At 46.2% G+C, this 142,875-nt stretch overlaps 4 protein-coding genes and 1 long non-coding RNA gene across 8 annotated transcripts; 2 read left to right on the top strand and 3 right to left on the bottom strand.

Annotated features, from left to right (window-relative positions):
• The first annotated feature begins 12,569 nt into the window (after positions 1-12,569).
• Positions 12,570-13,205, top strand: LOC128786031 (uncharacterized). Its single transcript, XR_008430151.1, has 2 exons — positions 12,570-12,750; positions 12,879-13,205. It is a non-coding gene; the product is annotated as an uncharacterized LOC128786031 (long non-coding RNA).
• Positions 13,206-18,841: 5,636 nt separating this feature from the next.
• RRM2 (ribonucleotide reductase regulatory subunit M2) lies at positions 18,842-24,209 on the bottom strand. The gene is made up of 10 exons (XM_053938167.1): positions 24,036-24,209; positions 23,881-23,958; positions 23,376-23,510; positions 23,141-23,257; positions 22,494-22,627; positions 21,752-21,846; positions 20,861-20,994; positions 20,369-20,473; positions 20,126-20,239; positions 18,842-19,745 (listed from the first exon to the last, which is right to left on the bottom strand). Exons 1-10 carry the CDS (start codon positions 24,162-24,164, stop codon positions 19,593-19,595), a joined length of 1,194 nt encoding a protein of 397 aa, XP_053794142.1. The 5' UTR covers positions 24,165-24,209; the 3' UTR covers positions 18,842-19,592.
• A 22,479-nt stretch (positions 24,210-46,688) lies between these two features.
• CYS1 (cystin 1) lies at positions 46,689-63,202 on the top strand. Its single transcript, XM_053938471.1, has 3 exons — positions 46,689-46,940; positions 56,706-56,758; positions 61,873-63,202. Exons 1-3 carry the CDS (start codon positions 46,725-46,727, stop codon positions 61,973-61,975), a joined length of 372 nt encoding a protein of 123 aa, XP_053794446.1. The 5' UTR covers positions 46,689-46,724; the 3' UTR covers positions 61,976-63,202.
• A 4,901-nt stretch (positions 63,203-68,103) lies between these two features.
• KLF11 (KLF transcription factor 11) lies at positions 68,104-83,032 on the bottom strand. Of its 2 annotated transcripts, none has more exons than XM_053939256.1 (4): positions 82,912-83,032; positions 80,149-80,403; positions 73,071-74,064; positions 68,104-71,044 (listed from the first exon to the last, which is right to left on the bottom strand). In XM_053939256.1, exons 1-4 carry the CDS (start codon positions 82,951-82,953, stop codon positions 70,740-70,742), a joined length of 1,596 nt encoding a protein of 531 aa, XP_053795231.1. In that variant the 5' UTR covers positions 82,954-83,032; the 3' UTR covers positions 68,104-70,739. The 2 variants fall into 2 exon arrangements, with proteins under 2 accessions (XP_053795231.1, XP_053795232.1); XM_053939257.1 differs by lacking the exon at positions 82,912-83,032 and adding an exon at positions 81,243-81,313.
• A 12,397-nt stretch (positions 83,033-95,429) lies between these two features.
• Positions 95,430-135,711, bottom strand: GRHL1 (grainyhead like transcription factor 1). 3 transcript variants are annotated; one of them, XM_053939431.1, is made up of 16 exons: positions 135,628-135,711; positions 131,941-132,127; positions 128,896-128,966; positions 127,004-127,394; positions 126,151-126,227; positions 125,165-125,321; positions 124,591-124,702; positions 123,551-123,645; positions 111,066-111,224; positions 106,598-106,685; positions 104,248-104,387; positions 103,335-103,372; positions 103,147-103,235; positions 101,304-101,389; positions 99,674-99,738; positions 95,430-98,530 (listed from the first exon to the last, which is right to left on the bottom strand). In XM_053939431.1, exons 1-16 carry the CDS (start codon positions 135,645-135,647, stop codon positions 98,416-98,418), a joined length of 1,890 nt encoding a protein of 629 aa, XP_053795406.1. In that variant the 5' UTR covers positions 135,648-135,711; the 3' UTR covers positions 95,430-98,415. The 3 variants fall into 3 exon arrangements, with proteins under 3 accessions (XP_053795406.1, XP_053795404.1, XP_053795405.1); XM_053939429.1 differs by lacking the exon at positions 135,628-135,711 and adding an exon at positions 135,126-135,198; XM_053939430.1 differs by lacking the exon at positions 135,628-135,711 and adding an exon at positions 135,126-135,198 and having other exon boundaries at positions 127,004-127,388.
• Between the last annotated feature and the right edge of the window lie 7,164 nt (positions 135,712-142,875).

The raw sequence follows: 142,875 nt of genomic DNA, 5'->3' as shown, positions 1-142,875 counted from the left end.
TCATGGAATGGTCTGGATTGGAAGGGACCTTAAAGATCTTCTAGTCCCAGTCCCCCTGCTGTGGGCAGGGATGCCTTCCCCTAGACCAGGTTGCTCAGAACTCCAGCCAGCCTGGCCTAGAACACTTTCAGGAATGGGGCCTCCACTTCTTTGGGCAACCTGTTCCAGTGCTTCACCATCTGCACAAAAAAGAATTTCTTCCTTCCTAATATCTAATCTAACTCTGAAATGATGGAAGTGGGAGCAGAGAAGTTCCCACCTCTCCACTGGCTTTTTCCTTCCCCCTTCACAAGACTGAGCTAAACACAATGGCCTCAAAAGCAAACGTGGCCAGCCTGGACTGATGTTCCATAGGCTCTGCTTGACTTGTTCCAGTGATGGCATGGGAGACACCAGTGATTTGATCTTCTCCACTAAATGCCTGCAGACACTGAAGAAGGAGCCACCAAGGACACCCAGCTCCTTTCACTGATCAGTGCCCATCTCTTCATGTGCTTCTACCACTGCCCACCCCTGCAGGAGACATCCATACCTGCCTTAGTGCCTACGCCAGGACAGAGAGGCCCCAGCCAGCACAATTTCATCTCTGAACCCCTCCCAGCATCTTGCCACCTTGCTGGCACTGGAACCACAGCCCCTGGCCTCTGCAGCCTGTACCCTTCCCTGCCTCCTCAGGGTTATGAGGCAAACAGCTCCTTGTGGGCTGCAGCAACCCAAATCATGGCACAGCGCACGTCAATGATTCCATAAAACCTAGACAGCATCTGCCAAGGGAGAAGAGCAGGGAAGTATGGTATGTGCTTTAAAGGACTGCATCACTGGGAAAACACCTCTGATGCTGAGCTCAGCTCCATAGTGGCACAGGCATTTCTTACTGCAGAAAATCACACACAGACACAGGAGTCCACAAAGCCAGTACTTCTCCCAGCACAAGGTTAACCCATCCACCCAGAGCAGTCCCACAGGACAGCACTGGTTCCAGCATCACTACCTCACAGTAGCACCTCACATGGGATCTTGCTGGGCCAGGACTCAGATATAAGCTTTCCTTGTGAATTTCCAGTTTAGAGCAAGGTTATGGTATCCTTAGTTAAAAGGGCAATAGAAGTACAACTTAATTACCCAGCATTACAACACAGCTCTTCTGAGAGGCTGCAGAGTGAAATTGGCACTGTTCTGATGGAATATTCCATGTGGCTAACAACAATTTCATGCAGCCTCAGAGAAGACAGTCAGTTAGCTAAATCTGTTGAAAGGTAAGAGTGACATGCAAAGTGTTATTCTTTCCTTACATGTAGTACAACCATATATTTTCAGGCTATATAGCTTATGTTTTTAGATGAGAAGAAAGCAAAACAAGAAAAAAACATCAAGCTGAAAATAAATTGGATGCAATTCAAAAGGACAGTGGAAAAATACAGGATGACAAAGAGACAGTAAAGCAGCAACTTAATAAAAAAGGATCAGGGCATCACCACTAATCACAAGCAAGCAGTGCCCCACAAGCACTGTGTGCATCCACACCGGGCAGAATGAACAAACATCCTGCAACACCTGGGAGGGCTGGAGGCAAGTATCACCCAGGAATCAACAGCTCTAAGATCTCAACAGGAAACCTAAATGTAGCCTTGGATATGTGTTTCAGAAGAGACACTCAGGGGACCAACAGGCATCATCAGTGACCAGAAATGTATGGCCTTAAAGAAAGGTTGGACTAACTGATGGTGAGGCAGGCAAGGAGGGAAAAGGCTGAGGACAGACTTGTTACTTCTTTTTGAAGACATGAAAAGTTAGCTGCCAAGCAGAGAAGATTAATTGTCCTCTCTGTCAGGACAACCAAAAGGTTTAAATCATCAGGAGACTTAGAGTAGGCAAGAGAAAGGATTTTTAACAGTGAGAATAGTGAAGATCCAGAGCAGGTCACCTGGGGGTAAGGGGTAAAGCCTTTGTTTGGTGCATATAAGTAAGGTAATTCAGGCAGAAGTCACCCTGTCTTGGGTCAAAGGATGGCCTCTGACTTCTGCAGCTAAACAAACCCATGTCTTTTGAATTTGAAATGTCTCCTTTAGGACATCTAAAGACACCAGCTCTCATTGCACTCCAAGATGTACTCAGGATCACTTGAGGGTGGGATTTGCCCTGCTGACAGGAACTGAGAGGCAGACAGTCCGGAGGCACATCAAGGGACCTGGAAGAGATGGTCCTTTTGTCTGTTGGGCTGCAAGTTGGTAGGAAGAGCCACTGGCTGGCTTCTCACCACCAGCAGTGACCAAACCAACCTGACCTCACAAGTGCACTCACTCACTTATTAATTGGGAAAATAAATCATGTGAAAAAGGAACATGAGCAGAAAGAAGCCTGCTGCACCAGAGGGGAAGCTCAGCTTGGCTAAGTGCCTTCCCAGCAGCACATGAGGCTTTGAGCTGTGCAGGTCACAGAGGATGAGCAGCAGGCAGTCTCCATGGGAGGCCACAGATACTTGTGCTATGCTTGCTCCACAAACTCTTTTTCCTCACTGGATACACAACAAAAAAAATTAAATATCTAACAGCTCCTGTCAATATTAATTCACCCCCAAGTGGCTTGCTATTCACAGCAGGATAACTAAAGCAACACTCATTACTTTAATTAGTGAAGGAGACAAGAAAATACAACCAGAGCTTGCAAAACAGCCGCTTTTACTTTATTTGAAATGCCTACACGAGCCCATACTTCTGCCTATAAGATTTGTTGGTACTCTTCTGCTTATGCTGTGTACAGAGCACAATTTCTTTTCTGCTGAGGAGAGTTGCACCACAGCAGAAAATGCACTTCTAAAATTTTTCAGGACAGATATATCCAGAAAGATGTTTTATAACTGGTACTATGAATCCCAGTGCTACACCAAAGCAAGTGATACAGATGCAGCGTCTCCAAAGAGACCAAGAACCAGAAAGCCAACACATTTCTTCAGCACCCTGCTGTAGTGGTAGTTTATGCCTTTATGCCTGAACTACAATTCCAATCCATGGCTCAGCACACAGGAAATAGGCTTTCATAGACTTTTTCTTTTCAATCAGTCATTCAAAATCCCCTTGCCAGCAATAAAAAATGGTCACCTGCTTTACCCTTTTCTGTGATCAGTCTAGCTCCACACAGGAAAGCAGGAAGCAGGTGTGGTGGATTACACAGTGAGACCTTGAGAGAGAGCACGTCTGTCTGAGCAAGGTTCTGCCACAGCAGTGAAAGACACAATTATGCTCATCATTTTTTAATTAGAAAATGACGTGTGATTTACAAGCCTTCGTGCAATGTGGTATTTGAACAGCAAGGAGTGACATTTCCAAACAGCATCACAGGAACTTTTTCTTCCCCTGCCCCACCCCCTCAGTCATTTAAGCAAGTCATTCAGACAAAGAGCAAAAGTCCTTTGTCTGGGTTTAAATCCAAACTAGTGGAGTCCTGTATGTGTTCTTTTCATTCTTTTTTTCCATCTTTTTCCAGGGTCTTTTTCTTTAATAAGACACAGTTTCTTCCCTGCAGTCAGCAGTGACAATTGTGACTGTACCTGCCTGAATTTCAGCATATGTAACCAGAATGTGAGTTTCACTTGCAAGAAAGTTCACCAAGTCTGGAAGAGGAGAATTATGCACCCAACAATCCAGCCATGTCAGAGACCTTGTCTGCTGAAGGGCTGTGCCTGGCATGGACCCACCATCACCATTGGCAGCCTGATCCTGCAGCCTGCTCCTCAGCCATGCCCAGCACTCACTGCAAGTCAGAGCCACGTCCATTATGTGAGGTCAAGATATACAGCATGTGAGTGAAAAAGCTCAGAGTAGTTGTGTGGAAGGAGCTCGCTCTCAGCACACAAAGCTTGGTGGGTCTGAGAAGGAGAATGCTTTGCTCACGTCTCCTCCTGCTCCAGAAGCCGCACAGTGCAGTTACACACCTTACAGGCAAGTACCTGACCACCTGCTATGTCCTCCAACCACAGCTGCAACAAGGACATACACCTGCTCTCTCCACATCTGGTAAAACATTTTGAGTCTTCATCAACCATGGAAAGCCAGGAAGATGGTCATGGCATCTTTAGAAACCCCTGGTGCCAATACCCAACCAGGCTCGGGGGGATCACAGTCCTGTGGTGCACTCATCCCAGCTCAGAGGTCTGTGCAGTGCATGTTCAGCACTGCTGGTGGGTACTGGGCTGAGAGCAGCCCAAAGCACACAAAACGAAAGCTGTGGAATGATAACTGTAAGGGACATAGCTGTGACCTGCCACTTCATAGAGATACAAAAGGAAATTCGCCACATGCAGGCAAGGCCTAAGCATAATGCAGCATCTCCAGAGGAAACATCTGTCACTGGTACATATGGGCAGAAGACTTTTAAGAAATACAGTGAGAAAGAGTAATTGAAGACACCAAAATCAGAGGTGAAAATCTCACTAGCAAGAACAGCATGGTCTCAAAAATAAGAGGGCTGAAATATTAATATTGCCCTTGCCTGCAGGGAGAATACAGCAGGAGAAAGGTGGCAGACAGTACTTTAGACTCAGAGGTATGAGTCAAAGCATGACTTCAGATTGATAGAAGAGATGGTTTACCATCAGCAGTCACAAGTGGATAGAGCTAGCCTAGGCATCAACAGAGACATTCCAAATGCAACACACCTTTACACATAAAACCTCATGGGTCTGAACAGACTAGCAAGATCAGTTTCAGGGTGGAAGGCAATCACTCCCTATGGCACATTCCCTCCACATGAAGAGGTAAGAGTGATGTGTGAACACAAACCTTGCTGTCTTTGATTGCAACCTGAGCAATGCCCCAGGTCACACAAAGCGTCAATGAATTTAACAAGTCCTGGAGCATTACAGGGGGAATCAAGTCTCTGTAATTTAAATCTCGCCTCTCTCAAAACTGAATAAAACATGACCTGTGTTTATATTCTCCATATCTCATTCACTGTAATTCTCTTCCATGCAAGTCTCAAAGACAAGCTCTATAATATAGAGGACGATTATGAGATATTTGTGTTCCACTGTGACTTATCTTACACCACTTTTAATTCACTTCACTGTTAATTTCATTATTAAAGAACTCCAGAACAACTCAGTATTTTCAGTAATTCTTCAGTTTTGTTTGGGTTTATGCATTATTCTACCTAATTCCAGATGCTTCTGTTCATTTCAATAATCACAACAGATTTGGCACAGTCCTATAATTCACCTTTTCACAGAATCATTAATAGGTTGGAGATCTTCAAGATCATCCAGTCCAACCATCAATGCAGCACCACCATATTGGTGCCTAAGCCATATTCCCAAGTGCCACATGCAGATGCCTCTTGGAACACTGCCAGAGATGGTCAAACCACCAACCCCCTGAGCAACTTATTCCAATGACTAAAGACTTTCAGTGAAAAAAATTCTAACATCTAAACTGAACCTTCTCTGGTGCAATTTGAGGCAATTTCTTCTTGTCCAGTTACTTGAGACATGGCAGAAGAGACCAATCCCCACCTCACTTCAGCCTCCTTTCAGAGTTGGAGGGAGCAATGAGGTCCTCCCTAAGCTTACTCTTCTCCAACCTAAACTGCTAAACAGTTCCCTCAGCTGCTCCTTGTAAGAGAAGTTTTACAGACCCTTCATCAACTTCATTTCCCTTCTCTGGACCAGCTCCAGACCTCTAAGTCTTTTTGAAGTGAGGGGCCCAGATCTGGACACAGCACTCAATGTGTGGCCTCACCAATGCTAAGGAATCTCTTCCCTAGTCCTGCTGGCCATGATTTTCTCAATACAGGCTTTTGTTCTCTCTCCCACTGTGGTATCAGATGAGTTTTGCAAGGGAGTCATCTGCTGGGGTGATGAAGAAGCAGAATGAGCAGCAAGCCTCAGCAGCAAGAGAGCCAGGAAGAGTTCATGTCATGTAAATGTTTCCTGTCCTGTTTGAGCATGACTTTGCAAAGATAACACCACTAGTGGCGTAATGAAGCACTAAGTGAACACAGGTAGAAGGCTCCAAATAAGACAAGCACTTAGAGAACACATCCCTTAAATAGTGCCCACATTTCCCAGCCAGGGGTGAGGGAAGAAGTCTCTTGCACAGCATTAGTGGAAGCTTTATTAGGAACTTAAGTGAGTAAATTAATTCAGCTGCTTCAGGGACTCGGGCTGGCACCTGATTTTGGTTGTTTAAATTAACCCCAGGCTCCAGAGTTCCTCAGGGCTGGGCTCATTCTGTGATTTCCCAGGTAAGAATGGATGAGCCTTATCTGGCTCATAACTCACAAGGAGAACAGGCTTCCCTCACCATAAAAGACCTCTGCTTCCAGGTAGCCAAGCCACAAAATACATGTTGCATGACTTAGGAAGCCAAAGAGCAGGGAAGAGTGGGGTACCTGCTCCTGAAGGCCACAGCACTCAGGTGCTGGAAGCAGCTGAGCAAACCCAGGCTGCCTTCAAGGATTCTGCAGCTTCAGCACCAGAAGCCCCCACTCTCCCCACCCATTCAGATCACTCACAAGCTGGCCACTCTCCCCCTTAGGTACGAATGCACATCAGAGGCTCTCCCTGGCCCAGCAAACACCTGGCTGTGGAACATAAGAAGGAAAAAGCTTCACAGGCAAAGGACAGTTCCTGTGGAGCACATCACTTTAACCCACCATGAGAGCTGGCAGGGGGACCAAGAGGGGGACACCTCATGCAGGGATGAGCTGCTCACTGCTGTTGCAACCAGCACTGCAAGCCTAGAGGAAATCTGACTGGTAAGAGGACTGGATATTCTGGGATTTTAGTCCCAGGTTCTGGGACAGCTCCAGCTGAGGTTCGCCACTGGCTGCTTTATAGCAGGTGGATAACACATGGGTGGTGGGGAGTCAGTTCTAGCCCCTTTTGCTGATTGCAAACAGCTTTTTCAGCAGGCTGAACCAAACACAAGGGGTTTTCCCCTATAAAAGGGCACTCAAGAGCTGCCAAGCAGCCATAGCAGAGCACATCCAGGTGCAGACTGTTCCTTCAGTCTATGAGGGAAGGATGTTTGTTTTGCAAGACAGGAGAGATGTGCTCGATTGGTTTTCACTCTCACCCTAGGGAAGGCTGTTCATCACCATTCTGTTTCTTCACAGATCTAATCATCTGCTTCATCTCTTCACCTTGCAAAAAGCTTGCTGCAAGGAGCAGCTTGGTAATAAATTTGCTGGATCTTACATTTTAGATCCTCAATACAGTCAGCAAACTTCTCTCCCTACACACATTAGGCTGCCCAGAGCAGTGTTTCCCAAACAGGCCAGGCTTGGCCTGCAATACTCTTTGGAAGATGCTATCCCATAGCCCCAGGCAAGCCTGAGCATCTCTGCAAACACAGAGCTTGCTAAGAAATGATCCCCAGTTGCCCCAGATCTAACTCTGGAGTGAGCTGCCACAGAAAATAAGTCCAGTTTTGGAAGAGGGTGCATCTCTGAGCAGCAGATGGGATCCAACAGGCAGTCTTTGTCTTCATCACTGGCCTTTTCAGCATAAGGAAAAAAATATTACAAGCTTCAGAGTTTTCCCTACAAGAACCTGTGAAATTCATTAGCAGCCAACAAATGGAGGGAATTCTCCATTTGAGATGTTTTCAGATAATGAGATAGTACAACATTGTTAGTGCAGGAAAGCATAGAAGACACATTTTCTGGTGCTGCAGGCCACTGTTAGACTGCAGGAATGTTTATATGAAGGTTCTATTTAAAGTCTTCACATAAAGGGTCAATAACAATCAGAATACATAATTTTTTATGCACATTAGTAAACACATAAGCTAACATAAAAATTGCTTATGCCCATCCATAATACCTACTTTAATCTCATTTGTATTACATACTCCTCACATCCACGACACTTAGGAGGATCCATGCAACAAGTTAATCTGTGATACAGATTAAGCATGACCTAAATTTTAGTCTGCATCTCTCATGTGTTCTCTCAGGACAAGGATTTTATTCAGAGAGCTCTGGTTCCTATCGGTGGCCTCTGTGCCCATAGGGGCTGCTGCACAGCTTGGGGACCTGCCTGCATGGATGCAGACACAGCTGGAGCATCCACTCCATGTGAGCTCAGGGCTGCCTGCACCCACCTGGGCAGAGATGCTCCAACATCCCTTTCTTCTCCTTTCAGCCATATTCCACAGACACGAGCATCAAACAAAGCAAAAAGGAAAAACCAAACAAACAAATGAAAAAAGACTCAATATGAACATTACTGCTTGCATTCTTCATCTTGGCTGCCTTGATGCTGCAGCGAGCACAGCATCAGGGCTAAGTGGGAGGGAGCATGTGCAAAGAGAGACAGAGGGAAAACAGATGACACAAAGAGGAAATAAAAACACAAACCAAAACGTGTAACAGACAAGATCAGCAGCAAAAGAGGCAAACTCAGGAGACAGGCATTCATGAGTCTGGCAGGTGAAGTGATGCGAGGAGCTGGCCCATGACTGCGGGTTCCAGCAGATACTGTGATGCTCTCGCTCCCATCCAAACAAACGCCCCATGAATGCCTTCTCTGTGCATCTCTATCTGCTTTTGCTGAAGCCAGGATGCAGCAGCTCCCAACCCAAGAGACAGCCTTTAAAAACTCAGTGATAACCTGTGAGCCCATGGAGGGCAGCTCTGACAGATGGGCAGGGCTGGATTTGGCTGCAGGGGCTGCGGGCTCCTGCCTGCCGCTCGTGGCCGAGCGCATTAGTGTAAGCTGCGCTCCTCGGGCTCACCACTTCAGCAATCACATAATCCCTGGGATTTAAGCAGCAAACAGAGTGCCTGCTCAACAAAGGTCTGAAAAAGGTTGTGTGAGGTACAAAAGAGGGAACCAGAGGAGGACTGGCTTGACCCCAGTATGATACAGGGTACCAGCAGCTGGGCAGCACTGAGAATCCCAGTTACAAAACCCACAGGCTTCAGATGCATCAGGGAGATTATGTGATTCCAGCTGTGTAAAGCTGAAATTCGTAGCACCAGATGTAAATGCCAAAACAAGAGTTAATCCCTAAGACTGCCTATGCCATTCATGAAAAGAAATTAGGTACCTTCCATCCCTCTGGAAGCTGTTGTCTGACACTGGCCAGATAAACTGCCCATTCCCCTTCAGCAGCTCTAAGGTACTGGGTTTACCAGCCCAGATACAAATTTCTTTGAAAAAGCATAGAGACTTAAATGAAACTAATCCCAGGACATCTCACATGTGGCACTTGCTTTTCATGCTACCACAGGCCTGCTCCATCCCAGCAGCTCATTGCCCAACATGAATAAACTCTGACAGTGATATTTAAAAATATGCATCTTCTGCATCATTTCAATGAACTCTGAGGGCAGTGGCTTTATGTAATAATTAACAACTGTTTGGGAAAATTATTCATTAAGTTTTAAGGGCAACATTATTTGTCATACTTGTCCTATTTAAGATCAACACCAAGGAAATGTGGCTGCCTTGAGGGAAATCACTCTTCTTGCAGACAGTAAAGGAAGCCTCTTGAAAAGTGAAGACTTTGCAAAAAGTGCCTGATTGTGAGAAAAGGTCTTTCAGATACTAGAGGGACTTGGGAGAGCTCTATTATGGACTTCCAAGAAAGACCAATCCACCTGTTCAGGAATCTGTACCCAAAGTATCATGCAGAGAGGCTGGATGCACACTGAAATCCCTAACAACACACACCATTGTACTTATTGTACAATGTACTTATTGTACTTATTGTACTCTGTTGTACACTCATTGTACAATCCTATTCCAAGGCAGCAGCACCACAAGCAGAGCTAACAAAACCAAGCTTTAGCAACCTTCAGCTCTGAATGGAGCTGAATGGAGCCATAGCCCTGTAACACAAGACAAGGCTAATGATATTTTTTGGACGCACGGATCTGGGTAACACAAATGACACAGTGATTCAGCTTAATTACAAACTTCCTGTTAGAAATATCAAGGTTCCTCTGATGGCACTGTCAATTGTTCTTCTGACTCATCCAGTTGTTCCTGTACCCTTGCAAAACAAAACCTTCTTTGACCCTTAAGGTACAAATAATTAAAGAAACCATTATTTTGAAAGAGTACCTGGCGCACCAAAGTAACACACAGAGGGAATTACAACATTCTGCTTAGGGACAGTGGCTTTTATTACAACCTCCACTCCCTGAAAAAGAGCCATAAACACCCATTCATCCCTCACTTGGAAGAGGCACATTAACTCCCCACACCTTCATGCTTCCAGGAAGGTCAGATAGATCATCACTAGTCAAGGGTGAATCAGAAGTCCACCCATTCCAGGCCAACCTTGAAAGGTCAGTAGTTAAGAAAGTCTTGCTCATTTGACACACAGGCTTGAACCTTCCTGCAAATAGTTCTACCTTAAAACACAGAGCTAGGGACCCAGCAGGAAAAATTCAAGGGCACTCCATCTGTTTTGTCTCAAAACCTTCCACATGAAAACAGGACCCTCATCCCCAGGTTCAGGGGGAAAATATATTAATGATAAACAGAGACAATTCAGCCTGCAGCAAAACAATTCTGAGCCTCTCTACCTCAGCAGAACCTCCAGCACAAAGCAAGAAGCAGCCTCCTTACCAGAAAGCCCTACAGGCTCCCAAAGTAAGAATGGGGTTTTTTTAAATAAAGCCATGTTTTTAACTTACCTCTCAGGAGGTCTTGAACATGATTTACAAAGCCTCAGGACCAAATGGGCTCCCACAGCACACAACAGAGCATCACCCCAGGCTCCTGGGAGGCATTAAGGCAGCAGTCAGTTAATTAGGGTAGGGTTTGCAAGAGCCTCCCAGCCTTCTCTCACAGACAATGCAGAGTGGCAGCATTCACTTCATCAAGGGCAGGATCAAGTTATTTGTGGTTCACAGTAGCCCACTTCTTCCTCCTCAGGTTTTTGTCTCTATTTGGCATAAACAACTTGAAAAGCCTGTGTAGCTAATTCCCAAATCCTACACAACTGTGAGACTTCCTTTCCAATCTCCCTTTGGTGAACTCTAAAATGACACATGGGGCATTAACAACCCCCATAATAAACCCTCACAAGCATGACTTCAAGATCTATTTTTTCCATTACTCTGTCTTCTATTTTATCTAAGAACTTGATTTTGGGAGGCCTGATTTGCAAAGATGTTGTGATTGAACAGGGAGGGGGGAACAGAGATGTACAACTCTTTTGAAAATCACATCTCACACCATGAAACCAAACACTGAAAAAGTACCAGCGAGAACTCTATTTTTAGCTATCCTGTGTCATAGTATTTACCATTCCCAAGAAAACTTTCTGGCAAATATTTAGAGTAAGTCTCACAACCCCAATGCTTTGTCAACAGAGCTCAGTGAATACCTAGAGCAGCTGCAGGCACAGCAGCTGCAGCACTGCAGACAGCATTGCTTCAGCCTGTTACCATGGCACTTCTAGGTGGATTCTGCCTGTTTGCATGTAGAGGAGACAAGATAAACCTACTATGTTTTTAATATGTGATAAGCAGGGCACAACTAATCCCCAAATAAAATGGCTTTCAGGGCTCATCTAAGCCAGGGGAAAATGAATTTTCACACCAAGCATTTGTGGCAGCTCTGAAGGGCACTTGCTCTTGGAGAGCTTTTTCCTGGATGGGTGTTGGTACCAGTCACAGTCAAAAGCAGATGCTGCTGTGCCCAGGGGTGGTGAGGCTGCAGCAGGAAGAGCTGAGGTTGGGCACCACACTGCAGCCAGCCCCATCCCCTGCCAACAGCCACATCCCAACACCTTTGGGCTGGCAGCAGTATAAACACAGGTTCAGTCCTAGAAATCACCCAAGTAAACACCCCACAGGGAACCCCTGCACTTGTGCAGTCCAGGAGATGTAACATCTCCGTTTACAGCACAGCCCATTTAAAATTAATTTCAGATGAACTACCAGCACAGCAATACATGGGTTTTTTGCCACAAGTCAGATGCATCCCCCCTTCTACCTGGTTTAAATATCACCTGGTGCTTTTGTTCAGCAGCAGAAATTCAGGCCTAATAAACCCACCTTTAACCCCTCAGCCTCAATTCACCATGTGATCACCCAAATAATTATTCCTGGACTGACACTACGCGGAGCTGAGAACCAACTCCAGTTAGAGGATCTGTAGGACAGAAGAAAAAGCCCCTCTCTGTTCTCTTCTCACCCCATTAAATCCACCTTTCTGCTTGGACTGCTTTTGTCTGCTGAAGGCTTCAAGGAGAGCCATGACCTTGATTCCTGAGGGAAGAAGTTAAGATTAACAGACATTAGGATCTCTTCCTACTGAGGGTTCTTGGGGTGGCATCCTAAGAAGTCCTTCTCTACAGGAGCTATACTGCTTGTTTGCTATGGACTTAGCACCCCACAGAGAGCACAGCACAGTCCAGAAAGGGCTCTCCAAGAGGTGAATGAAAGAGAGCACAAACAGAGGCCTGGCATTCACTAAAATACATGACACATCTACAAGAAAGCCACTCCCAGTCTCAGCTGTCGTGTTGCAGGGTGAATTAGCACATACGATGCACTTCCATTTAGTCCCACGTCTGTGAGGTCATAAGAAAAGCACCCATGCTGCAGAACAGGCAGCTCCCCTAAAAAACACAGCAGCCTCTACCCCACTGAAGGAACCAGTCTGCTACGAAATCCTGAGCAGAGCAGGACCTGCACATGTAACCTCCTGCCCTGCACTCAGTAAACCAGCCGGTGTGGATCGTACCGCATTCACGCAGGGAGGGAGAGCTCCTGCAGCCAGCTGTCCCCCAGGTGTGACAGCCACCTGGCACTTCACACACAGCCAGTGCTTGGCAGTGTCACCTGAGCTGCTGGAGCAGCTGGTGCTTTCTTTACCAAGGAGCCCCCCTGGTGACAGCCTCGTGTACTGCTTGCCGCAGGGAACGTGTTACGGCACAAATTACTCCGGAGTAAGACAGATGAAAGAGAACATTTGAGGTAGCAGAGCGACGGTGTGTGAGCAGGCACGACGAGGGGTGGCAGGTCAGGGGAAAACACACTCCCTGGAGATCTCCAGAACCACACGTGCCACCCCAAATGGCTTCTTCAAACAAAACTACTCCATCGTGGCGAACAACTTTCCCTAAACCACACAAAATTCCCTCCCCTGGGGAATACGCAAAGCTACACTTGAGTGTATAGGCATATTTAAATGTTTCACAATCTGCTTTTGCATGTGTTATTTGGGGATATAAATGGTGAAATCACATCTGCTTCTTGAATATCTACACAGCAATATTTAACATTTTATTTGAAATATTTTGCTTTAATTAATTTAAATGCAACCCAGCCATCCAACTCTTTCACATATAATCCCAGCAAATGCAGCATCACAGCTAAATAATGGAAAGGTGACAAAATTAAAAACTTACCATTAAATTAGTCTATTTAGCATAGTAAATAGCTCTTCAATTTGACAAAGGATAACCATTTTATGAAAATGTATATTAAAAATAATCCTGTTAGGTTGCTCAACATTTGCCAGTCTTAATCCACACACTGCAATAAACCCCAATCAGAATAATTTTTCCAAAATCTGTATATCTGTACATATTTATAGTATTATCAAGAGTAACTGCAGTAGTTATATCAATAGAATGAGATGCAATTTTCACAAGCAGTAATTGAAACAGCAAAGTCATTGCTAACCCTCCAATAAACTAGTGTGTTCTGCCTAAAGTTATTACCAAATCCAATATACATTTATTATTTCAATTTCTTTTATGAGTGAATTACATTTAGTCCTCCTTATAGCTGACATTGCATTTAAGTGACATTGAAGAAATTTACAGCCAGAACAGACACTAAACACTTGCCCCAGCCAATGTTTTCCTATCTTGAAATGTCCCTTTCTAAAACACTCCCTACCTCCAACCCTATTTCTTACTTTCCCCCAACACCTGCTCATTGCTCCATAGTTTCCCTGCCAAGCCACTGCTGCTTGATGTTAACTTTTAAAGCAAGGAAGTGCAGGGGTTTTGTTATTACTTTTTTGAGATTCACCTTGCAAATAAGTTCAAGAAGAGATAAATCAAATAAATAGCAAGAAGAGACAGAGATATGGAAATTCAACTGTCACCATAATCTTTGCTACTTATAGAATCAGGATTAAACTAAAGCAGGTAGCAACTCATGATTGCTGTTTGTGTCCTGAATCAGAAGAATACATATCAATGTCTCCCAGAGCAGAGATCCAGGACTAGGAAGATGGAGATCCATTCTGAAACACTTAAACATATTACTGCAAACTCCTGAATCACATCAAACCAAAATCATTACAGGAAGTACTACAGCCACCACAAAAAACACTGCTGAAGCCAAATGCTTCATCTTGATTTTGAATCATATCACGGCTTTCCTGGTTGAGTGTTTGGGAGATAAATGCTGACAAAATATTTTCATTTTAATGAGGCAACATCTTACAGAGAGAAGCAGGAAAGCTCTGGCCAGCACCAGTCAGAAAGCAGACTCACTGCAGTCCCTGGCAGCAGAGCAGCCCACAAGGCTGCAGAAGGATGCTGGAAAACATAGGTTTTGGGCAACACAAGGCTGGTGTTTGCTGTTGCCCTGGATCTACACAAGCTCACAAATTAGTTAGAGCACTGGGGTACACCTTTGAGAGCTCCTAGGAGCTGGATTCTGACTGAAAGGACAAACCAGGTATGCAGCTCCCTAAGAGAAAGATAGGAAAAACACCTGGCAATGTGGCTAAAGATATCAGAAACCACTGTCAAAATATGAAATAAAGTGCTGTGTAAATGCTCATCTGCCAAAGATGCAGATGAGCATGAAGCAGGAATGTGGAATGAACAGAAATGCACTGTCCTTCCCTGGTGCTGCACCTTTGGAGCCAGAGATCCAGAGGTACCCTTTCTCCAGGAACACACACATGATATACTTAGATTGCAAGAACTGATTTGCCTGAAAATTAGTCCATCTGCAAATAAATACCTGCAGGCATCTTTCTCTGGGGCCAAATACCTCAGTCTTCATATGACTGGCTTCATTACCCCACAGTTTGTTTGGATGGCATTAAGTCTTGGCTGCCTGACAGTCCATTTACTAGATCCTTGTTAAAATGAAAATCTAGCAAAAAATTGAACTCAGCTCTCTGCTATGCTCAATCTAGGGGGTGCAAGAATGACCCAAGCCATCCCTGATTATATCAGCACCACTTTGTAACAGAAATAGCAGCACCTCCTTACCAGTGACAGCTAGCAGAAACTGGCCTGGAATATTTTTTTCCCCAGTCTGCATCTCAGAAGCATTTGAGTTTATCCAGCACTGGAGTCTTCACCCTTAGGCCAGGACAGAAACCTCAACACATGATCAGCATCAGGGAAATGCTCCAAAGTGCTGTATGGACAAAGTGGTATCACTTGTGGCACAAACTACATACTGTAAAATAAACAGGAGAAAACCAGGAGTAATTTGGTTATTTGGGAGAATTGCAAGAACATTCCACTAAGGTATTTTTCTCTAGATATTTGAAGTTAAAAAAAAAAAAAAAAAAAAAAAAAAAAAAAAAAAAAAAAACACCCAAAAAACAGATGCTAACAGCTGGTATTCCTTCTTCACCCAATCCAGGCTCTCACAGCTATCTCTAAGAGCAGATACTAAGTTACAAACACTACCATTTATCTGCTGATTAATGATATCAGTAAGATCTCATCACTGATATGTGATATTCTGAGATATTCTCTAAAGGGATTTTCTCCTCATTTCTCTGCAGGCACAGGAAGCAGCAATATTATCATTTCAAAAATCCATTGGGCATAACTTGAAATGCAAAACCAGTGTCTGACACGTATTAGACATTCTTCCTATTAGCTTAATCTTTCACCATTCTTTATGTAAGGATTGTTTTACCACAGAAACTAAGACAGTCTATGTGGATCATAGGCTATCAGAAGCAGTCCCAAGGGATGAATTCCTAATAGAAATCTAGCTGTCCATCAGCAAACAGGACATGAGACTCAAGTCTGTAGCTCTCAAACCTTTCCCGATGAAAGCATTTACTTCTCATAGTACATTATACACAAAAAGAGGGGCCAAAGCTCCAGGAGGTAATCAACAGCTTAAAATAAAGCAGGCTGTGAAAAATAGGCTTGGAATAAGGCAATTGCATTCACTTCCTGCTTCTGCCAGGCAAAGTTACTGATTGACTGGTGTGGAGGAAGTGGTTACCCCTTCAAGGATCACACCAGACTGTTAATGTGCCTTCAGATTCACAGGCTGACTGTGCCCTGTTGCAGGCACGAGCAGCTGCAATTGCTCTCTGACCTCTTCTGGGCACAAATTCCTGTAATCACCCCAGGAAATTTGAGAAATCAGGAGATTTTCTACTTGTTACACTCTGATGTTGCAGTTACTTCCTGAGGACAAGGCTGACATTAGGTTGCTTCTTATCATTGTCAATCATTGACAAGATTTCAAGGTCTGACATGTAACGTGAGAATGTATCAATTCAGGAGTTATGGAAGCTTTCTTACCTGAACCCCTGTGTTTGGCTTTTTTAACAAAGTACAATAAAATTGTAACAGGAAAAACTATGCTTGAGGTTACCCTTCTCCCATTTTATCTGCTGCTATTAAAAGCCATTAATTTTAACAGCAATAAAGAAACACAGGGGATAGCTAGGAATCAGTTATGCATAAATTTATCACAGACATTAGAGCATTGCTGCTGCATCATCAAACACATCCTGTTTTACTTATCCTTTTTTTCCTCTACTAGCCTAATTACTTTCTACTTTTCTGTGGCAATTGCAGACAGCCTGACAGCCATTCTAATTCACTCACAAATAAAAACATCTGCATTTTCATCACTTCAAATCTCTCCTGGTTCTTCCAACTCCACTTCAAAATATATTCCAAAGGGCCATTTCAATTTTCGTTGAAAATTTTTGGGGGAGTATTAGTTTATTTTTTTTAAAAGAAATAAAAGACATCTCCTCAATTCTTAAGAGGATCAAGTATCCAAACAACTGGTATCGCAGTCAAATTGGAAAGTAATCCATTTTCAGTAAACAAGTGTTTCATCAAGACTTGGACATAATCTGTTCAAACTAAGCAACAGCAAGACATTTCAATCCTTCTGATAAAATAGGTGGGATCAGAGGCACAGCTTTTCTCCAGACTGTACAGGAAAAACTGACTTGCATTACAGCAGGTACATATACCAAACCTTAGGCATTTAGAAATCAGCAGCACGAATAAGATCACCAGCAGCCACAACAAGCCTTGCTCTCCTGTTGAATGACTTCCAATTCTTATCTAATCTATCTCTAATGGGTGCACAACTACAGTATCTATTACCCCATAAGAGCAATGCTTGGCTAAAAGGGACATTCTTCCTTACTTCCCATCATAACGAATTACTTGGTCATCATATCCATTCCTAGCAGTCCTCCTATATTATGTTGAAAATAGTTGCAGTTCCTATTTCCCAGTATTGCAGATGGCAGATGAAATCTTTCTGCCCTAATTGTTTGCATATTGATCCTTGGCACATACCAAGAATCAAATGGGAAGAGGTGGCTGTAATACAGGTAGACCCCTACTCATATATCAGAGGTTTTACCCTTTTTCTACATCATCTAAGTACATAAATTAACAGATTTGAATATAAATTGAATGCTGCTAAATCATACTCAGGTCCAAACTAATCTTAGTATTTTATTACTGCCTCCTTTGTGCTCTAAACAATATAGCCTTAACATTCTTACTTCTGATACTTTTATCACTTCATGTGATCAAAGCTTTGCTGAGAAAAGCCAAAAAAAAAAAAAATAAAAGCACTAAGCCCAATTTGCTGAGAAGGAAATGCTGGTATTTAGGCACAAACAAGCATTAAATTTCAAGGCTTCAAAATAATGTGTCTGGCTGTCCAATTTAGCACATCCCTATTCCAGTTCCTAAGACATTATTCTCAGGCCACTGCAATCACTGACCTGTTAGCAACATCAGTGCTGCAAGGCCATTATCAGAGTTGTCAGTTAACAGTGCTCCATCTTGAATTCCAGACATTGGAGGTTCGGATTTTTTAATTATTTATTGGGGCTTTCTCCCTAGGATAGCCTTGTGCATCCTGCTAGCTTCAGACTCAGGGGAAGAGCAGTCACACAACATTGCCTTCAGTGCAATCAAGAGCAAAGGAACAAAGCCCAGCAAGCCACTTAATTTTACACCAAGGCAGCACTCTCAAAGCACCACGAATACTGTGCTTTAAAAGAGGGAGCACTTGAGCAGCAAGAAGCAAACTCGTTTCTTTCCTGTGAAGAAAAAGGTTTTGCATTTTATAAAGCTTACTCACTGTAACTATGCTCGAGGAAAGGCTTGCAGAACATTCCTTGCTGAATATTAACTAAATAATGGATAAACTCCTTTTGTACAGCAAGGCAGCAGCCATTTTCAGTCTATCCCACTGTCATTTCATCTCACTGCAGATCATTTCCAGAACTCTGAGACCAGAGGGATTACTTCACAGACCACACACCCATCAGTTATATAGAGCATACTCATTTTTACTCCTCTATTTGTGTGGAATAACCGTGGTGTATACGTTGTTTTTGTTACTTTTAAGTATTGAAACTCAGGACTTAACTGGCATGATGAAAAGCTCAGAATACTGCACCAGCCTGAATTAGCTGAATTTGCCCTGCATATCATCTGTTTAGTGCAGTCTGTAAGTCAGAGCTAAGCACAAGAATTTCACTTGATATCTATCAACCACACGACTAAGCAGCTATTTCTTGAAGACCTTGCATTTCCTCAGAAAAGCTGTAATTCAAAAGGAAATCAGCACACAACTTTGTCCATTGAACACTGACGCCAATACAACACTGAGTCCAACCAGCTCTTTATTACATGAAATACTGTTCCCAGGTAGTAAAGAAAAAGCAATCAAGTCCACAAGTCAGCTGCATCTTGTTTTTCCGTACCCAGAATATCCAATTTAGTTCTTCATCTTTCATACCAAGTTTCTTCCTGTTCCTTGATATATTTTAAGATGAATAGTTTAATTCATAGCACCATTTTAAATTACATATCCAAAAAGAAGCACAAGTCATAAAAGGTTAGACTGCAAAAGATTTTGACATGCATTTTACTGTTGTTGAATATTACAAGACAGTTGTTTATTTTAAACATTAAAGTGCCAGGTTTATGTACAAACTATTAAAATAGTAAAAATGGTAAACTTAAAACCTGCTAAAAAAGCAGTGAGGTCATAATGTAGTTGCCTCCAGAGTTTTCTACGGACTATTCAACAAATTTACAACTGGAATTTTCTAACTGTTCCTCTGCTTATGGTGAGAACAGCAGAAGCCAGGGGTCAGTGCCCACAACCTCCCACCTTGCAGCATGTGCTGTAAGATACACCTGAGCATCCTATGCATTAACACCATTGGTAAAATCTAATTAAAAGGGGTTTTACTGCTGGAGCTACAGCAGCCTTCTAAAGTATACCAGTATCACCACACTTTACAAGAGTGGGATTTCAGTACAGGATTCAAGTCACACTGTGACTCAGCACACTGAGTGTTCCCTGTAAGCAGGGCAGGATGCACATTAATGCACATGGTTCCAGGTCACTTAAAATTCCGCATCCAGGGTGAAAGAGTTGTCTGTGGGCTTCGACATGACTCCCATCCTCTGATATTCACCTACTCGCTTCTCAAAGAAATTCGTCTTTCCTTCCAGAGAGATGTTTTCCATGAAGTCAAAAGGATTCTCTGCTTTGTAGATCTGAAACACAGAGGCAATTCTGTAGTCACCACAGGTGCTCCCATTGAGTATGCAAGAGCTTTAGATATCAGTTGGAAGGAGCCTAATGGCAGCATCAGCAGGCTTACTATTTAGTGAACAAGAATCTCTGCCCCAAGCCTTCTCTATTCCTGTCTTCTTTCAGCTGCAGTAAAGCAGCTGAAGAAGCACAACTACTAATACAACTTTTTTCATAGCATCCTTTTGCTCTTTGTTCTGTGAGTCTGCAAACAGTATAGCAGAACTGCTAAATCATTTTACAAGTTAAAACAATATTGCTGCAGCCAATTTAGGATTTGGATTTCTGAAGGAAATTAACATTATCTTTTCCCCATGAAACATTCAGTGTATCAGAGCCTCACCTTGTTAAATCCCAGCTCCAACATAAGCCGGTCTGCCACAAACTCGATGTACTGTTTCATTAAAGTGCAGTTCATGCCAATCAGCTTTACAGGCAGTGCCTCCGTCAAGAATTCCTGCAGATAACAAGCATTTTATGTACAGAAACTGGCATTCACTCTATCATCTAGGTTAGTTTTATGCCCAACAGCTCCCCAGCTTTGTTTGATTGCAATGAAGCTCATAAACAAGAGGCAGACAGTTACCTGTTCTATGAGAACAGCATTCATGATGATTTCCTTTACTCTTTCCTCTGATGGTTTATGTATCAAGTGCTTGAACATGAGGCAGGCAAAATCACAGTGCAAACCCTGGAAAGAAGTTTCAGAACATTATTTCAGGAACACTGATTTAAGAGAGCACAGAGTAAGTGGCATCACCTTTCCCATGTTACTCTTTCCTACAGACAACTTTCTGCCTCAACAGAAGGCATCACGATCAAGCTCTGCCAGCGTGAGGCACAGCAGCTGTGAGCATTGGTGAGAACCCTCCAACTACTTTAGAGGAAGTAAAATGCTAAGTTCATTCATATGCTTCTGCAAGATCCACAGTGACACATGTTTACACACTTAAGTGAGCTTTATAGTCTGCCTGTTTCTAAATATACTCCTATTTTAAAATATAGGCTCCAATTGAGTGTCATTACCTTGAACTACTGTGGCACATTACCATCTTAACTGCTAGAATTTGATTCATACCTCATCTCTACTGATGAGTTCATTAGAAAAAGTGAGTCCAGGCATTAATCCTCTTTTCTTCAGCCAAAAAATTGATGCAAAAGAGCCAGAAAAGAAGATCCCTTCCACAGCTGCAAAGGCAACTACACGTTCTCCTGTTGAGAGAATATTGATAGTAATACCACACAGAAAACTTAACAGGATTGATACACAAAAGTTGCAAACTGCATCCTGTGAAGCAAATGAAGGTGTTTCTGCCCAAGTGTACTATGAGCTGTGCTTAGAAATTATTAAAGATTTCTGATAATTAAACAAAACAAACATGAGAGGAAATAGGAACTAATCAGAGTAGCTCCTAAGTAGCTGAAGCCAAGGCTCCTTCCCATGGGTCAACCCTCAATATTATCCTTTTTCAGATGGCTCACTAAAAGGAGCAGTCATTTTGGCAGCTGATTTAACTCAGTGTCTGCTCATCTTTGGCCATGAAAAATGTTTCAATACTAGTGAAATAATGATTTGTACTATCTCACCTTTGAAGCAAGACACAAGGAACCACCAAGGCAGAGGAGCTATAGTCTCCAACCAGACATGTCTAGTGGCTATAGATAGCCATGACACGTCCTGACATGTGGCAGCAATTTACAGTTTGATCATCTACTCAGGCATATGATGATTGCCACATGACCTTATTATTCATGATGTTAGCAATTTTACAAAGATTTCCTGTCAGTAGCTCATTTGAAGATGACAATTATTTTCTTCACATTCAGAATTATACCTGTGTCTTATACTGGACAGCATGTACTCTCTCTCCAACAGCAATAATCCCTGTTAACTGTGAAGTCTGGAGAAATGGTGGTTCCTCTATCTTTAGAAGAGGAATTTCACTTTGTTTCCAATAGATGTACTTACCATATGTTGCTTTCTTGTCCCCAATCCAGCACATGGCCCAATCTGCCTTCTTTTTAACACATGGCAATGTTTCAATAGCATTGAAAAGAAATTCCCTGAGAAAGATAAAACTCATTAGGATAAAACAGCCTATCCTAAATCAGCAAAATAAGAATTCACTGCCATAAACAGTATTTATCACTTAAACATGCTCTGCACCTTCATCCTGGTAATTGTCCTTCTCCCTCTTACTGGCACCAATGCAGCTCTATTTGTTCCAATCAACTACTTTTTCCTTCACATACCCATCACATCGACACCAGTTCACATGAATTCCCATTACAATATCAAGGGGAGAACTGTTTCACCAAGTGCTCCTGAACAAGGCTGTCAAAGCCAGAGATTAACCAGGAATCCACGTCACAGTATGAAGGCATCAGACCTCTCATGTGAGCAGCTCTTGCTAGAATTTAGCATCTCAGAGTAGAAATGACACAGCAAGCTTTTTCAGTAACAGTAAAACTCACTTAAAATTTATTATACTCCCTTTGACTGCTCCACCTTCTACATTGTGTAATTCCTTCATTCCAGTACTGAGATGAAAAAAGACATTGTGAAATAAAACTGCTCTTAAACAGCAGTGGCTTTTTATGTATGTCTAATTTACGTCCTACAATTAGTCTGAAAGTCAGAACTGACATGCATTACCTAAATTCTGAGTATTTACTGAGTTCTGAACTTTTCATCATCAAGCAATACAAACCTCTCCTTTGAATCCTTAATGTAGGTGTCAATAAGGAGACTGTACATTTCTGAATGTATATTTTCCATGGCAATCTGGAAGCCATAGAAACAACGAGCTTCTGTGATTTGTACTTCTTGACTGAACCGCTCCACCTAGAGGAAATAAATAAGCATTTGCAGAAGTCGTTGTGATTTGCAGGTTAGCTATATTAATGCTGTATGGACCAGTTATTGGTCAGCCCACAAAAATCTTTGGATTAATTCCAGATATGTGGATTACTAACAGCAATATAAAAAGCAGCAACCCCTCAGAATTTCATGTCAGAAGGTATTCTTTGGACCCATGGGAAATGGGAAAATGTTTCAGTTTTACTTATCCCCCATTAGGAAGAACACAGAGGGTAGAAGCAGAACATGGGCTGTGAAACAGCCAAGTGTTACTGTAGGGCAGCACTCCGTGCCCAAAGGGGAGTGGGCAAACTTGGAGATTACCAAACTGACCCCAATTCCCTAATTAACACAGGACGGCCCTATGCATTCTTAATGCTGTAACATTCCACAACCCGGCAAGCCAGCTGGATCAGCCACAGCAAGCACACCGAACATGTGAGTTATCTTGTTATCTACCCAAAGTGATATTTCTGTCGGGACTTCATACACACTCACCAAGTTCTCGTTGACAATGCCATCACTGGCAGCAAAGAAGGCGAGGACATGAGAAATGAAGTACTTCTCCTCAGGCTTCAGGGACTCCCAGTGCTGGAGGTCTTTGGAAAGGTCCACCTAAAACATTACAGGAGAACTAAGAAACGGGTGCTCCGGCGGAAGGCCCGTCCCGGGCCCCGCCCAGGGCCGCGGGCAGGGGCGGCGGCAGGAGGGGCCGTGGCCGCCCACCCCTCACCTCCTCCGCCGTCCAGAAGGAGGCCTCGGCCTTCTTGTACATCTGCCAGATGTCGTGGTACTGGATGGGGAAGATGACGAACCGGCGGGGGTTCTCCCGCAGCAGAGGCTCCTCCTCCTCCACGCCCCGCGGCACCTGGAATGGCGGGAGAACGGCTCGGGCAGGGCTCGGACGGGGGCGGCCTTTGGAGGGAGACTGAGGGCGGTAGTTCGGGGGAGACCCCCGAGGGAGAAGGGCTGGGAGTTGGGAAAGACCCCTCCGAGGGAGCGGGGCTGGACGAGGCGGGAGATCCCCTGAAGGAGAAGGGCCCGGGAGGGTGGAGAGACCCCCCTGAGGTAGGGGGGCTGGGGCGGGGGTGCAGTGCCCGGCGGGAGCCAGCGGGCTCGGACGAAAGGGGGCAGAAAGGAGAGACCATCGATGGGGAGAGAAGAGCGGGGCGGGGGTTGCAGGAGCCTCAGGGAAACAGGACAAGGGCGGGCGCGGTGCCCGGGCGTTCTAAACTCACCCGATTGCCGTCGCCCTCCTGGAAGATCTTGCGGGCCGTCTTGCTGGCCAGCACACGGGCGCTGCTGAGCGTGGGGGGCTGAGGGGAGAAAGGGGCAGGGTGAGCGCGATGCGGCGCTGCCAGGCAGGGGGGTGGGAGGGCGGGCGGGCGCTCACCGTGTTCTCCTTGTTGCTCAGCGCCAAGCCTTTCATGGGCGACAGACTCTTCATAGGAGACTGGCTCTTCTTGGGTGACACCTGGGGCTGGTCGTGGCGGGCGGCGAGCGGGGCGCGGGCGGAGAGCATGGCTGAAAGCGCGGCGGCGGCAGAACAGCAGCGGCAGCAGCGGCGGGGCGGGCGGCAGGAAATGAGGCGGCCCCGCGCCGGCCCTTTATATCCCCTTCGAAGTTGGCGCCAGAACGGCCGGCTGGCCACTCACAGCCCTCGCCGTGCCCACCGGCGCCGGCCCCGCGCTCCCATTGGTCGCTGCCGCGGGCGGGGCCCCGCCTCCCATTGTGGTGGCGGCGGCGGGAGGCGGAGCCCCGCCCCTCGCTTGGCGGCAGCGCGCGCGGAGAAGGCGGGAGAGCGCGGGCGGGCCCGGCCGCTCCTGCGGAGCGCTCCGAGCGCCGCAGCCGCACCTCGGCCCGCCGGAGAGTCGGCTGCGGTGCAAGAGTCCACCACTCGTTCCTGGGTACGAGCACGTAACCTGGGTTTGGGGTACAGATCTGGAAGTGCCACTTTGCTTTGCTTTTCCCCTTTTGTTTTCCGGTCCCTCCTACCGACCCATTCCTTTTCACTTTCAACACTGATGCCTGAATTTGGATAGAAATTCCACATTCCTGCATTTGGAGGCAGAAATTGGCTTCCTGGAGAAACTGACTCCGAGTGCCACCCGGTTTCACGCGTTTTAAATAAATAGCACAAGAAAAGGAGGCCAATTTTAGAAATTATGAATATTTAGAAATATTCATAATTTCTAAAAGTCTGCATTTATTTTTTATTCATTAAATTGCAACATTATTTTCCTCATCCAGTTCCACAAAGGATCTGCTTCTGTCAGCTAAAATGTTTTCCCTGAAGCAGTTTTAATGAAACCGGGAGCTCCGTAAGACTTGGAGGCCCTTCAGTCACACAGGATGCAGAATGGCATGGACTGGTGCCTGTCACCTGGCTGTGTTCCCAGGGACAAAGAGTTACATGGCCCAGCATTGTGCTGTGCTTGGCTGGAGAAGAGGCAGGTAGAGCAGGAGCACAGCAGAACTATATAATGGTACTATGTAAATTTAATGCTGTGGATTGGGAAGAAAAACCAAAAGTTCTCCCCTCCAGCACCACCTTTGATGATGTAAATTCAAATCAATTACTCATTTTAGCAGGTCAGTGTCAAAGTCACAAATACATCTCTATCGCAGGACAGTGAGCACCGCAAAACCTCTAGTAGGGGGCCAAAATCCTAGTAGGCAGCCTGGACAAGCACAAACACACTCCTGCTCCGTTCCAGGAAGTTGGTGCTAGACGCAGGAGTACCGGGCATCTCTGAAAAGGCTTACAAGTGTCCCTATTATCTCCTGCCACCTCTGCAGCTGCTGGGAGAGTTGGCAGAGAGCTAGAGCAGCACCCTCCCCATCCCACCCAAACTCATTTACCCTCCCACCCCAATAAAGAACCTCAAAGCCACCACAAGCCCTGGGCCAAGAGCTGTCACAATGCAACAGCTGTGCTATCTCTGCAGTCCAGCTCCTGTTCTCAGAAGCCCATGGCAGGGCATCAAAGCCTTGTCCTGAGGACGATGGCTCTGCAAGGAGAAAAAACTCCAGGGAGAGCACAGAGAAGGTCTGTGAGGAAGTGTGTTGCAACTCTGTGCTGCTGGAGCTGCCACAAAATGTTATTTAGAAATGAGTGCCCATGCTGCATTTTCTATTACAGCAGTTTAACCCAACTGCATTTGTTCTTTCCTTCACGTACATCCTTCTCCGTGATGCAACTGCATTTTGGGACTGGCATTTTCACGGCAGCTTCTTTGGCAGAGCTGAGTTAAAGGCAGTAGGCTGCTGCCCTGCTCTGAAGTGCTCAGCATCAGGGATGACAGAGATGGTGACCAAAAAGTCAGCTAGCTCCTGCCCTCTCTTTGGGTGTCTGAAAGAATGCTCTGCCTTTATGGCTTCTGGCCACTAGTTCTGAGTACTGTGTGCTTAAAAAACAGCCCCAGACTTGTATTAGTTTCTCGCCTTCTTTGTCTGCAGGAATTCAGACACTCAGGTGGAAGTAAGAGCAGCCTGGGGTATCTGGGTGAGGCAGGTGTGGGGTGTTGTGTAACCGCCCTGTTTGCATTAGGTGCCCCCAGGCCCCCACGCTGGCTTCCAGCACCCAGCTCCACACAGACTCTGACATTCTCATCAGCTGCATGTGGAGCTCAGCCTCTGTCCCAGCCACTTCTGTTGTGGTACCCGCAGTGCCAACGTGGCAAAGCCCTGTCCCACCAGGCACAGCTGACAGCCCCCAGGTCCCATGTCCCCCGCACACGTCTGCTTCCTCAGGCTGGCTGTTGCCGTGGCTCTCAGCTCACCGACGCGCTGGTAACGCTCAGGGCAGGGCTCCCCTTGCTCACGGGATTGCTTCTCTTCCATTTTAACACAATTGCCTACAGAACAGATAGACAGTGACTCCAGGTTGCTGACTGCCTCCCACCCCTGCAGCAACTGGTCTGATGAAAGTCAGTGAGGAGAACTGACTCATCCCTAGCTGAGGACTCAGTGTTTGCTGATGGTTTTCTCCTGATTTGTTTGCGTGGTCTCATCCAGCCACATTTATCCATGCCAAATCCTGAAATCCTCACCCACTGCTCAGTCTGGTAGGGTTGGTATTTGTACAGAGCACCATGCTCGAGGGCCCCTGCTTTGGTCTGAGTACAACATGCAACACAAAGAAATCTAAGTATAAATAAAAGCTGAGACAGGGTAGGTGAGCAGGAGAGGCCACCAGCCAACATCTCTGAGATGGTCAGCAGTGGTCTCAATGGCCTCCACTTTCTCCAGCAGGTTTGGAGGTAGGCCGCAGCATTTCCTCACCCAGCTGTGCTGAAGAGAATGCTCCACACCCCTCCAGAACTGATCTGAACCTAAGGACTCAGACCAAAACTTCAAAAATCAGAATGAAAAAATTCCCCCAATAGCTGTCTACTTGTTGAAAGCTGGTCGCCCTCCATTTACTGCAGTTGGAAAAATAACTGGAAATAACTGAACTGGATGGGCCTAGGCACTTCAACAGGCTTCATTAGCATGATTCTGGCTGGATCTCACATTTGCCAGTGCAGCCCATTCATTTGCAGCACCATCATTAGCCACCTGCTTACCTGACAGTCAGCCTCTTTGGAGATAATGAGCTGTTGGAAAGCAAAGCCCTCAGAGGGTTAACATCCCCAATGCCTTGTATTTTTTTTTTTAACTGTAGTTCTTGCCTATTCAAGGTGCTTACTCAACATTTACAGCTCTCAGGTAGTATATGACTACCTGAAAGTCTACAGGTAGTATATGACCACATACGGCATTTTAATGGCATAATTGGACGTGTTTCTTTGCTGTTCATGAAACTCAGCATAGTGCTGCAGATACAGTCCCACAAGTGCCAGGTAGATGATGCAGCACTGAAAGACTTTCAAGAGCTGGAAACATGAAGCTTTCCAAGCAGCAGCACTTGTTGGCCATCAGCAGTCAGCAATATGCAAGAGCAGCACTGATGCCAGTGCCTTCCTAGCAGCCCACACTGCAGTCATACCTGTGCTCAAGAAGATTGTCACTTTTCCTGGCTGGGAGCATCACCTCCTTGTTTCCTGCAACAGCAGAAGGCAATGGCTCCAGCCTGTGGCCCACCATGGACTTGACTCAAGCAGTCAGTGTTTTGGTCTCAGCTCCTGCACTCTGGTCACGGAGATTGAGGCTGACTTCTTGCCACACATGGACAACTACAAGTCTTCCTCTAGCAGCCAGTCAGTCACCACAGAGCAGCGAACTTTCCTGAGGGTTACATTCCTCAGCACTTACTCATGCAAAACTGCCTGTTGGAGGGTGCAGCCCCAGGTCCTTAATTTCTGGGCAGGCCCGTGTTGGCTATGTTGAGCAGGGCTGTTGCACAGCAGCACTTCTGGGACATCTCTTCATTGCTACCGTACACACACAGTGGTCTGAGCCACCCTTCCCCTCTTGGTCCAGAAGACAACCTTGCCATCTTAGTAAGGCAGCCAGGACCCCCCTTGTACTTCCAAATGGTTCCAAAGAAAACCAGCCTCAAACCATGAAAGTCAATTGACCAAGGAGACAAAGGTGGGACTCAAAGCATTTTTCTTAACTGGGTCAGCAGGGGGCAGTTTGGTTACCACCCAAACCTTACTTATCTGCAGGGAACTCATATGTGTTCCACATCCCTGATCTATCTTCTTCCAATAACCTTTTCTTCTCCAGCAGAGACTTTTTCCCCCCTGGAAAATGCAGAGTATCTTCAACAAAGCGGATACCTACCACTACCAGACTTCCTGATGTACATTGGCATTCCTATCCTAAGAAACCACCTAGTCAAGATTGTAATGAAAAGACTGAGAAAGGGTGCTGCCTCTCACCTTTGGGACAGTACAATATTTTAGCCCTTTTCTGCTCCAGATGGCCATGATATTTGTACTCATCCAGCAGGGCAGAGAAAACAGGGAGACCTATCATTGAACATTTTTCTTGTGGCATCTGCGAGACACTTCCCTGCAGAGCATGAAAATGTTCAGTATTTGTCAGGATTCAATTACAATTTTGCCAAAGAAGGGACTGGGAAAAGCCAGCTCCTTCCATGCCCTATCCTGTTCTGCCATGGCAATTTCATTGTGGGGTCTAGCAGTGACCCCATGGTGATAGGAGAAGATGCAAGGGACTGTTTACCTGGTCAGTCTGTGTGCACAAACAGGCAGCAGTAGAAAATATCCCAAATACATCCAAGAAAGTGAAAGATGATCTAGGAATACTCCCATATATGAAGGCAGTAATTGACCCTGGGAATTGTAACCAGGAGAAAAAAAAAAGATAAAATGGAAATTAGAAAACTAGAGAGAGGCAGTTGCCCACAGGACTTAGGGGACCATGAAAACACAGAAAAGTGGGTTTATGTTGCATTTGCCTTGAAAGGGATAACCAGAGGTAGATAAATTGATGCAAGTCTGATATTAAATGAGACAGAGGCCTGTATGGGAATATAATGGAGTGTAATGGGTGACAAAAAAAAAAGATTGTCATCCACTGCTTTTGGCAGTACAGTCAGGCTGATAAAAAATCCCTTGCTTTAAAAAGGCACATTTGATTCACTGCTTTGTGACACTGAGAGGATTAAAACTGGCTAACTGATATATTTTAGAAAGTCACTGTTGGGGCACATCATTACCAGCTCAATGTCCTGATGTGCCTGCAAAGTTTTATGTGGTAGATGTGTTGGGTAGTGAATGTGTGTAAAAGTAACCTGTCCTTGGTATTAATGAGGCTAAATGCAGGATCATGCACTAGGGAAGAAAACTGAAGCTCACATTTATGAACTGCTAGACTGGCCCTGCAGAGAGGTGCTCCTGGGTGATGATGCATAGCAGCTCCATCAGCAGCTTCCCAGGCTAACCCACGGTCAAGGGAGCAGAGCAGATCCTCTGCTCCATTGGCAGGAGGATTGCAGCTGGAGCCATGACTGCTTCCCTCCTGCACTGTGTGGGACAGGATCCATGGGACAGGATCCATGGGGCAGTGCCAGCAGGGCTCAGCTCCAGATTCAGCCACCCAAAGGCAGGTGTCTACTCATGGGTGGAATGTGCAGGCACCAAGGGCACCTGAGACATTCTAAAGCCTGACCTCACTGTGCCACTCCTTCCAGCCACACATGTAGGCCCTCCAGAGCCTCTCAAATGGCACAAATATCCATATTTAGGCAACCAAGTCAAGACACCCTATATGAGTTGTCTGGATGTCTAAATGCATTGCCATTATCTCAAACCAAACCCACTCCCTGTGCCCAATTGCAACAGCAAAGGGTGAAAAGGGTGTTGGTGTGGGAGCTGTTCAGAAGACAGCTCCAGGGCACACCAGAGGAATACAAACCTGCCCTGGAGCAAGATGCTGGAGCAGGCTATCCTGTTCACTGCCTGAGAGCAAGCTGGGGAGCAGCCAGGTAACCACCCCAACCAAGCATGGCTGTAATCAGCCAGTGGGGAAAAAAGGCACAAGATCTTACAGCTTTGAACAGTCACCAGAACATGGAGTTCAGAGAGAAGGTATTTCTCACCACGAGTAATTATGCATTGAACAGCTTTCTTGAGCACATGGCAGATTCCTCAATTCCCAGTCATGATCTCAGGATTTCACACAACAGTTTTATTCAGGCACATTATGTTTTGCTCAGCAGTTACCATCAAGTATTACTGAGCATAAAAGGATTAGGATATAGTATTTTATTAGTCCTTTTGTCTGGCATCCATCAAGATGCTCTTCCATTGCACAGCAAGCTCAAGGGCATGCCAGGAGCTTCTCCCCAGCTATGCCTGTTGGCACACCCAGCTGAAGAAATGGGTAAAAAAGAATCTTCAAGATAAAGTTTTAACACTGAATACATCAATAAATAAATAAATCACTGATATTTTGTTGCAGCAAAACACTCTGGTCTCATGTAACTCCAGCAGAAAAAAAAACCCTCTATAAAACAGGAGACAATGGGTGTCTTACCAACAGAGCCCCACTGTACCTGCTTCACCACATATTGCCACATCTCCCTCCTGGGGCTTTAGTGACCTCTAACATTTTCAGTGAAGCTGAGACACAAATAATTCCCTTAAAGGATGCAGCATTTTCCATATTCCCTTCCTTTAAAAACCATTAAGCAGATCCACTCCCTCCTCCTTTCCCACACCAGCCCTTGGGGAAAAAGGAATTATGCAGCTGAAGTACTACTGGTGTTTCCTTCCTGTTAGAAAACTAGAGAGAGGAACTGGGAAAGCCTCTATTTTGTAAAGATCCTACACCAATCACAGATGGAGACAGCAAGGCATTATATGACCATTCTTTGCCTGTACTTCATTGGCAGAACTGCATATCCATATAAAATCTTCTACAAGAGTTGCCTGCCCTGTGACTGTCCCCATCTCTTTTTTATTTTTTCGTGTTAGCTTTAAGTTCCCATCTATCCCCTTTTCTCCAGTGCTGCCACATGAATTGCTCAGGACAAGGAAATTTGCATCCTCTTTCCACTGGGATCCTGCTCCCTCTCCACCTTGACCCTGAAGCTCATTTCTGAGCTGTCAGTACCAGCTTTCCTCAGCCACTTCCGTTCTCATTTTCCACAGCTGCCCCAGATCCAGTGCCCAGTTGTCCCAGCTCAGCACAGATCCCAGCTCAAAAGCAGCTTTGGAAAGCAACTTGTACCCCATGTAGGACACATCCCTTCTCTGGCTGCAGTCCTGACACCCCAGCTACACATCCCTGATGGTGAGCCCTGATGTCCCCAGCTCCATGCAGTGAAAACACAGGCATGTGATAACCTGGGCATGAAGTGTTTCCTCAGGTCACTGTCCAGAAAAGGGATGAGACTGCTACACAGCTGCTGTCCTATCATCTCCTCTCTGCAGAGCTCATGGATGCTTGGCTGCAAAGTTAATGAGCACAGGCACAGTGCCTGGAACAGCAAGGCTGCACAGGGGAGATGAGAGAGGGTGCAGAGGATCTGCGCTGTTTGGACTTTGTAAGCCAGTCCAACAAAGCCATGATCCTTTTTGCATTCTCTGGGCACTGCCTGAAGGGGAATGAGACTTCACACAGATTAGCAGACCAGGCACACACAAAGTGGGGAACAGGAGCAGAGGAGACCAGAGCTCCTTTCCTTCTTCCTTCTGGCCGTCCTGAAATTCATGCACTCTGATGCCTTTTTTTTTTTTTAAGAAATAACATTAAAATGGCCCAAGCTCCTGCCAGCAGGTGCCCTGCCCTGAGCAGAACACACTCCCCCTATCTTGTGCAGGCAGTTATCAAAACACTTTGCAAAGGAAATACCAGAGGTGGAGATAAGCACTGGGTTAAATTCAGCCCCTACTACATTCACGTTTCCATTCTCCCTATCACCTCCTCCTCTTTCGCCAGCTGATGGGCCATTAATCTTAAAACCCAGAGAAAGTCAGACACTGGAGGAAAGCAGCTTGCTAGCCATGCTGAGCAGGCTTCAGCCACACCACCTGGAAACAGGCACTACAGGGCTGCTTCCATCACACTGCTTCTACAAAACAAACACCTCTCAATACCCTGTAAATAATCTGTAGCAATAACCTTAGAACTCAGAGAAAGTTGTGCCATGTTATGAAAGCAGAAGGAATTAAGGTCAGCACTGTTTTCCTAGGTGCCTGTCATCACCAGGAATTAGTTAACCACCAAAAAATTATTCACATGGACATTTAAATGCTGAGAGGAATGATCATCAGATGAGAGCCAAGAGCAGGCCCTTGTCTCCCACAGTAGTGCTAATGGTTAGAGAAAATACACTTTAACTTCTGGCCAAGTATTTCCAGCTCTCACCGTTGCCAGAAGGAAAACGTGCCTTTTCCCAATGCCTTTTCCTAATGTGCTCAGACAGGTTTCATATAGGAGCACTAATAAAAGGGGAAGGTGTCGGGGATTGTGAGAAACATAGACACCCACAACTGCTTCATTTTTCAAATCAGTCCAACTGAGTGCGGCCACAAATCATGCAAAGTTTTGTTAAATTGAGAAGAAAGCTGTATTCGGCTCGCCTGGCAAGCACAGGAGGAGCAACCACGGCTCAGAATTTATTACCTCTCAGTGGGGCTAAGCTGGCTCTGCTCCCAGTGATTGTGGAGACAGGTGAGCAGCTATAATCTACTCTGATAAGGCTGAACAGAAATAGAGCAAAACCAAACATATTTAACAACAGGGCATTTGTACAAGTACCTGATGATGTAAAGAGTAACCACCACCCTGCTGTCAAACCAAAAAAAGCATTTGGCTGCCTGCCTTGAGCATGGTCCAGGCCTCAAGGGACACTGTGCAGACATCACCACCTCCCTCCACAGCTCTTACTCAGCCTCCAGAGTCAGCTGGGGCTTTTAATCCTAATTTAATTATGTGAGTTTAGACTTTAGTGGGTGAAGTGCAGTCCCCCTGCAATCTACAGCTCCGCAAGTGGAGGTGAGAGGTGGGAACAAAGCATTGCTAACTTTCAGATGTGGAGAGGTGAGAAGTGAGAAAGCATTGCAAAGCACCCCCCGTTTAGCTATTAACTACTCTGAGCCAGCTAAATTCAGGGCAGGGGCTAAAAGCAGCCCTGCCTGTTGCTGCTGAGGCAGGAGAGGCGCATGCCCTGCACCAGGCACACAGTGATGCTCTGCTTGCACGCAGCCTGTGTGTGCAACACAGCAGCACCCACGCTGGGAGCAGCAGGCAGCCTGCAAACCCCTGAGCTCCTTCTGAAGTGCCAGGCATGTCCCGTGGGCTGGGAATTCTGTGCCCAGCCCAGAGGCAGCAGCTGGCCCCTCAGGGGCTCTGGCACAGCTCTCCAGTGGGCAAGGCTGAGGAGCGACCTCCCAAACTGAGTCTCATCCTCGATCTCCTGGCACTCCCCAGGCTGCAACCACAGCATCATCAGGGATTGCAAGTAGCACAGGGGGGAACAGCCTTCAAAACTGGGTGGCCACGGCCAAATCACCCCACAAAAGCAGTCAGCAGTGGTGTTAACTCCCAGCAGACCAGGACCTGGCAGGGAGGACAGAGTCATGCAAAAGGAAATGCTGCTGAACTGTTTAACCCTCTCCATCCCCTCTTTTGAGCTCCTGGATGTAATCCAGGCTGTGTATCAGGGATAGTGCTGGGCAAGGGACATCCTGGGTACCATCAGTGACATGTCCTGGTGGTAAACAGTGGGTTTCCCAGACATGCAGTACTGTTCACTGTCAGGTTTTCATCCTCCCTCAATGCCTGATATTGACTGAAGCAGTAGGACATTTCCACGTACATCTGTGTTTTGAACTGTGTAGTGTGAGAGATAAAAGCACTGCTGGCTGCACCCCTGGGGTCTGCTCGGAACTCCAAAAGGTGACACATCAGATGCTCATGTTTGAGAGGTGCTCATAAAAATCACCATCTGCTGAGGTAACAGAAAACTGACTTCTGTCACCAAATTGTAAATTTGTCACCAAACTGCAAATTCAGTGCCATTTTATGAGCATATTTTCAGACATCTTCTCACTGTTAGCTTGAGCCAGTTTGGTTTCTTATAACATTGTACAACAAGTTTGGGTTGTTTTACATTTAGTCTGGGTTTAGCAAAAGAAAAAACATGGTGAAGTTGGGGGGGTTTGTTGGGTTTCCTGGACCTAAAGCCACATTAGCCTCTAGGCAGTGAGCTAGAAAAAAACCCCATGTTTCTAATCCAGAAAAGCTCCCTGGTCTCTATTAAGTATGAAATGGCTGATTTATTCACTAGGAGGATGGTAGAGGGTTTTTCACTCACAATCCTTTCAAGATGATTATTATTCTACTTAAAATGCTTTCCAATGTCTGCTTTTGAGTCTAATCTCTGTTAAACAAGAGCTGGGATCAAGCTTTCTCTGGTGAGCTAACAGAAGCTTTGTTTCAAACTCCTTTATGGGAAGCTCTTCTGGAAACAGTATAAAACAAACATTGGTGTGAAAAAAAAAGGAAAGAGAAGAAGAAATCATATCTTCCCTCTTCTCAAATCAGACCTCTGCTACTACAGTTACCCTCTGTGTTGTGAAGAGTCCTTCTTTGTGATCCCGCTTAGCTCAGACCATGAGCAAATCCCAGTCCTACGTGCATTTATTAACAGGCTCAGGTATATAAGGGTTAAAAGACTCCCTTATGATAAGATGAAAATTAAGTACATTGAGATTGCAAAAGAGCAACAACTTGCTTAGAAATGCCTGTACACAGCAGTCAAAACTAACAGCCATCATACAGCTATTTTAGAAGACCAGACATTTCCTTTTTCACATTTTTTAAAATGAAACTAGATGAAAAGCAATCAGAATATTCAGTAAAATGCCTGTCAATGCCAGCTGGTGTTTGTAATATAATGTAGATTACTAAGATGTTTGTTCAACATGATTAATAGTATTTAAAATAAAGTCTATGAAATAGCCACATCAGAAATTCATATAAAAATCTGAATATTACCAAAAAAAGCTTAAGAAAGCTAAATAAAAAATCAAAGGACTGGGAATTTCTCATGTCTCACCAGGTGATATAAATTTAATTCTCCTTTATAAGAAGTTATTGAGTCCAACTTTAAAAAAGTCTTTGTTCCCCTTATTTCTTAAATGACAATTTAAGGAGACATCTGTAAAAGCAGCACACTCTAAAAGTCATTGCATGACTCTCCTGGCTAATAAAACCATGGTAACCCTGGTACAACATTAAAGCAGTCAGTGTTAATGGATTACAGGGTTTTAGGCAATCCTGCTGCAGAGGCATCCAAAGCTCTGCAGGAATGTGGTGGTGCTCCCCTGCACCACCTGCAGGTTTCAGTCCAGGACTTCTCCATCTCAGTAGGTGGCAGATCATTCAGATTATGGCCTGTTTGTATTGCTCTTGCCATGGAGAGCTGGGAACACTGCAAAAAGAGACAGTGACTGAGGCTGCTTCTCTTAGCCCCAGTGTCCAGCTGCCATGCTTGGGGAGGGCACTCCATGCCAGTCACACCACAGAGTGTCCCAGGGATGAGCAACTTAGGTGGGTGCAGGAGGCATCACCACTCAGTCAGAGCAGAACAGACACAAGTGCACAGGAGGGCCTGGTGCTTGGCATGTTCTGCCTGTACTTTGTGAGTGTGGTCTAGCATGTGGGTGCATCCCCCAAACACCTGTGTTGGGGTGTGGACATTTCTCAGACCACTGAGTGGCCAGGAGCTGCATAACTTAAACCCTATCTCCAGTGGGCACAGCAGGACCCATTTTGCTGGGTGCTGAGTTTAGGTACAAGGAGCACATACCTGAAAAAAAGAAAGATAAATTCAGTCACAGAGCCAGTTAACAGCAGAATGAAGAATAAAATCTGACCTTCTCATTCCAAGGCAGAAACCCATTGCCAATGGTTGCCACTGTATGTTCTCCAGACCCCAAGAGCCCTCATACTATTTTAACAGATCTTCAAAAATCAACTAAACCTATTGTCACAACAGGCTGAGGCTCACACCTCTAAAATAAGGATCCTTTGGGGACCACTCACCTCAAAAGAGAACACAAAGATCTGCATTCAACCCAACAGTTCCTGAATCACTGCCAACTTGAGCAAAGGCTCTTTGTGATGCTGTGGACTGACTCAGCTAAAGGCAGTATGGCATTACACTGCCTTATGGGAAATGAGCCACCATCAGCACAAAGGGAGTCCAGCACCAGGTGTTATAGCACACAATATTCCCATCCTTATTACTCCAAGGTGTCAAACAAGATCCTGAAGATGCAATGGCAGCAGTTAGCATGCTAATGGCTACACTCATTTTCAGCATCCTACAAACCACTCAGACTGGGAAAAAAATTGCAGCCTGCCTTGGTGTTAGCACTTTGCAATTTTAAATCCTCACCTTTCCATCTCTTGCTTGGAGCACTCTCTTGCTAGAAATAGTGCAGCCATGCCTGGCTTCCCACTTTTCTCACATCTTTATTATTCTAGCAGGCTGGGGCCACTTGGCTATTGAGAGCCAGCGATTCATAAGCACTTACCTTGCTCTGTGGAAAGCCATTCATGATAGCACAAACCCACACTGGCACTGCTCTATTTTACACAGGCTTTGGAAGCTTTGCAGTGAAATCCATTAACCATGTGCACTTAGAGGAGACACAGTTACTCTGCCTATAACTGCACCTCGGTGAGTGATCCTGCAGCAACACCAGAGACATTCCTAACAATCACCACTCTGGGCCTCCAAAAGGCACAATGGGATGTCTCTTCAGTCAGTTGTGCAGCACATTGCCACAAAGGAAAGTGAAGGCAGCCTCTTCCACAGCCTTTGTAACTGCAGTTGTAAAAGGAAAAAAAAAAAAAAAAACACACAAAACTTTTAATTAAATGAGTTACTTCAAAACCAAGACCTACCCACATTAGCAGGAGATTTAGCATTAAGTTCTTCTGGGGAGGAGGGAAGTGTTTATGCCAGCCAACAAAGCATCTCTGCACTCTGCTTTGCTTACAGAGAGGAGATAACCACACCTACCCCAAGAGGGGCTGGAAAGTTGTATGGTTACACATGTTGTGATGGTTACACAACACTTTCACAGGGAAGCCGAGTGTTTACAGTTTCATTTTGTCATAATTAGGGCCACATACTAAAGTAGTGTCTCCAGGATTTTAATACCCAATTTGTGTAAGGGGCATTTCACAAAACTCAGCAAAAAAATTCCTTGCTATTAATCAACCTATTATTCCCACACAAGTACACTCATGTCCTACAGATGCCCTGACATGTCGCAGAAAAAGCAGGTAGTAGGCAAAAAATTTGCTTTAGCTAACTCACTGATGCAGGGAGCACTATTTACTCTACTGCTTAAAAAAAAAAAAAAAAAGTTTTGCCTTCATTGAGAACAAGCGTGGTTCAGGTGGCTATGTAAACACGAGAATGGAGGAAAGGCAGATAGATTGGTGTCTTCCAGCCTAAACCAAATATATTTTTCAGGACTGGTCAACAGAGGTGGCAAAGCTGTGCTGTTCATTGTGTGACCTGAGCTGTGACTTTGCAGCAATGTGTCACTGACCCCAGGGTGAGGCACTGGTCTCTCTTGGGCCCAAGGCACCTGAGCAGATGTGACAATGAGCTTCCATATGGTCTGTTAATGAAGGTCACTAAAGGCCCTCAGTAGATACATGTTTTGATATCTCTTGGACAAAACCATGTTTCTGTTTGATCACCCTCAGATGGTATTTGAATGCTAATACCTAGAAATACCTGAGGCACTTGACCTGCTTCTTCTGGGAATGTCACCCTGTGTTTTGAAAGCACAGACCTGGCTGCATGCCCTGCTGAAGCATTGCTGACATTTCATGACATCCTGGAGCTGGCTAAACAGGGACAAGAGCCCTAGAGGAAGAAAAGGAAAGATTTTGCAGAGATGATGTCCTGGTGGTATTGTACACAGATATTTAAAATCACGGTCATTAAGGGTTATTAAAGGTCATAGCTGGGGTCACAGTAATAAACAGTTCAGCCTACAGAAAATCAGAGTAGTGGCAGAAGAAACTCACGTGTGAGATTAAAGGTAATGAGTATACCATGTGACAGATTCCATAATTTTATTTGAAATTATTTTTCTATGGAGAGCATTTCTGCTCCTTGGGGTCTGCCACTGTAAAATATCCCCATCTCCCCCTTGGGTTTTCAATCTCCAGTCACACATAGGTGACAAATCTATTAAGTCTATAATTTACTCCCATGTATATCTACCTCCAACTTTCCATCAGCTCCAGAGGAGATTCAGAGGGTCCATCTGTGCATGTTAATAAGGCTGGACAGGGCTTGTCTATGAGTAGGGCCTGCCTGACACAGCCTGGCCACCTCTCCACAGCTCCATTCTCTTCACACCAGTCTCCAGTCTGAGAGTTAAGGATGTAAAGCTGACCTCCCCAGCACCTGTGGAGGCCAAGGAAAGGAGAGACATTTTGACACAATAATAACTGATGGATCTGGTCACATAAATGAGTATTGGGAGTAATCCTGAACAAAGAACCTTCAGTGGCCTCTGTGGGAAAGGTGAAAAAGGCAGTACCACCATTGAGCTCAGTTTTTTCTACTCCTCAGGAGCTGGGCTGTGTGCTGTTTTCCCGCTGTGCAGACAGGCTGCATGGACATTAGCAAAAATACACCCTCCTCTCCACGTGGAATGTGATTGCCCAGGCAATCCCAGAGTTGGACTTCTGATCCTCATTGATCCCTTGCAACTCAGGATATCCTAAGATTCTGATTGCAGTCATGGGCTGGTGTCAGTGCTCTACTCAATCACAACATTCATGACTCTTCTCAGAGGAGCAGGACAGGATCCACACACTGGAAGAAGGGAAATGAGTTTTTGCTGTGAATGTGATCAGGCACTGCAGCAAGCTTCCCAGAGAGGATGTGGAATCTCCATCTTTGGAGATACTTAAAAGTGGACAAGACCCTGAGCAGCCTAATCTGGCTGGCCCTGCAGAGGATTAAGCAGAGGATTGGACTAGAGACCTTCCGGGGTAACACCTCTAGGACATCTCAAATGGTTCTGTTTTCCCATGTGGAGATTCAGTTTTCTGGAGTCTCTGCTCCTCCATGAGCTGGAAAAGAAAAAAATCTTCTTTACCAGCAGTACCAATTTGCCCATCTCCATTCCTAGTGAAGCTACTCTGTGTTTGCAGATGTCAGAAGAGATGCAGTCACTGAGTTTACAAAACCCAAACCCTTGGATCTGTGACCCATATTTCTGGGGAGTTCAAGGGAATAATCATGTGTCTCCTCCTTCCCTTTTTAATTCCCAGCAGTGCAAAAATGAAAGCAATGCCAATCCCTGAGCTCCCATACCTCAGGCCTGCCTTCTGTAAAAGCACAGCTTGACATTTTTAACTACATGCTGAAAGCTACATTGTACATTGGCTACAGTCTGTACAGGTGAACGCTTTTATAAAGGAAATGCTTTTAAAAACTTCCTTGCCATTAATCCCTTTAGATGTGAAATACCAAAAATTGTTCAAATTATTTCAACTAGAAGAATGCTAAGGCTTCCTCTGAGGTTAAAGCACACAATTTTGCACATTAAAGACAGGATAGATGAAAGGAAGGTCTCTTCACAAGGGATCTCATCCTGTTGACTCCACCTTCAAAGATAAAACCCTGGGAGGTCCTGCCCTGCCTCTCCCTCAGGCCACCCAGCTCTGGTCCCACCTCCACTCCATCCAGGAGATGGATATGCTCTATTACAGGCCATCTTCAGAAATCTTTGTAACAAACCCACCTTGCCTCCAGGACTGGCGAGGAGACACAGGGTTGCTAGCACCAGGATAGGTCATGTATACCACGGAGGCACCGGGCAGGATGCCAGCACAGCCATTAGGAAATGATTCCATGGCCTGTGCCATTAAATCCAGCATTACCCAAATGCATGTCTTTATCCCAGGTCATCTGTAAGGCATGGATGTAGCTCGAGTCTGAAGTGGGCTAAGGGCAGAGGGACTGCCAGCACAGCCCAGTTGTCAGGGGACAACCCTGACAGCTCCCATAACTCAGATATGTGTCCGAATACCAGGTGAGTTTTATTACTTGCTGATAAGGCCTTAACCTCAGCTATTTTCTTCCTCTGTGCAAATTAAACCAGTTTGATTGCATCTGTATTTGGTGGTCCCTCTCTATCAGGCCCTGGCTCCACAGAGCAGAGTCTTTAGTTAATAGCGGGAGTCCCAGTTTGGTGACGATAAAGGCTGCAGAGCTGACACACAACCTAACAGGGTCTCAAGTCACAGGAGTTTACATTTGCCCTTGACTTCCCCTCACCTCTCTTGCAGGGCTCCAGGCTCTCAGGCTGGAACAGAAAGCAAAGGTGCGGGTGTCAGAGAAGAGGTGTCCCTGGTCATGGACACCTGCAAGGCTCAACTTGGCAAAGTGGACCAACAGCAGTGCCAGATGTTACAGCTGCCTTTTGCTCTCTGGACAAAGCATCATGAGGCTGTAGCACATCTGTGCTGGGCAAGCAGCAGAGGAAGTGCTCCTGTAGCCCCTTGCTTTCTTCCAGGCTGGGACAGGGCAAAAGCCATAGGAGAACTGGTCTGTCCAGGCAGCAAAGCAGTTTCTGCTGTACAAAGCCAGGCCTGTCACCTGCCTGCTTCCCTACACCCTGCCTGCTGTCACCCCAGGCTTGTGCAGGTCTGCTGAGCTCCAAGCCCAGCAGCAGCTGTAACTCCACTGAAGTCTGGGATTTAGTGCCGTAGCTGAAATCATGTAGCCCGCCAAACACTGGGAATGGAGCCTGTCCAAGATCAGCCAGCTTTCAGAAATCTCAATCCTGTCCTCCCTGAGGATGAGAAAAAAATCTTCACAGACCTGGAACAAGAACAAAGTTTCTGCAGGAAGGGGAGGTTCATCTCTTGCTGATTAATTTCACACACCCACAGGATTTCTGTAGAGCTCTCCTGCTTCTTTACACTCTTGTGTTTACCCTACAGAATAAGAAAGGGCCACCCACAAAGTCCCACTCTGAATACCAGGACAAAGAGAGGAGAAAGGATGTGGCGGGTGAGCCTCAGCAGGACACCCAGCAGGGCTCTCTGCAGGAGAGAAGCCCACTGGGGATGGAGCAGGGCTATGGAATCCACAGGGCATCCCTGTTCAGAGATATGCTGGGGTTGGGAGTCACAGTGGGAAAGGTCAGGGGGAAGTCAGAATTGAAATTAGCAAGCTGGGACAAACTCAGAGGGGCTGAGTGGAGTCAGGGGCAGCACTTATGCTACTGATGATGTGAGAACACCACACAGACAGCCTCATTTTCCTAACTGCATCCATCCTGTGGCCACTGACTGGAATTTGCAGCTTGAGTTTTAAGTCACTGGTGGGAACACAGCACTACCAGGTGGACACCAGCTCATCTGCATTGTGCTGTGTCTCACTTGCTGTGGAACTTCCCTCCCCCTCCACTGCAGGTGACAGTGATTTTGGCCTTTTTCCTCATCTGGCCATAGTTTGGGACTCACAGAGGGACTCAAAAGGAAGGGCTGTCTTACGAGCACGCAAGCTGCTCACACAGGACGCACCGTCGCACTCCAGCTGTGGCACAGCTGCCTCTCCGGCACGCGGAGACACTCGGGCAGGAGCCAGCTGCCAACTGCTGGAAGTGCTCCCATGGCCTGAGCCTTCCATGCTCCCAAAGGAAAGACAGCAGGAAGACAGCGTGGTGGGAGATACAAAAGACAGCTCTTTGCTGGGCTGGGTCTTTATTCTTGTGTTTTTGAACAAAACAGAGCCCATCCCTTGAAATGTGGGAAGCAAGGAGAAAATAAGTATTTACTGGCAATGCTTAGGTTGCAGTAAAATCCAAGATGTGCTGAAAGAACACTCCTAAAAAATATGCTTTTATATTTAAACATCTGTTCTCAGCAGGTTTTTGTGAATTAGATGAGTCAAAATCCAGCCCTGGGCTGCAGCCCAGCTCCATTAATTACACAGGGCAACCTCCCTCCCTCCTCCAGCTGTGGCTTCCCCGCTGCATCCTGGCCCAAAGCTGCCAAAGGATAGCTCTTCAGCCAGGGAATTGGTTTTTCCTGCTGGAAAGTACCCACCTTTCCAGCTCATCTCAACAGGGGAAGGTTATGTGCAGCATGAGGGAGCACCTTGAGGAGGAGCAGAGATGAAACAGGTTTAGGAACATTAACTCCTAACCCTCACCTTCCAACTCAGCCTCTTGGACCTTTCTTCTCTGCATCTCAGTGGCCTCTCTCTTGCAGTTATTTTTCTCTGGGGAACTTGTAGGGGAAGTTCCCACTCCCCGTTTGGGTCCCCAGGCAGACAACACTGGCTCTATGCTCTTTCTCAAGTCCAGCTTTTTCCATCCACTGAATTTCACAGTACATCAGCTCAGGACATGGCACAGACCCAACAGATATAAGGTCTCTGCATCAAAGCAAATACCTGAAGACTTGTCAACATTAGAAATAAATTTTCCAGAAGGTTTTGGGTCACAACTGTAGAAAAACCCAAGTGAAGACGTTATCTGGGTAAACATTTGGGAAGCTAAGTGATGGATGCTGGCTCTACTTTGAGCAAGGTACACATTGCCTTTGCTACATACAAGTTAATGTTAGAAAGGCAGATTAATATATAAACTTGTTCACTGAAGGGTAACACCAATCCAGTAATTTGCAGTGGGGAAATGAAGGTTTTCCTGCTTGTTCCATAGAGACTAAATCTTACTGTTTTCTTCTTAGAGCATGGCAAAAGCTGTCTAAGCTAGTTTGAAATCTAAACAACCTTCTGATGGACATTCAATGGGCTTCTCCTAACAAATCCACAGTGAAAATCCGTACCAAGACCTCCAGGCTCTCTCCAAGCGTGCCATGGTGTCCTCATGGTACAAGGCAGGAGTGTCCAGGTCCTGGCAGTGGTCAACCAGCATCCATGCCATAGTGGAGGATAGCCAGGAAGAGGCAGCATCTCCCCATGCTACATTCGAGGGAAGTGGACACCCTGTGAAAGATGCCTGGGAAGCATGGGAGAAATCACCCTTTCAGTCAGCAAGCAAGAGGGATAGCTCCAATCTGACATTGTGTAATGAACTTTGAATTTTAATCCTTTTTGTGGTTAATACAGGTGACCACAAAAAACCCTCATAGTTTTCTAGAACTGTTATGACAAGGGACTACATCTATATTTGTTGAAGCCTTGCTGAAAACACAGCAAGTATTAGGAAAGAAAATTAAATCTAAACACATGTGCTGTGATATGTATTGTTACAAGATCAGCTCCTTCAGTGAGCTAACTGCAAATAGCTTAGAAAATTTCTGGTGGGAACAAAAACCTGGAAAAACCTAGCTCTCCAGGTTCTGTTTTGATTATTGTATTGGAGGGAGCCTGTTATTTTACCCAGCAAGTAAACTCCTCATGCTTGGCTCTCTGCTGCTCCCATCATAACTCCTGGTAGTGCTGCAGGTGCCCATCACACCTCACCGGGGTGAGCAGCAACACAGCCCAGCATAACACCCCTCCCAAATGCTGCTGCTGGGATCTTCTCAGGGTGTTTTCCCTGCCAGGGGAACGTGTCTGTGGGGCAGAGGGTATGTTCTTCCATCTTCCCCATCCCTGCCTGACACCAACACTGCTGAGTGCAAGGGCCAAGTTGGGCTGGGCTGGGCTGGGCTTGCACTAGCTACAATCATGGAGCTCTGTCCTGTGGCCAGAGGGTTGGTTGCTCCAGGAGTTGAAGACAAGAGACTAAAGACTTGAGGAAGCAAAAAGATCAGGCTCTGCATCACAGAAAAATTTGGCTTTAACAAAGTACAAGTCTGAACTAGAGGGTCTCCCTTTGAGGTTAAAGTGAGGTGTAGGATAGGGTCTCTGAGATCATTCCGCAGCAACCATGGACTGAGGAGAGGGCAGGCAACAAAAAATGTTGCTGGAGCTGGCTGTAATTTTTCACATGCCCTTTCTCTTCACAGATGAAAGATGGTCAGGAGAGAGGAGTGACACTCCTGCCTGTAGTCTGGGGATAGGATGAGACATGGCATGAGGTAGAGTCAGGTATGAGTTAACAGTACAGTTTAGTCTCATACTTGGAGACTGAGCAATCTGAAAATAAGATCTGAAAGTCACATTTTGTCCAGGCAATTGCATACCTCAACTCCACTTTGGCCTTTGCTCATAAAAGTCCAGTCAAATTCTATAGCAGGACAAATAAGTGCTAGTGGCTTCAATGGATAATGGTAATCTTAAAATAACCCCACATTCCTCAAATAATTGTGATGGTTTAGAAAGACTCGGATATAAATATGTACAAGTATAAATGTGTGTGTATATGCATTTATGCATTTATCCCTCTATAATTAAATCTTTTATTAGAAGGCATGATTGAAGAGTGCTAACAGCGGGCATCCATAGCATACATCCTTTTCTTTCCCAAAGCAGAGGCTGAGAGTGCCAGCACAGTAGGAGTCAGAAGAGGCCATCTACCATGTAACTCCAGCATCATTGTCTAGAAGAGCTCCTGGGCTCCCACAGGATTTGGGAGAAGGAGGAGCCAGCAGTGCTCAACACTGTGCTTTTGATGTGAAGGATTCTAGCTCCTTGCTGGTCTGGCTGGGTGCCATGCAAAATTGATCCACATGCCATATTTGGCACTTCTACTACACACTTCCACTCTTGCTCTTGAAGATCAGCCAAGATACTGTTCACTGGCCCAGCTGGGAAATGGTCTTAAAAGGCACCAGGCCATCATAAAAAGGAATTTGCCAATTTCAATTAATTTTTCTGAGGAATCATGTGCTCATTAGGCCTTTAGCTTTTGGGAAATTTTCTCTTTAATTCTCACCAGTCCTTTAGGGGCAGGGAAATATCATTGAATGGCCTCAGAGCCCTTCAGCGTCACCACTAAACCACAGCAGCATTTGAGATCACTGCTGCTCAAACACTTTCCTGGCTCCAGCAATGATCTGTTTCAAAACACAAGGCATTTGGCTCGTTTTGACAGCTGGTTTATGGAGCCAGCATTGCTTCCAAGTGAATCTGGGGAACTGTCCTGGAATGAACTGTTTCCATGGGGGCAGCCAGGAAACTTTCCAGGAGACTCCACTCCCTCAGAGACATCCAGCAGGGATGGGGAAGTAGGAGGAATTTGCTCACTTCTGGCGGAGAAGAATTTTTGTCTCTGATGCTTGCAGAGCCTGTTCCCTTGGGACATTTTGTTTGGGGCTATTTAATCCCATATTCAGCTCCATCATATCCTCCTCAGCAACCAGGCCTCAAAATTTCTCCTTTCTCCAAGACCTGCCTTAGATCCAAAATAACTTTGTGACTGGCCTGGCTCTGGACCCAGGGCTCTGCATGTGACACCACACCCCCATGCTCCCAGATGACCTACTCTTCCGACAGAACATCTTTCTCAGTCAGAGTTTGTGTGGGAAGGGACTTCTAAAGGTCATCTAGTTCAACGCCCTGCCATTCTACTACACCCAGTCTCTCAGAGTCCCATCGCTGTGACCTTAAATGTTTCTAGGGATGGGACATCTACCACCTCCCTGGGCAACCTGTGCCAGTGTTTCACCACCCTCTTTGTAAAAAAATCTCTTCCTTACATCTAGTGTACATCAGCCCTCTTTTAGTTTAAAACCTTACTCTTTGTCCTATCGATACATGCTCTAGCAGAAAGTCCGTCCCCATTATTTTAAGTCCCCACGGCTACGAGCTCATCTTTCTGGCAATGATCTGACCTCTCGTTGCCTTCTTTCCTTCAGCCCCTCTATTACAAACTCTTGGGCTTTAGCTCAGTGGTTTAGGAAGAACCAGCAGAATCAATGACTGGTAGATGCAATCATTGCAGTCAGTGCCTAGGAGCAGCAAGAGCAATTGACACCTCTGTGCCTCCTGCCTTTATCAGCCTCTGGTTTGGAAGGAAGGGAGGCAGAACAGGCTGGACACCAAGCAGCCAGTGTACTCCTCTGCCCTCCATCCCTGGAGGGAATGACAGCCTTGCCTTTAATATCTATAATCTTCCACTGTCGAGCAATGTGCAAATATTGCACTGCTGGAAGCAAAGAGCAGCCGAGGATGGTTGGGGGATCAGCTCCACAGGTTTGACAGGCTGTCGGGAAGCAGAGCGACTCCGTCCGTGGGCATCGGCTAAAGGCGTGCCCGGCTGGCCCATCCTTTGCCCGGGAGTTCCCTGTAACTCCAGGAATATGGCCAGAACCGCATTCAGTGCCGCAAGCCCGCCCCGCGGGGCTTCCCCCGGGCTGGGCTGTTCTCCACAGGTCTGCAAGACCCGTCTGCGAGAGCTGTGCTTCAGTGTAGTAGCCCAGGAGAGCTGCTCCTGCTGCGCTGTCCCCGAAGATGAAAATGTCCTCCCCGCAGCTCGGGGAGATGTATGTAAGGATCTGGTGCCTGGGAGGCCCGATATAACGGGCTGGGCTGGAAAGTTTTGGAAGAGACAGGGGAGCGCGGCAGCCTGCCCAAACCCGCGATCAGAGACTGCCGCGCACCCCTCCCCTGCGCCGCCGGCTCCCTCCCCCGGCCCCAGGGCGCTCCGGGGTGGGATTCTCCCCGCGAAAGGCTCCCGGACCTCCGAACGCCCCTCCCGCCCCGGCCGGGAGAGGCGGCGGCCCGGAGCGCAGCCCGCCGAGTCCGGCCATGGGCAGCGGCAGCAGCCGGCGGCGGGGGCCCGCGGGCAGAGCGGGGCAGAGCCGGGACCTGCCGGGGACCGCGCCGGCCGACGGCGAGGGGGCGGCGGCACCGCCCGGCCCCGGCCGCCGAGCCCCGGCCGCCGGCGGCAGCGCCGAGCCCCGGGCCGGCGGGAGCAGCGCGGAGGCGGCGGGAGGCGGCGGCGGGGCCCCGCTCCAGCAGGCGGTAAGTGCCCGCCGGCCCCGAACGGGACCCCCGACGCTCCCGGCGGTGGCCCCGGGCCCCCCAGCGCAGCCCAGCCCGGCTCTCCCCGCCGCCGTGGGCAGCGCTGCCGCAGCTGGCGCCACCCGCCGCGGCCGTGGCTTCCTCTGAACCTCAGCGGCGTTAAATTCTTTTAATCTTCGCTGCGAGCCAAGCTCGATGCTCTCTTTGCGTTTTCTCTTTGCTGCTCTCTCTGCGTTTTCTGTCTCCGGTGGAAGGGAAACACGGTCCCGAGAGGGGCCATCCCGTTTTTCGGTCTCCCGATGCTACTGGAATTTTCTTTTCCTGACTTGTAGAAATAGATTGACTTCTTAAAGTTCGGTTCCTGCTTTTTCCTGGGTCGGGCTTGTAAACAGAAGGTTTAAAATGTGAACGTAAAGCTGCCCTTTAATGTTTGCCAGTCCGCTGCAACTGCAGCCAGTCTGCTCTTCCTAAAGGCACATTTCAGTCTCTTTAACAAATAATGGATTTGTTTCCGAGGGAGTTGAGATTTATCTTCTGGGCTTTTTTTCCAACCCAAGAATAACAGCAGCATATATATTAGCTGGTGATGAGGTCAAAAATCACCGACGTCTTTCATCTTAGCTTGGCTTTGGAAGCTGTGTGTTTTTTGTTAGATAAACACTGCTCTCCACAGATACACGAAAGTTGTCAGAATAAAGTAATAAATTCAAAAATTGAAAGAAATATTTAGGACCCAGGAACATTCTGCATTGCATGCCTCAGTTTTGCTCTTTAGAAGGGTATCATTTCCATCACTGAACTGCACATCCATGGGTTAAGGATTACTTTAACACAAACTAAATTTTCCATTAGGAAACTTGGCAGGGTTCTGTATGCGAACCCTTTATTTAGACAGGTTTTAAAGAAAAACCTCAAAGTAAGGTTTGGAAATTGAAGAAAAAAAAATAGACATCTTGTACTGACATATTTTTTTCCTTGCTCTTTAAACTCCAAACCCTCCTGCAGAATGAATGGAGCTTACTCCAGCACTACTTTCTCCTCTGAGGGTCTCTCATTTAGCAGTAATCCTGCTGACTTCTCCCGTTTATCTTTACATATGGGAATAAAGGCTGCTCGTATTCATTTTCCCTCTTTTTCCACATGTGAATATCATGGCTGTATCTTTAATAACTCTAATAAGCTGTGAGTTTTCCTGTGCATAAATCAGTATCTTAGCCCTATTCTGAAGTGATGTATATTCTGGGTAATAATGTATCAGAAAGGCAATGGAGCTGCCCTCATCTTTCTTTTCTAACACCGGTAGAGACAGTCCATTACGACAGTAGATACCAGTGAACTAATGACAAGGAGCAAACGATAGAGGCTGAGGAATTTAAGATGTGGCCCTTGGGGTATGTGGGGGGTAGAGTGGGGCGTCACTATGCCCCACTCCCTGCTTCAGACTTCCCTCTCTAGCAGAAATGATGGTGAGGAACCTGTAGCATCACCTTGGCCACCCCAGGTTGTGGTGCAAACCCAGGGTGGGAATGCTGTCAAGCTTTGCAGCACAGAGATGTCCATGAGGGTCCTCAAAACTAAGCCTGGAGCAGGCGTGTAGGACCTTGGTCATCCAGTGAGGCCAAGTGTGTGCAGCACACAGCAGTGCCACCAGTGAGGCAGCAGTGATGCTGAGCATCTTGTGTGTGTCCTCGTCCAGCTGTTGCTGCTGCCTCTTTTTTGGGAGGAAGTTCACACCTCTGGTTGCACCCAGACAAAGACAGCAAAGAACTACCAGTATTTTTCAAAGATACAACAGATGTACAAGAGAAGTCTGAAGTAGTTTCAGGGCAAACTTGAAGCTTATCTTGGTAGCACTTTATTTTCCTGAACCTGAGATGGCAGAGACACCAGTCATGGGCTTACTATTCTGACTCCTTGAGGCCTAAAAAGGCACTAGCCTGTGAAATGGAGGGAGGAAACTGTCTGCAGCAGCAGGTTTTGGTTGTTTACTGAGTGCAGTTTAGTCTTACAGGTTGTTGTGCAAACTGCAGTCCCACCCTTCCCAGGAGGTTGGGGAGGAGGTTTCTGGAAAAGGATATCAGCTTCATTGCATTGTTAGTAATTTTAGGGCAATTTCTCTCAGTCTTGCCAGCTTTCCAAGTCATTTGTAGTTTCTGTCTTGTGGTAGGAATTTGCTTGCTTTGCCCTGTTCAGTTGTCCAAATTGGAGGATAAGCAAAGAAATTTCAGAGAAGAAAGGATGAGTTAATTCAACAGAGTTAATGGGGGAAAGGTGAGGCAGGAAGAGGAAAGGCAACAAGGAGGTATCACAGTAAGAAAGTCTGATGAGAAATAGCCCCTGGAGGAGCAGATTCTGGCCAGTGGGAGTAGAAGAGACCTTTGACACCAGTAAGAAGAGAGCAGAATTGCAAACAGGACTCATCATTCTGCTGTCCCGGCTGGGTTTCTCCTGGGCATGGTGTACATCAGTGTTGTGTTTAACAGCTGAACCCTGGCACAATTTGACATCCAGCAACAAGCTGGCAGCACTGATGGGCAGTCAGGCCAGGTGACAAGGGCTGCTGGAGAGGCATGCAGCTGCCTTTAAAGGCTTGAGCCACCTTTATTATATTCAAGTAGTGCTTGGGAGGAAAAAGGGTGAAAGCTTATCACAGCAGCAGGCTGGGAAGCAAATCCTGATGAGAAACCTGCACATGCCTCAGAGCAGACCCCAATACCTCTTGTCAGCATCAAACATCCGTTTTCAGCTTTGCTCTCAATTCCAGATGGTTGTATGTGCTTTTCCTATTTCTTTGCTCAAGACAGAAAAATGTAGTTGAGGTTTTGCAGGTGCTGCTGCAGCACAGAGCAGGGGTGGCAGCTCTTGGTGGAAGCCAGGGCAGAGGCCGTGGCCTCAGGCATTTCCCCATTGGTTTCCTGAAATGGAGGAATAATACAGACATGTTAGAGTTTCGGTTTTAACAGCTTTTTCCATGGCACCATTGCTCTTCGTGACTGGAGATAGGATGTTATTCCATGAAGCAAATCACCCCAGCTGCAGCACAGGAGTAACACAGGTGGAGGGTGTATTCACCAACTTCTACAGGGATTGTAATATAATTTTAAAAGACTCAAGTGTTCAAAGCTTTGCCTGATTTTTTCAGCCAGATGTTTTTTCTGCAGACTGATGTGGTACAGCGTCACCTCGTGGCTGGCTGATCCCCAGCTGCAAACACAAAAGGGTCCTAAAGGAATATTAAATGCCCCATTACCTTCTTACAGGAACTCAGGTTTATTTTTTTTACTCTTGTTAAAATGTACTTCTCTCAAACAGAAATTTCATCTTTCTAATTCCACGTTGTTAGCAGTTTATTTCAACATAATAGTCAAAAATGCCCTCGAATCAAGGCATTGTGCTACACTTTCATAGGGAGCATGGGGCCTTTAGAAAGTGTCATTTCTGTCTGAATATCTGGGACTCTCTGAACTTCCCAAAGTCAGATTATTTCAGATTCTGCAGTCAATGTCTAGTTGTAGATCTGGCAGTTGCTGAGTTAAAAGTCTCCCTCTCTATGCCATTGTATTTCTTGTCTTGTTCAAAGCACCTGAAACTTTACCAGAGCCCAGAAGCAGTGAGCTGGGCTGTCCCCTCAGTCAGCATCACCCTCCCAGCACAGGTGTGTTGCACCAGGACTTGGAAAACTGCTGACTAGGTATTTTCCACAATTCCCCCATTTCACATGGCACAGCATGGGTGGCTTTTGCCCTGGAAACTATTCATGATCTAAAAAGGAAGCCCAGGGCATGTACAGAATAGCTGGGAACTGCTGTTTCAGTTGGCAGGAGAGGAGAAGCGTGGGAACTCCTTGCATCCCTGCCCACTTCCTGTCCACCGCCTGCTCCTAATTCCTTCACTGGCCAGAGGATGTTGCTGCAGACTAAATCAAAGCTGGAAGTGCTTTGCCTGGGAGTGCTTTGCCTGGGGTACAGCTGCGGCCGCGTGTCACATTTGGTACCTACTGTCACCCTAGGTAAGCGACTTTTTTTAGTCAGCAATAACTGGCTGCAGGTTGGAGAGGCTTGATTCCAGCAGTGCTGTCTGTCTCAGCCCCAGTCCTGTGCTGGCATTGCTGGAGGGTGCTGCCGTGCTGCAGTGCCAGCTCAGCCCTCCACGCTCCGCTGCAGACTGCGCCTGCAGGGCTCTCCAGCTGATACCCTCCCTCCCTGCCACAGCAGCGGGTTGGCATTTTAGCTCAGACTGATCCGCTGGTCCAGTTCATGGAGTGTTTGTGAAGAGGGATTTGGGAGCAGCAGAGGCAGGGAAAGAGGTGCTGGCGTACATGTTTCAGAAACTCTGCACGATTAAAGCACACCCAGTGGACCAGCACTGGCAGAGACCACACTGCTCCTGTGTAGATACTTCATGTGGCTCAGTCACTCCTTGGACGTGAGTTGCACCTGAACTGCACTCAGTCTGTATTTCTCCTGCATCTCGGGGCTGTATCCATACTGGTAACCTGTACCATAGCAGCTGCCCGGCGCTGGACCTTGATGGTCTGTCCCACTGAGCTGGCAAGATTTTTGGTTAGGACCAGCTTGTAGTCTCCCAAATAATGCCTGGGCATTGCTTAGGGGGACCAGCACAGGGACTATCTCAAAGAGGGCTTGAATTTGGCCTCAGTTTTGGAGACAGTGTTAGTTAAGACTGTAGCTGGCTGGTTGCAGTGCAGCTTGGGAGCACCTCAAGAGCTTCCAAAGGTACATGGCTCCAGATCACCCTGTGGAAGGTTCCAGGAAAGGGTGTTCTCACCCAGCTTATTCACAGCTGCTGGAGCTAACAGAAAGTAGGGGTTAAGGGCTGGGCCCTCATGGCAGGGCCACGAAGAACTTGCACTGGATTGGGGTGAGTGGGAAGCTGCACCCCAGAAGTGCTGGTTTATGCATGCAGCAGAGAGAAACAGCTCTTGCTTCCAGCGCTCAGCTCTGCCATGCTCCCAGGAGCTGCTGCCCTAAAGGATGGCTGAACTGTGTGAGCAATGACTTACAAACCATTCCACCCCACATGCCATGACATTAAATTAAATGTGGATACATGCTGGGTGAGCTTAATATCCAAGCCTTTAACTTGGAGGAGGGGGTGATGTGGGGCTTTGTGGCACAGCAGACGTCAGCACAGGATGCCTGTGCTGAGAATGGGGTGGAAAACAAGGAGACACGCCACGGTCTAGATGAGTAATAAAAAGATGACTGCAAGCTGCAGAAAGAAGCTGACTTCATTTAACTCTTACCAGGACACAGGCCAATCAGGCCAGCAATTACTTATTTAGCTGTAGGATAGGAACCCGTAATATTAAAGTGTCCTGACATGCACATCATCCTAACCCACATAAAGGGCTAATACTAATTATCTGCTGAACTTGCAAGATACCCATTACAGCAATCCCCAGCCGGCTGGGTGGGGTCAGTTTTATTGTGTCTCATAGCCCAGGGCAGCCGGTGCTCAGCGCCCTGCCTGCTGCTCGGCACACGGTGTCACCCGGGCACCACCGAGCCAGGTGTCCTTTGCCTGCAGGAATGGGGAGCAGCTCCCAAAACATGGAGACTCTCATGGCAGGGAAAAGGCAGAGGCTGAAGGTGCCTTTTGTTTTTACTTGCCACCGTTTTTGATTCATGCACTGGATGAAATGTTGGTAGAAATCTACATGTGCCAGATCCAAATTCTCTTGGGAAATAAGTACTGCTGCTGACAGATCCCTTGGAAAAGGTGGGAGCAGGTTTTGCACAGAGAAGCAGATTTTGCTAACCAGAGCTGCACTATCCTGATGACGAATTAATTCTGTCTTCCACCCACACAACACGTACAGCTCATAATATGGAGGAGTCAGCCACAAGAAGAAAAAACAGACAACCTACTGTACAATCCAAACGCCTCCCTAAAATGATCCAAACCCATCCTTTGCACAGAAGTATTGGAAGCTGGGTTCTCACAGTGGGAAAAATATCAAAGCACTCCTAAGGAACTCTATTTACCTTGATGCTGAGAATGAATAATGTTCTTCACCTGGTGGAAGGAAACTTGGGCTGCAGCAGTAGTCCAGTGGATGATGGATGAGGAGCTGCATTGTGGGATGCAGTCCCAGGAGAAGTCAGCCATTGGAGCTCAGCATGGTGTTCTCCTGGCACTGCTTCTTGCTCTTGTTACATGTGGGAGATTGCCAAGAAACAATCGTAAATAACCAGGAGAGAACTGTCTTACCTCACTGTCAGCTTTCTCACATACCCTTGTCTCCACTTGGACCCAGAAGCTCTTTCTAGACTAGTTCAGCCTCTTCCAGAGAAAACAAAGTGTTGTTAAAGAGCAGGGACTCTTTCTGAAAGGATGTGGAATACCTTTTGACAGGTATTACACTAAAACTCTATGAAAGACTGGCAACATCTTTTGTCATTTTAAGCTGGAAGCTAGGATGTGAAATACAGTGTATAACAGATACCTTTTGCCAGCTCCTGAAATGGAAGCTACTAAGGGCTCACCTGGAAGAGATGTTCACCCAGAGCCATGAGAGAGGTGTCCTTGCTGCAGCTCTCCTCACCTGCTGAAGCATGGGAGCCAAAGGTGACCACAGCAGCACAAAGCCCTTGCAAGAGGCAGGGAAGAACTGAGCAGTTCGCTGCCAAGCACCTCTCTGTCTGCCTCGCAGTGTCTGAGACCATGGTGTTTAAACTTCAGCTCCTGTCTGAAATGAACAGGGCTCATGCCTTTATTAATGTTCAGCTCTTTATTAAAAAGATCAGCTGGGCAGGGGACCCGACACGGAGCTCGCCCCCGCTGTTGTAACTTTCCCAGGTAGTTGAAAGGGAAGGAGGCGTGCAGTCTGTCGCCAAAGTCCAGAACAACAGCTGTCCCCTCTCCTTCCCTTGTGGCAGCACCAGAAATGTCTCTTTCCGTCTCCACTTCCCACAGCCTATTCTAGTGTAGTCTTTTTTAGGTGATTGTGACGGGCAAAAGTCAATCAGGGAATGTGTTTCCCTCTTCCTCAGCTAGGGCATTTGTCTAGCCCCCTCTACTGTGTTTAGTTCTTTATTTAGGGGTGTCTTTATCCCCTAAAAATACTCCCATGATCTCAAGGGTTTTTTTTAATTTGCATTTTAGTCCCAGAATGTCGGAGTGGTGAGGAGGCAGGTTATCTCCAGGTAGAGAAAACGAACAGAGCAATTAGCTAATTACCATTTCAATATCGGTACTCAGCTAGAGCCAGCAGCCATTCCAGTGTTGCCATGGGAACTAGGAAGGCCCTGCCCGCGTCTCTGGGGAACACCTGAGAACTTTGTTCATTACATTGTCCATTCCCCATGAGAAGCGGCTGAGGAAGGAGCATAGTGAAAAAATATCCTTGCAAATTAAAATCAGGTGTCATGCAATATGACACCCAGGTGGACATTTCTACCTACTGGATGGCACATACAAGCCTGACCAATACCAACAGGTTTTAATTGGTGCAAAACTGTGTGAAGCCGTCACTGTTGTTGGCAGCAGTGCCTATAGTGAGGCATTGCCCCTCCATAGCTCCCACACTTTCCAGCACCAGTCCCATGCATGACCTTGAAGCAGCACATGTTTGAGCTATTCTAAGAGCATATACATGATCTTACTGAGGAATTACTTGATCCCGTCCAGCCCTGCAGAAACACAGCAGAGGAACAGGCAATGGCTCTGCATTCTAAGCTTTTCCACACCTCCCCCTGGTTCCTTTGCCTCCTGTTGGTGGTTAGGTTTCTTTCCTTTTGTTCTCTCGTTCTCTGCTCGGGTGCCCGGGATCCTGAGCCTGCCTCTCCCTGCCCTGCTGGGAGCCAGGCCGCTGCTGCTCTGCCTCCACTGTCTCTTCAGCACTGCTCTGAGCTTTCGCTGCAGTGTAGCCTCGCACGCCCTGCCTGCCGAGCCATCCTGCTGGCCCAGCTTGCTGCTTCCCAGAGTCCTGCTGGGGCACGGGGATCGGCTGCCCCAGGGTTGGTGAAGCAAAGCCTCCCTTCCGTCCCTTCCCGTCTGGGCCGAGCCGCCATCGCCGCGCGCTCCCCGAGCCCGCGCCACAGCGCCCCCTGCAGGCGCGGGGAATCACCGCGCCTGCCCCGCCCGCCGGGAGCAGCAGCGCCCCTGCCGGCCGTGCCCGGGACTGCACGGAAGGGGAAGCGCCGGGACGGGGCTCCGGCTGCGTGCGGTGTTAATGCCAGAGTGCTTGTTGTTTGCTTTATCATGCATACTAGGAAAGAACCGATATTCCTATTCTCATATCTTTGTCTGAGAGCCCCTTAATTTCAAAATTATAATAATTCAGAGGGAACGAGTTTACATTTTCCATTCCAAGGGAGGCTCCTGCCTCCTGTCTTTCAAACCAAGACACTTCCCTTTTTTCTTGTACAGAAAATACTTTCCTCTCTTCCACGCTGATGGAGCAGCTTTTCATTTCTGTTTTCTGGGAGGCCCTGGTTTGGTGCTACCTGTTTAACTTGCTAGTGTTGTTGTGAGATTCAGGGTACCCTGTATGAAGGGGGCCCAGAAAAGGTAATTAAGGTAAAAAATTAAGGTAAAAAAGGTAATCTGCACCTCAGAAAAGGTAATTACAAGCCAAGATACAAAGTCCCTGTCCCACTCCCTTTCCCTTTGAGAATACAGTGAAAAGGTAGAAAAATATGAGAGGTGTATTATTCTCAGCAGTATTTGGCTACAGAGGGTTCATTTCATTACTGGCCCCATTTTAAATACTGTTAGGTTCTACTTTGCTTGTTCCCCAGGTAGCCCATTAAAAGCCTGAAGAGTCCAGCATAGGGAAGATGGATGTTTCACCCCAGATGGATAATTTTTCTAGGAAACATCTTTGTCAGGTGAAAATTGGGTTGATGTTGCTATGATTTCCTCCCTTAGCAGGAATTTTCATACTGTTACCTGCAGCTGGTGGTGCAGTGGGCATTCATGGAAAACTGGGAGGTTTAACAGGTCAGTGTTCAGGGTTTTGGTTCTGTAGCCAGCAGCCACCCAGCTGGCCTGAGTGCTGAAACAGAACTGGCACAGCAGGGCTAGTAAAGGAGATTCTCTCGTACCTGTATTGTCTCCACAGAGGTTGTTTGATGGTTTAAACCAAACCAGGGGGTTTAAACTAGAACAGGTTGCCCACTGTAGACAGAGATGGGTTTCATAGAAAGAAATAATGGTTAAGGTTGAAAGGGAGCTTTGAAGATTAGCTAGTGTCAAACCCCCCATCATGGACAAGGACATCTTCAACTGGACCAGATAGCTCAAAGCTCCATTCAGCCTGGCCTTGCACAGTGCCAGAGATGGGGCAGCCACAGCTTTTCTGGGCAACCTGTTCCAGTGCCTCACAACTCTCATGGTAAAAATTTCTTCCTAACATCTAATCTAAATCTGCCCTTTCAGTTTAAAACCATTGCCCCTTGTCCTGTCACTACAGGTCTTGTAAACAGCCCCTCTCCAACTTTCTTGTAGATCTCCTTTAAGTACTGAAAGGTTGCAATAAGGTATCCCCAGAGCCTTCTCTTCTCCAGGCTGACCAACCCCAACTACCTCAGCCTGTCCTCACAGGAAAGGTGCTGCATGTCTCTGATCATTTTCATGGTCCCCCTCTGGCCTCATTCCAACAGGTCCATGTCCTTCCTGTGCTGAGAACGCCAGACTTGGATGCAGCACTGCAGGTGGGGTCTCACGTGAGCAGAGTGGAGGGGGAGAATCACCTTCCTTGACTTCAGAGTGTTGTAACTGTCTTGTCTTCTATCCTAGGCTTTATCAACCAGAAGCCCACCAGGCCCAGAGAACAACAACCTTGACCAGCAGTGAGTATCCATGCTTACATGGTATCTTCATGGGGAAAAAGCATGGGGAAGCAAGGGACCTTTATGCTATTTCTGCATTCCTCACACTGTGCAAAAGAGCTGGGAATAGTGTGAAATGGTTTATAGCCCTAAATATTCTGCCCATTTACTTATTTTCAAATTTTAAAAAAATCAGGTGCTGCTTGAAAATATCCAGGCTCCATCTCAAGTGTAGTATAGAGGTTGTGAGCAATCGGAATTTAGGATGTCCACATGTCAGAGGGGCACCTTGGAGAAGTTAGTGCAAAGCTGTGGAGAATTGCTCCAGCAAAGAGCTCAGGCTCTGATTCACCTGTGGGCTCTGCAGCATGTGGAAAAGGAGAATAACATCTCTTTGCTCCCCAGGAATCATAAGAGAAAGCCCATCAAATGCTCCAATCCTGCACCAGTTAGAGACATGAGTCTCTAACTTCCCCCTCGGGAAGGGGGAATGGTGATGCTCTGGGTGCCAAACAAAAGACATCTGAAATTTTCCATAAGCAAAAACAGCCCAGCAGAGTGAGCCTCCAAGTCTGCCTGCACCAGGAATGGGGACAGTTTAACACATGCTAAAAAAAACAGGTGAAATGAACAGGCTTGGAAAACCGTCTTAAAATATCACCTCCTTATGTTAAGGAGTGACTCTCTTCAGCATTAAGCTCTGATTCTCATCCAGCCCCTCTGCTCCTGCAGCACTCGAGAGCAGACTAATGTGCAGAGCCTGGTCATGGGCTGTGTGACCTGCCAACACCCAGCAGTGCTGCTGGATGTGTCAGCAGAGCCCAGGCACCGCTGCTGTTCGCCCTCCTGCTCCTGCTCTCTCTCCCAGCTGGCAGGGAGCCTACCCTGCAAGGCTGCTGCTTCCCAGAATGCTTGGAAAACACATCTGCCTTTGGCTTTTCTGGTGGCAAGGCTTATACAGGTGCTCTCACAGAGACTTGAACCTCTCCTGTGCTTTCCAGCATCCTCAGTGGGCTCTGGGCTATGATGGCAACTGAGCAGTCTCCTCCTGGGGTGCACAGCCAGCCCTGCCAGGCCCCTGTGCAGCTCCCTGGCCCCAGGCACCCACTGGCCCCTCACACCCTGCCAAGGCCTTCCTTCTCCCACCCTCTTCGACGTGCAGGGGGAAGGTTTGAGACAGCAGAAAGTGTTTTCTGATCCAGGATGACAGAGCAGGAGATTATTTTCATTTAGATAACATTTCCTTTATATCCACTGAAGAGTCCCATAGCACAGCTCACGTGTGAAGTACCTGTACTGCCTGAGATAAGAAGAATTGCAATTTCTGCTGGCAAGAACTATGCAAACATTTTTTTGGAAATGACCCAGCAACCAACACATTTTTGAAGACATCAAATCAAATAAAATCAAGCCACAGAAACAGAGGTTAATGTGCATGCGTAGGTGTCTCATCCTTCACATTTCTGTGGCTGGAATCATTCTAGTAAACACTTTACAAACAGCAAAAGTCAGCCTTGTCTTGATAGAGTTGCTGACTGAGAAAATTCCCATAAAGCCAATTAAAGGAGAAGCAAATGTCAAGGAAGGAGAAGAAGAACTAGATATGGAGACTTAACAGTGTCTGTCAAGAGAGCAGTCACGCGAGATAGAGGTGGGCGTGCACTCCTGTCCTAGAACATGCCCGTGTGACCCCATCTGAACCAGCCCTTGCTAAATACTTCGAATGTGCTCCTGGTTGGGCTGTGCTACTTCTCATCCTCCCTCCCCCAAAATCTTTCGGGAACTGCACTCCAGCATCTGGTAGTTCACGGGTGGATGACACAGCCCAGGCACACAGTAATGATTTTATAATTGCTGCCAAGGCTGGTGTCACTGGCAGAGTTACCAGGGCGTTGTTCTGACCCATTTTTCAGCTGCTAGGTCTTGCAGAAGGGATTTTAATGATTAACCCTAGACTTGCCCATCCTCAGCAAAATGATAAAAAACACTGGCCTAGATTCACCCCAACTGAGTTTTCAGCCAGTTTTAACTCAGGTTTGTGCCTAGGAGCTTGTCACTCTAGGCCCCCTCAGGGCCATTGTCATGGGCTGTCATGGGAGCCTGCAGGCAGCTCTCCCCCAGACCAGGCACCTGCCTGACACCAGGGATATGGCACTGAGAGCCATCCCCATGGCTGGGATCTTGCTCATAGGTGATTTTGTTCACTATTGGTCTAGTTTTGTCCTTTGCATTTCCTTCTCCACTTTGCATAGTTCGTTGTCTTTACACTTAACAAAAAAACCCACCCATAATTCCTGCTTCCCTTAAGAAGGGAACACCGAGAAGCCTGTAGCTGAAATGGAGCACATATCTTGCTTTCCTCTTTCCTAAATTGCTTTGCTCCAGCCTCTTAAATCACTTTTATTGCTGCTTTCTAAACTCCCTCCAAGCTGTTAAGAGCATTTTAGCAGTGAGGCGCCCAGAAGCCTGCCCAGGAATCCTGATGGAGCTGCACTAGTCTTCTTTTTCCTTGCTGTCCTATCACACTGCACATTCCCCTTTTGTATGCTTTTCAGCTAACTCCTTCTCTCTCAGCTTTGCTCCTTCACAGATTTCTCTCCTTCCTCAGAATGTCTGGGGTTTTAAAATCTTTCCACTCAAGGTGCTGACATGTTATTTGCTGGCTGGAAGGTCTAACAGCCCTCAGGTGGACTCAGTGTGTTTGAAGCCAGGCTCTGCATCCCTGGCACGTGGTGACAGGAGGAGCAAGGTGCCTCCTCTGCTGCCGGAGCCACTGGAGGAGCACGGAACAGGCCTGTGCTCCACCAGCTTTTGTCCTATCCACATCCTGAGCTTAGGATTTCCCTGCCACAGCTGCTCACTGAATTCTAGGATCAGCAGAAATAGCTGAGACGGAGGTTTAGGTTGCGATGGCCTCAGGAGGTCTCTAGTCCAATCTCCTAGCTTTAGCTCCAAGCTGGATCAGCTGTGAAGTCAGAGCAGAATGCTTCAGGCTTTGTCCCATCAGGTGTTGAAAGCCTCCAAGGACAGAGCCTGTGCAACCACACAGCCTGTTCCTCTGCTTGCTGTCCTCAGGGTGCAGAAGTTTCTCCTTTTATCCAGATTAAAGCTCTAATTTTTTATTTTATTTTATTTCAGTTTTCCTGTATTAAATGATACTGAACTTTGCCACAAATATAGAAATAGAATGAACAGCAACTTGCTTTTCCTTTGCTCTTGAAAGAAATGCAGCCCTCTCTTTTCCTGTAATTTCTGGGGTGTGCATAGGAAGTGGAGTCTGCTTTTGTTTTTTCCAAAGCACATCTGTGTCTCAACGAGTTTTACCTGGAGATTTTTTCCATGCAAACCAAAGCATTGAGAATAATTAACAGTGGGAAATTATGTAACTGCTGAGAAAAACAATGGCTCTTCTGTGGGCCTGCAAGCAAGCTGCCAGGAGCTCTGCCTCTTATTCATCAAGTAACATAAAATTAGTTAGAGGATTGTCACAATGCAGAGTTTAAATCAGTAAATTGTGTGTTTTAACTTAGATTTCTTCACTTCCTTTTCCCATTATTGCTTTGTAAATGCTGCTGTATGGTTCGAGCTCTTGGACCTGTAGCTTTTTTCTCAGGTCTAACCTAGTGCAGTGGAAATCAGATACCCTGCAGCCCTCAGCAGGAAAATGAATAAAAGGAATAAGCAGAAGAGTCCAGTTGCTAAATCCTGCTTGCTGCTAGTAGAACTTGCCATCAAGGTCATAGTGCAGTGTAAGTAACTGTAGAATACCTACACTAGCCAGTGTCATCAGCTGGCCATCAGGTGACTCCAGGAAAAACACCAGGCTATTTCTGACACACATGGGCATGGCAAACACAGCTTAGAGCACCTGGGCCGGGCAGGAGCCTGAGGATCCTGCCTGGCCCAAGGAGAGCAGTATGAAAGCACCTCCTCTATAGGAGAAAGTGTCCTTAGAAAAGCATTTCAGGGTTCTTTTCTTCAATTCTGATTCTACATTTAAATACCTGCTTTGGGGCAGTTTCTGTGATTTTGTCTAGTAAACAGGTCCTCAGTTTTTTTTTCATAAAAGGATGCTAATGCATGAATTTTATTCATCCCAGCTGCAAGAGCAATGGTTGGGATAGATCTCATCCTTAGAGGAATTCAATAGATAATGAGTCTGGGACAGATCTGGAGCCATGCTAGTGGATATGAAAATCTCTCCTCTTTGGCAACGAACTAACTGACACACAAAACCAAAAGATTTATTTCTTGCTTGTTCTTCACTAGTGGATGGTCACAAAGTCTTGGTTAACATGGCATGGCAAAGCACTTTACAGTTTGGATTTACCAGCTGAATTGTCCACTTAGCTCTGCACCTCTCCATGACCTCCATTCCAAGGAGCCATGTGTTCCAAGCCTGACAGCCCAGCTTGCTCACCTCCCACATCTCTACAAGGCCAAGGAGGAGCACTCACTTGTCAGCTGCTGGCTCCTCTCTTGAGTCCTGGAGGGTAAGATCAAGTAGGCTTAATTGGTAGCATGAGGTACAGTGGTCAAAGCCTGCAGAAGACTTGTCACTGTTCTCCCTTATGCAGGTAGGGACAGATTTCTCTTGTACCCAACATAAACCACCTCTGATAACACCAATAAACTCCATACCAGTTCTCTTTGAGTCATACATCAGTTCCCACTCATGGGAGAGCTGTGCTGATGTGGAAACAAAAGTCGTAAGAGCAGTTTGAGGGAGCTGCATTCATATTTTGGTTGAAACTCAGATTCCTTACAAATATGAACAAAATAATCTGTTTTTGCATAAAATCTTAAAAGTAGCATAAAGATTACACTGTCCATTAGCTGGGCCTGGAGCCTAACTCGTAAAGGTTCTGGGAGCTTGATCCTGGAGCACTGTAAGGGTTGTACTGTAATGAACTCACAGACTAAACTGGTGCCAAGTGATAGCAAATGTCAGCAGGCAGTGTGCCAGTGGGGTGTGGGAACTAGACTTGACAGAGTATCTGTGTCTCAGTGGGCCACATGCAGCTCAATCTTTCCATTCACAAAAAAAAAAAAAAAAAAAAATGAAGCAAGGATCTTCTTGTATCTTCAGAGCCTGATTCTTTCTCATAACACCAATAATTCATTCCCTTCCATAGGTGCCCAGAAAGCAACAAGAAGCCATTGGGGCAGTCCACAATATTATATGATTACTCGGAGGAGGAGCTCATGGCCAGCATCGAGCGGGAGTACGGCCGCTGAATGCAGTTCCCCAGCACGAGAACGTCAGGCACGATCCTGGGAGCCCAGCTGGGCAGAACTGCTGCTGACACCACGACATCTCGCCGTGCGAGACTGCACGGAGAGGTGGCTGGTGGAGGGGACTGGAGCATGAGGGCAGCGTGGCTGCTTGGGAAGCACAAAAGAGAAAGTTCACCTGATCAGCTCCCAGTGAGAGCAGGAAGATCCTCACCAGCTGCTGATTTCTGACTGGTGCCACTGGAAGAGGGACCAATTCATCTTAAGAATCAATATTTAGAAGCTCATTTCTAAATGCCATTTTTAAATGAACATGTACTAGAATTAAGTGTCATACTAGAGGTGTTGAAATGTGATGCTTTGAGGAAGATCTTGCTTTGAACTTAGTAAAAAAAACAAAAAATGCACCAATATCATCTGATCCAGAATTTAAGGTGATGTTGAATGAAACTCATGTTTCTGCCACATAAAATGTGCCAAACTGTGCTTGTGCAAGTCTCAGGTCCAGGTCTGAATTTGGCACTGTCTCTTTCAATCTGCTCCCCAGTATGGGAGGGAAGAGGAGAAGGGGATTGAACCCACCATCTAGTGCATAGGCAGTGTAATCCCAGAGTTCAAATCCCACCACACTGCCAGATTAGGTTCCTGGGAGCCATCAGAGAACATAGGATTTGTATGATCCCTTTGGGATAGGGTCCCAGCCTAAGTGTCCTACCTGGGGCTCCTGGGCATGGATCCATCCCAGTGATGGCAGTGAAAGCAGCAGGCACAGCCCCATTTCAGTCATCCTCAAGAGGTATTTGCATTCTCTTGTAGAGCAGCTGTTTGGGATCAGTTTTCAGAATTGCTGCTCCTGGCCTTTCCCAAATATTTCTTATCCTACAAGAAAAATCACTGCATTTTACCATTAGCTGACTGCAAAGTAAACCAGAAAGTTCTCTTTCCTAAGGAAATAGTAGTTTCAGTGCTCCCAGACAGGGAAGCCTGATATTTTGGGTTTCTGCTTTTATTATATCTGCATGTTAACATATTATGAGTATCTGCTTATTATCAGAAGTAGAAAAATACTTTATTCCTATCTTCAGCTGAAGCATAAAAGGCATCAGATTAAATTTTCACTACATGTAAATGCAAGAAAAAACTGCAGGACACCTCTTAAGATGCTGTATTTTAAGTACTTTATGATTCCTGGGACCTGTGAAACAGAAATAAATGCATCTATACTCTGAAGCCCTCAGTGAAGGCATCAGATGTTCTGAAAAAGGCTCTCTGGCTTACATGAAAAATCATGCTCTGGTACCTGCAGAGACTAAGGAGGATGCATCCCTGGAGATGGCAGGTGGGATGCCTTGAGGGGGGCACTAGATCACCCCTGGCACACAGACTCACACCCCAGTTGTCTTCCCTGCAGCAGCCTTCAGCAAGGCTGGACACTGTGCTCTGCCTGGGAGCTGGGGAGCCCCCAGGCAGCCCGGGATGGGCAGTGGGAAGGGAGCCAACCACCCACAAAGCTGTGCATGCTTGGAGGCAGGAGCTCCCAGCACACCAGCTGGGGTGTGTTAATAGGACCAGGGATAGTGGTTTTAAATTGGAAGAGGCTAAATTTGGGTTGAACATAAGGAAGAAATTGTTCACTGTGGGGGTGTTGAGGCACTGGAATAGGTTACGAGTGCCCCATTCCTGGAAGTGTTCAAAGCCAGGGTGGATGGTGCTCTGAGCAACCTGGTCTAGTGGAAGGTGTCCCTGCCCATGGCAGAGGGATGGGACTGGATGATCTTTAAGGACCCTTCCAACCCAGGCTGTTCTATGATACTGTGATACCTTGGTGGCCCAGAAATAGCTGGAGTAGAGAGCAGGTGTCCCTGCATTGTTGGGAGAAGTTGGGTGGGCTCTCTGGAGCAATGGCTGTCTAACCCTCCTAGAAAAATCCAATTTTCAACAGTGGCACTTCTTTCACAGGAACAGTCATTTTTAGACCTATTAATGTCACTGATCTGTGGCAGGAATACAGTTTCTCTGCAGTTTATCAAGAGCCGACTCACCAGATCTTCCAGAGCTTGTGCTAGTTTTCAGCAGCTCTCAAAGACCTACTGGGAGGAACAGAGGAGAGCAGAAAAAACAGTGACCCCAGCACCACAGGGGGCCACAGTACTCTATATTCTTTTGTAATCACTATAGTGGTTTAGATTTTCTTTGAACTTGGATTTCATTCTTTCAACTAAGACCTTCCTTCTGTCAAGGTCCCCAGAGTCTCTGGCACATGTGGGGACAGCATCCCCTTTGTGAGCACAGGGCCAGCGGATTGCTGCCTTTTTGGATGGCCTCCAATGACACAGCAAACAGGAAAGCCACACTGCTGTCAGACCATGCAGTGACAGGAACAGGCAGGGACCAGGGCTCTGCCTCCCCCAGGTCACTCTGCATGTGCCCTGCCTGCCCTTACAGAGCTGTTCTCTCTCAGGCTGCATTTGGTGACTGGCCCAGTAACAGCTCTACAACCTATTTCAGACTCTCCTAAAGGAAAGCCTAAGTATTCACAATTACAGAAACTGACTAATTAAAAAGAACACCTAAGCAGAACATACTGTTAGGCTGCAAAAAAAAAAAAAAAAAAATCTCTCTACTGAACACAGCAAAGCACTGAGCTGCTTTATAAAACGAGCTTCTAAAATAACCAAGAGACAAGCACATTTCTGTACCTGGAACAAAGGTGCAGTGGGTTTCACAGATAACCTTTCCAGCATCACCAACAGAAAAGGAGGAGCTGCAGAAACACAGGAAAGTCCAGAAAGGAGTGATGCAGCTGGGAGAGTCACTGCACCAGGGAAAAGGTGCAAGAAAGAAGTTTGGGATGCAATGAGGGACCTCACACTGTGGTATGGTCTTGTTGCAGGCTTTCTCTGTGCCATAAAATGATGTGTGCTCAGCACTGAGCTCAGACCACAGAGCCAGCCAGCACTGACAGCTCACAGCCATCTGTCTTATACCATGCAGAACGGGACGGTGGTACCCAACCAGGTTCCCAGTCTGCCCAAGAATTCATGGGGACTGTGCTCCTCCCTCTGTGTCAAACCTGCACCCAGCTCCACACCAAAAAGGGACAGTGGCAGTGGGGCTGGTGCCTAGGAAGCCACAACTACAGTTTAATTACCTGGTGTCAGTGTAATTCTGCTTTTGGTCCATCCTTTGCTCACAGAAAATAGAACACTAGATCTTTTGTAAGTAAATAATAGTATGAAAGCAGTAGCTGTGCCCATGACAGATTTCAAGAGAAACTTCTTGAATTAATGGTTTTTACAAAAAAAAAAAAAGGACAACTGCACTATAGAGATCACACTGCCACATCTCAGGGAGTGAATGCTGATATCCAACCAGCTGAATTATTGGAAAGTTCATTTTCTTTTCATGGTATTTCTCTATAACCACCATCAAATCACAGCTGCTTGAAGGACAAAAAAAATATTTGGCTTGCCCCTAAAAAAATATTTGACTTCCTGCCCCTAAAACAGTTTGCTGGAATTAAGCAGAGTTCTGGAGAGTCTCTTATTCATCATTTTGGAAACCACCCTCCTGCTCAATACCCGCAGCATAAGACAGGATAGCTGGCAATGGCTTTTGAGGTGACACTATTAATCTCCATTAATAAACCAGCAAAAAGCTATTATTTTTAACCAAATCACTACATTATTCATCTAACAAAGACAAATGCTACATGCTGCATTTTGCACTAGTCCAAAAGGAGCAAGAGAGCCTTGCTGAAACAGAGCCTCTGCCCCAGCAAGGGGGGCACAGAGGCCCACAGGCCTGGAGCTGTGCCACAGGAACCTCATGGGGCTGCCCACCACATTTGCCAACTGCCTGGCACAGACCACATCCACAGCAGGCTTCCCCCTCACCTCACTCTGACACAGGACATGACAATTATTTGCACAGGGTGAAATGGATTTATCTGGGCAGTGATAACCAACAGAAGAGTCACTCTGAACTCAAGAGATGCTAATAAGAGAAACAATTAAACCTAAGGTATTTTCCCCATCTGGCACAAACTCTCCCAGGAAAGGGTATGCTCCAGCTTCCTCAAGTTTTCTGCATGTTTTAAGATATGCCCATTACCTTCTGCACACATCAGCACACAAATCATCAGTTTCCTTCTACACCTGAGGACTGAAGCAGAAAAGGAGGAAGGCTGCATTTGACAGAGGATCCCAGGACAGCCTGGACTCTGAGATGTGGCTGAGGCTTTGCAGCTTCCTCCTGGAATGTCTCACCATTTCTTCAGCCTGGAGGTTGCTGGGTTTTGAGTCATGATTTACTCTTGCTGCAGACATGGAAGCAATTTGCCTTCTCACAGCCAGAGCCTGCCTGCCTCAAGCTGCCTTGCCAGATGTGAATGGAAGGTAACAGGCAGATGGGCTCACAGGTTAAACTTCAAAACCAGTCAGAAGATATGCAGATGATCTCAATCCAGAGGTGACCCTGGGGCAGGACTCAGGTCATGAGATGAAAGATGAAGGATGTTCAGTACAGCTTTCACAGCTAGAAAGGGAAAATCAGCCAGAGCTGTGGCCTCAGCTGGAGGAGCACACCAAGCGTGCAACCACCCCGCAGCACGGGCCACCTCTGCAGCATCAGAATGGATTCACTCTTCCAGTGTCCAGACTTCAAGAGGATCAGTGCTCATTGGTTTGCAAGACAGCTCAAGCTGCTGCTCAGCCCAGGGTTTGGCTGTACAAGCACACAGGGTGGTGTGTAACAAGCAATGCCACTCGGACTGCAAGATGAAGCATTAAGCCAATAGACATGTTTGAGCACAAATCCATTGTTCTTCAGAAAATGATTCCCTGTCATGGATTCAGAATGGCTTTAAGACAGGAAGACTTGCCCTCAACAATGCTTGTGTCAGCAAAGGGGTAATTGGGAAGGCTTCCTTGTGTGCAGGCTGTTTTCTCTCACTGGATGAAGCTGTTCCAGACTCCAGCCCCATTAGGACGTGGACTGAGTGCACCTCCTGGCTGCATGGAACAGCTCAGACCACATCTTGGGTCTAAGGAAAAGCAGAAAGGTAAGCACAGACTGAAATCCATTGCCATGTTTCACATAAACAAAGTCAGGGAAACAAAATAAAAATCAGCAAAAAACCAGCCAAAACAAGTATTCTTAGGGATATAATTGGATGCTCTGAAAAATCTTCCTTGAAAAATAGTAGGGATAGGTGACATCTTCCCCTGGAAGACAAAAGCATTGTGGCAAACTGCAGAGCGCAGGGGCTGAAGTTTGTGCTGTTCTGCCAGAGCATTAAACCTGCACATAAGCTTTCCCTTCCAGTTGTTCTCCTGAGGGGGAAGCAGAACCATCCATGAGATCTCTTTTCACCTTCCTCACACTTGAAAGAACAATGTGCTCTTCTGTGGACAAAGCCTTGAGTCATCGCTCCCAGGTCACTCCCTGAGAGCTCTGCCTGTACTGACTGAGCCACCTTGCAGTGAAAGGCTGACAAAAAGCTGCAATCATTACACCTTCTCCCTTTCTGCTGGAAATAAATATTTCTGCAGTTCAGGAACTGGTCAGATGGAAACAGCATAAAAATGTAGATAGTTGCTGCTGCTGTCACATCACTGGACACCTCCTTCCCAGCTGAGACTGGGAGGCAACACCCAGCCTGCCAGAGGCACATCCCCACCCCAGCAGAAGAACTGGGTCTAGCACAGCCACCTTTAGAGTTAAATTCCGGTCTCTGCCTTATTTCCAGCATTCACCCTATGCACAGCTTGTGACACTAACGGAGCAGCACCCAGCACATCCCTTCTGCTGACAGCTGCTGGAGGCTGGGCTGGAAGTGGTGTGGAGCTGGGAATTCTTGTTCCCAGATAGCAGAGAGAAGCCTCAAGGCCTGGTGGGGGTGTGCACCTCCTACCAAAAACTTATGAGTGGTGTAAAATCATAAACAACTGAGCACTGGCTAATTTACAACAGGATCCAAAAAATCCTGCATTTACAGGTAAGTGAATTAGCAAGCCCCAAGTCTTCCACTGGCCTAGACGCACAACCTAATTCTGAAGGATTTACATGGTTCTGGAATGGACACCTATGAAACCTGAAAATCCATGATTTTTTTTATGACTTAAAACCAGTCACATTACATACATTTTATTTAATAAAAGTTAAAAACACGTACAAAAATGCAGTTCCATTTCCGTAAAATATAGGCTCAAAATAAAAAGACTGAACAGTAGAGTTCAGGCAGTAAAGTGCAAGGACAGCAGCTATGCCAGTCATGCTTAATCCATAAATAACCCTTACACAGCAGGAAGGAACAGAGAGAGCAGACAGAGCCACACCGCGGCACAGCTATTCACGCACGTCCACGAGAGAACGATCCACACACCCCAGAACGGCTGCCAGAACTGCAGGCCAGGTACACCCAAACAAGGAGGGAGCAGTTGCTTTTCCACATCGTGACACGCATACATGACACACTTTTAAGAAGTCTATTCTCCAAGTCCACTGTTTTCCTCCCCCCATAATGCAAAAACCATGACAATTTATATAATTATGACAAGAGTTTCCAAATTGTTTTCTCAGGTGAGCACCATAAATAGTCTGTAAAAAAATGAAGTGCTAAACTGGCTACTAAACTGAGACAGGACATGCTTCTCCTGGTTAAAAGCATGCAAAAACAGCATCCAAAAGTCAGACTTCTTGTTCTGAGGGATTTCTGAGGAGAAAAAAAAAAAAAAAAAAAAGAGCAGCAACATCTCTTTGTTCACCACAAAAACTTGGAAAACTAGGTAGCAACAGAGAACAGCAACACCACAAGGATCCACTTCACCAGGCAAAGAGGTTCCAGCTGAGCCCTTTGGAGAGTCCAAAGCAAGGCCCACACACACTCACTGGCACGTACACTGGGCTCAGTGGGATTACAGCGCCTGTCAGTGAGCAGGGTGTGGGCCTTTACAAGGTCAGGCACAAAAACTTCAGTACACCTAGCACAATACTCCAATTTAGTGCAGCTTGAAAACTTACTACTGTTAATTATAACTATAGACTTTAGTGTAAAAAATAATGACATAATCTGCTTTAACTGAAACAGGTCTCTGCCAATTTCAGGGGAGTGCCAGCTGAGGTTGGCAAGTCAGCACTTCCATAGATGAGATCCGTGCTTTGCCCACACTGGGAAGCAAGACCAGGATTTCAGAACAAAGCAGTAGGAGAGAGAGTGCATTCCCAGTTATCCACAGTTCACGCATATAGGAAGAACAATCCTCCTCAGTGCTTAACTAAGCTTCAGTGCAGGAGTGGCTGAAGGGAGAGGAGGCCAGAAGGAATAAGCACTCCAGAAATATTTCATTCAGGGGGGAAGAGCTGTCTCCCAGCAACACACCTGGTGCTTTGCTGTCCTGTCAGCGCTGCTACAGTACATACACACTCCTGCACCTCGGGAATGGAGCAGTCCCATTGTGCTGCGGACATTTTGTTACTCACACCATGCTATTACAACACAGCACTCCTGCAGCCACTGGTTCCATTTCTTAACTATCATTACACTTGGTGTAAAAGAAAATCCATTCAACAGGGAGAGTGTATTGTTTAATAGAAAAGGGTGATTTTATACAAAGTACTGTGGAGAAGTATAAGGCCACATGAAGAGCATCATCAAGTTGACATGGTGGCTATTTCTTAACTCAAGACACAATTAGTACTTCCTCTGGTGCATTGAGACAGGTAAAGGAAAGTCTTGAACAATTTCCTATAAGGTGCACAAGCATCCACAATACAAAAAAACCCCTTTAATTTTTTTATTTCTCCTCTACTCAAAAAAAAATATAAAGAGAGAGCCACTAATTTGTAATGGGCTATCTTGCCATTTTCACATTTTTCAGTTTATTTTGATATGTTGGTTTAGTAGGACCAAAAATAAAGCATAATTTTTAGTGTCAAAATTTCTAAACAGTGTTTGTGCTTCTATCTCCATCAGAGCAGTCTGGCTCCTCAAAACTTTGCTCCAGTGGAATGTGGTCTCAAGAATGCTTCTACCAACAGCCACATCAGCTTCTACTTGCAAAGGGTATGAACTCATAAAATGTTGAGGATTTCAGCACTTGTATTCTCAAATAAGGTCATTCTGGTTTGGTTTGTTTTAAAAATTACTGACTCGCTTTGATCTCCAATGTACCTGCATAAGGAGAGTGTAAGAGCACTAGCCCATTGCAGGATCAGGATCTCCAAGTGTGAAAACACCAACCAATATGAGTTATCAAATGGTTAAGTGTTTATAAAACACTCTGAATACAATAGTTTAGGTTTACTGAAAAGGAGTTTCCAAAACTCTGGGTCTCATCCAGCACAGCCCTACTAATGCAAGTAATTTGCCTGCATGACAAGACCAAAATGAACAAATACAAAATATATTTGGTATAGAAAATAGTACTATAAAAATTAAAAACCACCCTGTTTTACTGTCCATCAAAATATTAACAGCAAGCATTACAACTACAATTTTTTTAACCTATTGCCAAAATATTTTCCAAGGAGTTCTACTTTCCTGAAGTGCTGGTGATTGCAATTGCCCAAGTACTGAAAAAAACCAACAGGGAAGGGACGAGGAAATATGATAGATTTCTCACATAGCACTATCAACAGAGGACCTAAACTGCAGGAAACTAAAGTACACACAAACACGGGGAAAACAAAAGCCATTGCCCATTCTGCCGTTGCCACTGGAGCTCTTCCTGATCTTCAGAAAGTTTGCAGAAGGTGCTTCTTCACTCTAGCCCTGGCAGACAGGTGATGGCACGGGGATGAGCATACTCAGAGCGCTGCTGCTCCTGGGTTTCTCTGCTGTGGCAATTCTGCTGAGTTTGCCAACCTCTGTCTGCCAGCTGGGGGTCTTCTTGGTGGTCATGTGGCGGCGGGTGTGCTTGGTCAGGTGATCGCTGCGCATGAAGCGGCGCTCGCACACCGGACAGGAGAACTTCTTCTCGCCCGTGTGCGTCCTGCGGTGCCGTGACAGCTCATCCGAGCGGGCAAACTTCTTGTCACAGCCATCCCAGTTGCAGCTGAAAGGTTTTTCACCTGCAGGACATAAAGGAAGCATTTGTTACTTTTGAGAAGCTGTGTTACAGTCTTATCAAAGGACTAACTTAAAACCTGCTTTGCAAAAACCAGTGAGTTCCACAGAACTGCTCATCTGTGCAGTCAACGTAAGATTAAGCTAAAGTTCTGTTCCAGAGAAAAATAACAGGTATCATTTCTACTTATTTCCTTCTATCTCTCTTTAAGTGTTCTTTAATCAAGTCTGGTTTTTCAGTTGTCCAAAATCCCAGTTTAAAGAAATAGAGCCTTCATAAAGCTGCCTTATCTGCTGACTGAACTAGAAGCAAGCCCCATCCCCGTATATCCGTATCTCTCTGGCTGCAGCACGTCATCCACAAATACTGCGGGTGAACAGGAAGCCTGGAATGGAGCCTTGGGGTCCTGCTGCTCCATTGAGCCAGTCCCACACACAAACACGTGCCAGTGAGCACTCCCGAGGCAAAGCCTGTCCTGCCAGACAGACCCCACAGACCAGGAATGGCAGCAGTCAGCACGGCTGCCCACATCAGCTGCTGCTCATCCTGGGCCACTGTTGAACATCCCACCTGTCCTGAACAACCACAAATGCAACTACTGTCTGCAACTCCCACAGGGCTCCAGATAAACATCTACCACGTGGCCCAAAATTATGGCGACACTTCGGAGCAGAAGAGAAGGGGCCTGCAGAAAGGAAGCCCCACAGGAGTGTTCTCACTTCAGGTACTGAGAGTAAAGTCTGTGTCTTCTGGATGCGCTATGATCTAGCTAATCAGCATGCAGGGAAAAGGCAGAAAAAGAAAGCTGAACTACTCTTCCTCCCGGTCCTGTAATTGGCTAGTGAGGGGTCAGCGTGTTTCACATGCCACTGATTGTTAATCACGATACAGGGACACACACAGGCTCCCATGTGCACAAAGCAAGGCACTTGCTGATAGTCTGTTTATCCTGGAGCACCAGGTTTAATTCAGCAGCCTCTCAAGCCAGAAGCAGAAGCATCATTCTACCTCTGAACCATGGTTTACAAGAATTACCAGCTTCATGTAAAGGTTAAGCTCTTTCCCTAAAGGAACTGTAAAGACAAGCTGCCAAACTAATGCAAATCCTGTCATGCAAGCTGACATCCAATAAACCAGTGACTGTGGGGTAACAGCAGGTAGGGGAAAGAAGTCAAGGAAAACAAAAAATAGACAGAACTATTCTATACCAATCTCCCACTATGCCTATCCTTCAACATCAAAAATAATCCCTGAGAACTCAAAGTTAGTTTTAATTCAACATGATCCTGGAAGCAGAAAAAGGGTAAGTGAAACACATATAGACTGTTTCCCCACTGACCAAATTTATGGAGCAAATCACTTAATATTAATTACAATCAATTTTCATTTACCTCTAAAATTCCCCTTCTGCTACTGAATAAACGGTTACATTCCTGTAGGAGCTCTACTTCCTAACACAGCAACCCAAAATCTCAATGCATTCCCATTTAGCCTATACAAAACTCTGGGGGAACAAAAACAACAAAAAAAAAAACCACAAAAAAAACCCCAAAACAAACAAACAAACAAAAAAAAAAAAAACACACACAAAAAAAAAACCAAACAAATATAAAAAGCAGTTTCTGAGTTTCTCTTTTCTTTTACTCACACAACAATTAAGACCAACTACCTGTACTGTACTGTGTTTTGCTTACACCAGACCTCCCCATGCTCCAAAACAAGGGACTTGCACAATTCATTTCAATCTAGTCCAGATGGCAGGATTCCACTTAGATCTAAACACATGCACACAGATGGCAAAGCTTCACTCCAACTAAAGCCTGTGAAATTCAACTAACACTACAGGGTCAGCTGAGGTCTCAGAACAAAGTATGTCTTGTTTTGCTTGTCCATGAAGAATGAACATTCCTTTCATCCCTAAGATGAGCAAAAGCTTCCCCATCACCTGCTTCTTCCCTTTCCCACCCCCCTCCATGCAAAAAACATGCATTTCAGCACCCCAACACAAGCCAGAGCCCTCTCGTACACACCAGTGTGGGTGCGAAGGTGGGCTTTGAGGTGGGAACTTTTGAAATAGGTTTTCTTGCACCCAGGGAAGTCACAAACGTAATTCCTCCGCCTGGAGAAGTCCATCTGGGGGGCACAGGTCTGACCAGAAGCGATGAACACAGGAGCAGGGGCGAGGGGCAGTAACTTGGTGCTGCCAACAGTCACCACGGCCTGCGGGCACTGCGGCGTCTGTGAGACAGCGGGCTGCGGAAGAACCAACATGACAGTCCCCTGAGGCACAGAAGGTCCCATGAGCACAGGCTGGGAGAGCGGGGCTGTCTGCGGTAAAATAGGTTTCATGGGAGTTGAGAGTGCCGGAGTTGAAGGCTTGACATAGGCATTAATCATGCTGCTTTGTCCATTTAAAGGGATCATTTGACAGAGAACCTGGGGGCTTGAGACAGGGGCAGGTGTCACTGGGGTAGCTCTTTTTTGCAAGTCACTCTCACAATTCTTTGGTAAGTGTGTTTGTGGCGAAACTGGCCGGACTGGTAGCTGCCCTTTATTGGTCACAATATCACTGGAGTCATGTGCATAAGGCTGATGTACTGGAGAGGTTTTGTTGATTAAATCATCCGCAGCCCACGTGTCCTGTGGCAGTCTGGAATGTTTTTGGTCATCCGCTCCACACCAGTCTCTGGAAGTGCTGTAGCCTGAAGTTACCTTTGTTTTCTCTTGCACAGCAGGAATGTGATGGTAAGCAGAACTATCACCTGTGTGACGTATGACACTTGTTGCCATGGCCCTGCAAGGCTGAGGTGCGGAGAATTCAGAGATCATTGGCTTCTGACTGCACTGTCGTCCCACGCTGGGAACAGATGGCTTGGTTATGGGAGAGGCACTGGTCGCTGATGTGACTGAGCAGGCAGCTGTATTTGCCATGACAGTCCTTGGTTTGGAGTAGGTCACTTGTGAGGACAGGAGCGTAGCTGCCGACATCTCAACAAAGTCAGGGCTGTGCGGAGGGGTCATGCACTGCAAAAAAAACCCACACCAGTGGGGATCAGTGTAATTCCATAGCACAGTTTTCCCCCATTTTTACTACGAAAAATAAAATTACATGCCCTCTCCCAGCATCTCAGAATGTGCCTCTTAGAACAAACTGAATAAAGTATACTGCTGTGGTTTAATCCCACATAACAACCAAGTCCCATGAAGCTCACTCATCCTCCACCCCAGATGGATGGGAAGGAGAATCAGAAAAAGGTAAAATCTATGGGTTGAGATGAGAACAAGTTAATAATTCATGTACAGGAAAATACAATAATAAAAATATTAATTGTAATTAAAATGTAGATAAAAAGAGAAAAATAAAGAGAAACAAATGATACATAGTACAACTGCTCACCACCCACCTGGCCTGATCCCAAGCAGTGACTGGCCCCTTCTGGCCAACTCCCCCCACTTTATACACTGAACACAATGCCCTGTGGTATGGAATATCCCTTTGGCCAGTTTGGTCAGTAGTGTCCTAGCCATGCTCTCTCATGAGGTTTCTCCTCCTCGCTGGCAGAGCAGGAGACACTGAGAAGTCCTTGGCTTAAATGTTGCTGAGCAGTGCTTCCTCTAAAGCATCAGTGTGTTATCAATGTTATTCTCATCTTAAATCCCAAACACAGTACTGTGCCAGCTACTAGGATGAAAATTAACTTTATCCCAGATGAAAACTGGACAATATCCACCCCATATTCTATGCCATTTACATCATACCCACACTTTTCAATACATCCCAATTAACCATCATTATTTTTCATGTCTTTTGATACAGGTATCATTCTCTTAGTCTATGAGCCATCCTTCTAAAACATCTGTTGAGCTCATTCATGCATCACTTTGGGCTCCAATTAATGGCAGTTCTTCAGGGCAGGAAAGATGGTGTGTTATGTTGGATTGCTGCCTATTGAAGTTAGTTCTCATTCCACCACTGCTGTGTTTGTCCAGTTCCATCAAAGTTTGTTCCTCATTAATCTGGGTGACTCCTACTGTAATACCCTTGGTGTTGCGTGTAGCCAGCTCAGCAGTGGTGACATGAGTCTTATAATGGCAATTAACATCATACAATCCAAATTACTGGCTGTTCTCACACTGAACCAGATCCCCTGGAACAAAACTTTGGACTTCCCTATCCTCCCACATTATCCACCAAGTGCACCAAGATCCTTGAGCAAAAGCAATCCCATGGATGGGGTTGTCACTGCCTGATGTAGGAATAACTCCAATTGTTTTCCCCAGAAGCTTTTTTGGGTGTATTACAGGGACTTCATCCCCTTCTACACTATGTAAAAGTTTTGCTTGAGCACAACTGGCCCAGCTGGCAGATCCTCTAGTGCTGACTGCCCAGGTAGCCTTTGCTAAATGTGTATCCCATTGTTTGAAGATCCCATCACCCATTGCTCTCAGTAACAGTCTGTTCTATCATTCAATTTTCCTGGAGACTGGCATATGATAGTGCATGTGATAAACCCACACAATGCAATGCTCTTCAACCCAGGTGTCTGTGAAGTTGTTTTGGAAATGAGTCCCCTTGTCTGGCTCAATTCTTTCTGGGATGCCATGTTGCCATAAGACTTGCTTTCCAGGGCTCAGGACAGTGTTCCAGGAGGTGGCATGGGGCACAGAATAGGTTTCCAGTTATCCAGTGGTTGCTTCCACCATCATATGGTGCTTGCCTTGGTGGGTTTGTGGGAATCCGATAGAGTCCATCTGCCAGATGTCCCATATTTATATTTCAGCCATTGTCCTCCACACCAAAGAAGCTTTAACTGCTAATCTTGAATAACTGAAGTGTATGTTTCACAATTATGGATAGCCCTTCAAGAGTGTCCATGGTCACATCCACCCCTCGATCATCACCCCATCTACATGTTGCATTTCTTCCTTGATGACCTCAGGTGTCACAGGCTCACCAAGCAATAAATAATTCACTCTTGTGAGTCTTGCCAATCCAGATCCACCTGAGCCACTTCAATCTAAAAAGCCTGATCCACCTGTTGGTTGTTCTGATGTTCCTTGGTGGCCCAACTCTTGGGTATGTGAGCATCCATGTGACATACCTTCACAACCAGGGTCTCCACCCAGGCAGCAGTATCTTGGCACAAGGCAGCAGCCCAGATGGGTTTACCTCTGCTCTACTTCCATCACTGCAACCACCACCACAGGGCACTTGCCTCCACCCGTGAATCAGTACAGAGATAAAGCACTGGCTGTTTTTCTTGTTCAGCAGTGTCTAAAGCAAATGTTCACCTCTGCAAAGTAACTCCATTCACATTCTCCTTCAGCAGTTTCTGTAATTTTTTGTAGGATACGCCATACAGCCACTTTTCATCCTCAATGCTTGCCTACAATACAGCAGGAATCAAACATTCCTCATTTTTTGGTAACCTATTATACAATAGAGTCTCTTCAGCACATGTCATCTCCTCATCAGGTGGCATCCAGGAGTCTACCTTCTCACCAATCCCAGGAGTCTTGAAAGTAATCACAGTGACTGAGGTTTCCTATTTGAGCACCCAGTGTGACCAGCAAGACCCACTTATTCCACATAGCATCCATTCCATATTCTACATGGTGTGCAAGACACCCATCCTTTGCAAATCCAGACCAGCACCAGGAATCAGGATGCCAGGGGGAATTGTGCTTCAGTACCAATCACTTCCAAAGCAGCTGGAACCTCTTTGTAAGCTGCCGGTACCTCTTTTAGAGCTGGAATACAGTGGGCTTCAGATCCTCTGTACCCCCAAATCCAAAACCCTAGAGGTTGACCCAGTTCTCACCTGTGCTTTCTACCACAGGATCCAGGGAGGGCTATTTTCCTTGTCTGTGGTGTAGAGCACATTTTTTGTATCTTGTCCTGCCTGGACTGGCCCAAGGGCTGGGGAAGAGTTAAATTTATGCATGAATTATCTCCTGTTTAATTTGTTCAAAGGCTTGTTGTTGTTCAGGGCCCATTTGAAATCATTTTTCTTCTGGGTCACTTGACAGAGAAGGCTGTCAATCAGACTGTAATTTGGAATGTGCATTCTCCAAAAACCCACAATGCCTAAGAAAGCTTGTGTTTTTCTTACTATTTGGTAGAAATGTATCTGTTGTTTTGCTAATCAAATCCATTGGGATCTGATGACATCCACCTTGCTATTTCATTCTTAAAAACTGGATTTTCTATGCAGGTTCCTGGACCTTACTTTGTTTTATGGCAGCTTTCAGAGAGATTTGGACTATTTTCTTCCCTTTCTCAAAAACTTCTGCTGCTGTATTGCCCACAATGGTACCATCAATATAGTGCAAGTGTTCCAGACCAGTCCATGGCAAATGGTTCAAATTTCTGCCACGTGGGTTGGGCACACTGACTTCATCTGGATCTGTGGGTGACTGTGCCCTGTTCATGTCATAATAAACCCCCTCTGGTACAGCTAATTCCCTCAGGTACCAGATATATCTCCCCACAGTAGCCCACCTGCCTGGGTGACATTACATCTTTCCTGAAGGGATACCTTTCCTTCACTCCTGACCCAGTTGCCTCCACAGGCTGAAGACTTGTGTCATTTTTCCAATTGCCTCGTCAGTGCTCTCATCCCTAGGAAGTCATCCCAACTGCTTGGCTTCCCTGTCTCCTAATTCTAGGCTACTAGCCCCACTGGAGCAGCCAGGTGATAATGTGCACACCTGGGCAGCAGCTGAAACCTCTTCACATATCCCACAGATCCCTCAGGGACAGGGATTGAGTGGTTACCTCTTGTTCTGTTTCTTCCTCCATCCAGTTTTTGTGATGGCCCTGCTTCATCCTCCTTCACTAAATGAGCTGACTTTGGTGTTCATTTCCTCTTGTGTACAAGCACAACTGATAATGGCACAAGCTCATCCTCTGGCTCAGCCGCATCATCCCTTGCTGGGGTCTGAGCAGCCACAAACAGTTGCTTAACCCTGAACAAGACCCAAACCACATTCCCAGTTCCTGGTCATTCACGGACCATGGTTTCAGCATCACAAGGATATCCAAAATTTCAAAAAATTCCCATGCCTGGAGAAGAAGGGGAAGACTGTGTGTGTCTTCTACACAGGTTGGCTCTCCGAGGCAGAAAGGCAAACAGTGTTGCTATTAGCAGTTTCTAAGAGATGGTTCCCCAAGTACAGAGGTGATGACCGAGGGGCTGACAGTATGAAAACCAGATCAGTTTCAAGGCCAGCAGTTCTGTGCTATCACATAAATCAGTGTTACCAAGTACAGTAAAATGATAACCTTAGTCCAGCCTCCAGAAATTATACCTCAACACTAGGGGGAACATACACAGGAAGTAAATTGTTACATAACACAACAACTCTGATAACAAATAATTCAACACTGTGATCAACAACTAATAAGATGAATCCTGATAACAAATTTGTTTCAACATGGTCCGGTTAGATCTATCATGGAGGAGAATCAGAAAGATAAAACTCATGTGTTGACACAAGAGCAAGTTAATAATTGGAATAAAGTAAAATATAATAACAACAATTGTAATTATTATTTACAGGGAGATACCAAAAAGAGAGAGAGACCAATAAAACCCAAGAGAAACAAGTGGTGCACAGTACAAGTGCTCATCACCCGCTGACCAATGCCCAGGTGCTTCCCAACATCACTGGTCATGCCAGTTTTTATGCTGGGCATGACACTCTGTGGTACAGAATATCCCTCTGGCCAGTTGAGATCACCTGCCCTGGCCACACTACTTCCCAGCTTCCTGTGCACCCCCTCACTGGCAGAGCATGGGAAACTGAAAAGTCCTTGACTTGGGGGGTAAGCACTGCTCAGCAACAACTAGAACATCAGTATGTTACCAGCATTATTCTCATTCTAAATCACAAACACAGCACTGTGCCAGCTACTAGGAAGAAAATTCTATCCTAGCCAAAACCAGGACACCACATTGCCTTATCTCATGACCATTCTGATTATGCTTAAAAGCATATTAATAAAGGGAAGGCAGTGAGGCAGCTGTAAACCTGCACAAAACACTGCAAGTATACTCACTGCACCACAAAACAGTCTTTCATTCCTTTCTCCTCAGCAATGGGCACAGCTGTAAGAGGCTATAAGCAGAATAAACAGACCAACAACAGGTAGCAATACTCTACTTTTCTATTTCAAGCTCCCAGCAAGCCCTAGATCTTTTCTCAATGATTACCTCATCGTTTCATGGCTACCTTTTAGATAAATACAAATGAAACTGCTCTGTCCCTTCTTATTCATCCATTTCTCTCTATGTTGTCTTCCTGTATCACCTCTTCTTCCTCCTTTCCCACTGAAAGGTATCTCCTGTGCTGCTCAAGAGACAGTGTCAGCACTGAGCAGCAGGAGATATTATGGCAGCTGCTTGTCAGGCTGCTCTTATCTCAGCCTCTTTCCTCTATTATTCCCCTTTTTCCTGGCAACTGCATGCTAGAAGCCTACTGGCTGAAATGGGCCTTAACCATCTAAAACCCTATTGGCACCAAGCCCTTTTTTAATACCTACTTTTGTTGCAACATAAATTGAAACAAAAGAAAAAATATTTGGATTCAACCAACATTAGTCAGCTGGAGTAGACCAATGTCTGGAGAAATAACAGACTACATGTACAAACACATAGTACAGAAACTAATTAAATTGCTTATTTCATAATGGTAGCATGTACTTTCTCTTACAATGACCAGTGAAGCATAACATTATCAAGGGCCTCTTTTTATACAGTGCTTGCAGATATGCTGATGCCAAATCACCAAGGCTCACTCTGCCATTCTTACTCAAAGTGCTCCAAGAAACCTACAATAGCCATCCTGACATCCCTGTCAAATCCAATAACCTGTCAGCAAGGGCTTTCACACCTGAATTTAACAAAAGCCTCTACATTTGCTAAACCAGAGACAGCAAAAAAACAAACTCAACATGCCCACCTCACGACTTTGTGCACACACACAGCACAGGCTATGACAAAGGGACACCTGAGCAAGCCTGTCTTTTCCAGCCAAGTAAAAGCACTGCAGGGATGCGACATCCACGTGTTGAGCATATTTATTTTGTGTTCATGCTTTTCTTACCAGTGTCGATAGACAGTCCTTTGGTAATTCAGCCGTAGCCTCGGCGTGCATTGTGAAATCCCCGGAATCTGAGAAGGGCGTGAGGGGCCTTATCTTTAATATGTCACCTTTCTGTGATCTTTGACCCCAGGAGCTCATACAAACAAGGGCTTCAACAGCTTCAATGTCGTTCTGCTCCAAGGTGCTGCAGGTGGACCTTTCACTGTCATGACGCTGCCGTTCACGAATAGACTCATAGATGTCCACAATGTCAACCTGAGTGTAATCAGATTACTGGCTATTAGGACAAGTCAGAATACAAAACTGACACCACCCACACGCTGTCTGCTCACAATGAAGGTCAACTGAAACAGATCCCATGCCTGTGGCAAGACCTTTACCAACTGGCTTATCTCTCACTCTCCCCCGAGCAGCTCGTCTCCACATTACCTTCTCTTAAAAAAAAAAAAAAAAAAAAAAGACATGTGATTTTCCAGGAAAATAACAGATGTGTGTGGCTCACATGTCCAAGCTTACTTTCCTGGATGACACTGCTCTGAACAAACACACCCCATGCTTGCATACAAGCATAAAAGAGGAAAATCCTGACTTTGAACCTTGTTTAAACAAGGATGTTTCCTGAATCCAAAAGACTATTCGGCACTAATCTCATTCTGGAAACATTTAGAAGATAAATTTCAGCTGCTGGTAAGATGCTTTAAGGCATGATCATTGACTTGGAGTGCTGTACATCACAAAATATTTTTAATCTTACTTTTACTAGAGAAGCCAGGATGGGGAAAAGATGGAAGGAAAACAGACTTCAAAGTGCAGTGGGAACTGTTTGCATTGTACTTCAGAAAGGCCCGATGCTACATAGGTATCTAAACCTAGCCTGATGCTAGGTATCTAAAGCACACTCAGAGGGAAACGAAGACAAATGTAATCATACTGATTTGTTTCCAATTACAAGCATCACAGAGTATCTGTGTGTGCATGTGTATGCATGGGAAACACTTGACTTCTCTGCACAAGGCTATCTAAACTTCACAAAGCTCTCACAGTGCTTGGCAGTGGCTCCAAAAGCTATGCTAGGCTGATGGGTTATTACTCACATGCAAGCTCAGTCTCAGCTAGGCATCCAGGCTCCTTCAGTCTTTAGACACACCAACTAACTTGAAGGCTGAGATTCCGAAGTGTGGACCAAGCCTCTTGAACCTATTGCTGCTACACAGAATGTTTACGTACTGCAGGAAAAAGGCTTTAACTCTAAAGGCAACACCACACCATTATCATGGCCTCAAGCCCTAGAAGGAGTTCTACTCATTGGGTGACAGCACGTACACTAATTCTATGGGTTTTGTTACTGAGTTAAATAATGTGGGATGATCCTTATTCAACAGTGTCACAAAGATGTAAAGCTGTATTTACACTCTAGGGATGTGCAGGCAAACATGCTAAACATAATGGATCAAAAATATTTGTACTGCACTCACAGAGGACTTTCACCTAAAACATGAGGTACCGGGCATGGAGATGTCATGATTCGGGGGCTGGAAGGGGTAAAAGCGATTAACAACTTGGAGAAAGACTTCTAAGAATTTCCACTGAAAAACAATGAGAGGAAAGCACGATGTGTGCCTGCAAGCCTGGACCTCAAACCGCCTGTCACACCGGGGCCACGCCAGGCGGGGCTCTGCACTGAGCACACAGTCTGCCACTGCTCCTCTAAGCGCGCCTGCAAGCAGCCAAGCCCACAGGTTTATTTTTTCCAACCCTACGTTTCAGGCGAGCAGCTTTCCCTAAAGAAACATTGAAAAAAAAGTGCCTCGCTTCCTCAAAAAACACCCCGAAATAAAAAACAAAACAAAACAAAAAAAAAAAAAAACAAACAAACAAACATAAAAAAAGCTCTTTCTGCAGACGAACGCTGCAGCGCGGGCTCCCCGGCTGCTGCCAGGGAAATGGCCAATCGCGCCGGGCGCCTGTCCTCACATCACCCCGCCGGGAACTACGTGCGCGGGGTGCCGGCAGGATGGGGACGGGCAGGGACGAGCGGGGAGCGCAGGCTGCCGGCAGGATGGGGACGGGCAGGGACGAGCGGGGAGCGCAGGCTGCCGGCAGGATGGGGACGGGCAGGGACGAGCGGGGAGCGCAGGCTGCCGGCAGGATGGGGACGGGCAGGGCGGGTCGCTGGCGGGAAGGACGGGGCACGGGCAGGGAGCACGGTGGGCGGGTAGGGAGATGCGGGCAATGCGGGTCGCTCCCGGGCAGGATGGGGGCGGCGGGCAAGGAGGTGCGGGCAGTGCGGGCTGCAGGGGGAGCGGGCGGGCAGTGCCGCGGGGGCAGCGCGGGTCCCAGCGCAGGGCAGCGCCTCCCCCCGCCCGCAGGGGCCCGCTCCCCCCGCCACGGCGGCTGCCCGCGGCCGGGCGGTGCCACCGAAAGGAGGATGGGGCGAAAGGAAGGAGGAGGAGAAGAAGAGGGCGGAAGGCAGCTCCCACCCTGCCGCTGCCACCGCCCCCGCACGGTCGCTGAAGGAGGGCCGCCCCCCTTCCCCGCAGGTGAGCGGAGCAACACCCTCTTCTGAGGGCTCTGCCCTGGCACAGCCGCCCCGTACCCAGTGCCCAACCAAGCCGCTCCCCGCCGGGTGAGTAGCGGTCCCTGCCGAGGCGGCGACGGTCCCCGCACTCCGCCCGCCACCGAGCACGTGCCCGGGCTGCACTGGCGCTGGCTATCCCCCACCGCCCCTTCTTCCCTCCGTCCCTCCGCGCGCCCGGTGCTCACCGCGGGCGCATCTCCCATGTCCGAGCAGGGCGAGCCGTGCATGGCGCGGCTCGAGCGGGCGGCGTTGGCAGCGGCGTTCCCGGGCAGCGGCAGCGGCGGGAGCGGCAGCGGCGCGCACACAGCGGCGGGAGCGGCACCCGCCAGCGCCGCCTCCTCGCGGCCCCGCCCGCCAGGAGCGGCGCGGCCGCGCGCTGGAGAAGCGCTCCGAACGCAGCCTGCGCCAAACAGCGCGGAGGGGACGGGGCGGGCCAATCAGCGCCCGCCGCGGCCCGCGCCCGGCCAATGAGCGGCGGCGGGCGGCGTGATCGCGGCGTGCCGGCGGGAAGGGCGGCGCGTGGGAAGGCGGGGAGGGGGCGGGGAGGGAAGGCGGGGAGGGGGCGGGGCCGACAGGGGCGGGGGAGCGCGCGCTGGAAACTGGGGGAAAGGTCGGGGGCGGGCGGCGGCCGGGAATGCCCGCGCGCGGGGGGCGGGGCCGCCGCTTTTCCCCTCCCCCCCGGCGATGCGTGCGGCGCGGCACGAGCGCTCCCGCCAACCGCCGCCCGCGTGCGCGGGAGCGCCGCCGTTCCCGCAGCTTCCCGTCTGGGGACAGCCCCCTGTTCCCGCAGCTTCCCGGCGCCCGCTGCCAGCTCCCCGTCTGGGGACAGCCCCCTGTTCCCGCAGCTTCCCGGCGCCCGCCGCCAGCTCCCCGTCTGGGGGCAGCCCCCTGTTCCCGCAGCTTCCCGGCGCCCGCCGCCAGCTTTGGTGTCGAGGTCCTGCCTGCCACATGCGATAGGGAAGGGGTCGGGTGCCTGCCCGGCCACGGCACTGCTTTGCCGGATGAAGGATTTGGATTACAAATAGCCCTAAACCCCCTCCCAAAATCCGTGAAGGGTAAGTGTTATGGATCATTGGATCCGTTGGTTTTGGAAGGCCTCCCCTGGGCCAACCAGCATGTAGCTCTTAAAAGCCTTCAAGTCACAACATATATTCTATTAAAAATGTGTGTTCTTCGGTTTTTCCTGTCCTCAGCCCTTGTTTTCATTTTCCAGTGGCAGCCGAAGTGTATTGGCCCTGTGATTCCCAGCAGGATTTGTGGTTGTACTGAGCAGCACCAAGAGCTGGCAGTGGCACCGAGCACAGCTAGGGCAGCTCTGCATCTCCGAGCCTGCGCTGGGACAGGAAGGACCTGGGTCCGCAGGGAGGGGTCAGACCTGTGTCCCCGGGGACAGGACAGGACGTGGGTCCTGCAGGCCTCCGGTGGCTGCTGGCTTTGCCAGCACTATCCCAACCCACTCTGCCCCTTCCCTTAGACCTCCTTGACAGAGAATGAGGACAGCAAAAAGCATTTTATCCTGCTGAATTATCTCTATTTGTTCCTTCCCTGGTTTCTCAAGACGTTACATCCTCAAGTGTCCACACAGAGAATCATCTTGAATCTCTGGGCACCTTCTGCTGTCAGCTTCATTTTGCCACTGGGGTTTATTTTTTCCATTATAGCTGTTCCAAATCCCCATCCTTCTCTGCTGTCCATGTAGTTTCTAAGCTTCAGTGCACTGTGCTCATCCCTGCTCTCCATTACTGCACATTAGAGATCCTTCAGCTTTCCCAGCACTAGCACATCCCAGCCCATCAAAAAACAAGTTAAAAGGGTCTCCCTGGCCAGTTCTTTGTGCAATGCATAGGTTACCAGCAGTTTTCTCTCCGTATTTGCGTGAGACTTGCTGTGCTGGAGCCCTGGCCTCTGCTGTGTGATGGTGAGGAAAATGCTGGTATTTCAAACTGCAAATCGAGTTCTAACATTAAAGAGTTTTGTTTGCAAAAGGGAATCAGTTGTGTGACAGAGAATGAAAAAAGTTTGTGAAAATGCCATTGGTGTCTAAAAAGCACAGTTGAGGCAGCAGGGTGGGGACACGGGGTTTGTGCCTCTCAATTGCATGGATCCTTTTCAAGAAAAACCTTTAGGGAATTGTAAAACTAGGAAAATACTGTTCTATTTTGCATGTTTTCCAGTTCTGCTGTAGTTGGGAAGTGACTTGTGGTTTTCTCCTTACTGCTTGTTGTAACACATGCAGTTCCTGCTCAAAGCACTCGCACAGCCTTAGTCATTGACAGACTTTTAATTGAGTAACAGCATCTGAAGGCAGCGCAGCAGCCTTGCCAGGGAAGAAGCAGTCACAGGGAACTAGAGTGGAATAATTTCTCCTGACTCCCAGCAGGGTGTTTCCCATGTCACACACCACAGACTCTGCCTATGTGTTCCAAGTTCCCCTGGAGTCCTCGCTACAGCTCGTGGATGCAAGACCAGTTAAAGGAAGTGATGTTACAGGTCTGTACTCTGACTTGTGCTACAGGGAAAATGTGCTTGATTATGTTGGCCTTGCTGAGCAAAAAATGCCAACCAAAGTTTTTTAAATAAATCCGTGGAACTCTTACCAAAGTCACCTAGTTTGCCTTTCTGTGCTGCTGCCAGCTGAGGCAGAGTTAGATGAGGAAGGAGCACTTTCATCCTCATGTAGAATATCAGGGGTCTGAACCCCACAGAGCCTGAGCTCCCAGCCCTGGCAGCCTTAGAGCTTCTCCCTCTCTCCTGACTCCTACTTCTCCCTGCTTTCTTTCCCTTCCCAAGGCTGCACCAAGATGAATAATAAAACAGTTAACATTATCCTGCTTCTTTATACTTGTACCTACACCCACTGATTCCCCATGTGTTTCACCCAGCAGTGCAGCTTCCTGAGCAACGCACAGGTGAGATCCTTGGAAACTGCTGGCTGCAGTTTCCCTCCTTGGAGGTAATAACCTGGAACAAAGCCCAGGTATCCTCAGTACTCCATTCCAAAGAGCTCAGAGCAGCCTACCCATGTCAGTGACTGTGGGATGCCAGTGTCCCTGCCCTGCCTGGCTGTGGCAAGGTGGTCTCCCTCCCAGCAGAGCCTTCCTGCACCAGCGCCCCTCCTCCAGTGCTGCTGCTGCAGTATTCTCTGGATCGGGCTCTCCGAGGACCCTGTGGTTTTATAAAGGCCTGTTTAACTCAAATCCCTGGCAAACACTTCAGAGAAAAGCTTTCTTTGTTAGAAATAGACAATGCCTTTGTTCTGAGGTAGGATGGAGCAGATGTAAGTGGCTGCAGTGGAGGGTTCAGAAGGCTCTGCCTTTTGGCTGGGATGACAAGAAGGAGTCAAACATCCTGTGTGAGTAGCAGGGAAAATAATTAATATTGGAGACCGAAAACAACAAAAGGTCATGCAGGCAGCTCTCCCCCATTCCCTTTTTGTAGCTAATTATGCCATAAACCGTTCAAAAGAGACTGAAGGGAGAATATTATGGGCTCAGACAGTTTTCCTAATATTTACCAGTAGTTAAAAATAGACCAAAGCAGTTGTCTGGGGTGCAGCTCTACAGTTACTGCATTTTGGCAGCAGCATCTGGTCTGGCTGCATACAGCAGCAGGCTACTTTAGCAAACACGCAGAGCCTAGCAAATGGCTAAATAAATATAGGTATCTGTCTAAATAAATATAGATAATTACAATCAGAGCTGCCGTGCAGGGGCCGTGAGAAGATACATGGGAAGAAGTGAAAGACTGCAATAGGGTGCATGTGGTGAGACATGTAAGGATGCATCTCTGTCCCCTCTCCCTCCTGTGTTGTGAAGGACAGAGCAGTCAGAGCTGCCACAACCCCAGATTGTCCCAAGCCACACTTGCTGGGCAAGGAGGAGAAATGGCACAGCAGGGTGGAAACTAAGGAGCTCTGCCAGGTGGTGTCCGTCACCAGCTGATGGAAACGACTGCAGCAGCCCCTGGCCAAGGGCAGGAGCAGGACATGGACCAGAGAGATTCATTCACCCAGGGGAACAGCAGAGATACAGAAGGTATTTATAGTCAGAGTTATATACAGAGTATCTCTGAGAAATAGTGGGGGAAAGGGATATAAGGGGTAACTAGGAAGGATAGAGATGGGAAGAAAACGAGAATAAAAGAAAGCAGGCCACCAACAAGGAATATTTATTGGTAGAATAATTTCAGAATGTAGAAGTGATGATAAATCCACGGGCTTTTACAAAGACCGGCCCAGCTGACATGCAGTGTGTGTGAGGGACGTTTTTGGGAGTTGCCTCTGCTGTGGAGCGGGCGGCTCCCGCCGGACGGGCCGGGCCGGGCCGGGCCGCTCGGGCTGGGGCTGCTGGCGCTGTCCCGGTGCCCGGCGGCCCCGCGGGGCTGAAGGGACGGGGACACGCTCCCGACGTGCGGCGAGCCAAGGGCAGTGCCGGGCAGCGAGTCAGGGCCAAGGGCGGTGCAGACGTGCCGTCCCGCAGCCTGTCCCGCTGCGTGCGGGCCAGCTGCCCAAGGGACAGCTCGTCAGTGGCCGCGGGTATCGGGTAGCGCAGCGAGTCCCGCCGTCCGCCCGGCGAGCTGCCTACGTGTCTGCCAGCAGGGACAGCCTGCGACGGCAGCCTCTGCCCAAAGGGAGGACAAAACCGCGGCCCTCACGTGCTGTCCCCCAGCTGGTTTGAGTCAAAAATCACATTCTTCCTCGCCTGCATCTTTCGGATTCGCTTTCAGAAGCAGTTTGAGCTTCTGGTGCACGGGTAAGCATCCAAGCAGTGGGGAAGCAGCCAGCACAGCGTATGGAAACATAGCCGGGTCACAGCGAAAGGAAAGGCTTTAAGAGAAGAGCCATAAAAACTGTTTCCTGCTCTATTTTAGACCCCGTGTGCTGATAAGCACACGCTGCCATTTTTTTCTTCACTCCCAAAAATATGTTTCTACACACACACACAAAAAAAAAAAAAAAAAAAAAAAAAAAAAAAACACCAAAAAAAAAACTGCATCAAAGACTTTGTGAGCCCTGGCAGTACTATAGGGAGAAATCACCGCTCAAACAGATTTGTTATGCGTATGTGAAACATAGTGTTTACTGAACTAAAATAATCCAATCCACCAATATTGATTACAGGTGTGGACTGTCCACAGGTTCACTGTAATAGAAATAAAAAAGTGACAGTGATAAGTGTGACATACTACTTCACCATCTGCTTTTTCTACTGCTGCTATTTTGCCCTGATCTTATTTTAGTGGCACCAGGAGATGGATTAAAAACCAGCAAAAATTAAAATTACATGCTATTTATTTATTTAATTGTTCTTATTGCTTAAGAGGATGTCTTCACTGTTTTCACTGTTCCCTTGACCTCAGCATTACTGTTAGCTAAGCCTACGCATATTTTCTGACACACAGTATATTAAAGCATGAGCAGTGCTGATGGATGTTCCCCTCTTTTGGTCATCTCAGGACTTGCTGGGGCAGGTATCAAGCCTATATGCAAACATGTGTTTCATCCTGAGTTGTCTTAACAGCCCTGCAGTGTTTTCAAGCAGCACTCAGGTGCTGGAGGACATCCTGTGTGACCAGAGACTGACTTCTGGACCATGGACATTGTTCCTGGGGGAGGGATTGGTACCACAGGGGCAGCAGTGGCCTGACATTGGCTCCCCAGTACCAGCACAGGCATCTCCCCTGGAACATTGTCCATGCCACCCAAGTGTTGTGCAGCACCAAGTACAGAATGGTGCCAAGCTCCAGGGAGGGCTCTCGGTGGTGGTGGGGATTGTGGCTGATCACAGGTGTCCTGCTGTCTGGTCATGTGTGTCACCTTTTTTGACATCAGATGGGACTTGTTTAAGATCCTGCTTTTCCCCATTCATCACACTGGCTCTGGATAACCCAGCTGATATCAGAGGGGCTTCTCTGCATGGCTCAGATGTACAACCTCTGTCCCCCTCTTGTTTGATAATGTGAGACACTACAACACTACTGAGCACCTTCAAAAGCTTCCCCCAACACCCCTTTCTGGGAATGGGCCCTTCTTATGTGCCTGGGAACGACCGAGACATCCCAGACCTGGTTGTCTGATGAAAGGTTGCTGCTGCTTGAGGTCACATCTCTAAGCAGACCCTAAAATAAGAGTCCATGTTCCTTCTGGTCTAGTGCCTTATCTGTATCCCTGCCACCATCCCCCTGCCCACTTCCAGGGTGACTCCTGACCCTGCACTTCCTGGGGAATTAATCACTCACATACCCCTGCTCCACATCATCCACTCTGCAGGTTTTCCATCTTGTCCTCCCTGGAGCTGCATCTCCTATGCTTTCCTATCCCAGCCCTGCAGAACAAGCCTCTCCCCCTCCCTTCTTGGCCTTCTCCTGGTAAAATATTAAGAATAAGGAACATCCCTGTAAAAATGTCACTGTCAGGGGTTGCAGTTATTGACCATCACTGAAAGTCAGACAAATGAGGGGGACTGAGCAGGGGCAGGGGACCAGCCAGGGCTACCCTGAACAGAAGTAAACACAAAGCTTGTGTGGAAGAGAATGAGACAGATGAGAAGGCGACTTTCAAACTACTGTCCTTGGCACCAAACATGCCTCTACTGCTGCTCTCCTGCACGTGGATGTCCTCATGGACACCAAGGCTCAGCCCTGCTTGCCCCTGGATGTGTTCTAGCTAGGGGTGAAGAACCTGGCTATGGGGCCACCAGTGCAGTGGGAGCGTGGTCCGCCCCTGCTTGCTGCCCACAGCTGCACAGGGTCTGCAAGAGACGAGCAGGAGACAGAAGCAGAGGTGCCCCTGCTCTGCACGCTCAGCTTTGCTTGCTGCTTCCTACAACAGCATACACAAATGCAATAATGTCAGAGCAAGTGCACTGTGAATTTTGCTGCACAAGGTGCTCCCCGTGTCAGCCAGCTGTCACACCACACACAAGTAAACAGAGATGTGATTGCTAACCCATCAGCAGGTTTATAAATAAACTCACCAGCCACTCTGGCTACCCCATCGCCTTCTTCCAGTTTCCTTGGGCTGGAGTGGGCTGTGCCCACTCCCATCTCTGCTCCTGGTTGCAGGGTCTGCATCCTGCTCACCTGACACCTTCCTTTGCCTCCCCAAACACTCCCAGCGGGCAGAACAGCTGTGCTCTTACAGACGTGTTGTCTCCAGCTGAGTCAGCCTGTGCTCCCTCATGGGTGACAGGGTTTCTGTCTCCCTCTCCAATGCCACATCTGTCTCATTGGGCATCACAATGCCAGAGAAGAGCTGCAGCTGTCAGGACAGACACCAAATCTGGGGACAGGGACACGTCCCTGGTAAACAACAGCCAAAGCAAAGGAGGGCATGAGCTGAGGAGATGGCTTGTAAGGGTAATTTCCCCCCATAGTGCTTGCACTCAAACTATGTCATCAATGATTTTATACCCTGAGTAACCTCCTACATAAAATGCTGATTAATTATATATTGAAAGACACAGTCAAGAATAGGATTTTACTGCTGAAAAATACATTTTCCATTAATAGTTAAATAAATTAAAAAGACGCGTTCCAAGCTGTTTTGGGGGGTAAGGTCAGTGGCAATTGAGTTGCTTAATAGTTTAAATCCCTGTTCTAGTGTCTAAAGGGAGGTATCTCACCACAACAATGGCCACATCCCATCCCATCCCTGCCCCAGCTGAGGAGCTGGAAAACTGCAATCCCTGTTGTTGTGATACTTCCTTGGCAGCACTGCTAGTCATACATGACTCAGTCGGCTCCATTCACTCACTCATCCACAGAACAGACCCTGCCTGTTGCTTGGATCAAGTATCCAGCCAGCTTGATGCTTTTTCTCAGAACTAGTGCTTGCCTGGACTTACTCACTGCAACTCCCCTTGCACAGTGGAGATCCTAATACCTCCCTTCAAAAGCACTTTCCCACTTAGTTTTACACTATTTACTTAAAAAGGAAAAGGAGTCCCTATTTTTTTTCCCAGCATGGGTAAATCCTTACATCAGCCTTGGCTGTGCACTTCCCCTTCACTACTGCAGTGCTTCAGGACATTAAGAGGTGCAACAAGATGACTAATGTGAAATAAACTCAGGTTCCAATTCTGTGCTACAGCTCTTCTGGTGCGTAGCCATGCTATTTCCCCTTCCTGAGTACAGGCAACACTGTTTGCACTCAGTTTCTTTCCCCTTGGGCATCCTTCCACAGTGCCAGCAGAGCAGAGAATTGAGCCAGCACCTCATCTTGCAGTGCTTTTCCAAGGGGTGGATGTTGTCCAGGGATGCCCCCAACTGCACACCCCATTCTGGGCTGCTGCACTTCTCTTCCCCATGGCTGCAGCTCACCTGAAGCAGTCCCAAATCACCACTTCATCTCTGATCTTCTGGTATTATTTCCTCCAGGAGAGCCAGCACATACCTTCACAAGACAAAAGGCATAAACCCAAACACAGGAGGAGTCTCAGAACATAAGGAAATACTTCACTGTGGGGGGTAACCCAGTAATGGGGTGCCCAGAAAGGCTGTGGAGTCTCTGTCCCCAGGGATATTGAAAAGCCCTCTGGACAGGGTGCTGGGCAGCTGACTGGGGGTGGCCCTGCTTGAGTAAAGGAGTAGGACCAGGTGCCCCCAGACATCTCTTTCAACCCCAACCATGCAGTGACCTGTAAAGAACAGTCTGAGGCTGATCATTCACAGTTCACAGTTCTGCTGGATGGGAAAGGCCCTGGACTAGGGAGAAACATTGCTTTTACCGCAAAACCTTCTTCACACAGCCAATACCTTCCAACCTTACAGTCAAGCTGAGCCCTGGCCACAGCTCCTTGTGCTCCACCACCCCTCCTTTCCTCCTGAGTGATTGACCCAAGTAAGCTGAGCTGTGAATACCCTGCCCGAATACCTTAAACTGACGGTTTGGGCTTCCATTCAGCGCCAAACACAGATTTGCCTGGATGGCAGCTTACATTTTGCCCCAGCTCAGGGCAAGTCCTCCTTCTCCCTTCATCAGGGCATGAAATCCCAGTGCTACTGTGGCCAGCCAGGTCCCTGCTGGCCAGATTTCCACCTGCTATCTCTGCACTTTATGGCATTCACACGCTCTGTCACGCTGGATTACATCCGCCTGAGTGCTGTCATCAGGGAACTCAAATATGGTTCATAAAAGCCTCAAGATGTACCTTTAGAGCAAAATAACAGCAGGGTAATGGGTAGATGTAATGTAGCATGAAAAAAAAAAAAAAACCTTGAGGATCAGAGAGAGGTTTTCAAAGCAGGGTGATGGGGATAAATTCCTCCAAGAAATTAAATATTGCACAATTTGATGGTGTTGAAGAGCATCATTAACCCTCAGCGCTTAAGAACTGAAAGATGGACCTAAAGGGAAAAAAAATAAAAAGCATGAAGGAAAGTGATTTAGGGTCAAAATAATCATAATTTTTCTTTCTCTTGAGGTATCTTTCAAATTTTCTTTTCAGTCCTGGAGAGCTCAACATTTTCCTTTGAGAAAAACAGTGGAAGTCAGAACGGGGTCTTGGGGGTGCTGCTGGTCATTAATAGGGCAGTGTTGTGGTCTCTTGCCCTGCAGCATGTACAGAGGAGCAGGGACAAGCTGTGCCTCTACAGAGATGAGGTGGATTTGGGCCCTTCTCTCATCAAAACCCTCACCCTTGCTGAGGCCGGGCAGCCCAAGGCATGGCAGCAGCCCCACAGGCAGAGCTCAGCTGGCCCCAAGGCCGGGCTGGGGGTCACTCACAGGCAAAGCTCTGGACAGGACTGCCATGAGGTGCCAGCTCATTTGGGAATGGCCATGTAGCACAGCAGGGGGTGATTCAGGCAGCAATGGATTCTTTTTTAGCTTGCCATCACTGATTTTATAACTGTCTCCTTCTGTCTCAGGCATTACCCTGACCTGAGGCTTTGTAGACAGCAAGTCTCAACCAGCCTCTTTGCCTGCAGCCTGAGCTCTTTTTTAAGCACACAAAGCAGAGGCAAGTGGGAGGGCAAGGGCTGGTTTAGGGCCCTTTAGGATATTCACACAATGGGGGACCCAGCACTGCTGCTCCCCAAAAACACTTGGTCAGCACTGGCTGACAGCCTCAAAGCATTTCAAGTGAGAAGGAGCTGTGGGAACACGGCCTGTGAAGCTGACCACTGTGTGATCACTTTTCCTTTATTTACTTATTAATTGCTCATGTAATTATTTAGGGGGAAAAAAATCAAGCAAGCCTTATCATGACAGATAGAAGAATCATCAAACCAAGCACTGGCAACAACCCCTCCCTATGCCAACTGGCACCACTGCCTGGCAGAGCCAGTGCCAATCCCTGCACTCGTGTGCCCTTATCCCAGACACCTGACAGTCCCTGAGCAGGGCTCAGCATTGCTCCCAGTGGTCCCTGCAGACAGCAGCTGCTCCAGCTGTGTCTCTCCAGGCCAGGGACTGGGCTCTGTCCAGGCATGTTTCAATGGCTGAAGCAGGCAGGTTGGCCCAGTCCAAACTCCTGGGCAGTGGCAGCAGGACAGTGCCCTACTCAACCCAAACCAGCAAGCTCAGAAGTTGGAAGAGCAGACTCAACAGGTTGGCATGGCCAGCACTGCCTGTCTGGGGCTCCATCCAGCTCTCCTCTCCTGCTGGACACTGAGGAATCAAGGGACTTTATTTCCCTGGTGCTTAGGAACCACAGGACTCCATTTGCTTTTCCCCATGTCACTTCACCTTCTCCAAATTTCACTCCAATTCCCACCGTCTTTTTCAGCCTGGTGGCAGCAGCCACCTGCACAGCATGCTCCATCATCCCTCACTGCTATAATCCCTGAACCAGGGCTGTCTCTCCTCCAGCTATCAAATCCCCAAGACATCCAAACACTTTTCTACTGTGCTCCCACTCATCAGAGCTGCTGCCAGGCTCAGCCATGCACCTTTCCTCCGCCTGCTGCTTCCCAAACTGTAGTGGTGGTGAGTGGCCAGCAGGCCAGCTCTAGGCTCAGGATGCCACACAAGGTGACCGGTTCTGCAGCAGGGACACAAATTCAGTGGTCACTGGTCACCAGCTACTATTGGCATATGCATCTGCAGCCTGCAGGGTGGCTATGCTGGAGGCATGACAAAATAAATCCTGCTTGAGCCAGAGGGCACACCAGCCGTCCAGAGCTGCATGCACGGGCACACAGATGGATGGGGCAGGGCAGCACTGCCCTGCGGGAATAAGAACCTGTGGGATGTGCCAAAAATCCTGCAACCACCCCAGCCACAGCAGCTACTGACACTAGCCAAGAGGGGAAAAAAGCCAAATAGTCCTTCTGCAGCATTGTGAACTATGCAAAGGTTTCCAGTGGTGTGGCAGGATAGTCGAAGGACAAAGCAGCTAAACAAGTTCTGAGAACTCATATATTAGATCAATCTAAATATTGTCTAATATTTAATAATTTAATTGCAATAATGGCTCCAGTGATCTAAAATACAAACCAACTAGAGGTGTATCGAAGCTCCATGCTCTTGCAAACCCTTGTTTGACAAAGTTCCATGAAGAAGCTGGAGACTAATGCAGAATTCAGCTTTCCCATACAAAAAGAGGTCAGATCTTAGAAGCCTAACTAAATGTTTTCACTATTAGAGCCCCTAGTCATGCCCTAGGAAGAAGCACAGAGTTCCATGTAAGGCTCCCTACCTTGGGAGCTCAGAGCTGCATCTTTGGGGATTCACCTTCACATCCTCTGAACTCACTTGAATAGAAACGGGCTGAGGGGTGTCAGGAGGAGGAGGGAGTGCTGGCACAGACACACACACACACCACGTGAAGGCTGAGGAAAATAGTGGTACCACACAGTCAGGGAAGAGGGAGAGCAGCTGTTTCTCAGAGAGTGCTGCAGCAGATTCCATATCATGCTGAGGTTTGCTGTGAGATGGTCACACACCAATTGTGTGGTATGGGGGCAGAACCCTGCCCAGTCTTCCAGCAAGCACAGACTCAGATGGAGATGACACAGGGCACCCCCCAGCACTGGTGCATCCCCCAGTCATGACACTCTGCAGCATCTTCCTGCATCTGGGACAAACCCTGTTAGCAGACCCTGCGCAAGAACTACAATTAAATAAGGAAAGAAGCAGAAGTTTTCCTGGCCTTTTCCTAGCCCAGAAATCTTCTGCCACCCACACTTCTCCCCACCCAGCCCAGCATGTTGACACAAGCCCGGTGATTGGGAAGATGCTGGCACAGGAGCTGCTCCAGGACAGCAACTGCTGCAGGGGCTGGGAGCCAGCTACAGCAAAAGCTTGTTGAGACATTTTCTAAGAGTGAAAAAGAGGAGGTGAACACCACTCCAGAAACCATGGCGCTAGGATTATCCTGGAGATGTTAGCATGAATTTTGTTTTCAGATTGGGCAAGTCAATGCCTGCAGCTTCACTAGTCTCTCTACACACCTGACCTTACCCATGGATGTTCTGCTCTCATGTCAAAGGAAAAGGTCCTATGGAAGCAAATGCTGCAGCTTCTCCACACACTGAACTGAATGAGGTCAGCTGGAATAAAGCAGGGAATGAGAATGGAGCTGGCCATTTCTTATGTGGGAATAACAACAGCAAGGCTGGCACTGGGATTATTTTCTTCTGCAAGGAGAAACTAGGAAACAATCACCAGGGTTTTACAGATTCCATGTCAGAGGAAAATGGAATGGATAAAAGCAGATGCATTTGTTATACAGAAGACTCATCATTAGAAATGAACATATAAAATTTAATAGCTTGGTTTAAAATACATTTTCAATTAAAAAACAGCAGGCAAAACAAACAAAAAAAACCCCCTCAGTTTCATAAAACATACATGACATTGCTGCTACTGTTATAAGACCCGTGTCCCAGAATATCTTATAGTGGAAAACAATCATCAGATTTAGTTCACATACTTCATTAAGCAGTAAAAAGAAATAACATTCATGTCAATCTTACCTCTATGGAGATTCTAAATCTACTTCCCTGACCCTAGACCAAGTTTCTGTAATAAAACTTCCACTCTCAATAAAAATGTGTAAATATATATATATATGTATTCTATATATCAGATTTTTAAAAAAATTCCCTTGCCATAGTAAAATGATTCCTGTGACTGCCGAAGGGAAGCCCAAGCAGGAGGCTGGTGTAGGCTGGGTACGAGTCCCATGGCTGCTCTGCCAGTGATGGATTCCTGTACAGGGTGGCAGGTGTTGGCCAAGTCTCTTCAGCATCGTGCTGCACATCAGCCTCTCCCCTTCGGCCTCGAGCCCATGTGTGTGTTCTGGCCACATGCCCACAGTCACAGATGCATCTCTGTGCAGTTTGCTCGAGGGGAGCATGCAGTGCCCAGAGCATCACCAACCCTCTGTTGGGGCCCATCAACAAAAGAGAAGGAAGGAGGGGGGAATAGAGGGGGGAATGGAATGAACCAGCTCAGGATTGATCCAAATACAAATTCCAAAATACTGTATTTTATATAAATCATTAAAAAATAATGTGAGGAGGGACGTCAAACGGTCACCTGGACTCACCACCAAGGGAGAATCAATTACACCTGTGACAGTCCAAAGATACCTTTGCTCAGCCTGGCTCTGAAGACCTTTGATGTCAAACCACTGCCTCTATGGGCAACCTGCTCTTGCTAGAGAAAACTGCCTCAACACCCAGCCTAAAATTCTGTGATTTACACCCACTACTCCCTGTGCTTGCCATGCATAGAGAGGGCATGTCCATGGGTCAGGAGGCTGCTCCATCAATCATCCCATCTGAACATGACCCCTCACCAGCCAGATCATGCAGGCCTTTCTCCCAGAAGCCATGAGCTTTGGCCAAAGGACCACGTGGTCCGTGCTCCAGTGGAGGCCTCGGCGGTGCCAAGCAGAGCCACAGGGGGCAGGTCTCCTATTTCTTGTAGGTCATGCTCCTGTTGATCAACTCAACGTGGCATTTGCCTCCCTCTTCCAAACAGCACCGTGACAGAGCTAAACAATAGCAGGTTACAGTTTGTTAACCATTAAGTAGAAATATTAATAATTAAAGTAAAATCATATGCTACTTTTCTGGACTAATTCTCCAGTCTTTCCAGGTTGACCTTCATGTCCTAAGTGAGGTATGTGCAGCTTCATACTGTCTGAAAATATTACAAACCTCTTTCATTACCCAGATCCCTAACTAAAGCTATGACACTGGAGCTGGCACTCACTTTCATCTGCTCACTATGTAACTGAGGTTTTTGCCTTAGTGCTGCCCTTTAAGTGCTCCTCTTTCATTTGCTATTAACCAAAGAGTGCCTTTCCTTCATAAGCACATGCACACGAAGCGTAAATAGCACAGGGCAGTACTCTTTGGAGGTGTCTGGCTCTCCCAGCTGGGGCTCAGGATGCCTGCTGTGCCCATTGGGTCTCTCCAGCTCAGCAGCAGGTCTGTGGTATGTACAAACACCAAGAAAGCATAACCTACTTGGAGGCCTTACTCCCTGCTAACATTTGGCCTGCTGAGCCATTTTGGCACCTTCCTCTCTCAAAAGCCTTGCCTGTGCATTTCCTGTTGTCGACATCCTAGGCCTTGGCAAGCTGGCTCCTCTAGCCCATGGGTTCATCCAGCCTGAGCTGCTGGTGTGGGCAGCATCCAGCTGAGCCTTAAGTACACTGCTACAGAAAAAAACTCACCCTCCAGGAGACCTCCTTCCTACCCCCAAACATGAGTCTGCAAGAGAACTGCATCTGCCCTGCTCCTCCTGTGAACCAGCTCTCAGACTTGGCTCTAATCAACTCCCACAACAGCAGTACCCAGCTGTTTAGTGGCAGTTCATGACAGAAACCAGGACTTGCATCACCTGCCTGTGCATGAGGATTTAGGAGAGAGCTGGTATCTTCTTCCTTCTATGTAGGAAGACCCATGTTTAACAAGCAGGTCTCTTGTGCCTTCTATGAATGTACAAATGTGTGCTCACCTTTGGTGCATGATAAGGGTTTGTCCATTTTTAAATATCTATGTTAAATATGTTTTCTCTGTATATGGCATCCTTTTAGATGGGCTTCATTGCATATATTCACGGTATATACAGAACACCATCTTTTATATATATTATATATTGCTTATATGTACACATTTACAAACCTTCAAAAAGATATTGCACTTATATACAATATAGCTTCATCTGATGAGAGTTCACACAGTTTTACTAAGGCAAGTTCTTCATAAGCTAGGCAGTTTTACATTCCCCCCAAATGACAAGTGATTTCAACAGTCTGCCCTGGTCACAAGTAAACATTATAGACTTTTCTCCAACCTGCATGCAACTCCTACTAGTATCCATTAGTAGTTCTGCAGCTCTCCCTAGCAGAAAACAGTCCAGTAAAATGGTATTAGCTGATAACAGGCTCAAACATGGTTACTGAATAGAAAAATAAGACATCACCAGTCTAAAAGGCCACCTTCCAGGAGATTTCCCCTCAAATACCTACTAGTGGTTTACACACTAGTAAAAATATATACATGCTCTCCACTTAATTGCCAATATCTTTGCTTGCCCATTTCAAGTGCAAATAAGATCATGAGCAAGAACACAAATACAAATGTATTAAGCAAAACCACTGCTCTGCTCCCCAGAACAAGTCAAACATCTGGCTTTCTTCTGGAGGTGATTAGTCTTTTGCTCAACATACTGAATTATGGGAAAAAGTTCACTTGAGACCTTTGTTTAAAATCCACAGTGATCTGTGACCTTAGATCTCAGTCAAAGTCAGCTTGTAAGATCCTCCAACCTCTTCAATCTGCAGCTGGAAGGTATCTTCATTAGAATAGTGTTTCACAATGTTATCATCCATGTTGACCAGAATTCTGGAAAAACAAAACAGATCAGGTATTTTACAGTTCTAAATGCCAAAGGCACTCTCAAACCTAAAAAAGCCTGGACTACCCAAGGGTAACACAAGATCCTGCTCATCTCTGATTTATTGCTTCCCATAGCAGGTCTGGCTGTTCTGACCCAACCCTGCCATCATGGCTGGCAGCCACACTTCTCAGGGTCTGAATGGAAGGATTAAATGTGGCTCCTAGACCAGGGAGGGAGAGAGCTCTTGGAACCAGCAGAACCCAGAAGCTGCAGGCACCTGGGGGTCTGAATAGGTTTGCTTGGCAGTTACAGACTATCAGCACAAAACCCTACAGAGCTTGCAGGGAAGAAACCACCCACACTTGGCCACTTCTTTCATTTGCCAGAAAGGTCAATACCTGTGTGTTTGTGTGCACACATGCACACAAAGCTCTGCTTAGCAGTGGTTTAGATAGCACAGATTTTAAGCTTTTTGCAGCTGTTCTGGTGGGGTAATTCTGCTATGAAAGCACAACCCTGGAAGGGTGTAATTTTCTGTCTAGAAGGAGAAGGGGCTGAGACACCAAACTGACAACCACTTATAGACAATCCAAGAAAATTACTGAGAAATTAAAATATAAAACAAAACCAGACAATGTTCAGAAACTCACTTATGCTACAAAATAAAAAGATGATGAAGTATGGCCTCTGGGAGAAACAGACACTTCACAACTAAGTTCTCTTCAATTTAGCCCACAAAAATGCAATCAGGGTTCAGTAATTGTAGCCAAATGCAGATATAGTGAGCTCAATCACCACTGGAACAATTTAACATGGGTTGAAGGAGATTCTTCATCATTGGGAGTCTTTTAACAAACTGAACTCTTCTTCCTCTGACATTATCAACTCTGGTTCAAATACCAATTAGCTCAGAGAGGTTCAGTGACTTGTATTTACCCAAAGAAGCCAGACTACATATTTCTATAGGACCCTTCCTATAGTCTTCAGCTCCGTGGATGATGTTGGAATGTGTGTACTTGTGTGCACACACACGTAACAGCAAATGGCATTCACATATCTGCAGTGCATGGAGGAATTCTACAGCAGATCTGCTGGTTTGAAAAAGGTGTTCATATTCTTAGGCTGTTACTGCACAGGTACATACTCACCCTTTTTTACATTTTTTGAAGATTTTTCCTATTTTATCAAAAGGAACATCATACTTGTCAGATATCTAGAACAAAAGAAAGCAATGATTGGTGAAGCAAGGAGACTGCTGTCATTGTCTTTCACTTTCTATTTTACAAAAAGGAACAACCACAACACAAAGCCTGCAAATGAGGACAACTGCTCTGCCCTATAAAGGCAACACTAAATCCCAAACTATAGGGTATACCTACAGATCAGAGCCCCTTCTCTGCATTTAGCTAACTTCTGTGCAAAATATTTAATCATGTTTGAATCTGGATACTTACTTCTCATAGAGCAACCTCCTGCCCCTACACTCAGAAGCCCACCCACTTAAAGCCCATGCCCTGACTCTCATTCTCTCTTGGCTCTCTGTTCTCTTAGCATACTGAAAACCATTTTTAAATTTAGTGTCAGAGGGATCAAGTGAAAACTAGTCATGACAGTGACTGAAAGAAGAAAATAGCAACAGAGAGAGGACCTCTGCTGCTAAGGGCATGACATGACCAGAAACATTCTCCTTCCCCAGCAGGGTGACATCCGTGTGGAGCCACAGCCACTGACCATGGCACTTCACTGCACAACCTCCAGAAAGTCATGAGGTCAGTAACCTAAGCCTGGTTTACTTTGGTAAACTGCTCTATCACACCGACAGTAAGTACCAAACCAATACATTGCTTTGACATGCAAATGTACAGGGAGTTTCCCCCAGGCTACAGCTGTGAGCACTTGGTTCCTTGCTTTAAGAAATCGAATGAAACAACAGAGGTGCAGGTTCACTTCAGGACCATGGGGTAAGGGAGGACTTCACAGCCTTCAATCCCTCTTCTCCATTAGACCTCTCCCTCCAGCTATCAAAGCCTCACAGCCAGGAAGAGAGAAAGATTCTGGTTACAGAGCTATCTCTGTAACCAAAAATTAATGGCCAGACCTGCCTGTACATCTCCAAAGCCCCTGTTCTCTGAGCAGAAGTATTAGTCACAGAAAGAGACAGACAAATGTCAGTTCAGAGCTCATGCCAAACATTACACCATTCCTTGGACTTAGGCTCTGTACTTCCCTTGCTCTGCAGCAGCAGGCATAGTGGAAGGCTATTTTTGAAGTCAAGCAGCAGAGAGCAATTTCACACATGTGTGCTCAGATATATAAAAGTGTTCAGTAACACACAGAAGCTGGGACTTGGAGCTCTGCATTGCCAGCTTCTGAAAGGGCAGTGGTGGGCCCTAAACATGGCTTTGAAAGGTTGAAACAAACCCAAGTCACTGGACACATTCTGAAAATCACTCCATCTCCTAACAGAAGTACCCTCTCTGACAAGAGGAACATCCAATCATCAAGTTTGACAGACCTGGATCTTCAGGAAGGCTTCTTACACCCAGGCCCCACAGGTGTGGGGTAAGTTACTTGAAAGACAAGCTTCCTGAATTCCCTTAACAATAAATTAAAGCATTATTTGTATTCATTTCCATGTTATTGAAAGGAAATCTTCCTTATTCTTCTTATCCAGAAGAGCAGAAACGTGTGGACACAAGCTGTGACTGAAAGTCTGACTCCTGTGACTGGGTAGCCAGGGCTTTTTCTCAAGGACTACAAACCAACCTCATTACTTACCGCTTCCATTAGGCCTTTCAGAGATGGTGTCTTCAACATTAGTGCATCAAAGACTTCCTCTGACTCTTTTCGGACATACAGCAACACTGGAAAGCAATTTGGAGAGGAATTAACTGTGCAATTACTCCTCAGGAAAAATTTGTATCCTGCGGTGGCTAAGCACACGGGGACATCCACTGAGGATCTTAAGAAATAGACACACATACATTCAATATACACTTTAGACTGTAGCACAAACACCCACTGCTGGGTTAGCTCACAACTTCTTGCACATAGAACCACTGTATGCTCAAGCATCTTTATTGTCAAAATACTTCTATATTTTCTTTATTTTCTCTATTATTAGGAAAAAAGGTCATATTTTAAACAAATAAAGGAGGAACACAAAACACAAATCTTTGAGACTCTTGGGTTCCTCTATATCTTACAGTCATTTGCCATAAGACTTTCCACAATCAAATGCTTTGACAGATGCTATCACAGCAGGTGAAGCCATCCTGGCTACCTCATAATTTTTAAATAATTTATTTGTACAGTTCTGTGCTCTTCCTACGCTGTCTCATTTTTCTTCCTGCCCCTTGCTGTGTTTCAGTAATACTCTTACCACCAGAGCTGACATACAATGCAGGCTTGGTCTCCTGCTAGCAGGGGAATGAAAGAGCAAGAACACCAATTAGGTGAGCATCCCCAGCATTCTCAAGCTAGCACACACTCATTGCATTTAACATCAGCCTCATTAAAAACTGCATTAAGGCTGAGGAATAAACCAGGAGAGCAAGAAAGCTTGGACAACAGCTTTGCTGTCTTTAATCTGTCTTCTAATGACTAGGTATTGCAGCCTGGATTGTTTGCAAGGGTTCATCAGCCACAGCTTTGACACACCTGCAACATGAAAATTACTGGCATTTCTGATGGAACAAAGTGAACTTAGGACAGCACAGCACCTTGATGCATTTCCCAATTTGCCTGTTAAAGGCAGTTTTAAAAACAGAGTGTAGCTTTGAAAAAGGAAGACAGGACACACTCTCAGTTACAGCACAGGTCAGATGAGAGTCAGCCAAAGGAGAGAGAATCTCATAGGGCTTGTTTTATGGCATACAGCAACAAGGAAAAAAAAAAAAAAAGTTTGATTTCCTTCTATAAAATTCATCCTTCTTTACTAGTTTATCCAGACTGCAGAAGTGCAGAACCCGTTATGGTAAGGCTTGCTAGACTTAGCATTTGCTTCTTCATAGGTTTAATACTTCAAGCTTCGTTGCAGTCCTTCCAAACACAATTATTATCAATCAGGTACACCACCTCCAACACCCCAAAGGAACCTCTCATCTCCTTCCACAACACCACAGCAACATGAAATTGCAAAGACTGAAACTCAGTTAAAAATCAGCAGAATATTCTCTTAGCTTGGATTTCAGAGGTGAACATCCCATTTCCTGGCACCATGAAAGATGCATCAGTTTTATATCCAGAACCAGTTCTTAGTGTTCATTGCTTGAAGTCCTGGAGGAGATTTCCAGAGTATTTTGTAGCAGATTACATGATGAATTCTCTGCCCCAGTCCATTAGGGGTACTGGTAAGCTGCTCACCTTGTCTTGACTTTTTCCTTAAAGGTTCAGAACCCATTACTGTCTGATTTGACAGAAATCCCCAGAAATTCTCACAATATAAAATATTTGCACAGCTGAATCATATCTTGATATATGAACTGTCACTACTCAAAGCCAGAAAAATCAGTCTGAAGTAAACATCAATATGAATTTAAAAATTTTTTAACCGCAGATACATCTCTCTATCATGATGGATAAATACTCCAAAAATTCAGTCTCTGAAAGAAGAAAATACCTCTTTTTGGTTCTTCTATTCTGGCCATCTTATTTGGAGTAGCAATAAAGTCCTCTTCACCAATGTAAGTTCCTCTCTTCAGGTTGGAGCTGCCATTGACAGGGCAAAAAGTTAGGACTGGTACAATTACAGGGACTTATCCCTCTATCTGAGGGCAAGATGTCAGGAGGTTGAAGGGCAGCTCTTACCTTTCACCCTCTAGTTCTTCTGAAGCAACAGGAAGAACCTTTAAAAATAAAGGGGAGATTTTGTGAGTATTTCATCCAGAACTAGAGTTAATTTTCTCTTATGATATTTCAACGCTAAATCAAATGACACTTGGCTCCAAAAGCCAGTAAACATCTTCTTTACCTTTTTTCATAGAAAGTAATAAAAGATCTCAAATAAGAGACAGGAACAAAAAACAGCTAACCAGCTTTTTTCCTCGACTGGTGTAGAATCTTCTGACAAAACTCAGCACTATGGCCTTGTAGAAAAACATGCAAGAATGTCAGCCTTATGGATATAAGTTTATTCTCTATCCTTTGCTAGGAGTTCAGGCAATGCTCTTAAAAATTAAGGTTTATATTATGTTAGAGCACAGCAGAACTCTCGGCACAGCAAAGTTCAAGATTTTGAAACCTGGTTGCATGCTAGTTTTTTCCCTTCCAGTTTCTTGTAAGCTGGAACTTTCCAGGAACACTGAGGCAGGGTGCTCTGGCAGTCGATCACAGAGCTGACACACATGCCAGTTACACAAGGGTAGATTTTCACCCTGCAGCAGGCATCTGGAGGAGTCTGTGCTGTACAACAGCGCACCAGGATCCCAAGAGATGCTATGAGAGAAAACCACCCTGCAGTTCATGCAATGGACAAATCCTTTCAAGTTCACAGAAACTGGACTTGATAGGAAAATAATTTGATGGTGAAACACCCCCAGTTAACTTCAGCCAATGTATCTTGGAGATACATTTCTTGCCCATATGAGATTCAGCCTGTATTTGATTACAGCACTGATGCAATCTGACATTTCCTATGTACCTACACACAACACAGCATCCCAGGCCTTTTGCAAATACATCTCAGAGCCTCTTCATCCCCACACCCATGAGCTTTACTCACGTGAGCCCCACGCTGCAGGTTTGCAAAGTGAACATCGGGGATGAACAGGACAGGCTGAGTGTCTAGGTCCATGAAGGGCTTGAAGACGGTGATGTCGGTACGTTTGTGTGAGGGAAGCATGGGCACTTTGACATCAGAAACTGCGGAGACAAAGATCAGGATGGAGGGTACTGAAGGCCCTGATGGGGCCCTACATCATTTGAAAGGTACATACCCTGCTGAATGAGGGTATTCTGCAGTCAGGGTCAAAGTGAAAAGCTCCTGTGGTAAAGGAGTTTGAACTTTGGTTGTCTCCCTCTCAGCTGAGGGCCTGGGCCCTGAGGGCCTACTCTTGTTTCACAGAGTAGTCAAAGCTTTCTCCACCTCTCCAACTGAGCAACTCAACTTTGTTTAGATATTAATTAGGATGGACAGTAACACGGCACTCAGCCCAAGAGAGGAACCGAGGTCAGACATCCAAACAGAGGGCAAAAAGCAGTCCCTGCCCCACCTTCTCCCTCTCCAGTCCCTCAAAAGCTTGCTGGTGTTCCTACCAGGAGGATACAAAGACAACAAAGGGACAACTTGTGTGTTCCCAATTGGGAGAGTCTTAAAGATACAGCACCACAATAGCACTATACTACAGAGGTAGTACAAATACTGGTTTGTGCAAGTTGTTACAGCTAAAGTTACATTTTGATTCCACACTTCCACGTGGCACATTCTAGTTCCTCCCATTGTTCATCCTGGTCACCTCAGGGTGCCAGCCCCTGGATCGTTCCCCCAGGATCACCAGGATCCATCTCCCACAGAGCCCTTTGGCTCTCACAATGTACCAGCTGATGTGACACAACCCACCAAGAGGACAGACTTCATCCACAAAGACCCTCTGAGGAGAAAGTGAGGCAGAAGGTGCCTTAAACCGCATTTCAGACACATTCATGTCAAACTATCACAGTTGAAGACTTTATTTTACCAAGTGGAAAATATCCATCTGAGGTTAAACCAACTGCAAACAAAATAAATGTTTTTCAAACAAAACCATTTCTCATATCCTCAGTAGAAAAGACACTGTTTTCTCCTTGCAAAATGGATTTTTTTTAAAGATTGCTCAATTTCTGTAAAAATAACTTTGCCCAAAAGCCACCAACTGTTTCTGCTATTGAAGAGGTCATGTACACATGGCATTTATGATCCTGGATGTGAGTATAACAGCTTATGGCTTCAAGGAATCAAAAACTTCCCACGTAAGAACTTAAAAGTCAAAGATCGTACTTTCCAGGAAAATAAGGATCACATCAGGCTACGCCCAAGCCTAGAAAATTAACATTGGAAAGCAGATTTTGTCAAATCAGATCCTGGGAAATGCGTACTGAACCTGCCTTCCCGTTCCAGCCGAGATGCAAAGGGTTGCCCTGCAGTAATCTTCTGGGAGCTGCTGGGGCTGCTGCATCTGTGAAACGCCAACAGTGTGCTAAACCTGCCTCTTGTGACGTACTTCGAAAGAAACCAAAAACCCAGCCCTTTCTACAACTTCCCTTGAGCAAATGGGCTCCCTTCAGCATTATCTTCTGAAGCTGCTCCAGCAGCCTGTACCTGCTGCGTCAGGAAAAGCCTGCCCGGCAAGCTGAGAGGTGCGTGCTGGCTGAACCAGTCGGGCTGTTAACAGCAGAGCAAGCGAGAGCACGCACCTGCCCCGTGCCCACAAAGAACAGGGAGATACATCTTCCTCTAAGCAGCTCTGCTGGTGAATAACCAGTCATCCAAACAGAGGATCTGTCATCTGCAGCAGCTAAAGGAAGATGATCAACAGGAAAAAACTCCTCATCCTTTACATACTATGGTGCTGAGGTCTCCATATACTTCACACATGCAGAAACTTTGAAATTACTTGCTAAGGACCACTTTACTCTGGAAGAGTGAGCACAGGGCTGAGAGGCTGGAGGCTCAGCCTCAAGGCTGCCACGGCCTTGTTGAGGAGTTGCAAACATGTTTTTAATATAAGTTAAAACCTAAGTTTAGGATCAAGCTGAAAATATTTGGAACTGATCATTCTCACTGCCACCTGGATTGGGAGAGGCTCCAGCACTGGCCAAAAATCCCACCCCCACCCCACCACTTCAACTGCTACAATCCATACCTGACTGAATATACAGCAGGACCCTGCCTTGGACAGAAAGAAACTAGACAGAATGAAGCCCTAAATGACCCAATGTGTTGCAAAATGCAATGACTGTTCCATAAGGAATTGCTTAAAACAAGCACTGGTCCAGAGAGGATAAAAATTGACTTGAGAGTACTACTGCACAAGCTATTTGTAGCCAAAATTAAATCCAATATTTAAAATACTGATGGAATAAGTTCTACTTACAGGCATTCAACTGAGAGCTGGGATCAGTGCACTTCCCTTTTCTTTTGCTTTGCTTTCGCTCTTCATCCCTGATCTTCCTCTCTGCTCCCTGTCAGACAAGAGATTAAGGGAAAGCAATGGGGGAGTGAAGAAAAAGAGGGGGAGAGAGAAAGAGAAGGTATTTTTAATTTTTTGATGTTTTTTTCAGCTACAGAGGCAGGAACACCAATTCTTCCAGAGCTATGTTTGTGGAGGTCAGATCTACAGTAGCCAAGCTGCAGGTTTGCCAGAGTGTGCCAGCTTTGAGATCTGCTTACTTTTGAGTCCTATCATCTACTGAAATCCAACAACCATACCCAAGACGCAAACACTTGCTTTTCTTGCAAGTCAGATGGAGATACAGTGACAAAAGACACCCGCATCTATAATGATTGTATAAAGCATTAGATAAAAGTATAGTTTAAGTGTTTAAAACAATAAAGAATTGCAGGTTCCCCCAGTTCTCTTGATTGTCTTTAGAATCTACAGAAGTCACACCACACTTGAATCACCAAGTGCAAGATACCTCCTGCACATTTCACAGAGAGCCTGCAGCAGTTGCACCAGCCTTCACTGAGCTCAAGCTGCAGACATGCACTGCTTTGAAGAAGGGATTATTTCTTCTCTTTTTATCACGGCCAGGCCATGGTGGAATCCACAGATTACCTAACTGGGTTCATGCTTGCATTGCTCCTGGCCTTCCAAACCAAGCAGCCTTCCAAACCAAGCAACAGTGCCATATTGCCATTTTTTCTGCAAGGTGCAGACATCTATGATGAAGAAAGCAAAGGAAGAAAGAAGCTTTGGAATAGTGTTCATTCCTCCAGCTCTGCCCAGACCTCACATGTGACTGTGTGTTAAATCAGGGATGTCATATTGCCAGCTGCATGAAGTGATAAGCCCACAGGAGATGGCCAACACTCAGTCCTGGTGCTACCACCAGGTCACCAAAACTGGTAAACTCAAGTTCTACCGGGTCTCCCAGTATCCTCCTGCAAAGCAGGGCTAAAGGTAACTGTTACCTGGCCACACCAAGCCATTTTTTCTCATTGCCTCTCCTTCAAAGCTGCCAAAACACACCCACATCCTGGCATGGTCCTGGAGGAAGACTTGATTAGCTACAGCAAATGAGGTGTCAAAACTCCTGTGGCCACGGGGTGGGAATCTGTGCCTAATGGTGCATGGGAGAAGGGGAACAGCCCTCCTTACTTCCCAGTAAATCGATGTTCTATAGATGCCAGGCTGCCTATGCCTGCTGATAGCACTGGGCTTATCTGCACCAGCAATAAGAATGAAAATTGGCCAAGATATTTGATGCACATTAACACATATCATCTTTTCTTCCACCCAATGAGAGGGGAAAAAAGCAGCTTCAGGGAGCTGTGGTGAAAGAGAGAAAATATTACACATGAAGACGCAGGCATTGCCAGCTTTGCTCGGCCCAATAAAGCTGATATAGCCCACTACAGTGAAGACATCCCACCTAAACCTCAGCACAGCTGGACCTGAACCACTCTGTGTCATCCCTTACCAAAGCAGTCACATCTCAGCTTGACACCAGAAAGATTAGATTTGGTTCCAGATCTGATTTTTACCTTTCATGTAGAAATAAAGTCGTGCTACTCAAACACTCTGCTACAGAACAGCATCTGCCTCCTCGTGGAGAACATGCTGATTCAACAAGAACGCACATTTTGAGAAAATCTCTGCCCTTCCATTCCCTGCTTGAAAGTCAACTTGATGCAGGCTACTGGGGCCCAGGTAAATGTGTCTCAAATCCCACATTAAAAAAAGAAAGTTATGTCTTGATAACAGGCTTTTCTGCCCTGCCAGCAGAGCTTAGGGAACTGTCCTGAAAGAGGACAGTTTTACACTGGACATAAGGAGAAAATTTTTTCTGATGAGGGTGGCAAGGCACCCTCAGCTTGGCCAGAGAAGCTGTGGATGCTCCATCCCTGGAAGGGTTCAAGGCCAGGCTGGATGGGGCTTTGAGTAAGCTGGCCTAGTGCAATGTATTGCTGACCATGGCAGAGATCTAGACTAGATCACCTTTAAAGGTGCTTTGCAACCCAAACCATTCTGTGATCATGCAACTGAAAAAACAGTTTCCATGTTGCTGCCCATTCACATCAGTGCTCCAGCAGCCTTGCACCTGCTCTTTCCTTCCAACAGCATCTCACTCATTTGTTCCTACCATCCATGAAAGCCTTCCCACAGCACTGCCCATCGCTACCAGAGTAACAGCAGATCCTGGAGGGCAACACAAGCTCTAGTCAGTGAAACCCTGTATTTAATTCTCCTCATGTGGATGCATAGCTGAGGCACCATTCAGAATAGAGGAGGTCTTCCTCTGGGACAGGACAGCCTCATCCCTGCTCAGCCCAAATATTGCTGAGCCAAGCCTGAAGGAAGCTTGTGCCATAACATTCTACAGGATGACACCATTATACCCATGCTGCTTTACTCAGGTCCTGAAACCACACAGGAGTAGATGAAAGCCAAACATCCCAGGAGGAAGGAGCATCAGAGATGTGTGAAGAACTGACCACAGCCCCCATTCCCCCATTGCAGGGGACAAGGAAAAGAATTAGGGAGTGAAGTTGAGCATGAAAAGAAGGGAAAGGTTAAAGGAAGGTACTTGTAAGATTTAGTTTTATTTTTTATTATTCTGTTCTGATTTTGATTTACATTTCTCCTTCCTTTCTTCCCTCCTCTTTTAATTCAGGTGCAATTTGCAAAGTATCTGGAGAAATACATCAGGAGAGTAAGTAAAAATCCCAAATGGAAATAAAAGATGCACTGGCATTACTATATTATTAGGTTTGCTGGAATTTCTGCCATAGCTTGAAGGAAGCCATTGGAGTCTATAAGCTGCCTACACATCTGCCTTTTTATTAACCAATTTGTCTTATTAGCAGTGGTACAAGCCTGTCAGTCATTTTAGCATTGTGTCAGTAATTTATTGGACAATTTAGGAGTAAAAGATCCCCCCTACCCTGTATAAAGTCTGTCTTCTCTGTATTGTAGAGAAAACAGGTTGACAGCACACCCAACTCCCAGATTACTCTGGTGAAAAAATGTCAGATGACACAGTTGCTTCAATCTCATCTTGAAACAGGAAAAAGAAAACAGAAAAAGGAAAAATAAAGGAAGAAATCTCATGAGACCCAAGCCTCTTAGGCATACTGGCAAGTCTTAAAATGGCTCTGGAGAGTTTTTGCTGAGTCCCTGTAAATTCTCTGCAGAAAGTATCACAACAGGAACGGCTACAGGCAGCTCTCACAGCTGTGCAGGAATGCAGAGGGACCCATTTAAAAGCCTATGGATGGACAACAGAATGTGGCAGGGGGAGTTAATGGGATGCTACAGCAGCAGCACAGTGCAGAGGCACCGTGTATTTTGGGAGGTAAGCAGAGACAGAATAATGGTGTATGAGATGAATCTTTGTGCACTGTCCTAAGGAACACCAGGCAAGACCACACAGTGGTCTGGCAAAGCCAGCACAGGACCGGAGAGGGAGGTTACAGACCTGCCTCAGCCCTGCAGCTGCACAGAGAAGCATTTGAGCTATCACCTGAAAGAGTCTGCCCTATGAAGACAGAGTCTGGATTAAAAGAATAAGAGGCCCAAATCAAGCAGGATGTCAGCAAAATAGGAAGTCAACATGGTTCACAGCAATCTGAAGGACTGGGGAAGTCCAGGAAGCATTTATCATGGCCTAGAACACTTGGTCACTCTGGAAATAATAACACTACACATTACTTGCCCTGGACCTTCAAAAGACTGCTCAGGTTATGAAAATTGGGAAATTGCCTTTCTTTGCAAACTCAGTTAAGCTTTTACAGCTGCTTTCAGCTCAGCTTTTGCTGTTTCTTTCACAGCTTCTGTTGAATACTGGCTTTGGGATAGGCATTAATTCTGTGTGCTAAATTCGTTAAGGCAGAGCAGTCTAATTACAGCACCCATCCAGCTGGTAAATGGGCTTTTTTATGCTGCTGTATGCCACGATGATACATCTTTTGTTCACAAGCTCTGCAAGTTACTGGTTTGGGGTTTTTGTAACAAATGCAGTATGAAAACATGAAGAAATTTAAAAGGACCAACACAACAGACCTTGGGCAAAAAGACAAGCCTGTACTTGCTCCAGTCAATGGCAATGATTTCTCCTGCTGAAGGCTCTTCCCAGTGTCAGTATGCCACTGGCTGACCTTTCTCTAAAGTCAATGCTCAGGAACACTTATCACTCCAGCACTTTGGGAGCAGCAAATTTATTTGAGGTCATCATAACATCTATGAGCCAAGTAGAAGGGGTTGAAATTTTTTAAACACAGACAGGACTTTTCAGTGAGTCAAAATAGCAAGTGACACAATTAGGAAAAAAAAAAAAAAGGCTGCTAAGCTGTGGAGCAGCCTTTCTAAAACAGTCACTGGCACATTGATTCAACCTTACCTTGTCACAGAAGACTTTAATTTGGCAGTAGGCTCTGTGGACAGGTTTGTTACTCCTGTTATTGTAGCTGTAAGTGTCAATCTGAAGATTCAGGGGGAGGCCTTTAACTCCCTTCTGAGAGGAAAAATCTGTGCTGAGGCAGTTCACAGAAATGAAAACCTGCAGAAGAGGAAAGCAGCAGCTGTCAGTAGTGACACACGGAGTCCTGGCCGACCACTGAGCGAGGGATACTCGGGGAACGCTAAGGCCCAAATGCTGGTCCTTGCCACTACAAGCAGCACCTTCTTTCTTCTGAGACACCAGGTAAAATCCCCAAGAAGCAACATAACATTCTTAAGTTTTTACACAAGCCATTGAAGGAGACAAAGCCATTTTGTCCAAAACAGATTTCAACAGACCATCCAAACTTTAGGAAGACTCCACCTATCTTCCCACCCAAGAACTCTCAAATGTCACCATCAAACTTTTAGCAAAGGGAATGCTCCTACAATCAATTCTCACTGCTCAGCATTTATTATTATCTTGGTAAGAACACAACCATGTTCCAAAAAATTCATGTTACTCTGGGTAAGTTAAATCTTTCCATGAGTTCGACATGAGCACAGCTTATACTTGAAAGTACTTGGTTGAGTTTTTTATTCTAAAGGCTATTAAAAGCTTTTAAAAAATATTAGGCAATATGTAATCTTTAAACACAGAAATAACACCATTATTCCAGTGAAGGTTTCTGGGCTTTACACTATGTTGAACAATACTTTGAATATTCCTTAGTAAGACCTTCAATACTCTGTTAACATTCAGCTGGAAAGGGTAAGAGAAACATTTCCATTATTCTTACAAAAATTAATAACAGGGAAAATTAACTGCATGTTGGAACATATCTAATTTCATTTTCATAACTGCTTGAAAAAAGAACAAAAAAACCCTCTCAAAAACACAAATCACACACAACCAGACAACAAGTCCAAGGCTGCTTAACAGAATAAAGAAATATTCTTAAGTGGATTTGAGCAGATAGAGCAGAGTACTTTGTATCCAGATAATGGGCTTGCAGTGTGCCAGGCTTTTCAATAGACACAATGCCTATTACTGGCACATCTCAGAAGCTGTAAGGATTAATTACCAGGAATTTACGAGCCACCAAGACCTGCAACAGCTTCTCTCCTCTCTGCCTGAAGAATAAAGGCTGGAAACGCACTGCTTTAAAAAATAACCAAAGCCTCGGGAGACAGAAGCACCTTCCCAGAGATTTTGCAGGAGCACCATCCCAGGACCCAATCGCTCACTTAGGTGGTGCTTCCACCAGCACCACTTGAGCAGCGAGCTGGTGCCACCTCCCGGAGCTGCAGGGGCTCACACAGACTTGGGAAAGCTACAGGCTTTGGCTTTGCTAAGGGCTGCTTATCAAGGTCCAAGGTCCTCTCCACACAAGTTCTGCAACATCCTTTACCAGTTTCAACAAAGATGGGAGACAGAAATGTAAAACCCTGATCTGGTGATAGTTTATAACCATTGATTTTTCCCCACCATGGATAATATATCTGTATAAAAAGCCAGGGCAGGGAGGAAAAACAATGCAGGTGAGGGACTTCTCTCATAGTAATCTCTCTGAATACTGGGGATTCATATGCCACTTCCTGCAGCCCCTGTGCCCTGAGAGGGCAGCGTAGTTGCTCAGCAAACAGCCCCCCTATTCCCTCCTGTGCACACACCATCCCAGAGATTCCAATTCCAAAGTCCCCACCAAGGCCTGCTGTGCCAAGGGACATGGAATGTGTGAACCACCACCCAACCCAGGCCAGCACAGCACGTCAGCAGAGCCCCGGAGCCACACTGCTGCCTCTGCGGGGATTCAAGCCAGGAACACGCGCAGGACGCCAGGTGAGCTGGTGCTCAATGCCTGCTCACCCTCCAGCCTGTGCCCCAGCACCCCAAACTCACACTGTTCCAAGACAACTTTTTGTGAAAGCATTAAATGCACAAATTGCAGTCAGGAAAATTATTTTAAAATAAGCTGTGCGCAGTCTTCCCCAGACTAACCCAAATGATGGCTTTGCCCGCTTTTATCCACCCCGCTTCCCTTCTTGCTACCTTTGGCTTTACAAGGACATTTTGCCTGCAGTGCTGGTACACCCTGGGGGAAAAGCTTCAAGGAGTTTGAAAAGCTGCTCTCACCAGCTTGGGAGCTTGGTAATCAGATGCACACCCTGAATAATTGTGTTCCCTGAGCAGGGGTTTTGTTTTTTAAAAGACCCTCAACTCTGGTGTTTGCATATTTTTACATTTTAAATTTTAATTTTAAATTTACCTATACTGAATATTCACTCAACTCATTTCTGTATGAAAAAATGACTACATTCTTTAAGAAAAACATGCCCAAGAAGCCACATCAGCAGGTCCACCACTGTCTCGAAATTTCTGTGAAATCCCACAAATGAGTTTCACACCACTGGACACCAGAAGATTCAGTGCGCCGCATCAGTCAGCAGTTCTTTAGCACACGGTGTCATTTCTCTTCTGAGACTTCAAGTTCATGTTTTCAGTTTTTATGGCTTACCAGCCACACAAAGCCCGCTAGGCTGAAGGTAGAAGAGTTGGTCTCGGCACAACAGACATATTACTATAGCAGAGCTGCTCAGGTATCCCATGGGAATTTAGGATTGCCTGTCAGATGTCAAAGATTATCCTCCTACTTTAGAGTCTCCTCATTTGATTAGCTTTGGTTTTAAGCAGCTGACTTCATTTTCATGCCATTCAAATCTTCAGGACTCTAGGCAGGAGATGACAACTAAAACCTAATCACATCTCTGAAGCAACAGAGCGCCAGCCTGTCTTCTCCTGTTTGTAATAAACAATTTCAGCTCAAAAGGAGCATCTACTTCTCCCTACCCATCCTGTAACTTCTATTTTTGAGCAACTTCAGGTTGCCTCAAGTTTCACAAAACAGAATTTTAGCAAACAGCTTTTCCAGTTTGGGCTAAGACAGTTTCAGCCAGGTTCCTAATGTACAGGAATATTTGATTTACACTAGAAATGAAATGTAAGGCCAAGTGACTGCATCAGCTACATCCCCACCCCAAAATTGCCAGAAGAAAGAAAAACGTAACCGCAGAAGTTGCTCTGCGTCTTCAGCCTGCTGAGCAAGATTCCTTTTCATGTGTCCAACCTATTTTTCTAAGGGCAGTTCCGCATTCTCAGCTATATTAAGATTTGTTGTTACTTTTAAAAAAAACATTTTCATCTCACCTCCCAAGATTCAACATAAAGACAGCATTTAAAAATAGAGCACTGTCAAGCCTGGGCACTTACACACATGAGTCAAGCCCTCAAAAGTTACGCAGATTTTCTTTAAAACTAAGATTTGTAAAGGGATTAGAAACCTGTTCTTGAGTTATTTTGTTTGCTTGCCAGTTGAGTCTCTATATTTGACTACATATATCTAGGCTATCGCATATCCGGGCTTTTCTCTCTAACCTAAGGCATGCTTTATCTATTCCCCTTTTTTCCTGTTGATTTTTTCCATGCTTTTTCTAACTCCTTTTAAAAAAAGCTGAGATACTCATTGAGGCAAATGGCTCCACAATGGTGGCATATCAGATAAAATCAAGCAGCATGAAAACTGTGAGCTGCTACAAACTGCTAACTTCCCACACCTGGCATTCACCCCAACACTCTAGAGCCTCCTTTCTCCAACACCATGCTGGGTTTTCTGCAGCCTTTGGGGCAGCCCAGCTGCACACAACGAAAGACTGAAGGCAGAAGGATTAAAGCACCTCCTCTAGGATCTTGCTGGAAGTTAGCGTGGGAAGAAGTCAGACCTTGTGACTTCTCTGTCTGCTTTAACCATCCGACCCCTCACGCCCCTCCTCACCTAAGGTGGGAGGAACACACCGTGCCTACATTCAAATCCACGAGAAACAATCTTCCATTTTAATAATGCAGAAAAAAAATTAATCCAACAGCTCTGCCGTGTGCCCTCAAGGAAGGGCAGCAGAGACAGCCAAGTTCTTTCCACACAGCACCTTTTTTTAAAAAGATCTGCCTTTCAAACAAACCAGGAAAAACAGACATAATTAAAGGGCAATCAAAGTGCTGCAGGAACCTCTCTGTCAGCGAGATGAAAGATGCCTTTTTTAAATGAAGGCTTGCATACCCAGATCTCTTCTCCTCAGTTTATCTTGGACACTGTACTCTGCTGTCACACAAAAAGCACTAGCAATTCTGATGAGTCCAAAGGCTACATATGCAGCAGCTTTAGATGAAATGTCACCTTGCGCAGGCTCATCTGCCCAGTCGGAAAGGAGCATGTAGGTTCTCACCTGGAGCTGCCACAGGCAATGGAGAGCAACTTGTGTTAGCACACCATGAACTCTGACCAGTCAGAGCAAACACAGGCATGGGCAGCACTAGCCTGCAAAGTCCTGTACATCCTTCTGGATAAGGACCTACACAAGCAGGCTTGGGACTTTTCCAGGCTGATCACCTTGCTCCACGTTTATTTCGTTTCAAGAGAAGGCAGGAAAATGGTATTATCTCCTTCTATTTATGATCCTTTATATTTCTGAGTCCAAAGGATTAAGACATTACTCAACAATCCAAGTCCATTGGATATTTTTTTCTCCATTGAGAATTCAGATAAAAACCTTAGCTCTTTTCTCACACTAGTACACAAAAGCCTCTCATGTTAACCACAGAACAGTTTGGGTTGGAAGGGCCCTTAAAGAGCATGTAGTCCAGCCCCCTATGTTATGGGCAGGGACACACTTCACCAGACCAGAAGGCTCAAAATCCCAAACCTGGCCTTAAACACTTCCAGGAATGAGGCATCCACAGCTTCTCTGGGCAGCCTGTTACAGTGCCTTAGCACCCTCACAGTGAAGAATTTCCTCCTAATACCTGATCTGGATATGTCAGTTTGAAGCCATTCACCCTTGTTCCATATCACTGTAAGCCCCTGTAAAAAGTCCCCCTCCAGCTTTCTTTTAGGCCTCCTTTTGGTTCTGGAAGATGTTCTAAGGTCTCTCCAGAGCCATCTCTTCTTCAGGCTATACAACCCCAGCTCTTCAGCCTGTCTTCATAGAAGACGTTCCAGGCTAGGTTATATTCAGTCCATGTTATATTCAACTTAAAATTGTCAGGATGTTTTTGATCTTGGATGACTGTGTTTGTACAGAATACAGAGTTTGGAGCCTACAACACAACCACCAGAGACAGGTTAAACTGCAATGAGCTTCTTTCCAGGGAATGCAGCTGCTTTTCTTGGCCTTGGCTAAACAGATTCAATGTTATGCCCAAAATACAGTAGGCAAAGGGATTCTAGGGGGTCTAGAGACCATTTTCCTGACACAAAGGCAGTGTCTCCCCCTTGCATAAAAAAAAAAGTTAACCAGAAGCTCAAAGTTTGTAATTTCAATGCTGATAGCCGAAATCGTATTGTTTCTCTAAAGGCTTGGACAAATATAAACAGCAAAGAGAAAAAAACCCCAGAGTTATTTTCTAAAGATTTGTCCCCATATGTTTCCTCTATGCCACAAGCATCTCCTGTCCAAAAGCCTTATGAAATACACCAGCAGAATTCCAAGCCCTTCCAAGAGGCAGAGCCATCAACCTGGGCACTACCTTGTGCCAATGTAGCTACGTGGCTTCCAAGATCTGGGTGAGAGCCAAGCAGCTTCAAGTGCAGGCAGGGCAAGCACAGGTCTGCCTGCACACATCCACAAAGGCATGTCCTAAGAAAGCAGTGCTGGGAAGACTTCTGTATTTAAAAGAAAAAAAACCCCAAACCCACACTTTGGTAAGATCACCTGAGAGGTGGCTAATCTTACTGCTCTCACATTCGTTTCTTCACCTCCCACACACACCACAGGTTTTGCATCAGCAGGAGGTGAGCCAGTAAAGAGATAAAAAATTGGGCAATTCATGCACCTGTGGGCTCCTCAGCCGCCTCCTGCTTTTGGGATCGGATGCTCCAAAAAAGGCTTGTCTGGCAGATGGGTGAGAGGGCTGCATCCGCTCCAGCTCTGCTCAGGCAGACCCAGCACCATCCTGCTTGCAGCCCAGGAGAGTGAGTTTGCATTCAAACCTACCAATCCCAATTTGAGTGACTGACACAGAGGCCATCATGGGTCCCACACCATGTCAAGGAATGTCAAGGGGGAAATACGATCCACCTCCAGATAAAGAACATCCTCCTAGCAAGTCTACTCCAACAAAACAAAAAGGAATGGTAATGAAAGGAAAATACATATTCCTGCTCACAAAGAGCAATGCTGATTGTTATTCCATCCTGTTCTGAGGGCAGGAAATATAGGACTGTCTCTGCTCACAACACCTGGGAAACCTGGGGATAATGGTTCCCAGTCCTACCGATGCTTCCTCCCACCCGAGGCTTTGATAAGATAAAGATGCTGGGCCAGGTTTTGTTAGGTTGGTTGGAAAGAAAGTAAAAACAGCAGTTTGGCAAAAACACTGACAACACGTTGAAAAAAACCCACAAAAAACCCCTAATGCACCTCCCCACATCAACAACAATAACACAAGTCTCCAAAAACAATGACAAAAGCTGAAACACAACAACAAAACAGAGAATTAAGTCTATAAGGGCACAAAAATGGCTGAAAAGAAAGAGTTGCATCAGGTAAAAAATTAATAGAGAAAAGGGAAAAGAAAACCAAGAAATCACCTCCTAGTTTTCTATATAGAAAAGCTAATGTCAAGAGATTTTCCATTCAGCTTTGGGAAACACCCTGTGAGCTCATACATGGAAGACCAGACCATGGCTGAGGCTTGGGACACAAAGTTCAGATAAAATACCGGGTTGAAAACTTGCTTCTAGTTGGCAATGCTGAAAATCAAAGGCAGCATAAGCTTGTTTTCCAGAACAGCCAGGACAGAGCAGGGAGAGGTCAGTGTTAAGAGGCAGGTAAGCAATACTTGCTATGACTTTCCTATGTCACTGCTCCAAAGGCTCTGTGTACTTGCCTCAAAGTATTTGTGGTCTGCAGCCTTGGCTTCACACCAATCTCTTTCCTTTAAGTATGTTTGACTCATCACATTTCATAGTTTCATTTCCAACTAGTCAAACCTGTACCTCCTCAATGCTGCTGAAGGTGGCAACACCTTCTTTAATGAGGCATATGACTGCTGCTTCATTACAATGGCATCCATATAAATGTATGCAATATTCATCAATCAAAAAAGTTTAAATTCTTCCTATAGTGAACACCAAGGGAGGATTACGCTAGAATAAGCTCTTAAAATAAATCAGTAGTGTACCACCCAGCCTCACTTCAAGTTGTAGCAAGAGATCCACCCTCTCCGAAAACTGAACTCCTCTAAACAAAATAATCTTGCCAACACATGGGAGGATCTGCCAAGAAGACCACCCTTATTGCCTAATTTTCTATTTCAAAAGGCTATCCCAAATTAGATGCAAATTACCATAATATTAGGACCATTCCACTCTTCTTGGGCAAAAAAAAAAGTAATAAAAAAGTGCTTTTTTAATTTAAAAGTTTAATTGCTCTGTCATTCAGGGCATCAATTAAGAGACACTACAGCATCTTCCCTTTGGTGAAAAGGCAGCAAAAAGCTCTGTCATGATATTCTTGAGCTCAAAATGCCTGTTACACTCTCTACATGTATTCCCTTTTAGTAGAAAGAGTCTTTTTACACAGCATCTGGCTTACAATGCCTTTTTTTGTTTTGTTTTGTTTTGGAGGGAAGGAGTAGGAGGACAATAGAACCCTTAACGTGCAGTGACATCATTTTTGGCTACAGTCTCATTACCCAGCCTATAACAAGCCAGACCAAAGACCTCCATCGGGGCCCTTCTCTAGGAGCTGCTGGAAGCAATGGTGCTTTTCAGAAGGGGCCCATTGGGAAGCACAGAAGGGATGCCCCAGCACAATGGCAGGATCCTTGCCCTGTCACAGCTATAGAAATGGGCAAGGGAGGCTCTTGCAGTTGCTGTGCAGACAACAACTTGCCCTGTTTAGACAAGAGGCCCTAACCCTCCTGCTCCACAGGGCAAGAACTCCGACAGGATCTGAGCAAAGCAGGATCCAGTAAAGCCAGTTAACCCTGGGGAAACCAATCTGTCCAGATTGAATCTGTTCAACTCCCACTGACCTGAGAGCAGGCCATGTCCCCAGGCCAGAGCTAAGGGACAGAATTTGCTTCACAGCCTAACGGGTAACATAAGAGATAACAGGACAACAGCCAACATTATGAAGAGCAGTATGAAATGTGCATTTAACTGTACACATAGTGGCAATCTTCATCAAAAGACCTTTATTGAGTTCCAACCAATAAAAGGAGAGCCTGGCATGTTCTACAGACCTGGGAAGAGATGGATCCCAGCCTCAAAAACCCATGACCTGAACCTACAACCATTTATTCTAACTGACATGGGGGACAAAGACACAAAAAGGGCTGCAAGGATTCCTGTTCCTTACTTCTAACATTCCCACATTTCAAAGACAGCCAAGCCTGCTCAGTCAACAAGAAGGGGCAGACACCTCTAGAGGAAGCTGCATCCCAGCTCTAGACACCCTGTCCCTAATGAAGTCATAGACGCAGAAGATGACGAGCTTCTGTTCAGACATCTAAAAGCTTCTTTGCAGGAGAAGAACCCCACCTTGACTGTCTGCCCACAGCAGACATCCATCATGGGGTGGGAAACTGTTTGAAGTCTCCACAAGCCTCAGGGTAACTCCAGCATTACCTGCTGCATGCAAGTGAGTATCAGCTACACATCTCATCAGACTCATCAGATCATGCTTCCACTCAACCAGAATGGCTCCTGATTGAGTAGCTACACTGGCTTTCTTAAATACCCCATTCAACAACCCACCAGTTCATCAAATAATTTTCTAGTCCACCCTCTTCCCTTTTCTTCTCACAAAGCATGATTGTCTCCCCACTCAACTATTCCCTTCCCCTGCTCTGTCAGGTGATGGGATCAGATCTCATCTCTAATACAGACATCTGAAAGCCCACCTGAATCACTGCTTCCCCACTTTGCAGTGTCTCCTGACAATCCTTCTAATCCCAACCTCACTCTCCTTCAACTCTCAATGGCACCACTTCAGGGCAGGTTGCCTCTTTCAAAGTCTGGCCTTCCTCCCCACCCCTTGTTCCCTTCACTGTCTCACAGCAAGAAGGTTTTGGATCATGGCTCCTTTTCCAGCTTGAACACACTCTTGCAAAGGTCAGAGAATACTTAAACCAGCCTCTGCTGTGAAGCGGCTGCTTTCAGCAGCTCCTGTGATGTCCCAAAACAACAGAAGAGGGCAGATAGGAGCTGCCAGAGAGAAGCACATTTGCTCTGAAATCTGTGGACAAGGTCTGGTCCCAGAGTGGGAAGTGTCTGTCATGCATGAAATACCCCTGGTTTCTACACCCAAGGGCTCATGAACAGCACAGCAATGCAGGCAGATGTGGGACAATTCCAGCTGTGCAGAGCCAGGCCTGTGCAACGCGTCCAGCAACCAGAGCCCCGGCCTTGCTCTCAGCTCTCCCAGCACAATGCAACTGGGAAATGGGTAATACTTGTTACTGAGGGCATCTGAAACATCCTTTTTCCATCCCACAAATCCACAGCTGTGAAATACACAGAATTTTCCTTGCTACAGAAGGAGCACATGACTTGTGTTGTATGAAAAGAGCATTTCTTCACCAGAAAGGGGCAGTTTACTAAACCCCCTTAGTGCCCCAAGGGCACTGGCAAAGCACTCTCAGGCAGTGACACCTCCTGAACAGACACAGCGGCAGAGGTGCAATATTCCTGTACATTCCCACAAGAAGGTAAGTACATAGTCCCAGAGCTGCTAAGGGCAACTCCTTGTGACAATACGCTATTTCTGCCTTAAATCTGACATACACCCTGCGTGTCCAAATGAGTAACTACATCAGAAAGCCCAGACACAGACCCTCATCACCTCCCATCTGACATAGCTGCAAAATCATTTCCACAAATCATTTCCACAGCAAACTGGAAGCAAAAGCAAGAGGAAAATGGGAGAAGCAACAAGCCCAGAAGAATCACCTGGCTCTGGTCCAGGTAACTCCAGGGCTCAGGAAGCAAATGTCTAATGATCAAGGCTTGCTGGCTGGTTAAATACACTGTCTATGCAGCACTTCTGCTGTCATTAAATATAAACACTGTATTTATTACTGTGAAGGAATTTCTGTAACATCAGAAACTAAGCTCTATCTATTCCTTGCTTTCTTCATATACTTTAAGACTGCTGTCAGGGGTTGGGGGGCAGGGAGGGAAAGGAAAAGAGAGAGCAAGAGCATACAAGGTAAACGAACCATGCAATAAAAATTGTTGAAATTGGCTCAGACATCTCCTGATAAGATCACAGAAGGAGAGAAAGAACTGCAGCTCTTCTGGTGAGAAATTCAGTCACTGACAAAACACATCCACTCAGGGAAAAAATGAAGTTAAACAGACACTTAAGCACATGGAGCCCGTGCCAAAAAAGCCAATTTTTTAAATACTGAAATTGAGGGTATTTTTGTATTATTACGATTCTGATCCCAAGAGTCAAGGCTTGCACATTTGGTATCAACAGTCCCCTCTGAAAGTTCATAAAACCAGGACTCACAGTGTATGGATCTCACACACTAAGACTGTGAATCTGGAGGCAAATTTACTTCTGTAGCTAAAAAATCAGTCTTGTCTCACAGCTCCCCACACCATGAAGTTCAGCCCCAAGGTGAAATATTACCATGAGTGTCCTTAGATCTTTTCAAGATGCTATTGGCAATTTCATTATAGACTAAACTATTCATTCAGGGGTCTGTAGAGTAGCTTGGCAACAGCCACCTCGTAGGAAGGGATGGCTTTCCTTGGAGCAGCCACAAACTCCTCAGCACCAGCTGTGAGCCCTGCTCCTGAGTTAATGGCTCATCCCTACTGCTGCAGAGTGGCTCAGCCAGCAGAGAGGCAGCTGCAGAAAGCACTTGCATCTCCTTGAGGACTTACATTGTTCTGTCTGCATGATCCACCCCTGTGTGCAAATCCTAATCCTTTGCATACCTCATAGACACTGACTACCTGGGTTTGTTAAATGTTTGACTGGCTATGGCAGCAGGATAATACTTACTGACTCCTTTTGACAGCTCTTCTTTTTGTGTACAAAGTGAAGTGCTTCATGTTTTAGGAATCATGTCAGCCTTTTAGCATCCTCCAGCAGATAAGGCTCTCCCTGCCAAGCCCTCTCAACCTGGCTGAAGCCAAATCTGGTGAAAAGGGAATCCTGGCACCCAACACCAGCCTCAAAAGTAATGTCCTACACAGTGCAAAGGAGCACTTTCAGCAGCAGCACACACAAGCTCCTCACTGCTGTGTGCTAAGCATTCCAAAGTTCTCCCACAGAGCTGAAACCCAACAGCAGTCCCCATACAACATTTTCTCCACAGCCCTTGTGCAGGACAGAACACAGTTTGTGGTGACAGCAAGCTCTGTGCAGTGACACCAGCCTTTTCTCCTCCTGCAGAGCAGGAGCACACACAGCTCCAGAGAAGGAGCTCTGTTCTTTGCTCATAGTTCTGCCACATCCACCCAAGCCAGACTCTGCCTAGACATGGCACTCTGCAGCCATCAGTGTTTTTCCCCATGATGCTGGTGACTACTCGTACTGCTTGCTGGTACCAGCTACTAGTACTGCCAAGGAAATAGGCACTCTCCAAAAATGAACAGAAACCATTCCCAATTTTTAAAGAAAACCCAGGCAGTAATGACATTCTCAAAGAAAACTCCTTCACTTTGACTCCAGCAACTAACCAGTGAGAAATGCCTTTAGAACTGAGTTGGCTCCACGCTTTCACTGGTTTCCTTGAACCTAGAAGACACTCAAGCCTTTTCCAGAAGCCAGAGTGGCTCAAGCAGCTGTAGTTAGCTACTAGCTAGGGAAGCTTCCTGTACCTACACACCTACAAAAGCACCCACAGTTCTGAGGAAAGATCAAACCAGAGTTCACCAGGAGGTTGTTCTAGTTTGAAACAGGTCACTGGGTGTTGGGATCTGCGGTTTAAGCAACGCATGCTTTGGGAGCTCAGAGGCCACAGCTGCTCCCTCTCTGGTGGAAGGCAAGCCCATGGCTAGAGCCTCAGCTCCCAGCAGCTGCCCCCGCCTCCCGCGGGGATCCTCGGGGAGGCCGCGCTCGGTGCCAAGCCCAGCTACGCTCCATCACACCTCCCGCACCACTTCATCTGCTCGGGAAACGCTCCGCGCTTCCGTCTGTCAGTACTTGTCTCTCAGGCAGGCACTCCTGCCAAGAACCCTAAAGCAGTTGCAAAGCTCTCCTCCCAGTTGCACATGCAAACCCTCTTAAGAAACAGCCAGAAGGTTTTGCCTAATGTAAGAGCGTAAACAAACTTGTTACACGCTAATCACCAGGTAGGCCACACACCCTTCCCTTCCCCCAGCCCCTGAATCTGCTAAAAGGACAGGAAATACAATCGTGGTCACATACCTTTGCTTCCTCGTTGATGTCCCAGGTGAAGGATATGGCGTTGTACGCAATCTCCTCAATGTTGCTGATGGTATTGAAGCTCTCCTTGTAGTCAGCTGTTAGAAAGAAGGGTTCATGAGGGAGAGGAAGAGGAGATATTACCTGAGTCCTTAAGCACACGAAGCAGCCAGAAACTGTAACTCTTCAGCAGCCCCTTGGGGGGCAAAAAAAACCAAACTGTACCTTAGGAATGGATCTTTGAAGAGTCTTGAAATGGTTCTCACACACAAAAAATCCTCAACAAACAGGAGGAAAGAGCAAAATGGGACTTGCAAAAAATTGAAACTAGAAACTCCATTGACAAAGGCACGTCCTAAATAAGAGGTGTTCTGTGCTATGTGCGGGAAACGCTACCCTGTATGGCAAGGACATAAGCTCTCAATAAAACTCCTTCAATAACAAAGATTTGCATGCGCGTCTGCTTTAAGTGCCAGGTGATTAATCCCTGCTTTAATTCACAGAAGGAAGGGACGAGGAGTACAGCCCAACCTTCAGCCAGAGAAGGCTGGAACCCGGCCAGCCTCAGCCTTGTCTGGAGGCAAGTGGAAATTTGCAGTGTTTTCTTTTTTAACATGTACCAAAGATGAGTTGTGAGCAAAGCTGTGGGAAGGAGGATCATTAGTCTTGAGGTACTTCTACAAGGATCTTGTCCTTTGAAGAAACACAACATTTAGGACAGCCACTGAGACTACAAGCTATGATTTAGCTACAAGCACCAGGATATTCTAAAAAAAACCTGTTGTCTGGAGGGGACTGTCAGATCTCCCAATACAAAACCCTAAACCCCACCAATCAAAATCCTCAAAAAAAATCAACCTCTTTAATGAGTCCTAAAAACTACAGCATTAGCTCCAAACACAAACTTTGCTTTCAGCAAAGTTATGGAGAGCAGAGAGAGCGATCCAGAAGTTCCTTAAAAATAACCAAGCTTTAGCAGAAAACTGAACCTTGCCAAGGAATTATGTCTTAAGTCTGACATCAGCAATGAGAGTGATCCATACCTATGTCAATGCATCTTTGTTTGGCTGTGTGCTGTCTTGAGTGCCAGTATTTCCAGTGCCTGAGCTGATCTTCCCTTGTTTTGTCTTCAGCAAACACAACCATAATGACACTCTGAAAGGAGAGAGGGAAAGATTAAAAGAAAAAGCAAACAAAACCATGAAAGAGCAATAGAGAAAAGGCCAGAGAGTACATTTGGTTTGGAGCTTTAGGCTTTTCCACTTGAGGCACTACAGTATACCTGGCACACCGCTGCCAAACAAGGAAGGCAGACAACAGCACTTTCTGGGTCATAAACAGAGATGAGCAGAACTGCTCTCCTAACTAGAATTCTGGGATCTCATTCCAGGTGTTGCATCACCTTTACACAAGTGCTGACACTGCTTCTTAACAGTCTGAGCCAGGATGGGCTGGTCTGGCAGTAGGTGGACAGCAAAGCAACGAACACTGACGTAAGAGCACAGCTAAGCTGGCCTTTGTGCTGATGCTCTGGTCTAGATTGCTGCACTTTGGAGAGTTTAAGGTTACCATTGTACACACCCTCCCTCCCAAGAAACCACAAGGGCTGCCACTCACTCGGACTTTACTGATGGGGTGATGGATTCCTTCAGTGCTGCTGACTTCTTTCAGTGTGATTGGGTAAAATTGACCTTTATTCAGGTAAGTCATTGTGCTGTCCCCAGGCTTCTGTCGGAGGGACTTGGAGGCTTCCAGAGTGTATTCAAAGTTATTCCTATAAAGTGAAGAGGGTAGTGATTGCTAAGGCATTTTCCTGGAAAGCTGATTAAACGTTCCACATTTAATTTGGAGAAATTCCAAAGTCGTTAGCTGACTCACTAAGCCATCAACAGGCAAAGAAGTTGGAAAACAGGATGAGCCCCTTTTTCAACCATTTCCTTCATGAATGAACATTTAAGAGAAGTTCTTGGCAAGCTAAATCCCAAGAAACATCAGCAGACAAGACTGAAAGGTCCCTATTCAGGCTGAGAGCAGCAAGCTGCCCTCACCAAAGAGAAAAGCATCTATTAGAATTTAATTAAATTCACAAGCTAATAAGCTACTCGGTGGCTATCATCCTCTTGGTCAACTGCAAGTATCAAACAACTAATTTGCTCCCCTCCTCTGGAGTTTAGGCGAGTTTTATTTCTCCTATTTTTGCTGTAGATTTCCAGCAGATTGAGAGCAAGACAAGCACACCAGGGAGAGGGGCACAGCTGGAAGCTGCCCCTGTTCCCAGACCACTCCCAGAGACTACTGCTCCTTCTCATGGGAAACAGATTTGGTGCAAGGACCATAACTGAAGATGGGTGGTATTTCCAGTCCTCCAGGTAGTTTTCCTTAAATTATTTGTTTTCTTTAAAGATACAATAGTATCTTTACAGCTACAATTTTCAACTGTGAAAGTCAAATTAGCAGACATAATTGTGGGTTTGAGACCCACAGGCCCCCCCGCCCCCAAATCCAACTGTGACTCGGTGCAAATTGGCATGAGTTGTACTGCTTGCTCATGGACAACTAAGAGAATAGGAGGATACAGGCAAATGGGAGCCTTAAATCATTACCCAGAAATGCTGTCAAAAACATAATCTTCTGAATTCATGTTGGCCATTCGGAGATTCAGTTCAGTAGGAAAGAAAACCTGGAGTAGACAAAACAATGATTAACAGCAGCAAAACAACAATTAACAGCAGCAAAAAGAGAAGTCAATATTAAATAGATACTCCTTACCACAGAAGTTCTGTCAGGCAAATTGTTCACAAGATAACAACTGATTTTTGGTTTCAACAAACAGGACACTTGAATAGTGTTTTAATCCAAAACTTTTGGGTGTCAACTAAGCAAGCCTTAAGCTTCCAAGTCAGCTTAAGGCAAAATTTTAACGCTTCCTCAAATCTCAAAGGGCATAGCTACACAACTCCTTGAGGTTTGGCTTAAAAATCAAAACATGGTTACGTTGCTATTTTCAGTCGGTATCATAAAAACAAAACCCACAGATTTTCTCACTCAAGGGCCCTATATAATCCAACTATTTTCTATGGATGCACACCACACCTAGAAACTGGCAGTAAGGAAGCTTACATACAGTCACTTCACTTTGGTACCTGCAAAGGCACCACAGAGCGCCGAACTCTTGCAAAACATGGCCCTATGGATCGAGATAACTATTTCCACACTCTGCAAGCCAAAGCCTCTGTCACTAGTAAGATTAGTCATTAGCTTTCGATAATGATTTCATGCTGTGAAGGTTTTATTTACTAAGTTTTAGTTATGCACTTTTCTGGGAAAGCCTTCTATTTCTAAGCCACTGGACAGATTTCTGGCTCATGTAACAAAAACAGTTAAAGACAGAACTGGATCTCTCCCATCCAGATCAAGACACACACACACACACAGAGCAGCTGCCTCTCCTGGTACCTCTTGCACACCCTCCTTGAAAGTCTCCGAGAAGGTGGAGTCTGGCGTTCGCCTCTGGGAGTTCTGAGGCTGGGTGTTGGAGCTGAACTGGTCAGGATTGAGGTTCCTGTCAAAGACCACCACCCGCTCGGGCGGCTCGGGGTGGTACACGCTTGGTGGGATGCCCACGGAAAAGCCATGGGGCTGCGTCTCCGTCTTGATGGAATGGGTGGGCATCGTGGCAATTGAAACGGTGACCGTTGTGTCCGGGGTTGTGAGGTGGCCTCGCTTGTCCATGCCCATCTGGGGGGTATGTGGAAGTACAATATTGAAAGGCACATTTTTCAGAACCTGGACCCTGTTTTCTCCAGCAGAAATGAGCGACTGTTCTGTCACGTTTGGGATGCTGTTCCTCAAAAGGGCAAAAAGAAATCAGGCATAAATTATACAGTTTATTTTCTCATTAAACAAGAGCTATAAAAGATTTTCAACTTTTTGGACAAGGACAGCTGACACAAACTCTCCTACCTGTGCAGAACAGCTCAATCCTAACCTGAAAAGCGGAGAAACTCCTTTAAAAAAAACCCATTAACTCCTCTCCCACTGTTAATCATCCCACCCTGGAGAGTAATTACCCTGGAGCAAAGGGTGAGGGTTCACATCCCAGATCCTCACAGCTTGGAAAACAGCAGTCCAAAACTCAGCACTTCCCACCACACACTGGCACACACAGGCTCCACGAAGCTGCTCTTTGACAGAGGGAGAAGGACTGACAGCAAGGCTGCTGCTCCTCTGCCCCAGCACTGTGCACCATCTGGGCAGCACTAATAGGGAAATTACACCTCTCCTTTCATGCACATCCCCCCAAAGAAAATCTGCACCAAGACTCCTGTGAGTTGTTTGCATAACTTGCCACTCTCCACCCCACCACATTCATTTCTGCCAGGACAACACAGATCTGTGGCTGAGCTGACCTCATAGCTAGTAACCACTAAGTCAGCCTGCCCTCTCTTTCTCCCTCCCCACAAAGTGGTCCTGCCCCCTCCTTTACACCAGTTCAGACATTCCCTTGCCTCCTTGGTGAGCCAGTTCAGCTTGCCTGGCTGGCAGAAAACTAGCCACCTTTTCTTTCCCTGTTTGGTGATGGATCAGTGTGAAACCCAATCTGGTTCAAGAAGAGCAGTGGGAACACATGGCTGGGAACCAGCCTGCTCTTCTTGACAACGAGTCACTCAATTAGCTCAGCCAGACCATAAAATCTCATCTCAAATCCTTAAAGCATTCTAGTCTGTCCAAAGGAAGAGTATGGTAGGAGTGGAAGCACGGCTTGAGTGAACCTTCCATTTGTTATGATCACCTAATCAGTATCATCTGCTTAGAAGGCACAAGAGAGGGAAGGCAGGTAGGGGAAGCAAGACAGAAGTTCCACAGGATACAAAGGAAGTCCCCAGACAATACAAAACCAAACCACAGGCACTTTGAAGTCCATTCCAACTGGCTCATGCATGACACAGCAATGTTGCTGGTACCTGAGAACAAAAATCAGCAGACAGCAACTGAAGTAACTGCATGAAAAATGGAAAGTGTCACCAGTGACCGCAGCCTGGGGGGGTGCCTGCGCTACCAGGGTGCCTAATGTTAGAGAGCAGCTTTTGCTAGGCTGACTATATGACATCAGCACACCAAAAGCAGATAGATGGCATTGAGCAGCAGTTTGAGCCTCGACTCTCCACACCATGGCTCAACCCCTGTCCTGTTCCTGGGGCAACACAGGAATCTGAGGCACAGAGTAAAAGCTAACAATTTCTCTCTTCCAGCACATCACCACAGTGCAGCAAGTTACTTTCTTTCAGCAGCTCTTATGGTCTAGGAGGGAAGGGAGGAAACAGAGAAGTAATAATAAAAAATAATACCTTTTGCTATGGTCTTGTTCAGGATGTTCTACCTCAGGCTTAGCTGTTGAAGATCTCCTCTCTCTTGGAACCTGAGAAATTTAAGACATACTATAATTCAATTCTTCCTCCCATACAAAAAAATAGCTCCTTAAAATTTGGTCAAATTAAGGAAGTCTTGCTTTGGATGCCAGTCAATATTTGCATTACAGCTTAACCCATGCTCACATGGCTTTGGGACGCCAGGGCAGCCCCAGGAGATGCCCCACGGATCCCTATGTAGCCAACTCAGTCACCTGTGTCAGCCCTGAGCTCTTGCCAGTACCAGGTGGTGAGAACACCACTGCAGAAAACGATCCATCCATGGCTGGAGCACCAGTCCTGGGGGGAGCAGGACCAAGAGGAGATTTCCCAAGGTTTGCTGGCAGTGCAGGTTCTCACCTCTGCAGGCTGGCAGAGTTCATCTTGCTGGATGAGCTCAAAGCTTGTTAAAGAATGCTGTTCCACAGCCACTTTCAAGGACATGTGCTCTCTAGGCCATTCTCTCAAAAACCACTTGAGGCTCTCCTTTCTCCTCAGCGATCAGGGAATTTGGGGAGCACCATGTCCAAGAAGCATATTGAGATACTACAGCTCATATTCGTGCATGGCCACACAAAACACACTGGCCCGAACTATATTAAACCTTTTATAAACAAAATGTAACCAGCACTCTAGATTTAAGACAGCTCAGTATTGCTTCTTGTATTTTATGCCACGGACAGGATTTGCCCTGAAAACACAAAGTCAATCAAACAAGTCACCTTGCCCAGACACGTGCCATTTTCCTGGCTGTACTGCAAGGCCAAGGCACACAGGAGAAGGTGAACTCTTGGAGGCTCAATTCCTTGTGTGGAGCACATAAGCAGCACCCCAGCAACCCAAACAGCTCTTGCAGCTGCTGGCACAAGCCCGTGGTGCTCAAGTCCACACAAGCTCTCCTGCCAACCCACATGTAAGGCCCAGGACTTCTGTCACCCTCATCACACCTCCTGAACGAGCAAAGCAAACATCTTCTGGTGTATGTATGGAGGATTGAACTCCCACCACTCTTGTTCACCAAAGCCTGTTCAGATCTTGCCTCCATTTGCCAGTCTGGGTCCAGGGTGGGGAACCAGCAGCGGGGAACCGCTTCAGCACGAAGGCACACTGGCACCAACAGCGTTCTTCTCAACACAGCCCTGACTGAAAACTATGTCCTCATTCTTACACATAACCTGGAATCCCCAGAAACACCAGAACTGTTCAATTTCCCACAGTAACCAGGAAAATTTGGAGAACTTCTAGCTGGAGACTGCTGGGAGGCCAACACTAACTAGTCACTGAAAAAGAAGAGTTTTCCAAGCTGCATTTGGCCAACACTCTCAAAAGAATTTTTATCAAAAATTTGTTTCCTATAAGGCCTTATTGACCACAGTTGAGCAAGCCCAGTAGTTAAATGGAAGGAAACAAAAGTTTTCTGGTTTTACTGTTTTGTTTTTTATAGGAAGGTGATCTCATCAGCCCCATATACAGAGGGGGTGTGTTACAAATGCCTAAACGTCATCCCTCTATAACATTACTCCATAACAGCCCTCAATAAATCTTTCAACCTCCAGCCATTCTGCTTTACCCAAGTGTGCAACATACCTGTTTTCTTCCACCAATTTTTCCTGATACGCAAACATAAGAGGAAACCCTGAATTAGGCATTAATGTACAGTAAATCCCTTCTGCTTTGCCAAGCATGAAGGATCAACATCAACATTCTTTTTGTAATCTACAGGTTTAGAAATCAAAATTTAATCTTGTGGATTAAAATTGTTCTGGTGAAAGCATGTTGTTGTTCATTTTTTTTCCCCCAAAACCATAGTAAGCACAAGCACAAAGCAGAGAGGCAGTTTTCTCACAAAACTAGCTAAATAACATCCACATCAGTGAGTCTGTGGCATTTGTTGTGTGTGTGGAGTGTTAATCTCCATATTAAGCATTACAAGAATATTTTGATATGTAAGACATATTCAACTCTTAAAAGGGCAGGCAAGGGTTTTGCCTGCGCCAGGCAATCTCTCCTAGTGCTTGAGGAACATAACTGAGGCTGGCAACTGCACTCACTCCTGTTAAAAGACACAAGCCAAAGTGCCAGGCAGGAGAGACAAGTCAGCCTCCTGGCCTTCCTGCATGCTCAGCAAAGAAAAAACAGGCATCTCCACCTGGTGAGCCAGGCCACCATAACACAGACATCTCAACACAAGCAGGACCCCTCCCTGCCTGGAAATGCCTGCTGGTCTCCGCTGACCTGGCTAGAGATAACTACCCTAGCTTATACTTTTGGTATTCGGGAAACAAAGCTCAGCAAAATGCACCCCATGCAGACCAGAATGTTCTCTGACTCCTCAGTTCAGCTGCAAGCACCTAGGAAGGCACAAATCTCTGAGAAGACCATGAACACTGGGGAACACAATCACTGCTATCAAAGGATTAACAGACTACAGCAGTTGAAGCTCTCTGAGGGTTGGAGTGATGCAGACAGCAACTCTTTCAGGCGGACACTTCAGCCCCACATAGCACCAAAAACTTGTAATTGTATCTTAGTATCAGCTCAGTCTAAAGTAACACAACAAAGGCCCAGCAAAAGTCAAAGGTCCACCAGAATATGAATCATCTGAGCAAAAGAAGTTTCTTTCTCCATGCATATTTATATTCAGACAGGGATATGGTCCTGAAGTGTCACTGTTTGTGACTATTTTTATAACGCATTGCCCTCTTGCAGAACCTGGGGTCAACAGAAAAAGTGCTACTCAAATTCAAAAGTAGTAATGTGCTACTAAACTTTTACATCAAGATCTAGGGAATCTTATTTTACAGAGCTAAAAATAAAACAAATTTTCAGAAAGAGAGACATAGGGTTTTTTCAATTTAAAACCCACACTGTTTGAAGTCCTTGTGACCTGTTCACAGCTTCTGTAAAATCCTCTAGCAAATGACACCTTTTCCACAGGTGGAACATGAGCTCTGCTGCTACCAGAGAAAAGGCAGGCCAATCTACCTTGTAGTAATCATAGAGCAGTCCGAGGGCAGCTGCACTGTCTTCATCCCCATTGATGCTCATCATAGCTTTGGTAGCTGCTGTGAGGGGATTTTCAAGAAAAGTTTTCCAGGCCTCATCTTCATTGGTGTAAGGACGTCTCTGAGAGTAGAGAGAGTCATTCTGAAGAACCAACACGGGTCTTTTACTTGAATCATAAGAAAAGAAGAAATAAAAAAAGCCACCTGTTAGAACACATGAGAAACATTCCAATAGTTGTTCAAAATCAGCTGCCCCAGTTTCATAGGGTTCATATTCTGATTCAGTATACTGCAAGGATTAGCCAACACAAAAAGCCCAGAAACTTAATTCTGATCTCACTCATGCTCAGAGTAAATCAGGATTAATTCGATCAAACTCAGATGGATTACACCAGCCTCTACAAAAAGACAAAGCCATGTAAGAGCACAACTGACCTGCTCATGCTCTGAAGCCAACCCAGAAAGAGTGACACACTTTCTAGCCAACCACCTTCAAAGCCTCCAGCACACCCTATGTAAAACTGCCAAGCTACAACCTGATCCAGTCCCCACGTGGAACTAGAAAATGTGCATTAACGAAACATCTCTTGTCTCCAGTGCTTTCAAGTGTTTTCACTCTCAGAACATATCTAAATACACCACCTAGAAGCTACTGGTAAGGTACAGATGACATAAGGAAATTAGTAAAGGGGAGTTCAAATCAATTTGGCAGTGTTTTTTTAGTGACAAGGAGGAAAAAAAAACCCACAACTTACTGCCTGGTTACTGTTGAAATAATCCAGCATACTAGTTTGAAACACACTCAGATGAGTGAAGAAAAAGGAAAAATCTGAGTTATTCCCATTATGCTATAGTGTATATATATAAAAAATTCTATTTACTCTGAACATTTGGAGATTGCTGGGAACCAACAAACTCCAAAATTACTTGGACATTCTGCCCACAGATAAAAGCAAGAGGTGTAGAAAATGTTGTCCTGCCAGCCTAGGAAAAAAAAAAACTTAATATTTCGGTTCTATTGGTAAAACATATGCTTCATCTTTTAAGTCAGCTCAAGCTAATTTTTAAATCTGACCTTTAAACTAGTTCAGTTTTCTTTCCAGTGCAAGTTTAACATTAGTTTACTGTGGATGGGCTGGGGCAGAAGGGGAAGCTTTTTTACTTTCCTTAATAATCCCAAACTTGACATTTTTAGTGAATTGGCCGTAGTTAAAATAGAAAAGTAATTATTTAAAAACAACTAACCCCACAAAAAGCTCCCCACCACCTTCACATCCTTTTCATAGTAGGGAATCTTTCTTTTCATCTATTTACCCAGATATATTCAGAGACTGAAATACACTACAAATACAAAAAGTTGTGAAATAGAAAGTTGTGAAATACTCTAATCACTATAATCAGCTTAGCAGTATCCTACATTTATCACCACCTTCTACCAAAAAGATTGCAAAGCAAATTATGCATTCGACGCTTTATCAGTTACACAAATCACCCTGCTGAGCTGCCATCGGACAGCTTGGCTGAGCTGAAGGCACTGAAAGCAAGTGGGAGTTTCCAGGACTTGTAAGAGCACTTTGTGGCTATAAATCAGTATTATGTAGTTGGAAGAAGAGCAAACAAAAATGACAAAAGAGACAAGTTCTTGCACCAAGCCCTTTCTTTAGGTCTTCATTTGTGTACACACTGACACAGACACCCAAACGCAGAGGACAGCTACTTTCCATCAGCGTGAGATGAGCCACAGAACACAAAGCAGAATTTTCTTTGGGGACACTGTACAAGCTCCTGTTTTTATACAATATGATAATAGAATCCTCAAATATCCATAGGAAATGGGAAAGTTCTCTAGTTATACTCACACAGAAACAGGCAACTGAAGTAACTCGGGTGCAGTTCCCTTGATCCATCCCCAGCAAGCTGAAGGGCTAAGTCAGCTTTGCTGAACTCACAAGACCACTATGCTGATTCCCTCCAGGAACACAATACTCACATAGGAAGGGAAAATCATCAGAAAACAAAAAATACTGAGAACAAAAGCCTCAACTAACCAGAAGTCTAGTGAATGCAAGACCTATGTATTTTTGTGTGATTTCTTTGTCACTGAAACTCCGAAATTCAATGCACATTGCCCTAAAGGTAACCCACCCACCTAAAAAAGCGCAGAAGAAGTTATCTGCAGAATTATCAAGAAACATACAGTGTTTGGCAGGAACTTCCTCCTTTAGGAGAACCACAGCTTCTTTCAGGAAAATGAGAACATATTGATAAGAGAAGGCAAACACATCTTTTTTTCCTAAGTTTTAGAACATAACTGCCATGCTGATCTGCTCACAGAGTAGTAGAAGTCCAGCAGAGGCAGAAACTTAAGCTTCATACAGCAGTTCTAATAATTTCCCAATTTTACTTTCCACTTGACCACAGTGGAAGCAGAGAATTACTACAAAAAGCAGAGACTCTTTGCCTGCAAGGCTTCCCCAGCCTGCGATATTCTGTGTTCAGACCACAGAATCTTTTCCTCCTTCCTTCACTGATCCAGAACCAGCCGTCCTGTCCCTCACCCTGCGACGTTCAGAGCTGCGCAGTCACGCTGTGCCTGCTCCTGCACGGAGCACACCTCTAATGCTGAGGCAGTACCGAGGATTTCTGTCATTGGCATCTGCGTGCCAGAAAAGCAAAGCACATGTACCCAAATTGCTACGACCTCATCTATTAAGTGTTACTGGAAATAAAAACACCTATGAAAAATCCTAATCAGAGACATGAGTTAGTGAGCTGCTGCATTGGAGTCCTCTTCCTAGAAAGTAGCATGTTGAAGCAAAAGGCTGGATTACAAATCCTACACATTCCCTAGGAAAGGAGTGCATTTGAGTCACCAATTATTCAAAGTATAGAATTTTTAAAATCTGTTCTTGAAATCAAATTATTTCAGAGCTACCCCATTTTCCGGCACTTAGGTGTCCACTGTCAGCAGATGGACACGGTGACAAGTGCAGCAACAGACCCGAGTCCTTAAACACAGCCTGGATCCGCTCGAAGACGACGTCTCGTATTCAACGCCACGAAGTTACAGAATAAACACACCTCGAGCTCAGTTTAACTCTTTCAGGACCCAACTTCGGCTACTCCGGGGTCGCCGCAGCGGAGCTCGCCGGGAGCCGCCCTTACCTGCCGAAGTCCACCTTGCCGGAGGGATGCGCCTCGTAGAAGTCCATGGGGGCCGCTGCGGCCGCCGGGCAGCGGCGCGGGGGCTCAGCCCGGCTCCCTCAGCCCGGCAGCTCCTCCCGACGGCGGGGCCGCCGCCGCCGCCGCCCGCATTTAAGGCGCGGCCCGGCGGGGCGGGGGGCGGCCCCACGCCTCGCTGCGGGTGTCGGGTTTCAAAGCCGGCCCAGCCCCGGCGCTCGCCCCGCGGGGCGGGGTGGCCGCCGGGGTCCCCCCGCTGCGCCGCCGGCTTCCCCCCGGGGCTCAGCCCCCGCGCCCCCCCGCCATTCCGCACCGCCCCGCCGCAGCCTCCGGGCGCTCCTCCGGGAGCGAGGGGGGCGGACCCCGCGAGAGCGGCTTCTCCGGCCCGGCCCCCGGGCGGCGAGCCCCTCTCGCCGCAGCCCCCCGGCGGGGCGGCAGCACCGGTCGGACCGGACGCGGTACTTCTGCCCCCGCCCGGCTCACTCACTTGTCGTAGTCCTGTGTCATGTCTGGCGGAGGCAGCGGGCGGCAGGACTGGCCGGGCGGGTCGGGAGGAGCAGCACCGCGCACCCGCCGCTCCCACGGGTTTTGTCGGCTCCTCTCGCCCGCTCAGGTGCTCCCGCAGCCGCAGGTGGACGCGCGCCGCGCCGCGCCTCCCATTGGCTGCCGCGGCCCCAGGGGCGGGACTGCCGCGCCCCCATTGGTCGGGCGCGCTCGGGGGCGGGGCCGGCGGTATGAGGGCTCCGCGAGCCGGGGCGGCGGCGGGACGGGGCCCCGAGCGGGCGAGGGACAGGCCGGGAGCGGCCTGGCATCCTTCCCGCGCTAAAAACGGGATTCCCTTCTCCCTCTCTCCCCTCCCATGCGATTTTATTTCTTTTTCATGTACTACACCCACTTTTGGGAAAATCTAAACTCGCCACAATCATATGAATTGTCTTTATTATAGTCTTAATCTGTGCCACGGAAGGTTTACACTGGACATTAGGAGGAATTTCTTTGCAGGAGGAGCGATTAGACATTGAAATGGGGTGCCCCGGGAGGTGGTGACCTTGTCCTGGCGGTTTTTAAGGAAAGACAGGATGTGGCACTCAATGCTCTGGTCTGACAGGGTGGTGTTTGGTCAGAAGTTGGACTCGATGATCTCAGGTAACTTTTCCAACCTGATCGGTGCTGTGAATTTGCACAAGCACTGCACCAGCTCCTAAAGGGCAGCAGATCCGTGTGTTATTTGTTGCCTCTCGGATGAACTTGGGTTTGGGGAGCAAGGGACACTTACAATGTGGTTAATGCTGAAACTCTATCAAAATGCTCCAATGTAACACCACCAGCAGCATCACAAACATCAGATTTATCCAAACTGGCATGCATGAAGTTAAATCAGAAAGATCTTGAGTTTCTCCTTGAGAAATAGGGGTGGGAGGTTGCTTGTCTAAGTAACAAGTTGAATCAAACCCATACAGCAACAGCGCTATCTATCATATGTCAAGATGCTTCAGATAGCTACTGTAATTTATAAGCATGCTCACTAATAAGAGGTCTCTCCTTCTAGGTCAAAATCTCTTCCCTATTTGTACAGGATATACTCCAATGCAAAATTATAGAAGAACAATTCAACCAGCCAACTGAAGGAAATATTAAACTGCAGACAAATTTTAACTAAAGGTCTAATCCTGGAAGTTGCTTAATATCCTCTGACTGAATTACAGTGTTCTAAAACCAAAATGCTTTGTTTGGATCTGCAAACATTGCCATTAGAACAGCAAAAGATAAATACCGATACTGAAGTAGGAGCTTGCTCTACAAAGTGAAATGAACTGATGTAAATTGTTCTTTATGACATGCAATAAAAAGTATTCTATATTTTGAACCCATCTTTAAAATCTAATTCAAGATTACATAGAAGAAATTTATTATCTGATCTCACATATGAAAAAAATACCGTCATCTGATTAAGAGGTTGGAAAGTTACATTTTTCCAAACAAGTATAACTTGCTTTGTTTCCGATACAAATTACAAAACCAGCTCAAAATCACAAGTACTGGGAAGGACTGCTGACTTTCTCAGGTGTCATTCACTCCTCATGCTCCCTCCTTCTGTTCATAGAATTCTGGGATGTGCAGATGCAATGGCTAATTTTTGGCACAGGGGCACACTTTTCATTAACAATAAAATATAATACTGCCCTGTAGCCATAGGTGACCCAGATGCAGGACGTGCTGGAGTTCAGTCACGTGTTTATATTGCACCCCAACGGCTAAAATCTTAGTGACGTGCCACACTTGATATTTCTACTTAACTTGAGTTTCCCATGATTTTATTCCAAATAACTCAAAGCTGTTTGTCTCTGCAGAAGGGATGCCTTTTCTTAACAGCCTGATCCACCGATGAAAACTTGGTTATCACCACAGCAATCACTTCCACATTCAGGAGACAATGATATAAACACCGGATTGTGACACCGCTGACTAATCTGCCGGTCACAATCTAGACTCTGCAACACCACTTGTAGGTGTATTCATGTGATGTCACTAACTGGGTTGCATCACCACCAAGTAAAATCAGGCAAGAAGCACAAAGGGATTTAGCAGAGCTTTGGCTGGGGCATAATGCCATGCCAGCCTGGTGGGGCAGTGCTCTAGCAGGACTTCCCTTGCCCTGTGCTGACTGGCCTTCCCTCCAACTTCTTCCTTCTCTCAGCCCTTTCACCTCAAATTCACTGCACTCCTCCACCTCTCATGCCCTTCCCTTAACCTTTCCCTCTGCCTCAGTCCTTCCTTCAGCATTCTCCTTCCCTCTTCATGCATTTGTTTCCTTTTAAATGAATCCTACTCAAAACACGGAAGGAACCCCGCCACACATACATCACTGGCACCCATCAGGCTGACCATTGTCCCATCATGCTTGCCCCTCTTCCCAGTCTGTCTTTTGACATTGCTGTGTAGAGAAACTGGGTTTTATTCTGGACAAGAATTAGCTACTGTTATGACTTACCGAACAAATATGGGTTTAAAATCTCATACCTGATAATTATCATCTACATGCTCTGGTCATTCACACCTGGGTAATAAACAAACAAGTTGCATCAGGTTTGTGGCAGTACTTTTGATTTCACAAAACACGGCAGGGAGTCAAAACAAGATACTTTTTGCTTAATGTGAAACCCTAAGATACAACAGCTGGGCTGCAGAGCTGGATGTAAAGAGCAGGGAAGCTCCTATGCTTTCCATTACATAGCACACCAGGCAAGCTTTCCTTCTCTGCCAACAGGCCTGTGGTTGCTAAGGATAGACCTGGAAAAGTGAGCCCAAAGCTGATCAATGACCCTTGCAGAATAACCCTGAACACATCAATGAGATTAAAAACAAAACAAAACCAAAACAAATAAAACAAAAAAAACCAAACAAAAACAAAAACAAACAAACAAAAAACCAAAACCAAAAAAAAACCAAAATAACCAACCAAACAAAAAAAAACCCCACAACTCCCCCCAAAAAAAAACCCAAAAAAACCCCAAACAAACAAACAAAAAAAAAAAAAAAAAAAAAAAAAAAAAAAAAAAAAGAAAAGAAAAGCCTAGTTTCCACAAAATCAGTGGAAACTGAGGTGAAAGAAGGCACAGTGGAAAGAAATAGATGAGTGACAGTGGAAAAGGAAGCTGGAAATGCCTTGTAAGAAAGAGATGGAAGAAAGGTATAGTAATAAATGAAAGCATAATGTGTGAAATACTGAACAAAGAAACAGTTTGCTTTCCACTTCAGTCATATCCCTATATGCAATCTTGCAAACATTCCTTTAAGATTCCCCTTTTGATTTTGTATTTATCCCTAAAGCTAATCCGGTTTCCCTGAGCACTTACCACCTTTGGTTGATATTGTGCTTCTTCTGGGACTGCCTGCTGTGTCCATGGGTCCTGCCACACGGGCCCACACTGGCGTAGCCAGAGGACAGCGTGTGCAGGTCCTTTGCTGCCCACTGTTCCCTGCCCAACCCACTTTACCCCACAGCACGGAAGCCACGCAGCTGCCCAGTTAGGAGTTATGAATGCCCCGGGTCTCAGTTCAGGAAATAATGGTTTGCCACAATTTTATATCTACACAACACGACAGAAGCACCCCAGGATCGCAACATGGGCACTGAACATGCTTGGTGGCATTGTCACAAAGCAATGGCAGGGTCTGCAGCTGGTGAGCAAAGCCACTGCTGGGACAATGGGATGGTCTATGAGCTGACACAGAGCACCTCTACAATAGAGAGCAGCCATATGAGATTACCAGAGGAAAGTGCTTGTATTTTCATCTAAAACCACCTGATGTACTGCTGGAGGCAGAATATAGATGCTGAGGGCAGGGGAGGCATGTTCTGGCTCTGGAAATGCCGCCATTAGCAGTTGTACAAGGGCAGCAGTAACCTCATGTGAGGACACCAGCTTCCATCTCCTGTTCTGATAATACTTAGTCTTGTTCACCATTTCAGCAGCATCCTAGCAAAAGGAGCAGTGAAAGACTCTTCACATATGCCTGTTCCCACATCTTGGCATCCCCTTTATGCTCTCCCTCATCTAACCTGGCCAGGAACAAAGAGCTTCACACATGAGGAGCAACAGGACCAATAACTGTGGAGGAGATGCTGGAAAGCAAAAGCAAGCATCCTGCATTTAGCACAAGGACAAATGCAGTGAGAGACACTGCTGTAACCAACCCACACATGAACATGCTCAGCCAGGAAATATGTACAACCATATGTGCTGGGAAGCCCATTCCATTTTGGATCAAAATAGAAGATTCAATACACAGAGTTATCCTGACTTTTTTCCACCTGTGAAGAATAAAACTTACTCAACCTGACATGGGGAAAGAATAGATCATCTAGGGGGCAGACTCCTTTGGGGATTTATTTGGGGATTTAACATATTCAGACTTTACCTGTCCCAAAAGCCCTGTGGGTCCTGGCTCTTTTGCTCCCAGCCCTGCAAGACCATCCTCTTGATGACTTATTACAATATCCTGAATTTTTTGTTCAGAACAAGCAGGTCTTATTTGACCAAAACAGGAGAAAAGTCATTTGAGGAAGGGACTTTTGAGATTTCCAAGACATTATGAGAAAGCAAGATACTCATTGCCTTGCCTGCAAAACTGCATAAAATTTTCTCAAATCTTCTACACATGATTGTTTCAGGGGTTGTGCTAAAAATGGTTTAGGAAAGATATAATTGCAGTGAAGCCCATGCAATACACTATGGCAAATAAATTAGACTAGCATTGCTTACAGGCATTTGGCTGATTCTCATTCTCTGGTTAAATCAGGTTCAGGGCCTTCACTCTGTGTAAGTCAAACACCTCCCCTTCATGTCTGAACAACAGCAAAAACTTTGAAAAGAAAAATGCATTTGACTGAGATAAATTTCATACTGAGAACACAGACATACTGATGTAGTGAAAACCTAGTAAGGGTAAAATACCAGTTCTGCTGAAGGCTGTGCCTTTCAAAAGAAAATGAAACATCTGTCATATTTCTCCAGCAGAAAACAACAGAAAGCTTGGATTTAGAAGAATTCGTAAAGCCAGGTTACTTTTGCCCATTTAAACACACTTTTTTTTTCTAACACAAAGTAGGAAAAAGTGAAAATTCACTTTAGAAGGCACATAAAGGTCTCAGAATAACTGATTTGCTATTGTCTAAGTTAATAATTAATTAAGTCTTCTCAGTATATACTGTTTAAAAAGTTTATTCTAAAACCCCCACTTGCCTTTATCTATATACTTAAGAACTGTCATTCAAATTTTAGAGTAAGAAACTAAACAAGGAGAGCCTCTTTTACTCAAAATTTACACGGGATTAAGTACAAAAATGTAGCTGAGCTTTAGCTGGACGCTTTCAGCAACTAGTTACAGAAAGGAGCTGTAATTTCCAAGCCGAGAGAGGAGGCGACTGAAGTGCTGGGCTCTGCAGACACCCTGCCCTTCGGCTATGCCCGCAGCTGTCTGTGTCCCTGCCTCCGGCTTGTACTAACTGCGTTGGGAGCCGCTGGCCCGGGAGAGCTCAGCTGCTCTTCACCGAACATAAGGCAGTCCTGGGGCTCGTCAGCTTCTTCAACATCATTACTCCAACACACGCGTTGATTGATTAAACTGCATAGAACTAACAAAAAGCATTTTTGGGGCACACCCTCTATTTTAAATCTGACTCTTAGCCTATGTGTTCAGAAGGCACATGGCTCTTGATGATTAACTGCAAGCTTTATGCCAGTTTATTAAAGTACAGCCTTAATTTAGTCTAACATCTAAGGGAGCTTTCTTACATTTGTAACAATGCAACAATGAGCACAGTATTTTTAATTCGTGAAGCTCAGATTATACTACTACAGTAGTTTTAGAAGAAAGCTCTACCTATAATTAAGTGCGTAAATCCTTCAAATAAAGACTTCTGAATTAATCCTTTACGTGTACTGAGGTGTCTTTTAGATAGTTAATTCAAAACTTTAACAGATATTACAGTAAAAAGAATGAGACACTTTCAGTCATTTGAGCCAGCACTGTTGAAAAGAGTGACAATGTGTATTACACTTCTGTAGATTTTTAACTGATACAAATACTCATCTAGAAAAGTACAAAGAATAATTTTACCAAATACTTACAAATATTAGTAATTCACTCAGGGGAGGTCAAACATAATACCTAATGGCTAATTTTAAAACACAAACACCAGACACAAGAGGAGATTTAAACTGGTACGTTCCAAGTCCACTAATGTAAACATCAGTTCAGACACACCTTGCCAGAAGCCTGAGGTATCTAGCACAGCATGGCAATAGATTTAGACATACTACCCTGTGCCCACTTACGAAATCTCTTAACACATACAACCAAGTCATAATTCAGTCTCTTTCCTCTTCCAACATCAAGCACAGTTTAGTGCTGTATGGCTAAAAATGCCTTCTCATCTGCCTCTTAAGTCACTTTATAGGACCATTGCTATAAATCCCTGTGCTACAATAACTAATTAAAATACCTGGAAAAGTAAAATCTTTCACCCAAATTGTGTCTTTTGTGCCACCCCAAATCAGGACACCATATTACCTCTTGCCCCTACTGAGTGAGCGAAGCCTCCTGGTTTGCCAGTATTTCCATGTAACTATTAAAAGTCACTTTTAATAGTCCTGTCTGCCCTGCTTGTATGTGAAATACCACTTTATCACTTGCTCTAGACAGGTAGAGCATATCACCTCTCCTATCATTCACCTGTTCCCAATTTTTAAACAACTTCATGGTTTAAACCCTTCTCAATCTACTCGCTGAACTGATTACCCTCCAAGATTACATCTCACTGAAGCCCTTGCTCAGGGAGGAAGTCATTACTCTTTGTCAAGTCTGCAGGCACCATTTTTCTTAGTTATAATAATGCTTAGAAACAGGTGTTGGTTTTGGTTTTGACCAAACAGATTTGGTAAGTTCTGTACTCTCTACGGATGGTTGGAAATGATGAATTTAATTTCATTCAGCAGAAAGCGGAATTATTCATCTGAGTATCTAGGTTCAACATATGTATGTATATTGTTATGCTGTCTTTCATGTAGTGGCAGCACCCAACTTCATTTACATGTTGTCTGGGACAGTATAAAACCATGGTGCATAAATAAGATCAAGCATGAGAAACTGGTGGAATGGCCAGGGCACAAGCTGCTGAGGATGCTGGATTATAGAGTGGTCAGAAGAAATTCAAGGCTTTAACAGTAGC

This window comes from Vidua chalybeata, chromosome 3 (genome assembly GCF_026979565.1).
Source record: "Vidua chalybeata isolate OUT-0048 chromosome 3, bVidCha1 merged haplotype, whole genome shotgun sequence".
NCBI classification, from domain to species: Eukaryota; Metazoa; Chordata; class Aves; order Passeriformes; family Viduidae; genus Vidua; species Vidua chalybeata.
This window is presented reverse-complemented; position numbering and strand designations above follow the sequence as displayed.

Bases quoted from the DNA above. Each gene is read 5' to 3' on its own strand.
- RRM2 (XM_053938167.1), bottom strand. From the start codon at position 24,164: ATGCTCTCCGCCCGCGCCCCGCTCGCCGCCCGCCACGACCAGCCCCAG. The intron at 23,959-24,035 runs GTGAGCGCCCGC...TTCTCCCCTCAG, and splicing joins TGAGCAACAAGGAGAACACG to CCCCCCACGCTCAGCAGCGC. The intron at 20,474-20,860 runs GTATGAATCAAA...ACTTCTTTCCAG, and splicing joins AACTCATCAGTAGAGATGAG to GGTTTGCACTGTGATTTTGC.
- CYS1 (XM_053938471.1), top strand. From the start codon at position 46,725: ATGGGCAGCGGCAGCAGCCGGCGGCGGGGGCCCGCGGGCAGAGCGGGG. The intron at 46,941-56,705 runs GTAAGTGCCCGC...CTTCTATCCTAG, and splicing joins GGGCCCCGCTCCAGCAGGCG to GCTTTATCAACCAGAAGCCC. The intron at 56,759-61,872 runs GTGAGTATCCAT...TCCCTTCCATAG, and splicing joins AACAACAACCTTGACCAGCA to GTGCCCAGAAAGCAACAAGA.
- KLF11 (XM_053939256.1), bottom strand. From the start codon at position 82,953: ATGCACGGCTCGCCCTGCTCGGACATGGGAGATGCGCCCGCG. The intron at 80,404-82,911 runs GTGAGCACCGGG...GATTACACTCAG, and splicing joins ACATGGGAGATGCGCCCGCG to GTTGACATTGTGGACATCTA. The intron at 74,065-80,148 runs GTAAGAAAAGCA...TTTTTTTTGCAG, and splicing joins AGGACTGTCTATCGACACTG to TGCATGACCCCTCCGCACAG.
- GRHL1 (XM_053939429.1), bottom strand. From the start codon at position 135,172: ATGGACTTCTACGAGGCGCATCCCTCCGGCAAGGTGGACTTCGGCAG. The intron at 124,703-125,164 runs GTGAGTGGCAGC...CTCTCCTTTCAG, and splicing joins ACCCCATCAGTAAAGTCCGA to AGTGTCATTATGGTTGTGTT. The intron at 103,236-103,334 runs GTAAGAGCTGCC...TGTCAATGGCAG, and splicing joins GAAGAACTAGAGGGTGAAAG to CTCCAACCTGAAGAGAGGAA.